At 45.5% G+C, this 141334-nt stretch overlaps 10 protein-coding genes, 1 long non-coding RNA gene and 2 pseudogenes across 15 annotated transcripts; 7 read left to right on the forward strand and 6 right to left on the reverse strand.

Moving 5' to 3' along the window:
* The first annotated feature begins 35011 nt into the window (after window positions 1–35011).
* On the forward strand, window positions 35012–35986 carry LOC127316221 (uncharacterized mitochondrial protein AtMg00810-like). Its single transcript, XM_051346630.1, has one exon. The coding sequence runs from the start codon at window positions 35012–35014 to the stop codon at window positions 35984–35986; it is 975 nt and encodes a 324-aa protein (XP_051202590.1).
* A 3992-nt stretch (window positions 35987–39978) lies between these two features.
* On the forward strand, window positions 39979–40831 carry LOC139833049 (uncharacterized). Its single transcript, XR_011748093.1, has 2 exons — window positions 39979–40290; window positions 40483–40831. It is a non-coding gene; the product is annotated as an uncharacterized lncRNA (long non-coding RNA).
* Window positions 40832–41354: 523 nt separating this feature from the next.
* LOC127311334 (superoxide dismutase [Fe] 2, chloroplastic) lies at window positions 41355–45095 on the reverse strand. Of its 3 annotated transcripts, none has more exons than XM_051341748.2 (8): window positions 44822–45094; window positions 44536–44724; window positions 44165–44336; window positions 43958–44031; window positions 43813–43839; window positions 43717–43740; window positions 43436–43612; window positions 41355–41855 (listed from the first exon to the last, which is right to left on the reverse strand). In XM_051341748.2, the coding sequence occupies exons 1-7, from the start codon at window positions 44990–44992 to the stop codon at window positions 43487–43489; spliced, it is 783 nt and encodes a 260-aa protein (XP_051197708.1). In that variant the 5' UTR covers window positions 44993–45094; the 3' UTR covers window positions 41355–41855; window positions 43436–43486. The 3 variants fall into 3 exon arrangements, with proteins under 3 accessions (XP_051197708.1, XP_051197710.1, XP_051197709.1); XM_051341750.2 differs by having other exon boundaries at window positions 41355–41852; window positions 44822–45092; XM_051341749.2 differs by lacking the exon at window positions 43717–43740 and having other exon boundaries at window positions 41355–41852; window positions 44822–45095.
* Window positions 45096–45565: 470 nt separating this feature from the next.
* Window positions 45566–48669, reverse strand: LOC127311333 (protein arginine N-methyltransferase PRMT10). The gene is made up of 8 exons (XM_051341746.2): window positions 48407–48669; window positions 48116–48308; window positions 47792–47897; window positions 47352–47541; window positions 46763–46948; window positions 46585–46668; window positions 46094–46276; window positions 45566–45894 (listed from the first exon to the last, which is right to left on the reverse strand). Exons 1-7 carry the CDS (start codon window positions 48608–48610, stop codon window positions 46100–46102), a joined length of 1140 nt encoding a protein of 379 aa, XP_051197706.1. The 5' UTR covers window positions 48611–48669; the 3' UTR covers window positions 45566–45894; window positions 46094–46099.
* A 2147-nt stretch (window positions 48670–50816) lies between these two features.
* Window positions 50817–53381, forward strand: LOC127311332 (cytochrome c oxidase subunit 5b-2, mitochondrial-like). The gene is made up of 6 exons (XM_051341745.2): window positions 50817–51021; window positions 51100–51185; window positions 51285–51335; window positions 52612–52678; window positions 52827–52906; window positions 53026–53381. Exons 1-6 carry the CDS (start codon window positions 50886–50888, stop codon window positions 53092–53094), a joined length of 489 nt encoding a protein of 162 aa, XP_051197705.1. The 5' UTR covers window positions 50817–50885; the 3' UTR covers window positions 53095–53381.
* A 420-nt stretch (window positions 53382–53801) lies between these two features.
* LOC127311331 (probable receptor-like protein kinase At5g20050) lies at window positions 53802–55450 on the forward strand. Its single transcript, XM_051341744.2, has one exon. The coding sequence runs from the start codon at window positions 53899–53901 to the stop codon at window positions 55288–55290; it is 1392 nt and encodes a 463-aa protein (XP_051197704.1). The 5' UTR covers window positions 53802–53898; the 3' UTR covers window positions 55291–55450.
* A 2832-nt stretch (window positions 55451–58282) lies between these two features.
* Window positions 58283–65499, reverse strand: LOC127311329 (wall-associated receptor kinase 2). The gene is made up of 5 exons (XM_051341741.1): window positions 65382–65499; window positions 65232–65303; window positions 60109–61014; window positions 59831–60001; window positions 58283–59594 (listed from the first exon to the last, which is right to left on the reverse strand). Exons 2-5 carry the CDS (start codon window positions 65257–65259, stop codon window positions 58423–58425), a joined length of 2277 nt encoding a protein of 758 aa, XP_051197701.1. The 5' UTR covers window positions 65260–65303; window positions 65382–65499; the 3' UTR covers window positions 58283–58422.
* Window positions 65500–66719: 1220 nt separating this feature from the next.
* Window positions 66720–71470, reverse strand: LOC139829722 (wall-associated receptor kinase 2-like). Its single transcript, XM_051341740.2, has 4 exons — window positions 71406–71470; window positions 68644–69549; window positions 68352–68522; window positions 66720–68119 (listed from the first exon to the last, which is right to left on the reverse strand). Exons 1-4 carry the CDS (start codon window positions 71425–71427, stop codon window positions 66942–66944), a joined length of 2277 nt encoding a protein of 758 aa, XP_051197700.1. The 5' UTR covers window positions 71428–71470; the 3' UTR covers window positions 66720–66941.
* An 8079-nt stretch (window positions 71471–79549) lies between these two features.
* Window positions 79550–84000, reverse strand: LOC127311330 (wall-associated receptor kinase 2-like; annotated as a pseudogene).
* Window positions 84001–103247: 19247 nt separating this feature from the next.
* On the forward strand, window positions 103248–114254 carry LOC127311324 (early nodulin-93-like). Of its 2 annotated transcripts, XM_071824655.1 has the most exons (4): window positions 103248–103276; window positions 113302–113409; window positions 113537–113598; window positions 113704–114254. In XM_071824655.1, the coding sequence occupies exons 2-4, from the start codon at window positions 113346–113348 to the stop codon at window positions 113887–113889; spliced, it is 312 nt and encodes a 103-aa protein (XP_071680756.1). In that variant the 5' UTR covers window positions 103248–103276; window positions 113302–113345; the 3' UTR covers window positions 113890–114254. The 2 variants fall into 2 exon arrangements, with proteins under 2 accessions (XP_071680756.1, XP_051197693.1); XM_051341733.2 differs by lacking the exon at window positions 103248–103276 and having other exon boundaries at window positions 113205–113409; window positions 113704–114251.
* LOC127311326 (early nodulin-93) lies at window positions 103293–132081 on the forward strand. 2 transcript variants are annotated; one of them, XM_071824654.1, is made up of 3 exons: window positions 103293–103393; window positions 103495–103556; window positions 131670–132081. In XM_071824654.1, exons 1-3 carry the CDS (start codon window positions 103330–103332, stop codon window positions 131853–131855), a joined length of 312 nt encoding a protein of 103 aa, XP_071680755.1. In that variant the 5' UTR covers window positions 103293–103329; the 3' UTR covers window positions 131856–132081. The 2 variants fall into 2 exon arrangements, with proteins under 2 accessions (XP_071680755.1, XP_051197697.1); XM_051341737.2 differs by lacking the exons at window positions 103293–103393; window positions 103495–103556 and adding exons at window positions 131111–131357; window positions 131484–131545.
* Window positions 119732–121353, reverse strand: LOC127311327 (anthocyanin 5-aromatic acyltransferase-like; annotated as a pseudogene).
* A 1474-nt stretch (window positions 132082–133555) lies between the features above and the next one.
* On the forward strand, window positions 133556–134413 carry LOC127311323 (early nodulin-93). The gene is made up of 3 exons (XM_051341732.2): window positions 133556–133685; window positions 133791–133852; window positions 133961–134413. Exons 1-3 carry the CDS (start codon window positions 133616–133618, stop codon window positions 134183–134185), a joined length of 357 nt encoding a protein of 118 aa, XP_051197692.1. The 5' UTR covers window positions 133556–133615; the 3' UTR covers window positions 134186–134413.
* The last annotated feature ends 6921 nt before the right edge of the window (window positions 134414–141334 follow it).

Genomic DNA, 141334 nt, shown 5'->3' on the forward strand with positions numbered 1-141334 from the left:
GCGTCAAGATCTATGAAGATAGATTGAAGCATATAATAAGTTTAAGTCAAAGTACATAGAATAAATATTGAAGTAGTTCAATATGAAAACGTCAAGAAGGTGTTATTTTCCATGTGGAGGTTTAAACAAGACTTGAGTGTATTTGACACTCAATGAGTAAAAACACATGAAGTGATTTTAGATCACGAATAATATGTACACAATCAGATGTCCTATGCTCTAAGGTGTTACGAGCATATATCAGAATGATTCATATGATGATCATTGGACAACAGTAAGAATATCCCTGAGTGCTTTGTCAGAGCCGAGGATATAAATATATAGTTTTATATGGGGTAATGACAAACAAATCGTTGTAAGGTGTTACACCGATATTAGTTTGGTCACATATAAAAATGAATTTCAATCTCAATTAGGCTAATGTGTTCATTAAAAGGTACCACAATGGGCTAGAAAGAGTCTATGCTACATTTAGATGAGTTCTAAATATTGTGACGGATTCTACAAACGAAGGCAGAGTATATCATTGTTTTGACAATGACCGAGGGTGTTTGAGTCGAGGAGTTCTTTGAGAACTTGGTGTAGTTCCGGTAGTGTCAGAACTATGAAACTATATTGTATGTGAAAATATTGGTAACATATTTCAGACCGCGGAATTAAGGTTCCACCAGAAGACCAAACATATACGATTAATGCCGACTCATTTGAAAAACTGAGTGATGCGTAGAGACGCAGATGAATTGCAAAATACATGCATTTCTGCGAATGTCAGATTCGTTGACTGAAACCTCTCCCATAAGCAAACATGATAAGCACCAGAAGGCCAAGGTGTTATATCTTTACAAATGTAAACTAGATTGTTGACTCTAGTGCAAGTGGGAGACTGTTGGAGATATGCCCAAGAGGCAATAATAAAAGTGTTTATTGTTATATCTTAGTGTTCATAATAAATGTTTACATCCCATGCTATAATTGTATTAACCGGAAACATTAATACTCGTGTGTTTTGTAAACATAAAGGAGTCCCTAGTAAGCCTCTTGTTAAACTAGCTTGTTGATTAATAGATGATCATGGTTTCCTGATCATGAACATTGGATGTTATTAATAACAAGATCATATCATTAGGTGAATGATGTGATGGACATACACCCATAGTAAGCGTAGCATATGATCAAGTCATTAAGTTCGTTGTGCTTCAAGCTTTAAGATACATAGTAACCTAATCCTTCGACCATGAGATCATGTTAATCACCTACACCGGATGGATGCTTTGATGACACCAAACACTACTTCGTAAATGGGTTGTTATAAAGGTGGCATTAAGTGTTCGGAAATTATAGGGTTGAGGCACGTGGATCAAGAGTGGGATTTGTCCATCCAAATGACGGATAGATATACTCTGGGCCCTCTCGGTGGAATGACATCCAATTAGCTTGCAAGGATGTGACTGGTTCACAAGGGATATCATATCACGGTACGAGTAAAGAGTACTTATCGGTAACGAGGTTGAACTGGGTATGGAGATACCGACGATCAAACTTCGGATAAGTAAAATATCGCGAGACAAAGGGAATTGTTATTTTATGTGAATAGTTCTTTCGATCACGAAGTCATCGTTGAATATGTGGGAGCTATTATGGATCTCCAGGTCCCGCTATTAGTTATTGATCAGAGAGGAGTCTCGATCATGTCCGCATAGTTCTCAAACCGTAGGGTGACACACTTAAGGTTTGATGTCGTTTTAAGTAGATATGGAATATGGAATGGAGTTCGAATGTTGTTCGGAGTCTCGGATGGGATCTAGGACGTCACGAGGAGTTCCGGAATGGTCCGGAGAATAAGATTCATATATAGGAAGTCACTTTCCAAGTTTGGAAATGATCCGGTGCATTTATGGAAGGCGCTAGAATATTCTAGAACCTTCCGGAAGAAATCACTATGGAAGGTGGAGTCCCGGATGGACTCCACCAACCCTAACCATCCAACCACGAGGGAAGGTGGAGTCCATGGTGGACTCCACCACCTTGGCCGGGGAGAAGGAAAGGGAGCAATCCCACTTCCCCTAGGTTTCACCCAAAAGGCAGTTTTTGGAGTTGGACTTCAATATGGTTTTGGGGCAACCCTAGGAGGTTCCACCTATATAAAGAGGGGGAGAGGGGAGGGGGCTGGCCACACCAATAGCCGCACAACCCAAGGGCACCAAGGCCGGCGCCCCAAGTGCCCCCTCTCCCCAAACCCTAGCCACTCCCCTCCTCCTATTCTCCTGCGGTGCTTACGGCGAAGCGCTGCCGGAGATCTCCACCACCACCGTCACCAAGCCGTTGTGCTGGCGGGATTCCGAGGAGGATCTACTACATCCGCTGCCCACTGGAATGGGGAGAAGGACGTCGTAATCAACACCGAATGTGTGACCGAGTGCGGAGGTGTTGCCCGATTGTGGCACCGTCAAGATCTTCTACGCGCTTTTGCAAGCGGCAAGTGATCGACTACATCAACCACGAGATTTATCTCGTTAACGCTTAGCGATCTTCAAGGGTATGATGATCTTCACCTCATTGCTACCATCTACTAGATTAGATCTTGGCTTGTTTTTCGTTCTTGCGGTAGGAAATTTTTTGTTTTCTTTGCTACGAATCCCTACAGATAATTCCCATAGTTCCATTGGCTGCTCCAAGAATTAGGTTCGGTGGCGTTGTGTCGAAGGTTGATGGTGAGGTTGCTCAGGTTCTCAATGCTTCCTTCGAGCGTGTACATGTCCTGGTAGGTGGTGAAGTCATGGAGTGGTTGTTGCTCATGTTCGGCCCTTGAGGTTCTTGTTCAACCTCTTCTCCTTCTTCCGGTTCATCTAGTTGTGGGGGTAGATCTGCCCCAACCTGCGCATCATAATGCAAACGCCTTTCCTGAAGAGAGAAAAGACCATTAGGCAGAGGGGCGGCGATCTGATGATCAGCTCCCGGTATATTGAAGTAAAATATACCATCTATTTTTCTAATCATACGACATGCATTCAAAGTAGTAGAACCAAGGCGGCGAGGGCCTTCCAATGCTCGTAAAGTACTTACATCGAGATTAAGCCTTCTTGCCAAGAATGTTATGTCTCCACCTTTGCATATGGGGCCACGAGCTTCAAGTGCTTGGTAGTGCAAGTAGAGAACAAGAATGGCACCCAAGTTTGGGCGGAGGTTGCATTCTGGGAATGCAGATTTTGCGAGGACCATCATGTCCTCCTCATTAAGTCTTGTGAAATCACCTCGTGCCTGCAAGGTGTTAGCAATAACATAGTACAAATAGCGAATAGCAGGGCACTTAATAGTATTTCCCCGAGGGAGTGTGCTAGGTATTCTCATCCTAGAAAAGTACATGCTAGGTGAGGGGTTCAAAGAAAAGCAAGCATAGCGGTTTGCGGTGGCACTGTTCTCAAAGCCAAAGTGGTTGCACCACTCATCCAAGGTCAGATCATACTCACGGTTCATCAAACGGAAGGATATCCGGTCGACTCCGGGCTGATTCTCCTCAGATTTGTAGTAGCGGTTCACCGTGTGCTTCAGGGTGCTGAGGACCTCGAGTGTCAAGCGGTGATAGGTGGCAGCCTCCTGAAAACAAATGTCAAGCAGACCAACATTGTTGCAAAGAGTAATGAAATCATTGCACTGGCCTAGTTGGTGCAGAATATGGGGGCACGCGGTCCTTGAGGCGGTTGAAACGGTTGATTCGACGGCGGTCGTCAAACTCGATACCGAGTGAAGCGGGTGTATCTTCAACCGGTGGTGCAGCCTATGCAGCCACAACGCGCGAGCGGCTCCTTGTGTTCATCTTAAAATTAATTAGCAGTTAAGTACCTTAAGCACATCTTAACAAAAATTTAACTAAAAAATCGGATCTGATAGAAGTAAACATATGATCATCCTCTTCACATCTTATAAAAGAATCTCCTCTAAAATTACGATCTAGCATGCTCATTAAGGTGATGAAGTTCATAATATGACATAAGTCTAGATTGATAATGAAAAAAGCTAGAGCATGCATTCGCGAATAAAAAGTTGGGGATCGGAGGAGAAACGTACCATGCTTCGATGGAGTGCAAGGAATCGAATAAAAAATGAACGAATTTCGAGATCCAATGGAGTAGGGTTTGAGTTTGAAGGAGGAAGAGAGAGAAAGATTATGAAAATTTGGGTTGCATACCTGTTCCTGGCCAGTTTAAATCTTCCGACACGTGGTATGGGCAGGCGGTATGGGCGCATTCCGCCCGTACTAGGTCGAACCACCTTGGATTAGGTCGGTCGATGCGGTACGGTCGGACGGTATGGTCGGATCCCCCCGTACCGATGGTCGGTAAACTTACAGTAGGTTTTCGAAGGTTTGATGTTTTTGTTGTCGAAGTGGTATGGGCGCGTGGTACGGTCGGATTTGACCGTACCGACGGTCGCCAAACATATTGCCTCCATCGATGAAATCTTCAATTCTTCTGTTTCGTGGTCGTGGATGCGGTACGGGCGCGTGGTACGGGCGGCTCTGGCCGTACCGATGGTCGTTAAAGCCACTGGAACCTGTAAACATCAAAAATTCCTGTGCAATCTTTACGTGCCTTTATGCATCAACATTACCTCGAAAATTGCTAAGGAAAAATAGCATTATATATCTAGAATGTGCAACCGTTAGCATCGATAATCAAAAAGACATTGTTACTTAACTTATTATCCTCTTTTCCAAGGATCTCATCAACACTCTTTATTAAAAACAAAACAAAAAAAACTAATAAAACTAAGCATTAAACTTGAATAAAAACTAGATAGAAAAACTTTATAGAACATGGGTTGCCTCCCATGAAGCGCTTCTAGTTAAGGTCAATTAGCTTGACCAAGATGGTGATCACTTAAGAGTTGGAAGTGGAAGACCCACTCCAAAATAGTTAGCCTTCAAAGTAATGATCCCATCATCATTGGCCTTCTTCTTTCTAGGGAAGTGTACTACAAATGGGTCTTTCGATGATAGTCCAATCCTCACATTCCCTTCATGTAAATTGATTAGCGTTTTCATAGTTCTAAGAAATGGCCTCCCTAAGATTATAGGAGCTATAGGATCTTCAGGCATGTCCACAATAATAAGATCATTGAGAGTAGGACATCCTTTAATCTCTACTACAATATTATCTTTTATTCATATGGCTTGCCTATATGTTGAATCAGCTAAGTGCAGTCTTAGCTCAGTTGTTCTAAATGGCCCCATTCCTAACTTATCAAATAGAGTTTTTGGAATTGTAGAGACGCTTGCACCAAGATCACAAAGTGCAGCCTCCTCATTAGTTCCAAAAATGGATTTTAATAGTGGTCTCAAATATATCATCAAGCTTAGCTGGGATTTTTTCAGCTAGCTTCTTATACTGTTGCTCTAAATCATGGACTTTGCATGCTACCTCGTGTATAAATTGACGATACCATTCGTCACTACCTTCGTTGATTACGGGGTGTCTTACCATGACCGTCTTAATGAGATCTTCAACAGAATACTCACGTGTTGGAGCATTGCTATAGTCTAGTTCTTCAAGTGCTTCGCCACTTCTTTCAATCATCATCATCTTGAGGTCTTCAACGAGGTTTGGTTCTGGTTTACCTGCAAATCTTGCAAGTATAATAGTTTGGCTTTTAGCTATCTTCCCCAGTTGTGTCTCAACGGTCTTCGTTCTCTCCTGTAAAGCTTGGACATCATTCTTGAGAGAAACGGTTTGGTTAGATAAATTCCCTATCATAGTGCTATGATTTTCAATAAGCTTTGTAAGGGTACTATTTTGTTCAGCTTGAGCATGCGTAAAATTCTTAAAAGTACTTTCAACCGAAGTTTTACTATTGCTTTCTCCATTACCATTGGTGAAGTTATTATTAAGAACTCCTTCATTATGATTATATGGTCTAGGAAAATTAGAACCATAATTTTGATTCTTCCAAGCAGGGTTATAAGGATTTCTTGCTACGAAGTCTATTTCCTCAACTTTAGTATTGGTGATGGCATTAACTTGGGTAGTTTCTTTACCCTTCCGAATATGTAAAAGTTCATCTACCTTTGAAGTGAGTTCTTCATTGTTACCTTTGGTGATTGCATTCACCTTTCTTGAGGAAGATCTGTCTACATGCCATTGGGCATGGTTGCTTTGCATATCATCAAGAAGCCTCCTTGCCAGCTCAACTGGCTTACTCATGAATGTTCCTCCTGCAGCAGTATCAAGCATAGACTTTGACATTGGGTTAAGGGCATTATAAAATAAATGTAGGATTAACCAATCCTTCATTTCATGACTTGGACAGTTCATGGTGGCCTCCTTCATCCTTTCTCATGCAAGCGCTAGTGGCTGATACGTCCCAAACGTATCTATAATTTTTGATGCTCCATGCTTGTTTTGTTACAATTCTTATATGTTTTATGTGCACTTTTCCACACTTTTTAGCATTTTCTGGGACTAACCTATTAACGCAGTGCCGCAGTGCCAGTTCCTGTTTTCTGCTGTTTTTGTGTTTCAGAAAAGTTGTACATGAAAGTTTCTCGGAATTGGACGAAACAAAAGCCCAGAGTCTTATTTTTCCGGGACGAAGACGGAGCCAGAAGGACACGCGCAGGAGAACTGCCACGTGGCAGTACATAGGGCAGGTGCGGCCCCACCCTTGGTCGCGCCTGGCCCGTGTACTGGCGCCTCGTCGCCTTGTTTACTCCGCCCTTCCGCCTATTTATTCCTCGTATCGGGAAAACCCCAGGGACGAGAGCCTCCATCCACGAAAAGTTCTGATGCCGCCGTCAACCGAAACCCTAGTTCGGGAGGGTTCTGCAGTCCATCCCGGCACCCTGCCGGAGAGGAAAATCACCGCCGGAGGCCTTTACATCGCCATGTCTTCATCCGAGGTGATGCGTGAGTAGTCCTCCACGGGACCATGGGTCCATAGCAGTAGCTAGATGGATGTCCTCTCCTTGTTGTGCTTCATGTATAGATCTTGTGAGCTGCCTAACATGATCAAGGTCATCTATTTGTAATTGCTACATGTTGGTTTGATGTGGATCCGATTTATAGAGAGATTGCTTTGGTTGAGATTATGTATTATGTAATTATGATCTTGCATGCTCTCCGTTTCTAGTAGATGCTCTGGCCAAGTAGATGCTAGCGACTCCAAGAGGGAGTATTTATGCTCGATAGTGGGTTCATGCCTCTATTTAACCATGGGAAGTGACCTTGTTCTCTACGGTTGTAGATGTGTTGTTGCTACTAGGGAGAAAATAGCGGTGTTCTATTCAAGGGTAGTTTCATCGTTTACTTTACACACATTGCTTAAAGCGATAGTCCGTTGCTTGCAACTTAATACTGGAGGGTGTCGCGGATGCAATCCTGAAGGTGGATTATTAGTCATAGATGCAGTTGGATTACGGTCTATGTATATTGTTGTAATGCCCGCATACTTTCATAGCATGTATTCTGCACCAACCATTAGCGTAGAATCTCTGTTTGTCAATTGCCCATCTGTAATTTGTTTACCCAGCATATTTATTTATTTATTTATTGGGGAGACGCCTCTAGTGAACTGTGGACCCCGGTCCTTCTTCTTTTAATTGCAATCTTCTACAGCATTTTTCTGTTCTGTTCTCTGCAAACAATTCTTCTTCCACACGGTTCGTTTAATCCTTTGTTTTCAGCAAAACCAGTGAGCTTGACAACCTCGCTGAAAGTTGGGGACAAAGTACTTGGTTGTTTGTGTGCAGGTCTCCACGTTGCTGCTGACGCCGGCAGTGCGCCCTGCCACGAGTTGGTTCGCAACACCTCGGGAGAGAACGTTTTTCTCCTACTGGTCGATAAACCTTGGTTTCTTACTGAGGGAAAACTTCCTGATGTGCTCATCATACCTTCCTCTTGGGGTTCCACTCAACGTTGCGCATAAATTCTCCTTCATCAACTCCACGCCCAGCAAGACTTTTTCTGGCGCCGTTGCTGGGGAACTGAAGAAAAGTTACACCACAGAGATTGCCAACTCCCACGGCAACTTCACACCAGCAAGTACTTTTTCTGGCGCCGTTGCCGGGGAGAAAAGCATCTCTTCTGCGAGGGGAGTCTCTCACTCTCAACTCTTTTACTTTGTTATTGTTTTGCTTGCATATTTTATTTTTATCTTGTTTGCATTTTATATCGAAAATCCAAAAAAATTAGTATAGCTTTTATTTCTGTTGCTTGCATTATTTTTATTAAATGGCTACTCCTGAGAATACTAAGTTGTGTGATTTTACTAGCACCAACAACAATGATTTTATTTGCACACTCATTGCTCCACCTGCTCCTGAAGCAGCTTTTTATGAGATTAAGCCTGCCTTGTTGAACCTTGTTATGAAAGAGCAATTTTCTGGTGTTAGTACTGATGATGCTGCTTCTCACCTCAACAATTTTGTTGAGCTATGTGAGATACAAAAATATAAGGATGTAGATGGTGATATTATTAAGTTGAAATTGTTTCCTTTCTCATTAAGAGGTAGAGCTAAGGAGTGGTTGCTATCTTTGCCTAGAAATAGTATTGATTCTTGGGTTAAATGCAAAGATGCTTTTATTGGAAAATAATATCCTCCTGCTAAAATTATATCTTTGAGAAGTGATATTATGAAGTTTAGACAATTTGATACTGAGCATGTTGCCCAAGCTTGGGAAAGAATGAAATCTTTGGTTAAAAATTGTCCCACTCATGGACTGACTACTTGGATGATTATTCAAACCTTCTATGCAGGACTAAATTTTTCTTCAAGGAACTTATTGGATTCAGCTGCTGGAGGCACTTTTATGTCTATGACCCTTGGGGCGGCTACAAAACTTCTGGACAATATGATGGTAAATTATTCGGAGTGGCATACCGAGAGAGCTCCACAAGGTAAAAAGGTAAATTCTGTTGAGGAAACTTCTACTTTGAGTGATAAGATTGATGCTATTATGTCTATGCTTGCAAATAATAATGCTCCTATGGATCTAAACAATGTTCCTTTGGCCTCTTTGGTTGCTCAAGAAGAAAATGTAGATGTGAATTTTATTAAGAGCAACAATTTTAATAATAATGCCTATAGGAATAATTTTGGTAGAAATAATTATAGGCCGTATCCTCCCAACAATGGAAGTGGTTTTAGTAACTCTTATGGTAATTCTTATAACAGCAATAGGGGTGCTCCCTCTGAACTTGAGGGTATGCTCAAAGATTTTATTAGTAAACAAACTGCTTTTAATAAATCCGTGGAGGAAAAGTTTAGCAAAATAGATGCTCTTGTTTCTAAAGTGGATAGCCTTGCTCTTGATGTTGATCTTCTTAAATTAAAGGTTGTTCCTCATGATAATACTGAGAATAAAACTTTTGCCCAAGCAAATGCTATTCAAGTTAGGATTGATGACAATATGAGGTTGTTAGCTGAATTGCATGCTAGGTGGGAAAGAGAAGATGAGATGGCTAGAGAAAATAATTTAGCCAAGGTTTACACAATCACCACCAATAGTAATACTGAACCTTTGAATGCTAGCAAACCTCCTACTACTACTAGCAAAATCGAAAATGTAGGAAAAGTCCCCACTCCACATAGAAAAGTGTATAAACCCATTAAAACTGTTCCCGACAAGCGTGCTGAAATTTTTAGAGGTGTGGGAGATAATTGTCCTTTTATTTTTGATAGCAATGATTTTGATTTTGAAAGTTGTACCATTACTGAAGTTATAAAGTTCTTGCAAAAGCTCGCTGAAACTCCCAATGCTAGTGAACAAAATGTTGCTCTTACAAAGCATATTGCTAGTGCTATTATTAAAATGAGGGAAGAGAAGTTGAAACATGAGGCTTCAATTCCTAAAAAGTTAGAAGATGGTTGGGAACCTATTATTAAGATGAGAGTAAAAGAATTTGATTGTAATGCTTTATGTGATCTTGGTGCAAGTATTTCTGTTATGCCTAAAAGAGTTTATGATATGCTTGACTTGCCACCGTTAGAAAAATGTTATTTGGATGTTCTTCTTGTTGATGTTGCTGCAAAGAAACCTTTGGGGAGAGTTGATAATTTTCTTATACAAGTGAATAATAATTATGTCCCCGTTGATTTTGTTGTTTTGGATATTGAATGCAATGCTTCATGCCCTATTATTTTGGGAAGACCGTTTCTTAGAACTGCAGGTGCTATCATTGATATGAGAGATGGAATAATTCGTTATCAATTTCCACTCAAAAGAGGTATGGAACACTTCCCTAGAAAAAGAAAGAAGTCACCTTATGACTCTATTTACAGGACAACTTATGGTGTTGATGAGCCACCTCTTGATAATACTTGATTTGCACCCTTTCTGCGCCTAGCTTAAAGGCGTTAAAGAAAAGCGCTTATGGGAGACAACCCATGTTTTATTTATGTTATTTTTGCTTTGTTGAGTCTTGGAAGTTATTGCTACTGTAATAACCTCTCCTTATCGTTTTTATTTCATTTTTGTGCCAATGGTAGCCTCTAATAGAAAGAAAGCAGTGTTTGGGGTATTTGCAATTCTGAAACAGATTCTGTGCTGGTCACGAAAACAATTCTTAAAAATCGCCAGAACGTTATTTTGAGCTGCAAATTTTTGTGCTTATGCCCCAGTATGTTAGATAACTTTCGTTAGTTTAGCATTTTTCGATTTGAGCAACAGAACTATTTATTTAATTTCGATCTCTGCCTGCTGGTCTGTTTTGACAGATTTCTGCCATGTTTTGCATTTGCGTCTTATGCTTCGTCTTTTTGAGTTCTTTTGTGAAAAAGAGCTTTGGGAAGAAGTAGCTACAGTAGCATATATTAAAATGAGTGTTTGATATGTGTCATTACTGAAGCCTTGCTGGTTTGATATATTTTTATTTGCAGTAATGTTGCTAATCAATTGTGCTGCGTTTTGTGTGAAGAAAGTTTTCAAGTGTAGGGAGAGAAGAATGATGCAATAAGATGAAGCATGGACAAGAGCACAAGCTTGGGGATGTCTCCTGGACCCCCCAAGAAATATCCAAGAAGTACAAGCGTCAAAGCTTGGGGATGCCTTGGGCATCCCCTCTTCATCAACAAAAAGCACCAGGTCATTTTTCAACACGCTATATTTTTATTCCTTCATGTGATATGTGTTATCCTTGGAGCGTCTTTACTTTTTGTTGTGTGTTTACTTTCCATAAAGTTGGATCCCATCATTCATGTTTACTTTGGAGTGAGACACGCTCCACCGCTTTGCATATTTACTTTGGAGTGAGACACGCTCCGCTGTTTTGCATGTTTATTTTGGAGTGAGACATGCTCCACTGTTATGCATTTTGCGTTGGAGAGAGACACGCTACACTTTTATATTTATTTGAGTTTAAATAGCTCTCTGGACATTTAATTGTTTTTCATATATGAGAGTTGTTTGGTTTCATTTGGTTGGCGTTGGAAGCATGAAAAAAGTTTTATGTGTATGTGATGCAAATGGAAGCATTTTTAGACTGTGGCATAGTTATTTTTGCATATCTTGCTAGATGTTATTCTCATGATGAGCTTGTTAATTATGTTTTCATTATGATTAGTCTCAAATACTGAGAGTGTTTAGTGTGCCATTGAAGGTTTCATGCATTGTTTTTAGCATACAATAGAAAAGCATATTATTGTGGTATATATTCTCCTGCAAATGTTTCTATTTGGGTCGACTTGGCACATGTTTTGCAACATGTTATGACTACATTCCAGTCAATTCTTGCCTCTATGATCATTTAGTTTGCAACTTGTGTATCACTTTATGCTTTGATTAATATATTTTGTAGATGTGCATGATTATGGCCATTATGCTCTCTTAGTTGGTCGCACCCGGTCTTTTTCTAACCTCCATTTGTATGAGTATTTTATTCATGCATCCAACCACCAAAAACCAAATATGCCAAAGTGTCCACCATATCTACCTATATGTGGTATTTCATTGCCATTCCATAGTAGTTTGCTCATGTGCTACCTTTAAATTTCAAAGTATTATATTTTTGTTGCTCATGGGAAAGTAGTCAAAAATGACTATTGTGCCTAGCGTGTGTTCCTTGTGTAACCGTAGCTCTTTTAAGTTGCTTGTTGTGTGATAACCATTGAAATACTGGGGACACCTCAGCGTGCTTTGCCGCTGAATATCATGTGGGTTGCTATGCATGTTCATCTTGTCTGAAATAAAGGAGATTATCCATGCAAAATAGTTTGAGTATACATTTTTGTTAGAGATGAACATTGGGCCGCTAACCGAAGCCATGTATCATGGTGGAAGTTTCAGTTGGACAAACCCTCAATCTCTTATGAGAAAGCTTCTAGCAATAAAAAATAAGAGGAGTCCATTTATCTGTTGCTCGTGTCGTCCCGGTATGGATGTCCCAAGTTGAAGATGCTTTAAAAATGAGAAATCAAAAGCAATGCATCTCCTAGGACCTTTGTACAGGAGGCACCGGGGTACCCCTTTGTCATACTCGGTTAAAACAACTTGTATGTGATGAGAGCTAATGGTGATCCGAGGTGAGTAGGACGAGGTGTGAGCACTAGTAGAAATTATGCATGAGGCTTGCGATTTAAAAGTAGCACTTTTGCACAACCCATATGCTTTGTACTTACCGTTGGCATCATCCACCTCTCAAAAGTGCATTATACTCTTGTTGTTTCAATAAAAAGCTCTAGCACATGAGTGATCTTACTTGCCTCTCAAAGAGAGACCTTCTTTTACTTTTATGTTGAGTCTCCACCTTCTAGTTTATGCACCACTTATGAGAGCATAGTTGTCATTCTTAGTTTTATGTGCATGGTCCCAAGATTTTATTGATCGATTCATAATTATGGTATTGCTTGTTCAAACTTTTTGTTTCTAGTCATCCTTATAATCTTTTAAAGGTGTCCAAGCATTTATGTTTTGCTTCCACTTATGGGACAAGCTGAGTACCACTTTATTATGTATCTATGCTATGCTCTTGACAATCACTTTGCTTTCCATGCACGTTATACATTTTCTTTTGTTTGATTACTATTCATGTTTTAGCATGGTTATTAAGTTTCATTGTTTGATTATATCTATCATGCTTATGTTAGGATTCTATGATTCCAGCTATGTTTGCTTTTACACTTAGATTGATCAAAGTAGTGTGACAGCATGTCACCTCAAAAATTATTTGTTTGTTATCACTTACCTACTCGAGGACGAGCAGGAGTTAAGCTTGGGGATGTTGATACGTCCCAAACGTATCTATAATTTTTGATGCTCCATGCTTGTTTTGTTACAATTCTTATATGTTTTATGTGCACTTTTCCACACTTTTTAGCATTTTCTGGGACTAACCTATTAACGCAGTGCCGCAGTGCCAGTTCCTGTTTTCTGCTGTTTTTGTGTTTCAGAAAAGTTGTACATGAAAGTTTCCCGGAATTTGACGAAACAAAAGCCCAGAGTCTTATTTTTCCGGGACGAAGACGGAGCTAGAAGGACACGCGCAGGAGAGCTACCACGTGGCAGTACATAGGGCAGGCGCGGCCCCACCCTTGGCCGCGCCTGGCCCGTGTACTGGCGCCTCGTCGCCTCGTTTGCTCCGCCCTTCCGCCTATTTATTCCTCGTATCGGGAAAATCCCAGGGACGAGAGCCTCCATCCACGAAAAGTTCCGACGCCGCCGTCAACCGAAACCCTAGTTCGGGAGGGTTCTGCAGTCCATCTCGGCACCCTGCCGGAGAGGGAAATCACCGCCGGGGGCCTCTACATCGCCATGTCTTCATCCGAGGTGATGCGTGAGTAGTCCTCCACGGGACCATGGGTCCATAGCAGTAGCTAGATGGCTGTCCTCTCCTTGTTGTGCTTCATGTATAGATCTTGTGAGCTACCTAACATGATCAAGATCATCTATTTGTAATTGCTACATGTTTGTTTGATGTGGATCCGATTTATAGAGAGATTGCTTTGGTTGAGATTATGTATTATGTAATTATGATCTTGCATGCTCTCCGTTTCTAGTAGATGCTCTGGCCAAGTAGATGCTAGCGACTCCAAGAGGGAGTATTTATGCTCGATAGTGGGTTCATGCATCTATTTAACCATGGGAAGTGACCTTGTTCTCTACGGTTGTAGATGTGCTGTTGCTACTAGGGAGAAAACAGTGGTGTTCTATTCAAGGGTAGTTTCATCGTTTACTTTACACACATTGCTTAAAGCGATAGTCTGTTGCTTGCAACTTAATACTGGAGGGTGTCGCGGATGCAATCCTGAAGGTGGACTATTAGTCATAGATGCAGTTGGATTACGGTCTATGTATATTGTTGTAATGCCCGCATACTTTCATAGCATGTATTCTGCACCAACCATTAGCGTAGAATCTCTGTTTGTCAATTGCCCATCTGTAATTTGTTTACCCAGCATATTTATTTATTTATTGGGGAGGCGCCTCTAGTGAACTGTGGACCCCGGTCCTTCTTCTTTTAATTGCAATCTTCTACAGCATTTTTCTGTTATGTTCTCTGCAAACAATTATTCTTCCACATGGTTCGTTTAATCCTTTGTTTTCAGCAAAACCAGTGAGCTTGACAACCTCGCTGAAAGTTGGGGACAAAGTACTTGGTTGTTTGTGTGCAGGTCTCCACGTTGCTGCTTACGCCGGCAGTGCGCCCTGCCACGAGTTGGTTCGCAACACCTCGGGAGAGAACGTTTTTCTCCTACTGGTCGATAAACCTTGGTTTTCTTACTGAGGGAAAACTTCCAGCTGTGCTCATCATACCTTCCTCTTGGGGTTCCACTCAATGTTGCGCATAAATTCTCCTTCATCAACTCCGCGCCCAGCAGTGGCTCGCGGTCTTCTTGTCTATAACATGTAATATTAGAACGTAGTTGCATAGTCTTTGCTGGTGGGAAAAACTTAGTCATAAAGATATTAGTACATTCCTCCCATTAAGTTATGCTGCCCTTAGGCAAAGCTAGCAACCCATCTTTTGCTTTTTCTCTTAATGAAAAGGGAAACAAGCGCAATTTAATAGCATTTGGATCAACATCTTTAATGCGCATCATATCACATATTTCAGTGAATGTGTTCAAGTGCATACCTGAATCCTCAGCGGTTGAGCCTCCAAATTGGTTCTGCCGAACCAAACTTAAAAGGTTAGGCTTAATTTCATAGTTCTCCGCTTCAACAGCGGGCTGAGTTATGGGTGCACGAATAAAATCATCATTGGGGATAGCATATTCCCTAAGCTTCTTTTCTGCCATAGTGATTATCTTTTTGGGTTTTTGTTCTATGATTGAAAAAGAAATTAACTACTACTTCTTTTTGGGTTTTCAAGTATAAGTAAAACAGTAAACTAATAACAGTAAATAAAAACTAAAAATAAAATAACTAACAAGCTCTCTAGTAACCTTACCAGAATAGCGAAATTGCTTCCCCGGCAACGGCGCCAGAAAAAGGGTTGATCCCTACGATCCGGATTACGGATTGTAGTATGGTAAGCTTTTTCCCTAGAAGACCTAGGTTTAATCGAACCTTGGGAAGCACTGCTAAATGGTGTAAATAAAGGAAACGTCTACAAGACTTTGCTAGTGTATCTTATCTTCGGTTTACCGGACCTATCTAGTTTACTTTGGAGAGGGTTGTGTTGGATGGTGGAAATAGGCCAGGGTTAAGGTTCCACCTGCAGCTATGCATACATATATTAATAAAGCTCATATGTGTAACAGATAAAATATAGATAAGAGATATGTGGGTAGCACATCCGTAAATACCCTTGCCCCTAAAGCCAGAGGTGACAAGAGCCTAATGGTCCAACCATTGTCCTCACAGCCGCAAGCAACAACAGTTTTTAAGTAAATACATACCAAAGCCTTAAGCTAGATGATTGTGCTATGATCCCGAATGAATCACTAAACATGTACCGGTACTTTCCCCTTTCTGTCACCGAGGTTTCGCGCGTACACACCATTCTCCACTCATCCCACCTCTTCCCTTATTCCTCTCTAATGACATGGGTACCTGCAGATCATCAAAGACGAGGCAAAGAGACAAGGATACAAGATCGCAAAACTCATATAAAATACTTACACATAAATATAAGATTAGATGCACATAGTTGCTGCGAGGATTCACCCCAACCCGCAGCCCATGAGGACTACTCACACATAATATCAAACATAGAAATCATTGTGCAAAATACTTAGATTGAAATCACAATATTCTTACAATGGTCGCCAATCTCAAGGAGATCTCTATTACAATGGTGATGGCTATGGCTATGAAGGAGATGGAGGATGGAATGGATGAACTAGGGGAATGGATCTCCTTCGGTGTGTTGCAAATTGATCTGGTGGATGGCGGCTCTGTTTGGAGATGAATGGCTCTCTGTTTGGCATCGGTCCCTTCACGACTTTTATAGAGTTTGACCTCGGGAACGCAGCGGCACACGGTACGGGCGGACGGTACGGGCGGGGCTTGCCCATACCGGTGCCCGTTAAAGCCCCTGGAACCGCCTTTCCGAGCGTAGTCAACTTTGCCATGCTCCTGACGCGATTTTCTTCAGTAATTGTAGGTCTATTTGCCATTATGACGTGATATCCTGCACAGCATCCAAAAATAGAAGAGATTGCACATCTTTGCATTGATTAGGCATTAGTAGTAAGTTGAGAGGCAAACTTAGTCAATTTCTTGACTTAGCTAGGGGTTTAAACGCGAGAAAATATGGTGTATTTCACAGCCATTAGGCTCTTCAACGACAACAAGAAGAACCGTGAGATCTATCTGCAAGAGGAGTTCCACACCCTCAAGCAGGAAGATCGGTCCATCACCTGCAAAAGGCAGCTGCTGACGCCCTCGCTGAAGTCGGCGCACCGGTCTCCGACACGGACCTCGTCACCAACATCATCAAGAACCTCCACGAGCGCTTTGACTGCATCGCTGACCTCGCGCCTCTCCTTCCGGAGTTCCCCACCTTCCTCACCTTCCGGAGCATGCTGCTGCTCCAGGAACAGAAGATGTCCCGGCGTGTAACGACCCAGAAAAACCCTATATTAGATTTTTCTCCGTTGCTAGTTTTTCCGTGCCGTTCCAAGTTCATCATCATCATGCATGCATAACCATCCACATGCTTTGGGCTAAACAAAACTATTTTATTTTTTGCTACAAAATTGTTGGCAATGATAGCCATTAGTTTTATTTTTCTCTCCACCTCTGTGTTCAAAATACAAACTTGTGTTTGTGCTGGATTCAAATTATTTTACAAAACACTGTTCTAAAACAAAAGAAAAAGGAGAAAGAAATTTCAAAATAAAACCCTATCCTAACCTAGGCCCTTCTCTGACCCATATCTCCCTCTCTCCCCCGCAGCCCACCTCCTTCCTGGCCTAGCCCAGCAACCTTGGCCCGTACCCCTTCGATGCTTTCTTCCCTTGTCGTCTTTCTCCTCCACGAGCACGCACATGGCATGGGTACTGTGGTCCTCCACCACCACAACAACCCCTCCTCACCTGCTCCTCCCCTTCCCTTTTTAATCCCTCTCGGTCCCCCTGGAAACCCAAGCTCCATCTCCCACCTTCCTCCCTCGCGTCGCCGCCTCCCATCTTCCCTCTCTTTTTCTTCTTTTCTGCGAGCCACCGGGCGCAACCACCGCAGCAACTCCACCTCACCGACGTTGTCGACCACCCCGCGCCTCGCCGTTGAACTCTGGAGAACCGCATCGTCGCCCTCGTTCTTCTGGCGCAAAGAATCGGGCAGAGAACATCCCAACCGCCCGCGAAACACCGTTCCCTTCTCCGTCTCCGGCGCGGTTTTTCACCGATTCCGGCGAACCCCGACCTCCTCCAGCGCCGGCAACCGCACGTTGAGCTTCGGGGTGAGTTCACGCATCCCCTGCACCTCCTCTCCTCTCTCCTTGCCTCCTGGTTTGTTTTCTCGCCGATGATGCCAACGCCTCCGCCCCAGGAACCCGCCGCCGGTGCCCCTCCGACGACCTCCAGTGGGCGGTGCCACCACCTCTCGATCCACACAGACGAGGCGCACCGAACGCGCAAGGTCCCTCTTCCTGGAATCATCTGCAACGCCCGCGCGCACCTTGTCTATCCGCGGTGGTTACCGCCCCGCGCGCGGCATCGCCCCGCGTCGAGCACCTCCTGTGCGTGCATGCATGGTTTGCCACGCTGACAGCCACGTCACCCTCCGACCCCACCCGTCAGCCTCTGCGACTAGCTCCACCCACGGTGAGAAATCGTTTCTCAGATCCAGATCAGCAGTTTTAGCATCTAGCCCCCTGCCAGTTTTTATCTCTTAACCCGCAGCCCCTGGCTCTAACACTTTTCAGCATAACCCCCTGAACCTATGTGAATCTAACCCGGGGTCCTTCCCCTGGATAGATTTTGTTTTCGGGTCCTTTCCTAATTAAAATAAAACCTGTTTATCTATTTTAAAGGATAAAAACTAATCTGCTAATATCTTTTAATTGGTAACTCGAAATAAAAAAGTGTTGTATATGAAAATTGATCAGAAAAATGTGCTGAACATGAATATGCCATCCATATGCCTGTTTGCATCTCGCATCATGTCGCGACATGATAGTTAGTCCATGTTCACCTCACATATATGCGGAGTATTTCGGACACCGACTAAGGTTTCCCTGCTCCGTTTAATATTGATGTAGCTCACCCCTGCCATGTTGTACCATGCTAATCAACACTTAACTTTGTCGGTAGAAAATGCAACTCCAACTCTAATTTGCTTGTCCGGGGTTCCGACTCCGATTAATATGGATAAGTTGCATCGCATCATCGCTGTCATGTCATGCATATCATCTTGATCATGCCGGTTCTTCTTCCGTAGTTGTAAGATTTGCATCCTTTGTTTGTTGTAGCATTTGCTTCTTCCCGGATAGGATCGTGAAGTGGTGATGTGAGATACGACGAGTCCTCCGGATGTTCCTCGGCAATCCTTAGCAGGCAAGCATTTCCTAAACTCCTGTCTCTGCAGGAGTCGCTCACCTATTTTATTTTGCCTTCTCCCTTATGCTATCCTTGAGTTGCGTTCTTGTCACGTGCCCTATCCACTTGTCACCTCAAGCAGCCCATATTGCCTCCACCACCCTCCTACAGCTATTGTTTGGTTATCGGGTCTGCCTTGCGAGTTGTAGTGCATGCTAGTGCTGTTATATCTCGTTTCGCCATCGTTATCTTATCGGGTTATTTGTTGGGAAATCATGACACATGGTTTATGGATATATTTGTTGGAGATAATCATGCTTTACTTAATGTTAACAACTAAAATTGTAAGCAGAGGCATCTGTGAGCCCTTTTGCGAAAGCATCGGAACTTTGACTCGCTAATGTCCCCTAGGACCCGAGTTCTTGTTATCTGTTTCGAGATTGAGCGCTCTACCCGTACGTGGGGATTACTACTGGGACCTGTAACATCCCAAAAATTTCAAAACAAAGAAAATGAATTTCCCTATTTCCAAATTTTGGAACCAACAAAAACTTTTATTACAAATTGTGCTATGCATAGTGAGCATGCTTAATTCTTGTTCTATTGCCATGATTGCTTGTTAAACTACTTTGAAATAATCTTAAACCCTAAACCCTACTCTTTTCACCATCCAAGTTAAAACAAAATAAAAAGAATTTAAATAAGAAAAAGGCATATGTGCCTATGGCTATTTTTGGAAAACTTTACCCTAGGCCTTTCTACTTTGTTTAGAGGTTTGGAAAACCTTCATAAACCTTACCTAGTTCTTATCAAATCAAATCCAAGTGGAAAACAAAGTAAATTAAAAAGAAAATAAAAATGACATAGAGGCATATGAGAGTAAATAGCCAATATTGGGAAATTTAGAATCTTGGCTCCAAGACTTGTGGTGAATGGTTGGATCACTCCTCTATACCATTTCAACAATCAACAACATCATTTGGGTCAAGAGAAATCAAATCAAATCAAAGAAAAATCAAAAACCATGTGGCATGTGATAATGGTCACTTGTGCCATATTTAACAACATACCCACTTTGAGCCCTTTTATTAAGAGATTCTTAAACCAAAACCTAACAACTCTTTACACCTCATCCAAGACCTCATCAAGATGAACCATTTTCGTGTTGACCACTTTGACCAAAGCTTTGACCATTGCTCCATTTAGTCAAGCCAAGAGGCCACCTTGAAACAAATTCTAGATTCCCTCCACTAGTTGAATTTTCACCAAACTTCTCCAAAATTCAAACCAATACCCCACATTGTTGCCCAACATCATATAGAAGCCATCCATGCAGAAATTTGATCAAAAGTAAATACAAGAGAGATCATTGCATTAAAGAGAAGAAGTACACATAAAGGGGAATCAAGGTACAATTCTCTTTACCCTCACTTTTTGCTTTTCCCCTCTCTCTCCCTTGTACTCCTTGATAGTACATCATGTACCCTAAAGCCACATCAATGAGATGACACCACCTTGGCCATGATCACCATGCTCATGCATGCCACTCTTATGCATGAGCCACATACACTTTTCACTTTAATCTTTTGTGCACCCAATTAGCCTCTCCAACCTTGTGCCCCATGTCATACACACTCATCTCACCCCTCTCAAGCTTGCAGCACCTTTGTTACACCCAAATCATGCACAATTGGATAATGCCAAGCCCATGCCATTGAATTGGACACCCCCATGCCAAACCCTGCCATTCTACCTCTCTGGTCACTCTCACCTTGTCCCTGAGCCTTGACCCATCATACTGATCACAACCATGCATGAGTGGCCCAAGGACAGCTCTGCATCATCCCCATGCCACTCCATGCCGACCCTATGAGCACCACAATGTCAAACCCTACCCTGGTTCTCTCCTCTCCACAGAACCTTGCCAAACTAGCTACCCTACTCACGCTGAATCTGCTAGACACGATGCCCATCCAAACCATGCACGACAAAGCCCTGGCCCGACGTGATCACCACGTCCAGTGCACGACAGAGCGTGCACTGGCATGCCGTGGCACGCCATCGGACACCGCTCGCCCGAGCGCGGTCGTCCTTCCCTTCCCCTCTCCTTGCGCATGCGCACTCCACACCGTGCCAGGACCCTGCTAGACAACCTCGCTAGCTCGCGGAAGCACTGATGACGACGCCATGATCACCGTCCTCCGCCACGGCACAGTCAGCTCCCATCACTCGCCTGCACGCCTTAGTCCATCATTTGCCGTGCCATCACGCTCCTTAGCTCCGCTTAGACGTCGCCTACCCCCTACGCACCCTACCTTGCCCCTTCGCCGCTCGAATCGCCGGCGCCATGGATGACCTCCACGGGCACCCACCACACACACGCGCAACTATAAATAGAGCCCCTCCCCGAGCTATTCGAGCACACCATCGGCCTCCCCTCCTTCTCCTCGATCTCCTCGATCCCTGCTCCACCTTGATTAAGCCCTAGCTAGCTCCAATTGCACCGTCGATCGCCGGAGCCCGTAGCAGAAGCCATCGGCGATTGCGTCCACCCCAAGTGCTGCTGCGACCCTCCCTCGAACCGCCGTCGTCTCCACCGTCGATTGCCCGCCTCGCCGATCTCGCCGGACGCCGGTAAGCTCCCCATCGCTACCTCGCTGCCGCCGGTAGGGTTGGCTCTCCGGCGAGCCATGTCGAGGAAGGTGGCGACCCAGAGCCGTCGATCCTCCTTTTAATCCGACGGCCCCCATCGCGTACCGTTTCGGGCTGGGGAAACACTGGCTGACAGTGGACCCCGCCGTCAGTCCCCTCTCGTCCCGCGTGGCAGCTCACTGGGCTGGCCCGTTAAACCCCTCTGCGGCCCGTTAGCATTTCCCGCCTAAGCCCGTTAATTCAAATTTGAATAAATTGTTTCAGAGAATTTCAATACTGATCCTTTGCCATATTTTGAATAGTTTCAAATCTACCAGTCCAAATTTAGTAAATCCAATTGTTCCAGAATCCTTATGAATTTATTTAACTAACCCCACTGGTTTGAACCCTAGAACTGTTATGAATTTTGAATAGTAAAAATAACAAGTCAGAGACTTTTCAGTATTCAAATAATTATTAAAAATCAACCCTTTTGAATTTTGAGGTGATTCCACCTCTCATAATTCACATTTTACAAACTCTAATTGTTTATGCAAAAATATGATATGAGTACTGTACATGATCATGGGCTAGAATCAAAAATTGGCTATGTAGTCAATACTAGCCCATTTTAACTATTTCAAATTTTAGGAATTTAAATCAATGAGGTATAGCACCTCATTTAAATCACCTTCCCAAGTGTTATGAAGTAATGTGATGAGCCCTATTGCATGGTCTCATAATTTCTCACTTGTGGAACTTAAATCAGAATAGTTGTTTAAATCACATGAGATGAGGAATCTCATTTAAACCATGTTTTCTCAAATAATAAGTGTGAAGTATTGACCTTAGTTTGTAGCACCTCATATTTAATTACTTAATGGTATTAAATTATTCCATAATAGTATTTAAATTGCATGAGATGGAGTATCTCATTTAAATCTTTTCCCCAAATGATAAATATGAAGGGTTGACCTTGGTCAACATGTGATCATACCCTGTTATTTGAGGAGATTCAATATTAACAAGAATCAATGAGAGGAAATTATTTTCTCCAAACTAAAGAGAAACCCTAATTCACATTTCAACGAGAGGAAATTATTTTTCCTAATACTAAGTAAGGAAACCCTAGCCTAATTTTGGGATAAATAATAAGTAGTGATGCTAGATCATTTGAGTGGGCCATTAAGGCTAATTAAGACTACCTAAGTGTTGTTTGGTGATTGTATCCTCGTATTCGTTTATAGACGCTAGTACCGGAGACTATCAAGAGGAGGAGGTCTTCTACCAAGAGGAAGAAGAAGAACACTTTGATCACCTCACCAATCAAGGCAAGCTATTACCAATGCAAGATAGATTAGTGCAAAGCTCTACAAGAGCAAGGCACCATTACATTTTACTTTATGATCCTATCCCAAGTTTTTACTTTACAAGTTTTATTGAATTTTATTTGTCAAAGTTACTTTTTGATTTATGATTCACTTGGTTTAGTTATAGAGTAGTACAAGAGAATCACACTTAGCCTAGCAAGCTCCAAGATATTTAGCACCCTCATAACTAGTTGCTAGTGCTAAACATTAAAGGTGACTACTCTAGTTGGGAACTTCTGAAATGAAATGGCGTTGAAAACCTTGGAATGATGAGCCATTCTATTGAGAGATTTTGAAGGTGAATATGACTTGTGAACGACTTGGTGAATTTTACCAAAACTGATGGTTGGGTTCGGATGCGATACCATTCCAATTTTTAAGTACCCCCACAATACCTGAATCTGGGTAAGGCTTGACTAGAAACTTATGTATTTTAGTATGGGTTCCCTCTGAACAAGCGTCATAGGGGTTATGCCGAGGCTGCCTCCATTGAAAGTGAAATGACGTGAAATGAGGTGAATGTCCTACCCAAGCCCTGTGCAGTTCCCGGGTTGACGGTTTGTTTTCACCGGGAGGCCAAGCTCATGGGGAGAGGTGCCTATACTAGAGTATGTAAATGAAAGGTTAGGATTGGTAGTTCGCGTACTGCGTACGATAAATCAGGGCCAGTTACCCCTGACGAACTATTGCAATTGTTGTGGCACAAGTGTACAACCTCTGCAGAGTGTAAACCTATTCGAATAGCCGCGTCCACGGTTATGGACGGTTGGAAAGGCCATACTGTTCCGTCATCAGAATTTTTCTAAAAATATGAATGATGACTTGTGATTTGAATTGAAATGTGACCTTGACTTTGAATCACAACTGAGTTGTGGGAATGACACTGATGTTCCCACTTAAGTTAAGTTAGTAAAATGAAGAGGTTTTGATTACTAAAGTGCTTATGAAATAAAACTGGCTTTCTGCAAATGAAACTAGAGCTTAGAACCCCCTTGCTATAGTTGATAGTATTTACATTAGTATTAGTTTGCGAGTACTTTAAAAGTACTCATGGCTGTGTCCCTGGCTATTCAAATGGCCAGACTATGAAGAGGAGTATCAGAACCCGGAAGAAGGACAGCAGGACGTCTACGACAACTAGGACCACTCCTGACGTCGACAGTTGCCTGTGGAATAGATGGACTACTACTATGCTATTTTCGCTTCCGCTATGTGTTATGTAAATGATCAATAGATCATCTATTATTGTAATGAGACTGGATCATGGGATCCTTTATTTGTAAGACAATTATGGTATGTAATGAATGATGTGTTGTGATATCAATCTATTATGTCTCGCAAAAACAATATTCCTGGGATTGCGAGGAACGGCATAATAGGCATCTGGACTTAAAAATCCGGGTGTTGACAAGTTGGTATCAGAGCCATTGTTGACCTTAGGAGACCCTAGTTAGAATGGACGTCTGAAAAACTTAGTTTCAAAACAAACGAAGTGAATACTTATGAAAACTTATTCTCACTCTTATCCTTGAGATCTTCTTCAAATAAGAAAGTTATGCTCTATTCTTCCTATACCACTACATAAAATTTTGACACACTACTCACTTCTCTAACTTACTCATCCTAATTCTTCACAGATGGAGTACACCTGCAAGTCCTATCAGCTTGGCCACGGAGGAAACCTCATGTTCGAGAAGGATCTGAAACAACTAGTTGAATATCTAGGACGCCCGTATCCCGAGTTCTTCGGAATACCCCTCAACCATCCATCGGGAGGACCACCTCGGTGGGAAGTTACTGCAGATCTGAGAGAAAGCCTTGGAGCCCCAATATGGGACACCATCTGGTTTTCTGTAATGGGAAACACTTGGAAGGAAGGACTAGTCAGAGCTATGCAAGAAGCAATTGCCCGTCTGTGTGGACAGAATATGAACCATCTCAAGAGTACCCGCTTCATTTACTACCCAAGACATGACCCCATGGGAAGACCAATAATCATGCCCCCGCACCCGGAGATGAACCACTATGTTGCCTACCTCGACTTCATGCTATACAAGACCCGCAAGGAGTTGGACAACGCCCGTCAAGCACATTACCCATGAAGATGAAGAAACCACCATGAAGAGTAGTATCACTAAAGCACTATCGTAGGTGTGAGTTGTATCAGGATCCCCTTGTATCGTAGAGCGATGAATGGTTCTTCAAACCAACGGTGTGTTAGCTTTGTAATATGTGATGCTTGGTATGAATGAAAAAGTGTTGTCGGTTTTACCCCTGCAACACTACTCAAATTTTTAAGTTATGAACTGTTTAAACTTTAACAAAACAAACCATAGAAATTTCCCCCTTATCTTATCATCTACCTCAATGTTCAGATGGCCCCACCAACCCGCAGCACCAACCAGGATGCAATGATGCAGATGCTGCAGATGATGATGGCAGACCGAGAAGTCGAGAGAGCTGAACGACAAGCCAACATTGCTGCACTGCAACAGATAGCTCAGAACAATCAAGGCCATGGAAACCACGATCACCCGGGATCAAAACTGAAGAATTTTCAGAACACCAACCCACCAATGTTCAGCAAGACTGAAGAGCCCCTAGATGCTGATGACTGGCTCCAGACAATGGAGAACAACCTGGAAGTTGCGGGAGTAGAAGCCGCAGAGAAAGTACTGTTCGCCACCCACTACCTGTCAGGACCTGCCCGAGCCTGGTGGACAAGTGCCCGCACAATGAATGCGGGACAGATGATGACTTGGGAAGACTTCAAACTCAAGTTCAGTAAATACCATGTGCCCCAAGGACTGATTAAGAAGATGAGAGACGAGTTCCGCGAACTCAAACAAGGAAGGATGTCCGTGGTGGAATACCGCGACAGGTTTCTTACTCTGTCAAGGTACGCCCCGGATGAGACCGACACCAACGAGAAGAGAAAGGAAAGATTTCTGAATGGACTGCATGATGAAATGCAAACTGTGTTAGTGAACATTCCGTTCGCTGACTTGGAAGCCCTCGTGGACTCAGCCATACAGATGGAAGGAAAGCTGCATCAGGCCAATGAGAACCGCAAGCGCAGAATGACGAACCAGAGTGGACCCCACCATACCCAGAAGTACCGCAACAACTCCTCTGGAGGATTCACCCCAAGATACCACAAGTCACCTGCTCAGACTTATCGCCCAAACTACACCAACAACAATGGAGGACCCCCGAAGACCGGAGGCAACACCAACAACAACAACAACCCCCACAGCAACAACAACAATGGGAACCACAACAACACCAATACTGGTCCGAGGACTGGAAGCAATGCCATCCCCGTCACCCCAAAGGATAAGTCAACTATCACCTGCTATGAATGTGGCACTGTAGGCCACTACTCAAATGAATGCCCCAAGAAACTTGCCAAGACTGCCCCCAATACTGTTGCACCTGCTCAGCAACAGCGCCGCTTCGCAGGTAGAAGGAACCAGAACAATAACAACGGCCGTTTCTACCACATGAATGCCACTGAAGCCCAGGAAGCACCTCAGGCCATGCCAAGTATGTTTTCCGGTTAATCAATTGCTCAATCTCTCTTAGGAACCTAACTTTTCTTAAAATCTCGGGACGAGATTTGTTTAAGGGGGAAGGGTTTGTAACATCCCAAAAATTTCAAAACAAAGAAAATGAATTTCCCTATTTCCAAATTTTGGAACCAACAAAAACTTTTATTACAAATTGTGCTATGCATAGTGAGCATGCTTAATTCTTGTGCTATTGCCATGATTGCTTGTTAAACTACTTTGAAATAATCTTAAACCCTAAACCCTACTCTTTTCACCATCCAAGTTAAAACAAAATAAAAAGAATTTAAATAAGAAAAAGGCATATGTGCCTATGGCTATTTTTGGAAAACTTTACCCTAGGCCTTTCTACTTTGTTTAGAGGTTTGGAAAACCTTCATAAACCTTACCTAGTTCTTATCAAATCAAATCCAAGTGGAAAACAAAGAAAATTAAAAAGAAAATAAAAATGCCATAGAGGCATATGAGAGTAAATAGCCAATATTGGGAAATTTAGAATCTTGACCCCAAGACTTGTGGTGAATGGTTGGATCACTCCTCTATACCATTTCAACAATCAACAACATCATTTGGGTCAAGAGAAATCAAATCAAATCAAAGAAAAATCAAAAACCATGTGGCATGTGATAATGGTCACTTGTGCCATATTTAACAACATACCCACTTTGAGCCCTTTTATTAAGAGATTCTTAAACCAAAACCTAACAACTCTTTGCACCTCATCCAAGACCTCATCAAGATGAACCATTTTCGTGTTGACCACTTTGACCAAAGCTTTGACCATTGCTCCATTTAGTCAAGCCAAGAGGCCACCTTGAAACAAATTCTAGATTCCCTCCACTAGTTGAATTTTCACCAAACTTCTCCAAAATTCAAACCAATACCCCACATTGTTGCCCAACATCATATAGAAGCCATCCATGCAGAAATTTGATCAAAAGTAAATACAAGAGAGATCATTGCATTAAAGAGAAGAAGTACACATAAAGGGGAATCAAGGTACAATTCTCTTTACCCTCACTTTTTGCTTTTCCCCTCTCTCTCCCTTGTACTCCTTGATAGTACATCATGTACCCTAAAGCCACATCAATGAGATGACACCACCTTGGCCATGATCACCATGCTCATGCATGCCACTCTTATGCATGAGCCACATACACTTTTCACTTTAATCTTTTGTGCACCCAATTAGCCTCTCCAACCTTGTGCCCCATGTCATACACACTCATCTCACCCCTCTCAAGCTTGCAGCACCTTTGTTACACCCAAATCATGCACAATTGGATCATGCCAAGCCCATGCCATTGAATTGGACACCCCCATGCCAAACCCTGCCATTCTACCTCTCTGGTCACTCTCACCTTGTCCCTGAGCCTTGACCCATCATACTGATCACAACCATGCATGAGTGGCCCAAGGACAGCTCTGCATCATCCCCATGCCACTCCATGCCGACCCTATGAGCACCACAATGTCAAACCCTACGCTGGTTCTCTCCTCTCCACAGAACCTTACCAAACTAGCTACCCTACTCACGCTGAATCTGCTAGACACGATGCCCATCCAAACCATGCACGACAAAGCCCTGGCCCGACGTGATCACCACGTCCAGTGCACGACAGAGCGTGCACTGGCATGCCGTGGCACGCTACTGGACACTGCCTCGCCCGAGCGCGGTCGTCCTTCCCTTCCCCTCTCCTTGCGCATGCGCACTCCACACCGTGCCAGGACCCTGCTAGACAACCTCGCTAGCTCGCGGAAGCACTGATGACGACGCCATGATCACCGTCCTCCGCCACGGCACAGTCAGCTCCCATCACTCGCCTGCACGCCTTAGTCCATCATTTGCCGTGCCATCACGCTCCTTAGCTCCGCTTAGACGTCGCCTACCCCCTACGCACCCTACCTTGCCCCTTCGCCGCTCGAATCGCCGGCGCCATGGATGACCTCCACGGGCACCCACCACACACACGCGCAACTATAAATAGAGCCCCTCCCCGAGCTATTCGAGCACACCATCGGCCTCCCCTCCTTCTCCTCGATCTCCTCGACCCCTGCTCCACCTTGATTAAGCCCTAGCTAGCTCCAATTGCACCGTCGATCGCCGGAGCCCGTAGCAGAAGCCATCGGCGATTGCGTCCACCCCAAGTGCTGCTGCGACCCTCCCTCGAACCGCCGTCGTCTCCACCGTCGATTGCCCGCCTCGCCGATCTCGCTGGACGCCGGTAAGCTCCCCATCGCTACCTCGCTGCCGCCGGTAGGGTTGGCTCTCCGGCGAGCCATGTCGAGGAAGGTGGCGACCCAGAGCCGTCGATCCTCCTTTTAATCCGACGGCCCCCATCGCGTACCGTTTCGGGCTGGGGAAACACTGGCTGACAGTGGACCCCGCCGTCAGTCCCCTCTCGTCCCGCGTGGCAGCTCACTGGGCTGGCCCGTTAAACCCCTATGCGGCCCGTTAGCATTTCCTGCCTAAGCCTGTTAATTCAAATTTGAATAAATTGTTTCAGAGAATTTCAATACTGATCCTTTGCCATATTTTGAATAGTTTCAAATCTACCAGTCCAAATTTAGTAAATCCAATTGTTCCAGAATCCTTATGAATTTATTTAACTAACCCCACTGGTTTGAACCCTAGAACTGTTATGAATTTTGAATAGTAAAAATAACAAGTCAGAGACTTTTCAGTATTCAAATAATTATTAAAAATCAACCCTTTTGAATTTTGAGGTGATTCCACCTCTCATAATTCACATTTTACAAACTCTAATTGTTTATGCAAAAATATGATATGAGTACTGTACATGATCATGGGCTAGAATCAAAAATTGGCTATGTAGTCAATACTAGCCCATTTTAACTATTTCAAATTTTAGGAATTTAAATCAATGAGGTATAGCACCTCATTTAAATCACCTTCCCAAGTGTTATGAAGTAATGTGATGAGCCCTATTGCATGGTCTCATAATTGCTCACTTGTGGAACTTAAATCAGAATAGTTGTTTAAATCACATGAGATGAGGAATCTCATTTAAACCATGTTTTCTCAAATAATAAGTGTGAAGTATTGACCTTAGTTTGTAGCACCTCATATTTAATTACTTAATGGTATTAAATTGTTCCATAATAGTATTTAAATTGCATGAGATGGAGTATCTCATTTAAATCTTTTCCCCAAATGATAAATATGAAGGGTTGACCTTGGTCAACATGTGATCATACCCTGTTATTTGAGGAGATTCAATATTAACAAGAATCAATGAGAGGAAATTATTTTCTCCAAACTAAAGAGAAACCCTAATTCACATTTCAACGAGAGGAAATTATTTTTCCTAATACTAAGTAAGGAAACCCTAGCCTAATTTTGGGATAAATAATAAGTAGTGATGCTAGATCATTTGAGTGGGCCATTAAGGCTAATTAAGACTACCTAAGTGTTGTTTGGTGATTGTATCCTCGTATTCGTTTATAGACGCTAGTACCGGAGACTATCAAGAGGAGGAGGTCTTCTACCAAGAGGAAGAAGAAGAACACTTTGATCACCTCACCAATCAAGGCAAGCTATTACCAATGCAAGATAGATTAGTGCAAAGCTCTACAAGAGCAAGGCACCATTACATTTTACTTTATGATCCTATCCCAAGTTTTTACTTTACAAGTTTTATTGAATTTTATTTGTCAAAGTTACTTTTTGATTTATGATTCACTTGGTTTAGTTATAGAGTAGTACAAGAGAATCACACTTAGCCTAGCAAGCTCCAAGATATTTAGCACCCCTCATAACTAGTTGCTAGTGCTAAACATTAAAGGTGACTACTCTAGTTGGGAACTTGTGAAATGAAATGGCGTTGAAAACCTTGGAATGATGAGCCATTCTATTGAGAGATTTTGAAGGTGAATATGACTTGTGAACGACTTGGTGAATTTTACCAAAACTGATGGTTGGGTTCGGATGCGATACCATTCCAATTTTTAAGTACCCCCACAATACCTGAATCTGGGTAAGGCTTGACTAGAAACTTATGTATTTTAGTATGGGTTCCCTCTGAACAAGCGTCATAGGGGTTATGCCGAGGCTGCCTCCATTGAAAGTGAAATGACGTGAAATGAGGTGAATGTCCTACCCAAGCCCTGTGCAGTTCCCGGGTTGACGGTTTGTTTTCACCGGGAGGCCAAGCTCATGGGGAGAGGTGCCTATACTAGAGTATGTAAATGAAAGGTTAGGATTGGTAGTTCGCGTACTGTGTACGATAAATCAGGGCCAGTTACCCCTGACGAACTATTGCAATTGTTGTGGCACAAGTGTACAACCTCTGCAGAGTGTAAACCTATTCGAATAGCCGCGTCCACGGTTATGGACGGTTGGAAAGGCCATACTGTTCCGTCATCAGAATTTTTCTAAAAATATGAATGATGACTTGTGATTTGAATTGAAATGTGACCTTAACTTTGAATCACAACTGAGTTGTGGGAATGACACTGATGTTCCCACTTAAGTTAAGTTAGTAAAATGAAGAGGTTTTGATTACTAAAGTGCTTATGAAATAAAACTGGCTTTCTGCAAATGAAACTAGAGCTTAGAACCCCCTTGCTATAGTTGATAGTATTTACATTAGTATTAGTTTGCGAGTACTTTAAAAGTACTCATGGCTGTGTCCCTGGCTATTCAAATGGCCAGACTATGAAGAGGAGTATCAGAACCCGGAAGAAGGACAGCAGGACGTCTACGACAACTAGGACCACTCCTGACGTCGACAGTTGCCTGTGGAATAGATGGACTACTACTATGCTATTTTCGCTTCCGCTATGTGTTATGTAAATGATCAATAGATCATCTATTATTGTAATGAGACTGGATCATGGGATCCTTTATTTGTAAGACAATTATGGTATGTAATGAATGATGTGTTGTGATATCAATCTATTATGTCTCGCAAAAACAATATTCCTGGGATTGCGAGGAACGGCATAATAGGCATCTGGACTTAAAAATCCGGGTGTTGACAGGACCCCCCTCACCCATTACCTTTTCTCAAGTCAGTTGAAAAGGGGGCCACAACCTTGGTTTTATTTGCCTATGCCATGTATGCCATGCTTTACTTACTGTTGCCTTCGGGTGTTTACTTCCTGTTGCTTTCGGGTGTTTATATTATGTACTGTACCCCGCGGGACGTTTAGCGAAGCATGTGGTTCGCACGCCTAGCCGCCGTCGCAAACCCTGAGTCCGCTTCGGAGTACGGCCGAACTTCGATACGGGTAGCTTAGTCGGGTGGTCCCCCTAGACTTCCTTGTTGAACTGGGAACGGTCTTGTTGTGAGACTTCACTATCGCTCGGTGTGGTTGATCATGCGTATGGTTACATTTGGGCAACCCCTGCAGGGTGTACATCTTATCGATAAGCCGTGTCCGCAGTTATGGACGACTTGGAATTGCATAGCTCGATCATAGAACAACTTACACCTTTATGTTGATGTTAATAACTTGCGTAGTAATATAGCATTACTACAACGGCTACCTAATAAAACTTGTTAACAGTGTGAGTGCCCTTGTTAGTACTTCTTCCTTTGTGAAGGGGGAATGCATCGGTTGTGTTATGTTTGCAGAGTATAGAATTGTTAGTTTATGCGCTCTCTCACCTTCTCTGATAGACGAATGTTGTAGAGTGTCTCTATAGGTTTTTAGTGCGTGCGCGCTGCCGCTTAACCCTACCATATTGCCTATGACGTTCCTCTTGCGTCCTCTAAGTCCCCTGCGTGTCTCAAGTACAAAGGACGACTGATTGACGAATGCTTATACGTCTTGAAGTCTTGTTAAGTACGAACCCGTACTTATTGCTGCTTTGGGACATAACCGGGCAGGTATGAAGACATGTTCGATGAAGACGACGTTAGCAAGGTTACCCTTCCGGCTTGGCCTGGGCAGGGTTATGGACGCCGCTGATTATCTTCAGGACTCTTAGTCCAATTTGTATCTTGTCCGTACTCGGACGTATTCGATCTTCTGTATGAGTTGGATCTTTGTATTGTATATTTGTATCTTGACTCGTTGGAGTCGTTGTTGTAATATATGTTTCTTGTGGGTTATATTGTAAACCTGTTGTAATGTTACTACTCGTGGTAATTCCTCTGGCATCACGTGTGTGATTCGTCGCGCACGTCGTGTCGGAGGGCGTCTCTGAATCGATATCGTGCGGATTTTGGCGGGATCGCTAGAATCCTCATGGTACCGGTTTCGGGGCGTCACACGGCGCACCACCAACACCTCCGCCTTCATCGCAGCCAAGGGGCCTGCCCCTCCTCCTCCTGCCAACGGCGGTGGCCAGGGTAGCGGCCAGGCATGGCGCGCCCCCTCCACTCCGCACAACCCCCACGTCAATGGCTTCGGCAAAAAAAAGGGCAAGAACAAGGGGTGCAGGCCCCCCGGCGGTGCTCCTCCTATGCCAACGCCCTTCAACCCCTGGACTGGTGCTATCCAGATGTGGCCCATGCAGCACGGCGCGGGCAGTCTTCTCGGTAGGGGTCCGGCTCCTCGTGCCCATGCCTACATTGCTACCCCTTCGGCTGCCCCCAGCGCCCCCTTCGGCTACGGCGCCCATGGCGCTGCCCCCTACGGCCACGCCCACAACGCCGCACCGCCTACCACGCCACAAACGTTGGACCCCTCTGCCCTTGCTCAGCACTTCACCAACATGACGCTGCAGCAGCCCGCCCCCGAGTGGGTCATGGACAGCGGCGCCACGGCCCACCTCTCCACCAATGTCGGTATCCTCTCCACTCTTTCTCCTCACCCCATGTACCATCACGTCATTGTAGGCGACGGCACCACCGTCCCTATCACGATGTATGGCCACTCCTCACTCCCTTATTTTTTTTCCTAATCGCGCCCTTCATTTACGCCATGTCTTAGTTACTCCGCGTATCATCAAAAATCTTATTTCCGTGCGTAACTTCACTACCGATAATCATTGCATCGTCGCTTTTGACCCTTTCGGTTTTTCTGTGAAGGTCCTTCTTTCCCGGCGCGAGATCCTTCGGTGCAATAGTACGGGAGAGGTTTACACGTTCTCCTGCCCTACGCCTCCTCGTGCCCTCGCTGCGCTCACCGCCCCTCATGACGTTTGGCATCGTCGCCTCGGCCATTCCGGACATGACGCCTATCGTCGCCTCTCGCAGCATATTTCTTTACCTTGTCATCAAAAAATAAATCATACTACTCTATGCCATGCGTGTCAGCTAGGACGCCATGTACGCTTGCCGTTTTCTTCTTCATCCACTCGCACTACTCGTCCGTTTGAGTTAATTCATTATGATCTGTGGACTTCACCTATTTTGAGTGTCTCTGGCAATAAATATTTTCTCGTTATTCTAGATGATTTTAACTTATTTTTTATGGACTGTGCCGCTCCGCCAAAAGTCTGATGCTTGCGCCTCGCTTTCCGCCTTCCACGCGTTCGCTCTTACTCAATTTGATTTGCCTCTTATGTCCATCCAATGCGATAATGGTCGTGAATTCGATAACAACAAACTTCACTCGCTTGCTGCCTCGCACGGCATCCACATTCGCTTTTCGTGCCCATACACATCTCAACAAAACAGTAAGGCTGAGCGTATCATTCGCACTGTCAATGACATTGTGCGCTCCCTCTTATTTCAGGCTAGCTTACTGCCACGTTTTTGGGTAGAAGCTCTTCATACCGCCACCCATGTCCTAAACCGCCTACCCACAAAAACCATCTAGCGCCCCATCCCCCTACTTTGCTCTCTACAACACCCATCCCGACTACTCGTCTCTACATGTTTTCAGCTGCCTTTGCTATCCAACCACCGCCTCTACCATGCCACATAAACTGTCGCCACGTTCGAGTGCTTGTGTTTTTCTCGGCTACTCCTCTCATCATAAGGGGTATCGATGCATGGACCTCACTACCCATCGCATCCTCATTTCTTGCCACGTTATCTTTGATGACATGACTTTCCCCTTTGCCTCCACACAGCCGCCTACTGCTGATGCATATGACTTCCTTGGCGATGACGACACCCTGCCTGTGGTCATCCCTCCCGTCCCTCCTACTGCGCCCGCACCACCACGCCCACGCACACCACCTGTGCCACGCGCACCCCCTGGGCCGCGCGCTCCGACTGCGCCTCCCGCGAGCACCTCCGCTGCTCCGGACGCGCCTCCCGAGCCTCTTCACCGGACGCGCAGCACTTCTGGCATTCATACGAGTCCCAGAGAGCGTCCTAACCTGCATGTTTCTACTGTCAGCAGGTACTCCCCGGTTCCCACCTCCGCTCGGGCTGCTCTCAAATATCCCAATTGGCTTGACGCGATGACTGCAGAGTATCGTGCCCTCCTCAGCAAAAACACTTGGGATCTTGTGCCACCTCCTACGAATTCCAACATCGTCTCCGGCAAGTGGGTGTTTCGTCACAAGCTCAAGCCCGATGGCTCTCTCGACCGCTATAAAGCACGTTGGGTGCTTCGCGGTTTTTCTCAGGAGCAAGGCGTGGACTTTGATGAGACGTTCGGCCATGGTGTGCGTCATTCTCTCCATCGCGCTCTCCCTTAAGTGGGAGACTCGTCAGCTCGATGTCAAGAACGCCTTCCTCCACGGTACTCTCACCGAGGTCGTCTACTGTCGCCAAACCACTGGCTTCATCGACTCGACTCGCCCCGAGCACGTTTGTCGGTTGAACCGTTCTTTATACGGTCTCAAGCAGGCTCCTCGTGCATGGTACCAGCGCTTCGCGAGCTTCATCATCTCGACAGGCTTCATATGCTCGCGCTCAGACACCTTGATATTCGTCCTCCGATGTGCGGAAGGCACGGCCTTCCTCCTCCTCTACGTGGATGACATTGTCCTCACCGCTTCCTCAACTGGACTGCTCGACAGGATCATGGCCTCTCTCCGCTCTGGGTTTGCCATGACCAACATGGGTAGCCTCCACTACTTCCTCGGCATCGCGGTCACCCGCGACTCCTCCGGCATGCATCTCTCGCAAGCCAAGTACGCCGCGGAGATCCTGGACCGGGCAGGCATGACTGCTTGCAAGTCCGCCACGACTCCAGTTGACACGTCACCGAAGCTTGCTGCTACTGCCAGCCCTCCTGTGGCCGACCCCACCGAGTATCGGAGTCTCGCTGGGGCCCTGCAGTACCTCACCTTCACGCGTCCTGACATCGCGTATGCTATTCAGCAGGTGTGTCTTCATATGCACGACACTTGTGAACAGCATCTTGCCGCTATTAAGCGCATCTTGCACTACGTCAAGGGTACGCTCTCCCATGGACGCCAGCTTCACTCATCATCACCGGACTCCATGATCACCTACACCGATGCCGACTGGGCTGGTTGGCCCGACACTCGACGCTCTACGTCAGGCTTCTGCGTCTATCTCGGTGATAACCTTGTCTCTTGGTCATCCAAGCGACAACATACGGTCTCTCGCTCCAGCACCGAAGCCAAGTACCGAGCTGTGGCCAATGTCGTCGCTGAGGCCAGCTAGATTCGGCAACTCCTCCACGAGCTTCATCGACCGTCCCCTCCTGCTACGGTTGTGTTCTGCGACAATGTTAGCGCCGTCTACATGTCTACGAACCCTGTTCAGCATCAGCGCACGAAGCACATCGAGATCGATCTTCACTTCGTCCGTTCGCGTGCTTCATGTTCCTTCGTCTCGCCAGTTCACCGACATCTTGACGAAGGGGCTGCCTTCGCCGTTGTTTCTGGATTTTCGGTCCAGTCTCAACGTCCGTCCTCCTTCCGTTATGATTGCGGGGGAGTGTTAGACATATATGACGGTAACGTGATATCCCTAATCCCCTAAATAGAGGAGAATCGATATTATTGTGATCTCCCATTTATGGCTAAGATTAGGTATTTGTCTATATATTAACATGGAATGGAATAGCCCAAGTGTGACAAGTATTCTCTCATTCTTTCAAAAAAAAAAGTATAAATACTTCTAGTGCAGCCCTCACGGTATACCTCAACATGTATTTATCAGATTAGTTTGTATCTGCTACTGCTTGATCTAACAGTACACATTTCATGTTTTAAATTACATGAAGTCCATGAACATAACTTGGACTGCAGAGTTTCTTCAATTTCAAGTAGGTTTTCTCCCCGTGTTTGTCCTTCTGTTTCTCTGGTTCTTCTATTCTGCATCTAAGTTCTATCTCCCTTTCCCGCTTTTCCGTGGAGTTTGTTCGATCTTGATTTCCCAGGACAACTCAATGGCAGCTTGGGAGTGGAAGGGGTGGGTGGAGTGCGCGAGGTACTGAGGTGTTCTCTTGCTGGAGAAGAAGGTCGACCTGGTTTTTGTTGGGATTTTTTTGTCAGTTATGTATTGTTCCATTTTAGCTCCAAGTTGTAGCCGTTTAGGTGTGTGTGTGGGCTAAAGAAGTCCGTTGCAACTCAGTGTTGGGCTGAGGGAAGAAGGCCGAATGTGTCCGATTGGTGAAACTGAAATAATCAGTTTCTTCTCATCTTTTTAGTATTTTTGTGTCATACTTCAACTTCTTTTTTCTCCTCCTACTCTCGTACCAGTTTGGTGCCAGGAAAAACCTAATATACTTCATTTATCCTCTTATCAATCGAAAGAACTTCACAACATAATGTCGTCTGATTTAAATGGCGGTAGTCGTCGAACGCGATGTATATTCTCGGTCACTTCTCCTTGCAGATCAAAAGGACGCCAACTGGGACCACGTGCGAGATCAAACAAATCCTCCAGTCCCGTTCGAGGCTGACAGATTTTCCTTCTAGGATACGACGTGTACCGGTCAGAGCGAGCCAGCGGAGGAAAATCCACGCCAAGAACATGACGTGAGAGCCGTTCCAAACTTCGAATCCACTTGTCATATTCATTCTAGTCCTGGGTACTACTGCGACTGTTGCACGCCCTAGTTTCATATCATCTCTTAGTCGCTAAGGAAAATATACGTACAGTCACCTAGAAGCCTGGGGCTGAAAAAGGGTATAGAGCATTGATTATTCATGAACTGCTTGGTTGCCTGTTAAGCGAATTTTTTTAAATAATATATTTTTTTCGTTATTTTCAGAAATAATACTCGGTTTCAATCTTTGTCACAAATAATACACTATCGGGGACACGTACCCCGATTAGAAGAAATCGGGAACAGCAAACCCGATTAGAAGTAGTCGGAGTAGGCTGCCCCGAGTAGCAGGAAATCCGCATGTTGTCGTGTTGCTCTACCCCGATTGCTTGAAAATCGATTGGCACGAGTGAAAAGACCCACCGGACGCATGCAATGTCGCATCTGGCAGACTGGGCATGCATGGCAGCAAACGCAGTGCGTGCAACCTGCATGCTAAACGCATACATGCATGTGCGTGGACAAATACGTGCGAGGCCGCTGGGAAATGATTTCTGTTGTCGGGTTACTCTATTCCGATTGGAAGAATCCGGTTCCTTCACCCCAATTACTGCAAAAGCTAAAGACAGTTTCACGAGGTGAGAGAATCAGAAGAACTCGGGTAGCCTATCCCGACTACTCCTAATCGGGTTTGATGTTCCCGATTTCTTTTAATCGGGGTACGTGTCCCCGACATTGTATTATTTATAAAGATTGAAACCGATTATTATTTCTAAAAATAACGAAAAAAATGTATTATTTAAAAAAAATGCGCGCCTGTTAATGGCAGTCTATACTCAGTATACATAAGTTTTTTTGTTTTATGATATCCCTAGCACACAAGAGTTAATTAGGTGAAATGTGAACTATGTAAATGTACCGGATCGATCACCAGTTTCTGAATTTGAACTTTTGCCAGTCAAAAGGGAATTACAGTGCCAGTCAAAAGGGATTAACAGTAGGTGGGTGACAATTTAGAAACCTTTGGATGGGAGGAAACTAATGAAGTCCCGATTTTATCTCCACGAGATGCCTGCAATGCAAGAATCTTCGAAAAAGCATTCAAATGTATGTACACTTGATAGTCGGGCATTGACAAATGTTGGACGCCGAGGCCCTACAAATATCCCCATTTGCATCCAAATGCTAAGCCAATAACCGTGCTTAGCGAAGGTAGAAGATAATTAAGTGAGGTAGGATCTATCAGCAGGTTAAAGACTTGCCGCTCAGAAGAGAAGAGAGGAACTCTCCCCGGTCGGCGGCGATGTATAACAACCCTCCGCCGCCGCAGGACATGTCCTACTACGAGCACTGCTCCAAGCGCCACGAGGAGAAGGGCTGCCTCTATGCGTGGTAAGTTAAGCTTCACTCTGATCACCTCCTTATGTTCAGACAGCCACGTAAGTACTTTGATAACTCGTAGAAAAGTTGTCAGATAATATCTGTAGCGATCACCACGTAACTTCTTCTCCTGAAGCCTGATGTGATACTTGCAGTATTGCCCATAGTTCATGTTTGTAGACAGTGACCCAGTAGCAAACTTTTCAGGCATCATTAGTGGAGGTCGATGCTAACTAATTCTTCCTGTTACCCAGAGCACAATGCATAAACCCATGATGGTCACGGACCCATGAGGCCATGACCTCATCCGATCCATAGGGCGCGCACAATTAGGTGGTCGATTTATTCCAGCCCATCAGAACTGACCACTCAACTAGGAATACCCTCGTCAAAAAGCAAGTCAAGAAAATACTATAATTCGAAACCAAGCTACCTGGCGTGCAAAATGGATGGAGAAAACAAGGACCAAGTTCAATCCCATATCACTGTATTTACTACTACTACAAAGTGGACCCCGAGAATTCCTAAGATTCATATAGTAACTAAATTGTTCTTTGTGAGATTTCCGCGAGATACTCGACACTTTTTTTCGAAACGGAGGCTGAAACCGCAACCTCCGATCAAAGAGATGCATGCCAACTTCATTTAGATTTTATTCAAAAAAGACTTGCCAAGAGCGAATGTCGAAAAACTCGAAGCCACCACTCAACATCTACAAACCTGACAATAGGTGAAGAAACATGCCGTCATGGCCTAATGACCTAAAAAAAAAAGAAACAAGGCCCCACCAGCTAAATACCAGGGGCATGACCTAGTCACCCTATGCCGGAAATGGGGGTACTTATCCGATCTAGCAGACCCTCAACGAGCACCTCATGCACTCTCTTCAGAAGCCCTCACCCCCATCAACCGCTGGTAAATTTTTAGGGCAGCTGCAGAGCTCTTGCCATCGTCAAGCTATGCTAAATTGTTCGGTGTGAGATTTCCGCGAGATTCGTCTAGCACGAGAACGACGGGTAGACGTGTCACGTTTGAGACATGTACAATGGTGATATCTTAGTACTGCCACATAGGATAAACACTGAGGTAGAGGAAAGATAAGGGCGAGAAAAGGGTTTGCCTTCTCTTTATTAAGAGATGATCTCTTAGCACAATCTCTCTCACCACATGTTTAGGATGTCTAGCTAGTATAGATAAGAGATAAGACTAAAAAATGACTCATTGTACATCATATTTTATTGTCATATCTAAATTACGTGGCAAGTTAAGATAAGACCTGCGCATGGGCCTGTCAAGCTATGCTAAGTTACAAAAAGTCGCTGTTGCCAGTTGTACGTTTCGATGTGAGCAAAATGACCAGTGGCAGCACACCAGCACAAGTGCAGCCTTCCCAGCCTATAAAGCACCATCCTCTTGTGCCGGTCCTAGCAAGCCACAGGAGAGTTCTGGCATAGTAGCCTTCTTCTCCAGCCAGCCAGACAGCCAGTTAGGACTAGCCAGGGAAGATGTATAACGCTCCGTCGGCGCAGGAGATGTCCTACTCCGACCATGTGCAGAGGCGCCACGAGGAGAAGGGCTGCCTCTACGCATGGTGAGACACCGTTTGATCGATCTCACTCGCTCTCTCGGATTCTGTGTGCAGGAAGAAATACAACTCTTCAGTTATCTGGAAAAGAGAAATTGGAAACGAAGAGGATTTTGTTTGATTTTTCTATTCTTCCATCTCTGATTTTGTTTCTCTCGTCTGTCTCTGACGTCTGTATGTGATTAATTTGGGCTGCAGCGTGTTCACGGCGCTGTGCTGCTTCTGCTGCTACGAGACCTGCGAGTGCTGCCTCGACTGCCTTTGCTGCTGCTGCAACTAGCTCCACTCTGCTCAACTCCGGCAGGAAGAAGATGGAGATCCACCGGCCTCCTTCCGTCGCCTTCAATTACCCTTAATAAACATGTTAAGGTTCTTAATAATCGTGTGTGTCTAGTCTAGTATAGCTTACCTTTATGAAGAATTTCTCAGATATTTTGTGGTACTTCTGTCCCAGACAAGATTACTGTAATCATCGATCGTGTCGCCTGTTGCAGCTGCTGCCATAGCATTTTAATTTTAATAATCATCAGATTCTGGTTCGGATCAACCGTTTCTTTTATTTTTCCTTTTCTCCCTGAAGTTATCTGAAGACTAAAGCGAACAAGCGCACCTACTCTTCCTGCAGCGCACCAAATCCTCTGTACTGTTGTGGCTAATTGCCGTTGAGCAGGTTCACCTGCTATACTGACCAATCACGGAGTAGCTTCAGCATTCTGGACCCTGATTTTCCTTCTACGAACCGTCAACATAATACAACGTTTCCCATCCAATTGTGCTCAAAGTATATGAATTATAAATGATTAGTTCAACGTCAACAAGATATCTAGAAGATTTTCAAAGCATAGAAGACGTCCATCGCTCAAAAGGGGCCATTTAATATGCTCGGGAAAAGAAATATGCCAAAGCAACTACCGAGCATATAGCAGTTCATGATGAAAGTACACCCCAGGATTCTCTGGTGCCCCGTTTCAAGCACGTGAATGTATTCATGTCACGGCAGAGAATAAACCTTCTGTGAGAAAAAATGTACTCACTCCGGTTCAAAATAATTGCCCAAAAATGGATGTATCTACTGGAGGGAGTATCATATTTCAATCTTTAGCCTGCACACAAAATGCAAAGGGTCGAAAAGATTCTGAGCAAGACATAATATCCATGTGGGCATGCCTTAGAGGGGTGGAATTCTGTTACAACAGAATGATGAAACTACGACTGCGGATCGTGGAAACTAGGGACTCTTCTAACAGCACTATGGGAGCCTCTTCTGGAGCGTAAAGGTTTACAGAAAATTCTGTACCTTCAAGCAGAAGTTGGGCCGATAGCACGTACTACAAAGTCTACCTACATGCTTCCAAGCGTCCATGTCTGCTTTACGTCACTTGAAACTAGGAGATAGCTGGGAGATGTCTTCTTTGTACAAACAATCGAGGACAACGACATAATCCCAGCCGTTTATCTTCAAGCAGATTGCTTGTGCACCGTGTGTTGCATGAACTCGTACATCACGCCACCTTCACAACTATTTGCCTCCTCCAGTAGGATGTGGTTCAGGAATTCCCATGGCATCCCTGCTAATGGATGAATGAAGGGATCAAGACATTTAGATCTTTTTTTAGATGTAACATCAGATATTCCATTAAACCCAACCACCAGGGAAGTCGCTGCCATCAAACAGTTACAAATTCTTGAAAATGATCAATAAAGTCATTTTTATCTGCCGTGACAGAAAAGGAAGAAAAGCAGAGCACTTTGTGTGTTTATTACAATTGCCGCTGTGGGACATGGTGATTGCTATGGGCATATAATAGGTGCAAGAACATTCGATCAAATAGCTCAGTGCGAACATGAAAAGCATGAAAACAATAGGTCCAGTGGATGCTTCAGTGATAAGATTTTTTTTTCAGTGATGAGATTAATCTTTTGTTAGCAGTGTGATGTCAAATTCCCCACCACAAAATATAGCAAAGTGTGATGTTTACAGTATGTAGTTATGGCTAAGAAGATCAGGATGTGGCAGCTTCGAAGTCCTTGCCACAGGATAAACCATACATAAACATTAAATTAACTTCGTATAACCTCCCATGTATCTTAAAAAAAAGAACTGTGACAGGAATTCTTCATACTAATGTGTGGTAGATTAACTAAGTTCAGAAGCAAAAGTTTAGGCCCAACAGAGAAAATATATTTTTCTTTAAGTTCAGCTTACTAGTTGCTGCTGCTGCTACTGAGGCTACTTTTGGCATTGAGGTGGATTATGGTAATCCAGCTTTCCCAACAAGCTTTTGCCTATTTTTCCGTTTGGCTAACCAACTCGTTTCAGATCTCGCGGCTATATATTTACTGCTGATTATAAAATATAAGTTCAGCAACTGCAAACTAATCCTGACAAAAATTATTTGTGTCTACTAATTAAGAAAAAAATTATAAAGCAGTTGACACGGGTAAAATGGTATCATTAGTAAGGTTCAGTTCAACGCTAGCTATCCATATTGGTTACTAGTTTGTTCATGGTAACAGTATTAGGTTATTTGGCATAACGGTCTCTTCTCCCACCATAAATTGTGAAGTACAAACTCCTCTAGTTCGGATACCTATGTGACTGCACGCCTCCAGAAAGGAAAGAGCAGAAACAACACAACCCCATCCAAACATGGACTATCGCCTGCTACACATACCCTTGGACATATTAATACTAAGGTGCAGCCAAATTTCATTACGTTTTGTGCTCTGGCCTCCAAGCTGCACCCTTCCTACTTCCTACATCTGCTAAAGAAATAGAGTCAAGTCAATTCTATCATGATATTCCCAGCTGCATCTGCCTGAGTCTCAAACCAATATTCCAAATCTACCTTGATATATATTCCCAGCTACATGTGCCTGGGCCTCAAAGCCAATATTCGATTGCATAATGTGCTAGCTTTTCAAGAGAAGCTTTTTGGTGCCATGAGAAGAAAGTAGATATACTACATGATAAATCAAGATTCCTTGTAGCAATGTAGCATAATTTGTGGTACTGCTAGGCATAATAGGAAACCGATGACCTAGACCCTGGTTTGATTATTTACATACCACCCCACACGCAGGGAACTGAATGATGTATTACTTGATTAAGCTGCACATATGCCAGATATAATGCTGCAAAATCTATTACCTCATGATGATGCCATTTGCGGAGACAACTCCAGGCCATATCCATAGCATCTCATGCCACTGGGATATTTGGTTCACCGAGGTTCACAAAAGCCTCTGCACGCATCATGCGTAGAGTGACAGTATGCCAAGAGACAAGATGGTCCATGAAGTTTGACACGTATGCTCGCCTGTCATCCTGCATTATTAGAAAGAAGATGAGATGTTTTCTGATAGATTAAATAGCATATTATATTTTGAACATAGGTAAATGCAGGGGGAAAATGGGGATCTGGAGCTTACCTTGTAATCTAAGTAGTAAGCATGCTAAAAAAGAAAAAAGAGAAATGTCAGTACTTGGCACATGGAATGATCTAAACAGAGACTCAATTTCCTTACCTCCCACAAGTCTAGGCTGATGATTGGCTGAAAGAGAATAAGAAAATAAATGTCAGTGCCAAAATTTCAACCGGAAATGTCTCATGGAATTCAACAGGGAAGAGGGAACACACATAGACCAAAAAAATATGTTGAGTAAACTTACAATGTCTCCAAAAGCAAGTGGGTTGATGGCATTTCGTGTGTTAACTACCGAGAGTTTCCTCTCGTTTCTCTTCACTGCAATAAGTAATACATTCAGCAGTTTACAGAACATTAACATGACTTTTGAAGCCATGGTCAGAAAATCAGCACCTTGGAATAAGCAATAGTGTCTGTAGTTGAAAGAAAATAGTAGTAAATGAAAACTTACAGACAAGCCAAACCCATCCAGACCCCAGTAGGGATAACGCCGAGAGCATGAACTCTTCCCTGAAATTAGCAAACGAGCCGAAATCCTTCTCGATCTGCTGCAGTACACCAGCCTCAGGCGAGCCACCACCTCCCGGCTGCATTGATTCCCAGAAAAAGTGGTGGTTCCAGACCTACATATCACAACATGCAGGGTCAGAGCTGCAGTAAGCAAACCGCAGCATCCTGTTTCAGCAGTCTGCGACAGTTAACAATGATGAGGAAGCTATGAGGGCGAAGTCTCAGTGTGCACAAACAAATTTAACAATACTGGTACTGGAAATCAAATTAACAAACAGAACTTATTAGACCAAGTAATATGCACCGGATTACCTGCGCAGCATTGTTGTACTCCGGCAACGGGTTGCCGTTGTTGTAGGCCTCCTTGACCATATCCTCCAGAGTGTGGCCGTAGAAGGGGCTGGTGGCGAGCTGCTTGTTCAAGCCGTCCACGTAATCCTGCTGGTGCTTGCCCCAGTGAAGCTCGACGACCCTCTTGCTCATGTAAGGTTCGAGAGCATCCTGCAACACGCAGCAAGCAAGAACAAGCCTACCGTGAATGGCGGCACACAAGAATCTTCCGAGAGCATTGTGGGCAAGAAAAGATGGCCGTACTTACAGTTTTGTACGGCGGAGTCGTGAGGCCGTAGTAGGACACGACCTTGGAGAGTCGCCGAGACAGAAGGCGGCGCCGGAGACCGCGAAGGGCGGGCGGCGGCGCGGCGGAGACGTGGGGGTGGGCGTGTGGGCGGGAAGGAGCGGCGGGGAGGCCGCGCATTTGGAGGAGCATGAGGCCGGCGGCGTGGAATGGGGAGCTCGGGACGATGGTGGGCGGCGAGGGGAGAGGCTGCAGCTTGGCTGGCCCGAACCTTATCGTTTTCACTGTGGCTAAGCTAGCAACTGAACTGATATGGTCTTTCTCTGTCTGTAAGTGAAATGGCAGTTGATTTGAAATTTGAACGAGTTCTCAAAAGTTCTTACGAAAATATTATAGTGCTATGTAAGTTTGGCACCTGCAAACTTTCATCTAGAAATACAAAAAACTTGCGCAGGGAAATAGTTTATAGTCCACCGTGTTGACCAGTGGATTAGACGAAATGCAACTGCAAAATTGGATTTGAACAGCAAACAAGTATTACCTGCGTTCTAAAATAATTGTTGCCTAGATACGGATATATCAACAAAATAAAATTTGTCTAGATACAGACAAAACTGCCACGCTTATTTTGAAACAGGTAGTAGCATACATTTCTTCTGAACTCGAATCTAGTAGTCAAATGGATTTGAACAGCAACCCAAACTAATCTTAGTCAAATGGAAACTCGAACGTCGGACAGCCAATTTCACTGAGAAACGGAGCAAATGCTAATGGTTTCTGCTTAAATTTCATGAACTCAAACAGACAGCTAGTAGCTCTTCAGTTGCTCGGCGAATCAAATGATAATAATATGTTACTGATACAACAAACAAAATCTCTGGCACTAAATCATGTGCCTCATGGTCTCACTGTTACACATCCGGCATAGCGTATTACACAACATGGGCCATTAGGCCATACCATGGAAAAACAAACACACCGGGAACTACTGTTTCTCAAACTGGGGGCAAGGTTTTCAAGACGACGACACAACAACACATGGTAACACGGTGCTCCCCAACGCTTCATCAACCGAGTCAGATCTAGTCAGCGATCTGTTGAAACAGGAACCAAAAATGGATCAGATTAAGGTCAAATTCTGGTATACTACGATTAAGCAAAGGAATAAAATGCAGAGCACTTCATGGAACGGCATCAGGATGGCTTCTGATACCGACAATATCTTGTGCACTTGGCATCGGAACAATTGAATGAGTAAAGTTCAGAAACATATAGTAGTTTTTCAAACCGAACCTTGCTCTACTCTAAGAAAATCTTGGTTGAGATTGCTGGAAGCTTCTTGCCAGATGACTCTTGCAATTCATAGGTGAATTCCATGTCCATAAGCCGATGGTTCTCTTTCGAGCGAACCATCGAGAAGGAAACATTAACATTGTCCCCTTCATTTACTCTCAGAGATGGAGTCAGCAAGAATACCTTGGGAACAAAAAAAATTGACTGTCAAATCATGCCAGGCAACTATGAATGATATGCACTTCCATGATTACACAATCAAAACCATCCAGAATTCCAGATGATGTCTGATGCTACTAAATAAACATTATTTTGCTAAGTCTCAAATTAAGGAATAGTTTGCCTCTCTACCTTGCTTATAATAAATTCAAAAAAGACCTAAGCTTTACATGTTGTCTCTTTTATGTTGCATTCACAGGTTCAAGAACAAAGGATGTAGCATTTAAGTACTATAGGCCATGGCTGGAAAAAAAATACTCTAGAAACCCAACCTGCTGGCCCCAGTGTGTCCCACCATTCTCATCTGGAGCTGTATTTAGTTCAACTTCCTCAGCTGCAGGGTTTTGCTTGCTACCCTGAAAGTGTTTCAGCGAACCTGTGAGCATCTACAGTTGAGTAAAATGTAAATCTAAAATGAGGTGAACTGGGTAATAATTCGGCTCGACATACTCTAAAATGGACATCAAACCAGCCAGCCAATGCAGCTACTCTTGTTCTATCCCGGTTGATTGGCAATGAAACTTGTGCCCTAACTTCTCGTATCTCTTCAATGGTTGCTGTCAAGCAATCCATTTCCTTAATGACCGCAGGTTGCCCTAAAACTTGGTTTGGATGAAGATTGTTCCATATTGAAGACTGCAAAAGAATACAAAAATGATCATGAATGCAAGGAATGTCTTGTCAAAAGAATTGAGGGTGATTAGTTGAAGTATAAGGTCATAAATTGGGAAATACATAGTATATTAGACACGGCAAGATACAGAACCAGAAGTAGGTACACGTCATTTGTAAGCTCCAGAAAAATAATAAATTTCACGTCCCAATATTGCAGTCATGAGACATTTGAGAAACAAAGAACTACACAATCTTTTGGCATGAGGTCAAGACATAATTTAAGAATTTTGCCATTTATCGTGAATAAACTCTTGGTAGCTATCTATATGAAATATGATTATAAGATTTCAATTTGTATGATTGAACTGCATTTTCCACACAAAAAGCATGCATCCAACAGAAGAACTTATATAATAAGAGATACCTTGAGATAGAACTTCTCGTGTTCTGCACGATAGGCCTTTGTCAAAGTATTCATGTTGACCCCATAATAAGACTGGGTGTCCTCGACAAATGAGTTCCAGTCATTCATAGCGATGTCAAAATCTTCCATCTTTTTGTCACCCAAACCACTTTGTATAGGTGCTAACCACATCCGAGCATGACTAGGATACCTGCAAAAGATTGATCTTACAATATGTACATCTGTGTTTTGATTATGCAAACAAGAAAACTAAGAGGGTGTCGTCATCTTTCAGACACAGCATACTTCAGATCATGTTCTCATTAATTTAAATTGATTCACAGATTGTTTGGTCACCCTACATATAAAAAAACAAATAATTTCACAAGCAAAGGATTCGAAACTAGTACACTACTACATGTTAGCAAACTCAAAATTAGAGAATGCTTCAATTTACTTACATTACACCACCTGGATTCAACCAACGGTCACGTGCGCATATGACGGAATCAAACATTGACTCTCTCAAGAGATAGTAGCCCATCCACTCAGAGATAATGACGTCAACTGCGGTTCAAAAACAATAGATGATCAATACCCAATACCTTGTAACTTCCATATTCTGACAAGCCTTGAAATATACAAAAATCCACAGTCAAGATGAAAGACTAATCCTTTTTGCTGATAATACTGCTGAAGCATCACTCCACCAGCCACACAATTACTTTCATATGTTCACCATCGATTCAGGAACGAGAACAAACCAGCGAACTGAAAAAACTCACCTTTCTCTGGCAGCACAATGTCCTCCATGGTCCCCTGTATGACCTCGACTATGTCGGCGACCCCGTTGGCGCGGACGAGCTCGCGGGCGTGCTCCGCCACGTTGGTGGCCTCCACGGCGTACACCTTCCTGGCGCCGGCTTGGGCGCTCCAGATAGCCAGGATACCGCTCCCGGTGCCCACATCAAGAACCACCTGACAGATCCACCAAATCAACCAAACCGGACCCCGAAATTGCAGCAAGAATCGAGCTTCTGGCGATTTGTAGGGACGGGGAGGGGCCCTCTTCTCACCTTGCCGCGGAAGTGGTGGGGGTTGCGGAAGACGGCGGAGTGGTAGGCGTCCATGCGGACGCGGTCGCAGAGCATCTCCTTCTGGTGGTAGAGGTAGGCGTAGGTGCAGAAGTAGTTGGCGAAGTCGACCTCCTTGTCCACGGGGGGCGCGGCCCCGGCGGCGGCCGAGGAGGCGGCGGCGGCGCCGTTCGGGGTGGACGCCATGGGGAGAGGTGTGAGAGCGAGGGAGAAGTCGAGAGGGGGTTTTCGTGTGGTTTCAGAGGGCTGCTACCGCTAGGGTTTATGAGCTGGGGATTTTTAAAGGATGGACGCCATGAGTTCCAGCCGTCCGATTCTGCTTTAATTTTCGTGATCAGTGTTGATGATGTCACGCTCTGTTGAAACAGGTTGTACAGTTCATAAACCCTAGAAAAAGTTCGATGTTTTCAAGTATGTGTGTATATTTACTGACTCTATGTCTCAAGCGTTTTACACGTGTCCCGCTTCCTTTGTTCTATATATACGTTTGATAAGCTAAAACATAGGGAGTACAATTTATAGAAAATAACATGTGGCATTGGTACATACTCCCTCTGGTCCAGAAATAACTGCATGTCTGGGTTTTTCCAAGAGAGATTATTAAGTGGAGAGACAATTGTATTGGAAAGATCTAAACCAATATCTCTCCTCTTTAATCCTTCACCTCCGATAAGCTAAGCGCATGTAGAAAATAAAAATAACATATCAACATGTGTTGAATGTTATTCGGTTTGATTTCTGTGCGAAGAGACAGAAGCAATTTTTATTATTTTAAAGTGCATTGAAAAACATAGAAGTACTCTTTCATGGATAAAATTTGAGGTCAAACATGTTCACTTATTTTAGGACGGAGGAAGTACATGCACCTACATATATGCTTAGCTAAGCACTATAATGTAATTGCCTTGTAAACAAAGGCTTCCATCCATCTTACTTTATTTATATCTTTAAAAGAAGCGGCGAGTTTTTATTTTTATATTATAAATGCAAATTGGCGTTCATGAGAACTTGAAGCTTAAAAGCTAGGCTCACTTCTTGGCTTGATCTTATTTTATCAATACATACTTAGACATGCCTTTCATCTCTGTCCGAGTTTCTTTTGACATGGCTAGATGAACCATTCAAAATCTATAATAATCATGAAATAAAACTAATTATAGAATAACTGAATAATATAAATATTGTCAAATTTTATGTACTAGCCAACGCAACTAAAAGTTCAACTTATTGGAAAGGGCTAGTGCAATCCACTTGTACACTTCAACAGACATGAGTAGGCAGTTATATGTACACCATGTAATTTAATGTGAAACATAGTTTTCTAAAGTTAAATATATCAAATTACTTTACTTTGATACTTTCATTTCTTAGGGAAGCAAAATATAAGGTAGCATGATGACATATTGAAAGGTTTGCATGAAATCTGAGATGCGTAAGGCTGGGAGTGAGTGGACGGCCACCAACTCTATTCTGAAAACTAGACTTGATCCAGTCCTACAAAGAAGTCACGCACATATAGAAAATTTCTAACGATTCTTATTATGCATTTTTAGTAAAAAAATATTTCAGTTAAGTCTTTATGTTGTCGGAACATTCTGATGCAAGCTCAGAACCCTTCAAACTAGCATCAACAATTTTTCGGTGCTTGGGAATCAGAATTGAAGTCTTAGAATTTAGATTGTCGCACATCAATCGCAAACTATCACATGTAGAGCTTATAGTACCCCTCGCCGTTTAGGCACGTGATCGTCGATCCCAAAGAACCTGGAGGAGAAGGTCAAGCTCTTGCCGACGCTGGTGGTCAGTGGCCTACGTCGAGAGGATGTCGGACAAGCTTCCATTTGAGAATCAGATCGAAGGCACATCTTTGTGGCAAGATTACTCAGATATTATTTCCTTCTCCACAGGGCAAATTTTCTATGGCACCCATCCAACCAGTAGCCAGCTTCTAGGCGTACCTTGGGCGGTATCCTACCAATATCAGAAATTATATGAAGTGATAATGAAAGGTTAATATCTATTTATTGATCCCATGTCAAGCATATGCTCATTGTAACGATTTTAGGTGTCACTCTGGCTGACACTAATTTGATGATTTTTCGTGTTGGTATTGGGTGCTCTATGAGTAGAACTTGTTCCGGCATCTCTTCATCGAAAGTAGAGAGGTTTCGGCCCTTACAGTGCACATGCATTCAACTAGTATTTTTTATATATTCTTATTGTGTGATCTATTATACTACTACAATCTCCCCTCCAAGCAAACTACCATTCTAAAAATTTACATTTTTTGAATCGGAGGTAATAATTCATATTTTTATAGATATTGCCAAAAAAATATAGAACACTCAAGTGGTCAGTTGGAGAAGGCGTCCATAGGCAGAGAAAACACCCTACTCTGCAGAAGCCTTTCGAGCCACCCTCTCCGTCTTCTTCGACCGCCCACCCGCCCCCGCCGCCCGCCATGTGGAAGCGCGCCACCTCCCTCGTCCTCGCCCGCCGCTCGGCCATCGCCTCCGTCCGCGCCCCGGCCATCGCGGGATCCGCCGGTGCCTCCACGGGCGTCCTCCGCCGAGCGCCCGTCTTCTTCTCCACCCTCGGTAAGCAACCGCTCCTCCCGCCGCCCCCGTCCGCCCGCCCAAGAATCGGTATTTCGGATTTGTCGTGTGTTTCCGCAGACGCGGGGCAGGCGAGGATGCGGGTGGAGGACGTGATGCCGATCGCCACGGGGCACGAGCGCGAGGAGATCGAGGCCGAGCTCCAGGTCCGTCTCCCCCTATACGCCCCATTATAGCCTTGTCTGACTCTTGTTACGTTTTTCTTTGGCTCGGTACAACTGATTCCTGTTTGGCTTCGTCTTCAGGGGAAGAAGAGGTTTGATATGGACGCGCCCGTCGGGCCATTCGGCACCAAGGTGAGTGCTTTCCGTTTGATAGCGTCTGATATGATCATTTGATCCGTGAGTGCGAGTGGTTGGATTGTCGTATCCGTGAGTGCAAATTGCAGTCCTCGTACTCACGGTTATGGCCCTGATGTGCTATTGTAGATCGACATGTTGCCCTCTGATAAAAGTGAAAGGCTTGTTTGCTGAACAAAACTTTAGTATTGGTGCAAACAGTGGCACTAGTTTTAGCTGTTAGGGATACAAGCGGCCAGGCTGTTATTTGTTTATTGAATGTGGATTTTTGACAATTTTACATGGAAGTGAGCTCTATCAAAAGTGTCCAACTGGTTCTTTCCGTTGAGCTATGGGAGGTTGCCTGGAAATGTAAGGTGGGATACGCCATTTCGATAAATTGAGTCCAGTTTAGGCAATCATGTTTGTGTTCATACCGATTTGTTCTTGGGGTGCCAAATGAGGTTGTAGGTTGCACCCGAATTTTTGTTTTTGCAGTGAGTTTACCTGTTTATGGTCTCATCGTCTGGTTGACCTATCAGTATGCCTGTCATCTTCTGGGTTGTGATAATTACAGACCTTTTCAATGAGAATTTGCTTCATGGCTATTAATTATTAAATCAGCTGTTTTGGGCCTTTAGCATGCTATAAAATATAATTTAGGGATTGTTGGAAGTTGTAACCTTGGCTCACGATTCCATGTCAACACTTTGGTTATGTATTTTCTCGGTGATATTTTGTTTGCAAAATTCTGCTTGTTTCACTCGGTTTGTCTACTCCTTTATCAATGTGAACCTAGCTGTTGTGGAGAATTCTGGTTGAATCGATGCTGCCAGACCTGTGTGTTACGAGTTGTGATTGGTTGCAACTTTGATATTGAAGTTGAACTTATAGTCTCTTTGTATCTTCCAGCCTATTATATCTCTGAGAAAGAATTAGTGTTTTGAAAAGTACTTGATTCCTCTCATATATCTTACGCAGATTATTCTCAGCTGCAATGATTTATTGTTTAGATGTCCCCGTGTATTTTTCTTTGCTCAAATGATTCCTTTTTGGTTATCACACCTGTATGTCTGTACTGTTTTCTCATGACTTTGCCCCTTAACTTACATTGGTTGTTATTTGATAAGGTTATCAGTCAACTAATAGGCATTATTTCATTCTGTTTTGAATGTTCCTTTTGAAAAATCACTTTGTATAGTGTTATGCTGACACATGAGTTGGCTCAACTGTACCTTCTGTATCATGACTCGTGTGTTCCAACTGACTGTTATGTCCACATCTCCAATCATAGGAAGCTCCTGCTGTCATTCAGTCGCATTTCGACAAAAGGATTGTTGGTTGCCCTGGTGGTGAAGGAGGTATATTACCTTGTATACCCAGCCCCTTCTCCGCTAATAAAGGCTATCAAAATTCAGCCCCTCTCCCGCGTCTTATCTAGAAATATTCATCAACTCATCATGGATCTAATTAAATCAAATTCCAATTTTTAATATTTCACCTTATCAGAGGATGAGCATGATGTTGTGTGGTTTTGGTTGGAGAAAGAGAAGCCACATGAATGCCCAGTCTGCACTCAGTATTTCAAGGTATTTTGGTATCTTCTGTTTGACGTCCTTCACCTTGTGACAACAATTTTAGTATGAGGTGCTGATCACAAATTACTTCTTTGTTTCTGAGCTTTGAAATTCAAACTTTATTTCCACAGCTTGAGGTTATAGGGAACGGAGGAAACCCAGATGGACATGATGATGACGACGACCACCACCATCATTAAGTATTGGAAAACCATGAAGCATTGGACCGATGCCTTTTCTTTTTCTTCCTGAAATGCTTTGAAGCTGTGGAAAAAACCAGCTGTTTTGTCTATAGAGTTTAATATCCATGCAAACAAGTTTGCGGATCTCCATTTTGATGACTGGGAATTCGGGATAGCAAAGGGATCTGGGACCCCGTAGTTTTTCTTTTCAGAGAATTGCCCACACCAATAATGTGATTCATTGAACAGTGATGTCCCTTTCATTGAATTGATATTGGCTTTAATTACTTCTTTGTTTTTGTTCAGTGGCCACCTCAACAGTTTAGCCGGTGGATGATTTGTTATCGGGGCATCGCTTTCGCCTTGCTCTGTACATTTTGGCGATCCAGATCCATTGGTTATGGTTTTGATGATGATAAGAGCGTTTGACGAAACTGTCAAGCTCTAGTTTCTCTGGAACATTTAGTATCCAGATGTTAACTTGGCTGATCTCTTTGTTAGTCGAAATATTCAACCTTGGATATGGCCAAAGTTCAGACGCCAACAACCACACATGTTAACTAATTATTACTGTATACTGATGTCACTGAAAGCGTTGAGTCTCTTGTTGCTTATTCCTTCACTTCACAGTGCAATAGCATACCAAATTCACGACCAAATCCACGTTCGGTTTGAACATTTCTTGTCCTACTATATGTGCTACCCAAAAGTTCTTATCGGGTGAGAAGTTCATGACAAAGTGAAAGTTCAAAAGTTCAGTTGAAAATGTCGTTGTCGGCTCTTTAAGATTCAAGCGACGTGAAGTCCAAAACCCAGAACACGATGAGGTTCAAGAATACGGATGATGTTCAGGGATCAGAAGACGGTGCAAGCGAGCGCCGTCGCCGGATGGGGAGCAAGAAGGCCAAGGTCCTCGCGATCGTAGTCACCTGCGTCGTGCTCGCGGCGGCAGAGGTCGGTCTCTACCTCTGCTTCCGCCTGTCGAGGCCGTTCTACCTCTCCACCGCCGCCGTCCTGGCGGTGACCGTCCTGTCGTTGCTTCTGCTGTTGCACTGCACGGCGGGGCGGGCGGAGCGCATGGCCGCGCGGAGGGCGCTGGACGACGGCGAGGAGCTGCGCGTGGAGTACAGCTTCTTCCGCAAGGTCGCCGGGCTGCCGCGCAAGTTCTCCTTCCAGGCGCTGGCGGCGGCCACGGACGACTTCCAGTGCGTGGCCGGGCGGGGCTCGTCAGGGACGGTGTTCCGCGGCATCCTCGACGACGGAACGCAGGTGGCGGTGAAGCGGCTCGGCGGCGCGGAGCACGCGGACAAGGAGTTCAAGGCGGAGGTGTCGGCCATCGCCGGCGCGCAGCACGTCAACCTGGCCCGCCTCCTCGGCTTCTGCCTCGGCGCCCCGCGCTTCCTCGTCTACGAGTACATGGAGAACGGGTCCCTCGACCGGTGGATCTTCCCTTGCGCCAACGACCGCCGCGAGCGCAGCTGCCTGCCGTGGGCGCGGCGGTACCAGGTCGCCGTCGACGTCGCCAAGGCGCTGGCGTACCTGCACCACGACTGCCGCGCCAAGGTGATGCACATGGACGTGAAGCCGGAGAACATCCTCCTGGACGACGGCTTCCGGGGCATCCTGTCGGATTTCGGGCTGTCGACGCTGGCGGGGAAGGAGCAGAGCCGGGTGGTGACGACGGTGCGAGGCACGGCTGGGTACCTGGCGCCGGAGTGGCTCCTGGGCACTGGCGTCACGGAGAAGTCCGACGTGTACAGCTACGGGATGGTGCTGCTGGAGATGGTGGCCGGACGCCGGTGCCTCCGGGCGGAGGAGGACGGTCGGTGGTCTTACCTGCCCAAGATCGCCGGGGAGATGGCGCGGGAGGGGCGTCTGATGGAGATGGTGGACCGGAGGCTTGTTGGAGATGAGGTGGAGGAGGCGGCGGTGCGGCGGGCGGTGCACGTGGCGCTGTGGTGCGCGCAGGAGAGGGCCGGGGCGCGGCCGAGCATGACACGCGTGGTGGAGATGCTGGAGGGGAGGGGCGTGGGGGAGGTGGAAGCGCCGCCGCCGGCGGACACGATCATGGTGGACCTGCTGGCGCTCGACGACCACGCGCGCGGCGTCGGGCCGTTCGGCATGGCAGCGAGGGCCGCCGGGAGGGCCGGCGTGTCGTCGTCGGTGCTGAGCAAGGGCGACTCGTTCGCGCTGTCCTACCTGTCGGGGCGATAGCGCTCGTCATTTGCACCATTTTTTTTCCCTTTTCGTTTCTGTGGGGGCGTCATTTTCACACTCAAACATGAGTACCGGACTCGCAATGCACTTGTCCATGAAAGCATTTGTAATTCATTGTTCATTGGATTTTTGAAACGGGCGCAAAAGGTTTGCATTACCTCAAGGTTGTTGCCGGTTAACGAGAGAAATCGAACTAAAACCAGGATTACAGTAGGCTTACATGGGTTCACAAAATGACATTCACGGCAAATCTAGTCACCAACATGGTCTCGGTGCCAACAACTAGTCACTATATATAATAACTATAAGAGTTTAAAGTCTTATATATTAGGACGCTACCTCGTCATTTGCACAATTGAACATGGGTGCCGGAATGGCAATGCACTTGTCCATGAAAGCATCTGTAGTTCATTCACCATTCTACTTCTGAAAGAAGAAATTTCATTGTTCACTCGTGATGTTCAGGAATCAGAAGACGGTGCACATATGAGTTACAAGTTGAGTTGCAACCGAGTTTAAGTGAGATTTTCAGTTATAAGTGGGATTGCAACTAAGAAAAATAAATCAAGCCGCAGGAGATTTGATAACATCGAAACTAAGTTAGTTTCCAGTCCCTAAACTAAAACTCTCATGGAAGTTCCATTTCTTGTCCTAAATGATTCAGTAGGTACAAAAACGGAATGTAAGTTTTGGCAATCGTACCGAATCACATAGTTCACTCCATAGTACGGAATCAAAGTGCAAAAGAACAAGTTTCATATGAAATAGACAAAGTAAGATAGACATGTACGGTCATGCATCACGTTGGTAGATGATCATTTGCTGCTTCTCAAATCAAGAACAGTTTGCCAGATCCATGATGTTCAAGTCAGCAAATATGATCCGATTCTTCGCAACGAGCACTTTTGCTACAGTCTGAATGGCTTTTGACCGTGCCTTGCTCTCTCTCTTTTGGAGGTCAACGAAGCTAGCACATGTGACTTTTTTCTCGGCGTTGCTTCTCATCCTCTCAGTATTTTCCTCCTCCCTTTGCCATCAACCCCTTCAATTTCTCACCCAATGCAAATGTGGAAGCATCGCGCTAGAGATCTTCCTTGGTGGCCTAGTGCCCCCTTGGTCGAGATGCACGTCCACCATTGTTTGGTCCACCTGTGCTTGGATCACCGTCTTCGAGATCAATGACCGATGATGCATTGTGCCACCCGTCCCCGTGCTTGAGATCCTTTTTGTATGTAGCATAACATAGTTCTCACTTGGGACAACCCTTGATCTCCATCCAACATTGAAGACATTTCTTGAGGTACCCCAAAGCTTGGGCACCTAAGCATACATATGCTATGTACATTGGCATATTTAAAATGTCTAAAGGTCTTACCATGTCCGCAACGTCAAGTCTGGCCACAAGGCACCCAAGACCATGCTCGATTGCACCACAAAATTTATTGCACTCTGCTTGGATGAATACCCATTTCTTTTGAATTGTCACTTGGCTTCGATCACTATGAATTTAGTAGGGAGTGAACTTCCTATGCCCATGAAAATCCTTGGTAACCTTTCGGCAATATGAAGATCCTTTATGCTCTACACTGCAAATTGGATCTTGACTAATCACCATCCAAGCATTACGTATCCGCCAGTCCTTTCGCTTTTATTTTTTGCGATTGCGCCGGTGGAATCATTCATAGCAGCATCATCCTCATCGCCAACATTATCATCCATCGCAGTGGCATCATCTATAGGGTGGCCATCTTACCCAAACAATGTCTACACATCAATGTTCAAACCCCTCTTATTGGGTATTTTGTTTGGTCCCTAGACCAACGTCTATATGGCTAACACCATTGATCGTGTTGTGCATGAAGGCCTCATCGTCATCGGCATTGTAATCCTACGTATAATTGGATATCACAAGCCGTTTTGACATGCAAATGGACGGAGAAAGTGGAAGTTGCAAGCATACCGGGTTCGCCGGTGTCGGGCTTGGCATTCCCTCCAACAATTTGCAGGGCACGGGCATGATCGCTGATGGGATCACCCATGGACTCTTGCTACTCTCCTAGCTTGAACCGCCGGGCACATGAGTACGATTGAGATCCAAGCCTAGCATTACCAGGCCACCCTACAAGGACGAGACCTCTAGCGAAGATGATCGCGACCCACCTAGTCAGGAGGGCACAAAAGACGTGCGCAATGGTGCAAGCATCCCTGGCAGCGACGCCCTCGCCCGTGGTCGTAAAGGCGGACTTGCGGCCGCGGACTAGACCGAGCTTGTTGAAGAGGCACTGACGGCCTGGCCCATGGAGGTGTCGAGAGTCTCATTCTTGATCATGAGGACAGCCTAGACGACAGCTTGAGAGGCGAAGACATAGGAATTGGCCTTGGCCCAAGGACTAGGATGAGCTCGGCCTTTTCCATGGTTGCGGCATCGGTTATTGCTTTGTCCTCCCTTGCCTTCACGGGGTCGCACTGGGCGCTACGTTTCTTGGTCTCAATTGCTCCCTCCATTAGTGTTGTTAGCTCTTTGTTCAGCTTGGCCAGAGCCTTGCCTTTGCCTTGGCGGAGGTGGTGGAGCAGGTTCGATGTGGGCGGCTGCTTTCTCCATCGTAGGCTAGGGTTGCCGTAGTTGCGCTGGCGATTTTCGTGATGTTTTGGTGGGCGTGTCACTGGCGGGTAAGCCCGGGGAGACGCGGGTGCTATCCGCGTCGACACATTTTATTTTCAGCCCAAATTTGGATCAGGAATGGGTCTCTTCACACGCCGCGATCCGTTTGGTTTGGGCCACTAGGTCAGCTATTTTAGGAGGGGAATTTTTGAGAGGCTCGGGGCTTTGACATTTAATGGTTGAGCAATATAGCAAACTCGGAACTGGTTGTTCTTACACAACTTCTCATACTGAAAACTTAACTGTTTTTCTTCACAGTGAAGCTGAAAACTGAAATGTCATATAGCCTAGCTAGGGATGACAAACTCCACACTCGAACACAAAACAGACGATAACCGATTCTATATAGATATACTTGGCATTTATACACTTCAACTACCGGTACATTTCTGTTTGACAGTGCACAAATCTGACGCGTACACATACTCTTGGTGGTACTACTTGCGTGGTGGAATCAAATGAAGCCATCATCTGGGTGTCTCTATACATATTGCACCCATGTGAGGAGCCGTAGAGAACATGCTCGACGACAAAGGATCCCAACGCGCCGGAGGTGATGAGCGCACGATCAAACGCTCCATTGGGTCACGCTCCCCCGCCAGCTTTTCCCTCCAGGTGCTTCGCAGGGCCTTCAGCTTGTCGGCCACCTGAGTCATGGAAGGCCTATCTTCACCACTGGCGGCCAAGCACATCCTCCCCATCTCAGCGACTTCTCCCAACAACATCTCCATACCAGCATGCACTATGCTCACGTCTAGCATGCGCTCGAGATTCTCCTCCTTCATGGCGAGCAGGAAGGATGACACTATGCTCTTGCCTTCCTTGGGTCCTTCATTGTAGATCGCCGTCTTCCCAGTGATCAGCTCCAGCAACACAACCCCGAAGCTATAAACATCACTCTTCTCGGTGAGCTGCCGTTCCTGCAGGTATTCGGGGTCCAAGTAACCCAATGTGCCCTGCACCATTGTCATGAACTGGGCCGCATCTTTGGGGAGCATCCTCGACGCCCCAAAGTCGGTCACTTTCGCCATGTAGTCGTCATCCAAAAGAATGTTCATGGACTTGACATCTCCGTGGACTATAGGGTGGTTTGTGGATAGGTGCAGATAGGCCAGTGCTTCAGCTGATTCTTGAGCGATCCTGAGACGGGTATCCAGCGAAGGAGATGTTCTGTTATGATGGATAAAGTCAAAGAGAGTGCCGTTCGAGATGTATTCATAGACCAGTATGGGGACCTCCACCTCCAAGCAGCACCCTAGAAGCCTGACCACATTCCGGTGGTTGGTCTGTGAAAGTATAATAATCTCCTGCACGAATTCATTGGTTTCAGCCATGTTCATGAGCTTTGAGCGCTTCACTGCTACTACCCTGTTATCCTTGAGAATGCCCTTGTAGACAGTGCCGTGAGCCCCCTTGCCCAGTTCTCTGCTCTCGTCAAAATCGTTCGTAGCCTTCTTTAGATCTTCTTGCGTGAATATCCTCAATGTATCAACTTGTCTTGACATAATTTGGTGATATAATATCTGGCCACCATTCTGATCGAAGAATCTTTCTTTCTCTTTAGCCAACTTCTTTTTCTGATACTCAGATCGTAGAGCGAAGATGCAAACCATGAGGAAGACAACACAGAAGCATATGCCTGAAATAATTACGGCTGATTACCATCAGTTCAACTAGCAACATCGCAATATTTGGCTAAAAAATAATGCAACACGTGCCATAGACGGGATTTACTTGGCTACATGACATGCACAAACTGTAGCTAGAAACAAATAACTGGCATAAGAAGGCCAAAAGAGCTTTCTGTTTACTATTAAGGTGTGTGTGCAACTAGTGTGCAAAATATTGTGACTGATAACTAAACTATCCAATTACCTATGACCATCTTCAGAGCTTTGTTTGGATCAGCTTGAACACAGGGTATGATTTTTGGATCATCGCTCCTCAACCCTGATGGGCATGAACATGTGTAGCTTCCCTCGGTGTTTCTGCATTTACCTTTGCAGGGATAAAAGGGCTGGTTTGGAGGTTCGCACTCATTGATGTCTGTGGTTTCAAGGATGTGAGGGGAATTACAACATGAATCAACACAAACCTCAAGTAGAGTTAAATAAGGAGAGTATATGTGGACTTCTGGTGATGCAAATGCGTACCTTGGCACCCTCCTGGTAGGTAGGGATTACCCTCATAGCCTTGAGTGCAGTTGCACCGGTAGCCAGGGCCATTGGATACATTAATGCATTCACTGTACATGGCTTTGCATGCATACTGTGATCCCATCTTGCTGGCTTCCGAACAACTTCCATTACCAACTACCCAATCGAGTACCAGAGGAACCCCATTTGTATATTTACTGGCAAAATTTGTAGAGCTAACAAACGAAGGATCAAACTTGAACCAGCCCTCCTCCACAACGAATGAGTAGCTGCAAGGGCTGAAAGACTGGATGGTAGAGTTGTCTACTAATGGCGAGGATGTGGTTGTAAAAGAGCTAATGTTTCCTGGAAAGGAGGTCTGGCAGCAACCCATGCCAAAGCACTCTGTGCTATCATCCACGGTACTTGCGTCAGTGCAATATGAATAGCATGAGTTGACAGTGAGGAAGTCAAGCTGGTTCTTTCCCTTGGTTGTTCCCATGATAAATGCAAAAGTATCACACCCGATTGCAATCAACTTGTTCTTGGTGCCAGAAACCTTATGAAAAGAATCAAGATTTAAGCCTTCGAAGCCACCAGTGCTATTGGTGCCATTGGTGTACTTGCATTCCCATGCTATGTGTGGGTTCTGAACGCGAATCTCACCCAAGATAAGATTGATGTCTAGTATCCTAACTTCAGTTGAGGCTAGATATGCTCCGCTCTCATTGCAGGCGACATTAAAGGGTTCTTGGAAACAGCCTTTTCCGGTGCCAAAAGGGTATGGGATGCTGATGTTGCCACACTTATCTAGGCAGTCAGGCCTTGCCCTGTTGATGCTGCCAGAGGACCCAGATCCATAAGCGGTGGTAGTAGTATATTGCAAGGTTACCGTGGCAGCGACAAGCAGTAAGAGCTTTTGAACTGCAGGGAATGACAGAAAAATATCATTTATATATTGATCTATCTCTTCTGGATGCATACTATAGGACAGTAATTGATATGAAAATGCCAAATATAGCATTTCTCGAACAGGAGAATAACTCCTAGCCTCTGCGTCGATGGATGTACACAGCCATACATTAACTAAAGAATATTTGCTTCCTCTTTAAAAATATGCGAAAGACATTTCTCCAACCCAAACAACATTTTGACCCCACTAGTTGGTTAAGAATTTGATCCCACTAGTACACAAATCTTTTGACCTAACAATATCTATCAGATGAAGAAATAAAGTTAATGCATGTCTTATAAAACAACACAAACTGTGCATGTCTCTCCTAGAATCCTAGTTACTCTCCGATTTCAAGTTTTCTTCTGCCACATAAGAATTTAAGTTCAAATTTGATCAGATAAGAACAACAAAAAGATAGGAGAAGTCACAACTCAGTCTACTCCATGTTTATTTATGATCTCATTCTAGAAAATGTCGGAAAAATACTACCTCTAATGAAAGAATAAAACTTAATAGCTTCTATAAGTTTGAGCCTTTTGGGCTTTTCTATGCAACTTTTCAGATGAAATATATCTATTAACTGTTTATTGGTAGCGATCTAAAGAGCTTAACTACACAATCAAATAGACAAACATATACATAAAACAAAACTAGAAGTAACTTGTGTGTTGTTATGTGTGTATAAACCTAAATTGGCACATTGGGTGGGTGGGGATAGGACAATCAATATTCTTGCATAGCAGAAACGCACACAACACACATGTTTTATTCATTTGTATTGGATGCAGTTTTTCTATTGACCGAGCACCACTTTTCATGTTTTTGTTGCATTTAACATCTAGAAACAAAGAATTTTGAACAATAATCTTTGACACAACTGAATAACCCTGCATTTGCGGGTGTAAAACAGCCTATTTCTTCCATGCCACTGATTTCACATCCAGGGCAGTAATTAAAAATCCACTCTACTCTTGGTTGACTGATGCAAAATGTACAAATTATCGATAGTGTGTGCTGACAATATACGCTCTAGGAAAAATATTAAAAGGTTTCGACTAAACGAGCTCCTAATGTTTCCAAAGGCTTGCAGCCTTGCAGTGCATCAACGACAGAGACGAATTCCGTAGCAACAAAGAAAATCGCATCTAAGAAGATAGTGCATCGTGCGACTAGGGTTTGATTTACCTCACATGGGCTGGCAGCCCTGAGCCGTAGTACGACGCCGCCGCCGGCGGCGGCGGCGCGGGTGGCTGGGGGAACCATGGCGAGAGGCGGACGAGGACCAGGGGGTGCCGCACTGGTAATGGTGCGCCTTGCCGAACGGGCCTGTCCGTTGGGCGTCTCGACGGCCTGGCATGCTGGGGCTGGGTTGGTTGGGAGAATTGGGACGGAGGAGAGATACACTACTCCGTAGTAAATTTTTTGATTCACTCCACATACTGATACTGTATTCTCTCTCCCGTGTCCCGTTCAACTGTTCAAAAATTTACAAATTTACATGTTATTTTCTCGAAGCACATTTGAGAAAAACGTGTCTTTGTAATACATATTGTAAGTATAAGCGTGTTTGAAAATTTTGCAGGACTGCAAGCGCAAGACAAAACTAGCCAAGTTTCAAGTGTGTGAAAGTTATCCCAGCACTTATTTCATGATGATAATAATAATGTGAATTCCTCGCTGGGACATGAATTTCCGTGAGAAAACCTATTTTGATGGAAAAGGCTGCCGTTCACCCGGAGGATCGATCCTTTGGGTCACTCTACTCAGGTGGTCCTCCTTCTGACCTTATCCTCCCCTTCTTCTTAGTCTTTCTCCGCACAACCACGCCAGCCAAGTCCTAAAATTTCCAGCGCCCTCCTGTCATCATCGAGGTCTAATGTTCCTGCTTTGTCCCCCCGACATCCTCTGCCCCGTCGCCGTCGTTCCCTGCAATGGGCGCCCTCCTGTCATGTTGGTTGGCCTTCAAGGTGTTCTCGAGTTTTAGCTCGAAATCAACGGATTCCACCTAGTGATCTCAGGGGAAATAAAGAAGTACCATGGGGGATAAGTCTTTGCTGCCTAGATCTGGTGGTGCCGAAGGTGCTCCGGCGAGCCTGATTTTTCACCCACGATCTCGATCCGATGAAGTAGGTGCTCTAGCTCAAGGTTAGTTTTCTTCGATTTTCTACGTGTTTTTTAAATGCTTCAAACTCGTGTTTGCGTGTGTGTTTTTTCTGCAAACACACCAGTGAGTTGTTGCAATGATTCATTCTCCCAATCTTGTTTCAATGCTGCAAATGTTTTTGTGAATAGCTGCAAATGTTGTTCTCTCATCTTGAGTACTAGGTGTGTTAACTTTTATCTCAATGTTTTTATGTGACAGATGGAGGTTTCCTTCATGCTCTTTTTTTTTTGCTGCATAGGTGTTTTTAAATTCTGCCATGAATTATGTACAATGAAGCGGACTCCAACAACACAAAACTTTGCTATGCTGGTGGGGGATATGTTGTAGTGCTCGGATGGACGAGATTCGCCACTTTAGTGACATCCAACGGTGGAGGATCCATGGGATGGAATCCCCAGTTGGGCGAGCTAGCCCTTTCCATTAGTTTCTCGACGAAAATATAAAGCTTCTTAGATATACTAATTAGAAGAAAATAAGGGAAACCCGCTATGAGTTTTTGCCCTCGAGTACCCCTATGAGACAAAAGCCTACTATATATGGTAGCTGCAACCATAAGAGTTTCTTTTAATGAGAACTGAGCTCCAGCTCATTGGCAAGGCAAGCGGTGCGCAACCAATCCCCATCTCGCGGTAATTTCGTAGGGAGGGGCGAACACTTTAAAACGGGTTATCATCCTAGCGTCCATCCGTGGGGAGAGTCACATTCTACCTAACAACGTATTGTGTGTTGGCTTGTAGTATAACTCTTAGCTATTATGGTTGCTGATTAAAAGAAACTCTAAAAAAGTTGGAGGAGAGTCTCATTCTACCTAACAACGTATAGTCAAAGGAGGGATCATTCACCCCATTGGTCAACTTTTTTTAGAGTTTCTTTTAATCAGCAACCATAATAGCTAAGAGTTATACTACAAGCCAACACACAAACGCACAAAGGAAAAAAAGAAACACGTGTCTTGTTTACTGAACACGGTTTGATCAGCCCACGAAGAGGTTAGCTAGACGGCAGCTCCTCGCAGAAGCCACAAGGTTAGGAAGAAAAGAGATGAATGTGTTCATTATCCCGTTTCATAGAATAAAACTGAAGCCACTGAAATCTGAAGAGGTTAATTAGCTACGACTAATTAATTATAAGACAATGACAGATTTGTTTTTATCTTTTTTTTAAGGGGATTTGTTTTTATCTTTTGTTTGACTAGGTTCCCAATACTCGGCGGTCGTTCCAAGTGGCATGCCTTACTTCTCCTGACAGCTGCTCCTCAGGCAATTAGGGGAGCGGCTTACCAGCTGGAAGCTGTCCCAGAGTTTGTTAGAATAAAGTTGCTCCTTTAACCACTAGTCGACCATCAAGGTTTTGACGACTCGTTCGTGCTATTTTTGGGGGGACGGTTCACTTACTGTAAGCTGCATTATGTTTTACAGGTTCATATTTTTCAAATGAAAAATGATTTCACTCACACAGCCTTTCTTTTATGGTTAATTGGAGACAGATAGAGGACAAAGACTAGAGATTGATGATAATGTCCAAGGATCTACCCAGCCGCTTGTAGCTAAGGCCCTAAATCCCCCTCAAAGAAAAAGGCCCTCTGCTAAAGAGTTTTGTGACTTGCTTGTTAGTTTGGAGGTGGCTAGCCTGGATTCAGGCAACGAGATTGTTTGCTGGCCTTATGTGAGAAGGCTACTGGAGACAAAATCTAGAAGGTGAAGGAATATATCGGCAGCAAAAGCAAGAAGAGTAATGCCACTACAAAGGTGTTCGTAGCAGATGGCTTTCATCTCTTCAGGTTGTGTGTTTGAGAGTTTTGTTCATGTATTTTTAGTGGGTTTTCTTTGCAATGTGGTGATTTGAGTGAGTTGGTAGGTCTGCTTAGGAGTTGTTCAGGGCTAATCTGCTTGTAGTTTTGTTGTGACGATTTTCGCCAGATTTTTAATTAATTACTGAGTAATTCTCTTCTATTTGATTGATAGTTTGGGGGGAAAAGGTTGCCCCGTTTCAAAAAAAAGTCTACGTATAAAATTCTCTTACCTGTTACCGTGAGCCATGGCCAATCCATGTATGGAGTGACCGGCCGCCGAGTTCGTCTAGAACTCCCTCCACCTGTGTATGTGCGTGATCGCTGTGAGAAAAGCGAACTGATAGCTGGTGAAAAGACAAATTGCGGCAAAAGAAATTCACCTGAAACAAAGGGAGGGAACTTCTGCTCCAGGATTCGTCTTTCTTTTCCTAAGGCACCGGACCTTTGAGAGAGCTCTTCCCCCAAGCGGTTGTTTTATGGACCTTTGAGAGAGCTCCTCCCAGTGGCGCGTCTGGAACGAGTCAAAACACATTGCGCATGGCAGACTTCGTCTTCCTCTGTTGAAAGCCCGTCAAGTCTTTGTGATGTACTCTTCGTCGGTGAAAGGAAAAAAAAAGATCATCACTGACACTATTAATCTCAAGAAAGCAACACCTCCTAATCTTCTTGATAAACTCCTCACCGGGTACCAATCAAACAGCCTCGATCCCTCTTTTTTTTTCTCAAAATGTCACCTGAGTTTCATTTCCTTGTCGACGTGTTACATGGTACAGGAAGAGAGATGGTTGCGCCAAAGCCTCATCTGAGCTTTGTGATCACTGTTTTTGAACCTATGGGATCAGAGAGAGAGGTCCTCAACTATCCTACTGATGATGAGATTACAAGGCAAAGTTTCTTGTCTGAATATCAGAGAGTTCCTGGCGTCCTAGAGTCCGAGTCTCCACATGATGGAGATCATTGCAAAGGGGCAAATGCCGTTGTGAAGCTAGGTGTGGCGACTGCGTGTCCACATGTCTGCTTGGTCGCCACTCTGCAAGTCAGGTAATGTATTCGTCTAGTTAATGTATGATGCTCCATTGGATGCCACTCTACAAGTCAAGTGCAAGACCGATAGGCATAGACCGCGGGGAGTTGTCCATCATCTTCTTTCACAGCTAAACATAACCAGTTGAAATAAGGATCTGAACTCTTCAACTGCTTACTTGTTTTTACTTGACGTCGCTGTCGTGAGCCGAGAAAATCACAAGTCACTCCAAGTTGCCAATTGGAGCACATTGCAGGATTCGAAATCAGTGGGCAAGGCTGTGGCGCTAAGAATATATTTCATTTCCTTCTAATTTTTTTAGATATTTCCAAAAACTGGGAGCTGTTGGCTTATTTGTTAAGTTTTTATCATTTGTTTATAGCGACATTAAGCCTCATCTGTCAAGGCTCTCAACAAGTAACAGCAGCGACTGATCGGTGATGAAAGGTGGGTTGACTATGAACTAGGCTGATTAGGTGTACTGATGTACTAGATGAATTATTACTAATTTCAAAATTACTTCTGAAAGATATTAAAATTAGCAAATCTGAAATATGTTGACAATATTGGTGACACAAGTTGTTTGTTGTACTTTGTGGAGCACAACAATGATCTAGCAATCCATCCGGACAGGTTCAATGTGTGAATGCATTATATTCTCAAATTATTAAAAAAATCATTCCAAAGCAATTGCTGAAATCAACGAATGAAAAATGGTAAGCTACCACAAATATGAAATAGTGTCAAATTTTCCGTAACCTGGTAACTATACAAACATCACGGAAACAAGGACTTAAATCTTGAGATAACCATTTTCCATCATCTATATTAACACTTGGTACCACAAACACAGGACGGCCATGGACAGTAGTAAGACTTGAAGCTCCAAGTCTGGTGTAATACTCAACTAAAACTATCATCTGGGTGTCTCCATGCCTATTCCAGTCATCTGCGGGACCGTTGAGAAGCTACTCGACAATGGAGGGTCCCAAGGTGATGAAGCTACAGATGAAAAGTGCACGACCAAGCGCTCCAGTGCGGTATGCTCCATTACCAGTTTTTCCCTCCAGGTGCTTCGCAGGGCCTTGAGCTGATCAGCCACCTCTGTCATGGAAGGCCTATCTTCGCCACTGGCAGCCAAGCACATCCTACCCAGCTCTGCAACTTCTCCCAGCAGCGTCTCCATCTCAGCGTGCATTATGCTCGCATCAAGGATACCCTCGAGGTCCCCCTCCTTCATGGCGAGCAGGAAGGATGACACCAGGCTCTTGCCTTGCTTGGGGCCGTCGTGGTAGATCGCCGTCTTCCCTGTGATCAGCTCCAGCAACACGACCCCAAAGCTGTAAACGTCGCTCTTGTCCGTGAGTTGCCGCTCCTGCAAGTACTCGGGGTCCAGGTAACCCAGGGTTCCTTGAACCAATGTCATGAACTGAACCTCATCCTTGGGGAGCGTCCTTGATGCGCCAAAATCGGTCACTTTCGCCATGTAGCTGTTATCCAAGAGAATGTTCATGGACTTCACATCTCCATGGACTATAGGGTGGTTTGTCGACAGATGCAGATAGGCCAGTGCTTCTGCTGATTCTTGAGCGATCCTGAGACGGGTATCCAGCGAGGGAGATGTGCTGTTATGATGGATAAAGTCGAAGATAGTGCCATTCGATATGTATTCATAGACAAGTATGGGGACCTCCACCTCCAAGCAGCACCCTAGAAGCCTGACAACATTCCGGTGGTTGGTCTGTGAAAGTACAATAATCTCCTGCACGAATTCATCAGTTTCGGCCATGTTCATGAGCTTTGAGCGTTTCACAGCTACTACCCTATCATCCTTGAGAATGCCCTTGTAGACAGTGCCGTGACCGCCCCTTCCCAGTTCTCTGTTCTCATCAAAATTGTTTGTGGCCTTCTTCAGTTCTTCTTGCGTGAATATCCTCAATGTATCGACTTGTTTTGACATAATTTGATGGTATAATATCTGACCACCATTCTGATCGAAGAATCTTTCCTTCTCTTTCTTCAGCTTCCTTTTCTGATACTCGGCATGGATTGCAAAGATACAGACCGTGAGGAAGACGACGCCCACGGATATGCCTGAAAATCATGACGGTTAATTACCATCAGTTCAACTAGCGTCATTGCCCACATTTAGCTAAAAATAACAATGCAATGTGTGCAACACACACCATTTACTTTGCTATATGACATGAATGCAAACTGCACTTAAACTTATAGAACAGGCATAAGAAGTGCAAAGGAGCTTTCCAGTTAATTTATTAAGTAGTGTGAGTGCACAAAATATTATGATCGTTAACTATCCAATTACCTATGGCGATGTTCTGAGCTTTGTTTGGGTTAACTCGAACGCACGGTATGCTCTTTGGATCATCGCTCCTGAATCCTGATGAGCATAAACAGGTGTAGCTTCCAATGGTGTTTCTGCAATTACCTTTGCAAGGATACAAGGACTGATCTGGAGATTCACACTCATTGATGTCTGCCATTTTGAGGATGTGAGGGGAATATCAACATGAATTACCATAAATTTCATTTCATAAATAATAAAGCTGACATAAAGGAGATTATATATATGGGCTTTCAGTGACGCATACACATACCTTGGCATCCTCCTTGTAGGTAGGGATTGCCCTCATAACCCTGAGAGCAGTTGCAGCGGTAACCGGGGCCATTGGATACATTAACACATTCACTATTCATGGCTTGACAGGCATACTGTGGTCCCATCTTGCTGGCTTCCGTACAACTTCCATTGCCAACAACCCAATCAAGCACCAGAGGAACCCCATTTGTATATTTACTGGCAAAATTTGTAGAGCTAACAAATGAAGGTTCAAACTTGAACCAGCCCTCCTCAACAGCGAATGAGTAGCTGCATGGGCTGAAAGACTTGATGGTAGAGTTGTCTAGTAATGCTGCAGTTGTGGTGTTATTAAAGGAGCTGATGTTTCCTGGAAACGTGGTCTGGCAACAACCCAGTCCAGAACACTCTGTGCTATCATCAACGCTGCTTGCGTCAGTGCAGTATGAATAGCATGTGTGGACAGCGTAGTAGTCAAGCTGGTTCTTGCCCATGCCGGATCCCACGACGAATCCAAGTGTGTCACACCCAATTGAAATCAACTTGTTCTTGGTGTCGGAAAACTTATGAAAAGGATCAAGTCTTAAGCCACCCGAACCGCTGCTATTGGTGCCATTGGCGTAATTGCATTCCCATGCGATTTGTGGGTTCAGAACACGGATCTCACCCAGGTTAAGATTGATGTCCAGTACCCTAACTCCGGTTGAGGCTAGATGCGCCTCGCCTTCATTGCACGTGACATTGAAGGGTTCTTGGAAGCAACCTTTTCCGATGCCAAACGGGTATGGGATGCTGACGTTGCCACATTTTCCTGGGCAGCCAAGCCGTGTCATGGGGATGTTCCCAGAGGATTCGGACCCATAAGCTGTAGTACTATGTTGAAGTAATAGGGTGGTGGCGACAAGTAATAATAAGAGCTTTTGACCTATAAGGCAATGATCAAGAAATGTATCATGTACATATAAATATATCTTGGTTGGATGCATCTGTTGGAATTGATATGAGCCATTCCTCTACGATTTCACATGTAAGGCAAAGGCAGTAAGTTGAAAATTTCCTCTAAGATGCAACTGAATGTTTCGTTTGTTTAAACGATGCAGAAAATAACAAACTATCGATTTTCGGTGCTTACGTCTCTGCTCCAGGAAAGAGCTTAAACAGGAAAAAAAAAACCCCGTACCTTACAGGGGGGCAATCCACGATAACCCCCCCAAGTTGGTGCCACTTCCATCATATGCCCCCCTTGTGTCACTGACATGTGGGGCCGGACCCCACATGTCAGCGACACAAAGGGGGCATATGATGGAAGTGGGTGCGAACTGGGGGGGTTATCGTGTATTTTCCCCTACATTACAGGGCCTGGTAGCCCTGAGTGTAGCACCGTGCGGCAGCCATGTATGGCCGCGAAGGAGGGCAGACTGCGCAAGATGCCAAAGGAGGCCGGACCGGCGGGCAGTGTCGGAGGCTCGGATCCGGCGCCGGGCGCTGGCTGGAGGAGACAGACCTCCGGCCACGGGAAGTCATCAGAGGCGGACGAGAACCCAGATTTCCCTACGAGCGGCGGTGCGCAGATGGGTCTGGCCTTTCCATCGGCGTCAGGCATCTCGCCGGCAAGCCGGCAAGGTGGTCTCACTCAGGTCGGGGAATGGTGTGGCTTCGGTGTTTTTTTTTTCAAGATTACCCGACAAAAGATTGGCTAGCCCAAAATTTTGGTTCAACCCATTTGCCACACATTGGCAGTTAATAGTGCAGTGATTAAAATTTGGCAACCAACCAAAGAAGAGTCAATCCTTTTGGTCATGACCAAAAGATTGGAGAGCATACTTTGGCCACAATCCAAATGTACCCTTAGTTTTGAAGCATTTTTCATTTGCCAAACATTGAAAGTCGTAGGATGCCGTCGAACATAGAGGGTATCGTTGGCATATAATAATCGGTTTTGCTATTGACCGATCCAAACTTAGCTTATACCTCGCCTCTAGGGGTGCTAGATTTATAGCGCCATATGAGTTGTAAGTGGGTTGTAATTGTGAAAAATACTTCCAACTTATTTGCTACAAGTACATTGCAAGTGACCTGGACTTATGATAAAGATAATGAAGATTTGTCATTTTCCAATCCTTAAGAGATTTAGCTTGGGGCACTCTACTCACAAATAGGGAAAGAACATAACACCCCTTGTGGGCCCCACCGCATGAAGCAAGTTAGATAAGAAAAAATATGATCACACACATATAAAACACTTTTTCCTCAAAACACATAGTTTTGTAGACGTGCCTCCTCGATGGCATAAGAGTTTGTTGCGTGCTGGTTCGAGTAACGAAAGAAGGTGATTCCCTCTTGTAGCAAAACTTTCAAGCACTAACTAGTGAAACTTTATGCGAATGAACTACTTCGTTCATTCACAAACAAGTGTATTTTTAGATTTTGTCATAAGTGAAACATATGAAATATATTAAAATTTGACCTACTTTTTTGAGGGGTTAAAATTTGACCTACTTTATAAGGAAGAGTGATCCTGACACTTATGACACTAAATTAGTATCACTTGATCTATTTTAAAATTTAATTTCATAACATACAAATTTCACGTCATGTATGCTTCTACATTTTTACATGAAGTTAATCAAATTTGAAAAGGTTTGACTTACGATAAAAGTTAGAAGTGCCCTTATTTATGGTGAAGCAAAGCAAAATACCCGCTTCATGCGAGAGCACACACAAACATACTACTACAAGTTAGGGCGGCTAAGATATCCAGATAGAGCAGAGAAAAATTACCCGTGATCGATGAGCAATCCATGAGATTATGGAGCGTCGGCCGTCTGGTTTGTCCCTCTACCACGTCTGTGACAGGACATGCGAGAGAGAACTTAAGAGATCACACTTATATAGCATGAGATGCATACGATGTAGTCAATTCTCCCCTAATTAATAATCCAAACCGTGTGTGTGGTGATGTGGTCATGAGTGACCGCAATTCATCGCCATCGCCTTGATTATATTTATGCGATTACCTTTTGAATTTTTCCGCATTATGCTGTTTCAGACTGGAAGTGGTCTCTCAGACTCGATCTTTTCCTGTCGCCACTTTATGTCTCGGTTGCTGGCGTCGATAGTAACACGATGTGATGCGCAGACCTATATATCGAACCAAAAAGATGAGATGGAAAATTTGGGAAATCCCCATTTCGAATATTGAACAGTTATTATCCTTGGTTCATATGATGCTGAGCTCTCTGGGCATAGTATATGTTGGTTGAGCGAGGTACTTTTAGAAATTTGAGTAACTTATTTCTTAACTTAGAATTTGAGCAAATACGTCTTTATAAATTTCTTAAAAAACAGCTGATAATCGCATGTACGTGTCAGATTCAGTCTTTGTTGAAAGGTATGCTTCCGTTTTATATAATTCATATAGAAGTACATACGTTAACACGTGATCCTCTGGGAAGACACGGCTCTGATTCTCGGTAACCAGCAGGTTCGTCTTCTCTTCTCAATATTTTAGCACATGGTCAACATCGGTTACTTATATAAACATCACATGTTGTTACTAGGTCGCCTGTTCGACTAAAACTACGAATACGTTTCTCTATCTATATACTTCCTCGTTCACTTTTTAAACGAACTCACATTCAATTTCTATCATGGTTCCAAAATCCCCGTGTTTCCGAAAATGCCCTCCACTTTGCGAGTGTGTTCTTGGCACTGCTCGCTTCTCTGCCCTCTCTTCCCCTTGCATCCCCTCTATGCCCCGCGCCGCTTGTTGTGGATATACTTCATAGATATACCATCGACATGGTCCGATTCCGGCAAGCCCGGGTGGCCCACAGATGGTGGTGATGGCTTATGGCCCACCGGGCAGCCCAGTTGCTGTTGATCCTAAAGGATGAAGTCCAGCCCAGGATAGGGAAGCCGGATCCCAACCGACCATCGGAGGAAGTCGGATCCGTGAAGGTCCATGTGGAACCCGGATCCATGGAGGCCCAGGAGTAACCCGGATCCATGGAGGCCCAGGAGTAACCCGGATCCATGGAGGCCCAGGAATAACCCGGATCCATGGAGGCCCATGTGGAACCCGGATCCAGTACGACGTAGGGAGGAAGGCAGATCCTTGACGTACACGGCAAGACCTTGTACCGTAGTTAGGCGACCTGTAATCCGGCTAGGACTCTCCATGTAAACCCTAGATCCGTGCGCCTTTATAAGCCGGATCCTGGGAGCCCTAGAGGCACGTTCACGTTCACGTTCACGTGCACGTTCAGAACAACCACAACTCATTGTAACAACGCGAAAGCGCCCAGATAATTCCAGACAAGCAGCAGTAGGCCCTGTCATCGTGCAGGTGTTCCGAGCCGGGTAACTCGCGTACCACCGTCCCGAGAGCACTCCGCCCTATGGCCCCTACTTCTTCTCCCCCTCGTGAGGATCCCTCCTCCGGGGTACCGTCGATTAGGCAACGACAGTTGGCGCCCACCGTGGGGCCTGCGGCGTCTGGAGGCCGGAACCGGGAGGGTTCCGCCATGGGAAGCTACGACGACACCATCGCTGTGGGGCGCGTCCTTTACGCCGGAAATCTGTCGACCGTCCCTCCGGATGAGTGCTGGATTCCGGCTAAGACTGACCCCGTCAAGCTCTCCATCATCCCAGTTGGCGGCATACACATCTTCATTGGGGAAACCGTCGATTCCGACGGAAACGCACTGGTAAGTAACGCTGACGCGACCGCCGCTGGAGCAGACGTTAGTCGCGAAGATCCGATCTGAGTCGCAGGAGCTTCCTAGGGAAGATTCCGCCTTAGATCTGAAAATTTCAAATTCTGGTTTTGGTAGCCGGATCCGCGCCTACGTTTTTGGTAGTCGGATCCGCACCTATGTTTTTGGTTGCCGGATCCGCGCCTACGTTTTTGGTAGTCGGATCCGCACCTATGTTTTTGGTTGCCGGATCCGCGCCTACGTTTTTGGTAGTCGGATCCGCACCTATGTTTTTGGTTGCCGGATCCGCGCCTACGTTTTTGGTAGTCGGATCCGCACCTATGTTTTTGGCAGCCGGATCCGCACCTAATTTTGGGTAGTCGGATCCGCACCTATATTTTGTAGCCGGATCCATGCCAAAAATTTGGTAGATGGATCCGCACCTAAATTTTTGAAAGTCGGATCCACACCTAAATTTTGGTAGGTGGATCCGCACTTACAGGACCACTGCGACAATCAATCTCGCACCGGCTCGACGGAACGCCGAAGAAAAACCGCCACGACCGACGTTGACTCCGCTCCAAACAGCTAAGTCCCTATTTATATTTCATATTTTAATATTTTATGATCATGAGATTAAGATTGGTTCACTCATATCCTGAGTCTTTTACCGCTTTCGTTGTTGGTCATATCTTTTTCACGATTTGCCTCGCGCTCGTGAAAAACTTTGTACTGTTTTTGCCGCTTAAGGCTCCAGTACGCTGCAAATTTTCCGCCTTCGGGCGTTAGCTTGAGTTTTCTGGCCTACACGTTTTCTGTTGTTTTATGTGTGGATTCCTTAGTAGTGACATCTCGGTACTTAAAGCCGGCCTCTGTTTCTGAGGTTCTTGATTGTTTCGCTATTAAGCGCTATCGCCTCAGCAGATGTTCTGTGTTTAAAGTTTGCCGTCTCGCGAAAAGTCAAGCATATAAACCAGAAGAACGGATAAACCAGCACTTGCTTAAAACATATAAATTACATTAACTGTTCAAGATAGTCGAGTTGTTTCCGCCTTGACAGTTTTATGTTGTTCAACTGCTGCATAGTTTCAGCTTTAAAACATTTGTTCAAAGGCCGTTTTTGTTCCGCCTTACATTTGTTCGTTGAACATGATCAAAGAAACAATTTAATACAAATATGTTTTTATGTTTATGTATCAGGTACATGACACTTGGACGTACAACAATCTCCCGAGGTTAGGCGGATCCATGGCGTGCACAGCTGGAAAAGCAACTTGAGTCTTGATTCCGCTATGCTTAGCCGGAACCAACCCTCGGGGGCTGCGGTTTGATCTTAGGTGAAAAGTGTGTTTCCTTTCGGGTATCAGTGCTGGAAATTTCCGCCTAGATGCTTGGGATTTACGCTATTCCTAAGTCACATATAAAGATAAAGCTACTCTAAGAACACCAAGCCGGATTTTCAAGTAAATTCACCTTGGCGCTCGGGGGCTACACCGATGAAGTTCTCTTTGGAGCAACAGGCCGGAAATTTTCCACCTTGATGCTTGGGGGCTAAGTTTCTGAGCATCGAGTCTCCTTGGAGCAAGCCGACTCAACGCTCGGGGGCTACATACATATGGTTATGTCAAGAAAAATTTCAAAGATGGCGAAAATCTGGCTAACTAGTCGGATCCGCACCTAATTTTTTGGTAGTCGGATCCGCACCTATTTTTTGGTAGTCGGATCCGCACCTCAATTTTCGGTAGCCGGATCCGCACCTAATTTTTTGGTAGCCGGATCCGCACCTAATTTTTTGGTAGCCGGATCCGCACCTAATTTTTGGTAGTCGGATCCGCACCTCAATTTTTGGTAGCCGGATCCGCACCTAATTTTTGGTAGTCGGATCCGCACCTCAATTTTCGGTAGCCGGATCCGCACCTAATCTTTTGTTAGTCGGATCCGCACCTATATTTTGGGTAGTCGGATCCACACCTATATTTTGGCTAGTCAGATCCGAACCTACATTTGGCTAGTCGGATCCATACCGAAGATTACGTTGGATGGTGTCTCCGAAGAATCTGACCATTGGATCATGAAGTTTCCGACCAATACTTGGTTGGAGATACGAAGTTTGGAGTCCTTCAAGATTCTCTATTATTCGTTCCAGCCAAAGGATGAAGATACATGCGCAAGCTGAGCTGGATGGAAGAACGGTGAATCTTGGAGAACTCCGGGGGCTACTGTTGTGGATATACTTCATAGATATACCATCGACATGGTCCGATTCCGGCAAGCCCGGGTGGCCCACAGATGGTGGTGATGGCTTATGGCCCACCGGGCAGCCCAGTTGCTGTTGATCCTAAAGGATGAAGTCCAGCCCAGGATAGGGAAGCCGGATCCCAACCGACCATCGGAGGAAGTCGGATCCGTGAAGGTCCATGTGGAACCCGGATCCATGGAGGCCCAGGAGTAACCCGGATCCATGGAGGCCCAGGAGTAACCCGGATCCATGGAGGCCCAGGAGTAACCCGGATCCATGGAGGCCCAGGAGTAACCCGGATCCATGGAGGCCCAGGAGTAACCCGGATCCATGGAGGCCCATGTGGAACCCGGATCCAGTACGACGTAGGGAGGAAGGCAGATCCTTGACGTACACGGCAAGACCTTGTACCGTAGTTAGGCGACCTGTAATCCGGCTAGGACTCTCCATGTAAACCCTAGATCCGTGCGCCTTTATAAGCCGGATCCTGGGAGCCCTAGAGGCACGTTCACGTTCACGTTCACGTGCACGTTCAGAACAACCACAACTCATTGTAACAACGCGAAAGCGCCCAGATAATTCCAGACAAGCAGCAGTAGGCCCTGTCATCGTGCAGGTGTTCCGAAGCTGGGTAACTCGCGTACCACCGTCCCGAGAGCACTCCGCCCTATGGCCCCTACTTCTTCTCCCCCTCGTGAGGATCCCTCCTCCGGGGTACCGTCGATTAGGCAACGACACCGCTGCTACCCCTCCCCTCCCTCTCACCGTCTACATCTTCCTCTCGCTCCCCACTACCGGGGAAAGTGTAGGCGTCTTTTTTCTCGTGGGACATCGGATACGCCGCGCTCCTATCGCAGCACCACTTAAAAATCAGTGTCGTGTATAGATAAAGTGTGGCACAATATTGTTATCATGTTCGGTGCACCTCTCGAGGCGCAATCAATGCAAAACAAATTAGTTTGTCCATTCCATTTAGATTGTAGTTTCCATATCATTAAGATAATATAATACATTTTATTAACACATAAAACTTATTACATTACAATGCAACCACTTCTAATGAGATCCATTTAGATCTCACTAAGCTTTTCATAAAAATGTAGGGGTGCTAATTTGAATTATAAGAGAGGAAACATTTTGAACTCCTCTTTGTTCAACACCTCTAAATATAAGAAAGCTAATTACAAAAATAAAAAGTAGGAGAAGACTTATGAGCCTATACACGTTGGGCGTCTCCGTGTTCTATATTGATTTTTGCATCGCGTCGAGGCTGGACGATCTTGGAGACCCTCATCTGCCGCCATAAGCTGATGACATCGCGCCATTGTACGCACGTCATAGAGTGGAAGAAGAACAAATCTATGAATTTGAAAGAACAATATATATGAAAAGATATTTGTCGCAAGGATGAAGAAGAAAATGCTGCTTGAGCACACCGATTGAGAATTCAACCTCGTGAATAAGTGTGGAGTTAGGATAATAGTAGGTGAGGCGAGTGATGTGTTTTGAAGGTTAGATCTAAGGGTGAAGAGTGGAGTCACAGGTAGGGACTAGGTAGTGTGGTTGCATGAGATGTGGGGACTGGGGATTGGTGCTAGGCTGCTAGGGTTCATTGTCTTATATGGAGAATCAGTGTGGGGGTTAGAGTCTGTTTTATGGGAACTTTGAGTATGGCCCACCTATATTAACCGCAAATGATCAAATGCCCCACAATGGATAATTGGTGGTTGTACACACCTATCATGGGAGGTGATGTCCACACGCAGTACTTAAGTACCACGCGCTCCCAATTGTATTATTAATTTCAAGAAAAAAACAAAAATAAAATGATGGAGAACGCAAGGTTAAAACCTGCCAGACACTTATATTGTCCGATAGATAAACTAGTTCAAATATAAGGTAGGAAACATATCATCACTAATATACTTTATCATGCCCCTTAATCATCATCATCATCTGGATTAAGGGCACCAAGATGTTCCTAAATTGGTTGCAGCACATTGGCCACATCCAAGCACGTCAACTTAATAGTGTTAACCATTCTCACCTTTTAGGCATTGCTTCCTCAAGGGCCTACTGGAACTCTTCCTCGAACACCTTGATTTCTTTCACCTAGGCCAGCGTCCACATCGACACCATCATACAAAAAACCTCCGCTGAGTACAGCTCGTCAATCCACGCCACTAAGTGCACCTCAAGGATTTGTAGTGTCACCCAATGAACTTGCGACCAGTGTCCATGTCCTTGTATAGTGGTGGCCTCTGTATACATAGTGCAAATAAAAGACCATGTTGGTGGTGGAGCACACCAGTTAGCAAGATATGACTGGCCAGGCAACACGACGTACTTGAGTTTTCAACATCACAGAAGCCACTTTTAGCATCACTTTGAATTAGTTAACAGTATAATGGAACCACTAGGACCTATCCACATCGTTTGGACATTCTGAGCCGTTGGATCGGACAATCTAGGGGTCAACAGAAGTTTCACGTTACCGAATCGGTATGTTCTCCCGAGCTTCCGTAGTAGCATAAACCAGTAACATGTGCATGCTACTAATCTAACATGTTCTACACAATGACTAACTTTGGACTACTCATAGCGGAAGTACTATGGATAGTAACATGCATGCCAACTAAGCAAATAAAGATGATGTGCCAGGCAATTAATGAGAGAGACAATTAAATTAACATAATATTTTTCTATAACATCACACTTTCTAATGAAAAGTGAATATGCAACATAATAAGTAAAGGTATCTATATTACTACACATGTGACACTTCCCACTTGACCTTTTCCAATGCTAGTCTCTAGCTTAGTGCGATATCATAGGCAAAGTGCTGATGTGTCACCATAATTAATGATAAAAGAGATAGCTGTGTATCTTAGCTAAGATACAACACTTGCACGCGGTCATAGGCAAAATATATTTCTAACCCAATCACATGCATGAGCCCAACTTCATTAAATTTAGATAAACACTAAGAACTAATGCATTGTGCTAGTTCTCTCTTAATACCTAAGAGAACATGCTAAGAGACTATGCATTGTCAAAGATCTATGAAGTTAGTAACTTATACTAGTAGCATCTTAGGAGTGGTATATTATAAGAAACGACAACTCAGATGCATTTTTGAATGAGGGTTGTATCTAAGAAAACTTGAATTTAATAATTTTAGGCTCATAGATGTATGCTATGAGGTAGTCCAACAAAATAGTAACACACAAGATAATTCCCTAGACTAGCTTTGTAGAGCACAAGTGACCCTTGTTTAGCCTATTTTTCGGTGCCTTCTTTGGGATGTTGAGGCGGTGGCTATGGTGAAGTCAGAATAATGTCCTTCCCGCTCTATCCTCGTTCTGGTGGTACATCTAGCGCCACCGGAGGGTGTATGGAGTCATGTGTCTTTTGGATCTCGCGGGATTTGGTCAATTTTCATGTTTGTTGGTGTGTTTTCAGGCCAGTCTCTTCCGATCTACGGTTGTCATCAATAACGATTGTTGCCGCTCTAGTGTGCTGGTTTTTCGTGGTCTTAGCTCGATGACTTCCCGTCTGTCTGTTACAACAAGCTCTACTATGACAAGGTTTTCCTGGCTCCGGTGATTGTAGTCATCGCTAGATGGTCCAAAGATCTATGTGTTATTTCTATTACTTTTAGACCTCACTATACTATTGTTGATAATTTTTAATAGATCAGTAGAATTTCGCAAGAAAAAAGGTCTCCAGTTTTTATTTTGACAGAAAACCGGCGCTTTATTGATTAAATCACATCAATACAAAAGAGTCCGCGGATGCAATCCGGAATAGAATAGTTTCCTTTTGTAAACATCATTATTTGTGCACCCTCTTCTATGTAAATTTTCCTTGATCAAAAGCCAGACTTCGATCTTGCACATGATTTTATAGTCAACCAGAGCAGCAAGAAAAATAATATCTGAAAAAAGCTCAAATATTCCTTGCCAACGTAACCAAAACTGGGACATAAATGGTGCAGTAACCAATTTCAACCTCTACATATATTTGGTACCACAAATACAGGACAAATACGGATAGAATAGTCGGAACCTCCACACCTCTAACACGTACAAATTGTCTTGGTACCACTACTCGCATGGTATAATCAATTAAAACTATCATCTGGGTGTCTCTATACCTATTCCAGACATGTGCGGCACAATCAAGCACATGCTCGCCGACGGAGAATCATGTAAAGCTGAACCTGGAGGTGACGAGCGCACAACCAAATACTCCATCTTGCCATGCTCGAGCACCAGTTTCTCCCTCTAGGTGCTTCGCAGAGCCTTCAGCTTGTCAGCCACCTGACTCATGGAAGGTCTTTCTTCCCCCCTGGAACTCAAACACATCCTCCCAAGCTCAGTGACTTCTCCTAGCAGAATCTCCATCCCGGCGTGCACTATGCTAGGGTCCATGATGTCCTCGAGGCTCTCCTCCTTCATCGCGAGAAGGAAGGACGAAGCAAGGCTCTTGCCTTCCTTGGGGCCGTCATGGTAGATCGCCATCTTCCCCGTGATCAGTTCCAGCAGCACGACACCGAAGCTGTAAACATCACTCTTCTCAGTGAGCTGCCGCTCCTGCAGGTACTCGGGGTCCAAGTAACCCATGGTGCCCTGCACCAGTGTCATGAACTGAACCTCATCCTTGGGAAGCATCCTTGATGCCCCAAAATCGGTCACTTTTGCCATGTAGTTATCATCCAAGAGAATATTCATGGACTTGACATCTCCGTGGACTATAGGATGGTACATGGACAGATGTAGATACGCCAGTGCTTCGGCGGATTCTTGAGCAAGCCTGAGACGTGTATCCAGTGAGGGATGTGGACTTCTGTAGATACGATGGATGAACTGAAAGAGAGTACCATTAGCGATGAATTCATAGACCAGTATGGGGACTTCCACCTCTAAGCAGCACCCAAGAAGCCTGACCACATTCCGGTGGTTGGTCTGTGAAAGTATAATAATCTCCTGCACGAATTCAAACGTTTCAGCCATGTTCATGATCTTTGAGCGTTTCACAGCTACTACCCTGTTATCCTTGAGAATGCCCTTGTAGACAGTGCCGTGACCCCCCTTGCCCAGTTCTCTACTCTCATCAAAATCATTTGTAGCCTTCTTCAGATCCTCTTGCGTGAATATCCTCAATGTATCAACTTGTTTTGACATGATTTGATGATATAGTATCTGGCCACCATTCTGATCGAAGAATCTTTCCTTCTCTTTCGCAAGCTTTCTTTTCTGATACTCAGCCCGTAGAGCAAAGATACATACCATGAGGAAGACAACACTGATGGATATCCCTAAAAATCATGATAGTTAATTACCATCAGTTCAACTAGTGACCTTGCCAGCATATTGGTAAAAAAAAAGTGCAACATATTGTCATTGCCTGCATTTAAAAAAAAACAGTGCAAGTTGGACTTATGTAACAGGCCTAAAAAGTGCAATTTTTTTGATTGCCAACAGTCCATTACCTAGGACCACCTTCAGAGTTTGGTTTTGGTCAGCTCGAACGCAGGGTATGCTCTTTGGATCGTCGCTCCTGAATCCTGATGGGCATGAACATGTGTAGTTTCCATCGGTGTTTGTGCATTTACCTAAGCAAGGATACATGGACTTGTTTGGAGATTCACACTCATTGATGTCTGTAGTTTCAAGGTTGTGAGGGCAATATCAACATGAATCAACAGAAATCCGAATCAATAAACAATAAAGCTGACATAAAGAAGAATATATGTGGACCTTCAGGGATGTATAAGCGTACCTTGGCACCCTCCTTGTAGGTAGGGATTGCCCTCATAACCTTGAGAGCAGTTACAGCGGTAACCGGGGCCATTGGACACATTAACGCATTCGCTGTTCATGGCTTGGCATGCATACTGTGGTCCCATCTTGATGGCTTCCGAATAGCTTCCATTACCAACAGCCCAATCAAGCACCAGAGGAACCCCATTTGTATATTTACTGGCAAAATTTGTAGAGCTAACAAACGAAGGTTCAAACTTGAACCAACCCTCCTCAACAACGAATGAGTAGCTGCATGGGCTGAAAGACTTGATGGTAGAGTTGTCTAGTAATGTTGCAGTTGTGGTGTTAAAGGAGCTGATGTTTCCTGGAAACGTGGTCTGGCAGCAACCCAGTCCAGAACACTCTGTGCTATCATCAACGCTACTTGCGTCAGTGCAGTATGAATAGCATGCATGTGTTGACAGTGTAGTAGTCAAGCTGGTTCTTGCCCATGCCGGATCCCACTATGAATCCACACGTATCACACCCAATTGAAATCAACTTGTTCTTGGTGTCGGAAAACTTATGAAAAGGATCAAGCCTTAAGCCACCAAACCGCTGCTATTGGTGCCATTGGAATGCAATGTGTGGGTTCAGAACACGAATCTCACCCAGGTTAAGATTAATGTCCAGTACCCTAACTTCAGTTGAGGTCAGATATGCCCCGGTCTCGTTGCATGTCACATTAAAGGGTTCTAGGAAGCAGCCTTCTCCGGTGCCAAATGGGTATGGAATGCTGATGTTGCCACACTTGTCTAGGCATCCAGGCTGTGCCATGCTGATGCTCCCAGAAGACCTATTTCCATAAGTGGTAGTACCATGTTGCAGGGTTAGGGTCGTGGTAATAAGTAGTAAGAGCTTCTGAACTGTAGTTAATGACCAAGACATGTCATGTACAGTATATATACCAATCTATCGGTGCTAGATGCATGTTATAACGATGGGTCATTTGGCCCAATAAAATAAAATAAAAAAACTAATATAGCATACGAGAAAGTAACATATATTCAGTTTCTTCCAAAATATGCCAAAGCCACACCTCCAGTCCAAACACCATTTAGGGAAAATACCTAAAACTCCAATCGTACAGAATTGATCAGTAGATATTTAAGTTTGATCCCATTACAAAAAATATTTCAACCCACGGATATCTGAATCAGACGAAGAAATAAAGTTAATGCTTTCCTTATATAACATTAAATAAGAAGTCAGTATGTGTCTCTTAGTTATTCTCCGATTTAAGTCTTTTACCATCACAAGCGAATTTAAACTCAAGTTTTGATACAGATAGAAAAATATGACAAACTATTCATCTATGCCAGGGAATAGACAAATATGGAGTCACTACGAAGTGTGAACTACAGACCCCATGTTTATTTCTGTTCTCATTCTAGAAATTGTAGGGAAAATAGTACCTTGAATCCAAAAATAACATATAGCAGCTTGTTTCAGTTTATATATATATTTGTCATTTGGGGGTTTTATATGCAACTTATAAGATGAAATATCAGGTGGGTGGGGATAGAATCATCACATTATTGGTAGTTTTAAGCTATAGCCGGCTATCACCTTTCGTACAAGGTGCGGTTAAAGGCATTCACATGTTAAAAGGTGGCTATAGCCTATAGCCCGGCTATAGCCTTTTTTCACAGGTCGCGGCTATACCTATAGCCGGTTATTTAAAACTATTTTTATTGCCCACTACAACACATCGTGTTTTAGTGATTTACACTTGATGTTCTTTTTCCTGTTGTCCAAGCAACACCATTCATGTATATGTTCCATTTTACAACTTGAAACAAAGATTTTGTTTTTGAAATAACCTTCAATATAATTAAATACCACTATAATCCTTATTTACCCCCCAAAACAGACTATTTCTCCCATGCATCTACAGTTACTTGGTGAATTTGATTCATTCGTGCCATCACTGTGAGACCTCCAAGTCAGCCCAGCAATTAAGTGCATATAAAATCGCTTTGTCCCTGATTACACATGTAACGGGGTGAATCAAAATTCACTACATGCTATAAGTGGATTTTTTTTTCTATTTCAGCAATGCAAAAGTGTAAAAAAAGTGTGCTTACATCTGGTCCAGAAGAAACTTAGTAGTATAGAAAACATCGAATTGAACGAGGTACAGGCAGGTCTGCTTTAACTCCTAAGTCCTAATTTCTCCGAAGTCTTGGATCTTGCACTACAAGCTCTCCAGCAACAACGATAAAAAAACGCCTCCAAGTACGAGGTCCCTCCGGTAAGACTATCATACGCGTCAGACACAATAAGCAAACAATTGCATCATATGACTAGGGTTTCCCGTACCTTTCCACGGCCTGAAGGTCGCCCTGAGCGTAGTACGGCGCGGTGGCCAAATACTGCCGCGGAGGAGGTAGCGCCCGCCGGTAGCGTCGGATACTCAGATCCAACGACGTCGCGGCGGCGGCGCCGGCTGGAGGAACCAGACCGCCCGCCGTGGGAACTCGCCTGAAGCGAACGAGGAAACGGGGGTGCCGCGACGGTGGCTGTGCGCAGGCGTAGCGGCCATTTCTGTCGGGGTCAAGCATATCGCCGGCCATGGCATGCTGGGCCAGGACTGGGGCTTGGTTCAGGCCCGGGATTTAGAACGCGGGAGAGGATTTTTTTTTTTTTTTTTTTTGAAACGAGGGAGTTTCTAAATTTAGATTGGTTCAAATCTATCTATATCTATATCTATATCTATACCTAATAATAAAGGAGCTAAGGTTTCTGCCAAAATTTTCGTCAACGCTTTTTTTAAGACTGATTTGCCCTCCCACCAAAATACATAATACGGCAAATTGCCACTACCGGTTGGTTTTGTTCTTTTTCCACGCAACCGAATGAACAACCGCCCTGCCCTGTGCTGTTCACCTAGCCCGCAATCCCGCAGAAACAATTTGCACGGAAGCTCCAAGCCCCGCGCCCGACGCCGCGCCGTCGAGCAGCTCCAAGCCGCGCGCGACGCCGCGCCGTCGGCTTCTGCAGTGGCGGACGGTCCAGGCCGCGCGACGCCGTCAACTGCCTGCAGCCTGCAGGGCGGACGCTCCAGGCCGCGCGGTGTCTGCAGGGGCCGCGCGCGATGCCACGGCGTTGAGTCCGACGGCAAGTCCTCCTTAAGGGTTATCCATCTAACGAATATTTTTTGAGCCCTTCGTCCTTTTAACCACCCCAAATCCGTCGTTGAGGTGAGCAGCCCCAAATCCGTCGTCGAGCTGAGCGGTGCTCCCTGCCGTGGCACGCATGGATCCCAGTGGAGAGGTGCTAGGGACGCCGTGGTGGCCGAGCTCGCCACGTTCTGGGGCTCGAGATTGACCCCGACGCCGGCCTGCGCCGAGGGATTCCAAATTTCAGCGGAATCCTCGTGTCCTCCGTTCGCCGTATCGATCCAGTGGAAGAAGCGCGCCATCTAGAGCTGATGCACGGATTCGTGTAGGACGCCACCTGGGCGCTCTCCATCGAGGCTCCTGGAAAAGGAATTTTGGATCGACTCATGGAGTCATGGATCTACCTGATACTATGTGTGTGATGCGTGCTAAAAATTTGGTCAAGCAAAAGGGATCAGGAGGAAGGCTTTTGCTGCGCGTGCATTGTGAACGGCGCCTGGGCATTGACGTCCTTTGCGCATCTCGCCTGTTGATTTCGCTGCTGTGTTTCAGGAAAAGAAAATGTTCGTTTTCCTTCGGAGGATGGAAACGCTTCGTGCCTCCGCCTCCTGCGTTGGACGCGTGCGTTTCAGGAAACACAGCTTGAGTGCATGGGCTCTTTTCTTGTGATGTCGAAGTAGAATTCAGACTATTTTTGTTCCATGGTTTATTGATCTCTAATCTGTGGCTTTGCAAACTACGTTTGAGGGCAGCAAAAACCCATGTTCGCCCTGTACTTCAACTTCTCACACGTTAACTATTTTGTATCATCTTTTTTTATCTGGACTAGGGCGGGCTTACGCCAGCCTGAACAACTTTATTACCAAACATCAGGAGTATATGGGATCCAAATTACATCTGATTTTGAGGGGTAAGAGAGAGAGAGAGAGAGAGGGGACCAGTGGGGGAGGTTCAGGGGGTTCATATCCATTACACCAAGAATTTAGAAGGGAGGTCGAGGAGGGGGTGTTGCATCTGTAAGCCCAAAGCCTAACGTCTTCGATGCACCTGTTGGAGACGAGGGAGAGACTCTCCAGGACACCATTGAAGGTGCGAGCATTCCTCCTTTTCCAGATGTTCCAGGCGATGGCGGTGTTAATGGTGGTCTCCTCAAAAGTACTGCACCGCTCAAGCCAGAATTCCAAGAAGCTAGAAACCACGCCAGGGGCGAAGTCTCTATGGAAGAAAGCCCAGACTTCCGTAGCCCGGGGGCAGTGAAACAGCAGGTGATCCGTGTCTTCATCGAGGTCGCAGAAGAGGCAGGTTGCGGAGGTGGACATGTTGTGGCGAAAGCGCCGTTCATTGTGAAGGAGATATGCCCTAGAGGCAATAATAAAGTGGTTATTATTTATATCTTTATGTTTATGATAAATGTTTATATATCATGCTAGAATTGTATTAACCGAAACATTAGTACATGTGTGATATGTAGACAAACAAGAAGTCCCTAGTATGCCTCTTAAACTAGCTTGTTGATTAATGGATGATTAGTTTCATAATCATGAACATTGGATGTTATTAATAACAAGGTTATGTCATTGTGTGAATGATGTAATGGACACACCCAATTAAGCGTAGCATAAGATCTCGTCATTAAGTTATTTGCTATAAGCTTTCGATACATAGTTACCTAGTCCTTATGACCATGAGATCATGTAAATCACTTATACCGGAAAGGTACTTTGATTACACCAAACACCACTGCGTAAATGGGTGGCTATAAAGGTGGGATTAAGTATCCGGAAAGTATGAGTTGAGGCATATGGATCAACAGTGGGATTTGTCCATCCCGATGACGGATAGATATACTCTGGGCCCTCTCGGTGGAATGTCGTCTAATGTCTTGCAAGCATATGAATGAGTTCATAAGAGACCACATACCACGGTACGAGTAAAGAGTACTTGTCAGGAGACGAGGTTGAACAAGGTATAGAGTGATACCGAAGATCAAACCTCGGACAAGTAAAATATCGCGAGACAAAGGGAATTGGTAATGTATGTAAATGGTTCATTCGATCACTAAAGTCATCGTTGAATATGTGGGAGCCATTATGGATCTCCAGATCCCGCTATTGGTTATTGGTCGGAGTGAGTACTCAACCATGTCCACATAGTTCTCGAACCGTAGGGTGACACACTTAAAGTTGGATGTTGAAATGGTAGTACTTGAATTATGGACTGGAGTTCGAATATTTGTTCGGAGTCCCGGATGAGATCCCGGACATCACGAGGAGTTCCGGAATGGTCCGGAGAATAAGATTCATATATAGGATGTCATTTTATGTGAAATAAAATGTCGCGGAAGGTTCTATGGAAGGTTCTAGAAGGTTCTAGAAAAGTCCGGAAGAAACCACCAAGGAAGGTGGAGTCCACAAGGGACTCCACCTCCATGGCCGGCCAGCCCTAGTGGGGGTGGAGTCCCAAGTGGACTCCACCATAGGGGGCCGGCCACCCCCCACATGGGAGGTGGGAATCCCACCTTTGGGTGGGAGTCCTAGTTGGGCTAGGTTTCCCCCCTCCTATGGAAGGTTTTGGTTTCGGGTCTTATTCGAAGACTTGGACACCAACACTTGGGATCCACCTATATAATGAGGGGCCAAGGGAGGGGGCCGGCCACCCCAAGACTATAGCTTGGCCGCCCCCCTTGAGTGGCCGGCCACCCCCTCCCAAACCCTAGCTTTGCTCCTCCACTTCATATTGCCCGCGTAGCTTAGCGAAGCTCCGCCGGACTTCTACACCGCCACCGACACCACGCCGTCGTGCTGTCGGATTCAAGAGGAGCTACTACTTCCGCTGCCCGCTGGAACGGGGAGGTGGACGTCGTCTTCATCAACAACCGAACGTGTGACCGAGTACGGAGGTGCTGCCCGTTCGTGGCGCCGGAACCGATCGTGATCAAGATCTTCTACGCGCTTTTGCAAGCGGCAAGTGATCGTCTACCGCAGCAACAAGAGCCTCATCTTGTAGGCTTTGGAATCTCTTCAAGGGTGAGACTCGATACCCCCTCGTTGCTACCGTCTTCTAGATTGCATCTTGGCTTGGATTGCGTGTTCGCCGTAGGAATTTTTTTTTGTTTTCTATGCAACGTTATCCTACAGTGGTATCAGAGCCGTGTCTATGCATAGATGGTTGCACGAGTAGAACACAATGGTTTGTGGGCATTGATGCTCTTGTTATCTTTAGTTTGAGTACTTTGCATCTTTATGGCATAGTGGGATGAAGCGGCTCGGACTAACTTTACATGACCGCGTTCATGAGACTTGTTCCTCGTTCGACATGCAACTTGTATTGCATAAGAGGCTTTGCGGGTGTCTGTCTCTCCTACTATAGTAAAGATTCAATTTACTCTTCTATTGAAAACATTAGTATCAACGTTGTGGTTCATGTTCGTAGGTAGATTAGATCTCTCTCGAAAACCCTAAACCACGTAAAATATGCAAACCAAATTAGAGACGTCTAACTTGTTTTTGCAGGGTTTGGTGATGTGATATGGCCATAATGTGATGATGAATATGTATGAGATGATCATTATTGTATTGTGGCAACCGGCAGGAGCCTTATGGTTGTCTTTAAATTTCATGTTGAGTAGTATTTCAAAGTAGTTGTAATAGTTGCTACATGGAGGACAATCATGAAGACGGCGCCATTGACCTTGACGCTACGCCGACGATGATGGAGATCATGCCCGAAGATGATGGAGATCATATCCGTGCTTTGGAGATGAAGATCAAAGGCGCAAGAACAAAAGGGCCATATCATATCACATATGAACTGCATGTGATGTTAATCCTTTTTATGCATCTTATTTTGCTTAGATCGCGACGGTAGCATTATAAGATGATCCCTCACTAAAATCTCAAGATAATAAAGTGTTCATCCTTAGTAGCACCGTTGCCAAGTCTTGTCGTTTCGAAGCACCTCGTGATGATCGGGTGTGATAGATTCAATAAGTACATATGACGGGTGCAAGACAGTTTTGCACATGCGGATACTAAGGTGGCCTTGACGAGCCTAGCATGTACAGACATGGTCTCGGAACACGTGATACCGAAAGGTAGAGCATGAATCATATGGTTGATATGATGAACACTTTGAGTGTTCGCCATTGAAATCACACCTTTTCTCGTGATGATCGGGTTTAGGTGCGGTGGATTTGGTTCGTGTGATCACTAAGACAATGCGAGGGATATTGTTTTGAGTGGGAGTTCACTTAGGTTTTTAATTATGTTGAATTAAAATTTGAACTCAATTTGTCATAAACTTAGTCTAAACTATTGCAAATATATGTTGTAGAGATGGCGTCCCCAATCAATTTTAATCAGTTCCTAGAGAAAGAGAAACTTAAGAGCAACGGTAGCAACTTCACCGACTGGTTCCGTCATGTGAGGATCTTCCTCTCTGGCGGAAATCTGCAATTTGTGCTTGATGCACCGCTAGGTGACCCTCCTGCAGAAGATGAATCCGATGAAGTAAAAACTGTTTACGCGACTCGGAAAACTCGGTACTCTCAAGTTCAGTGTGCCATCCTGTGCAGTCTGGAATCCGATCTTCAAAAACGTTTTGAGCACCATGATCCTCATGAGTTGATGAATGAGCTGAAAGCTATATTCGAGACTCATGCGGCAGTGGAATGCTATGAAGCATCGAAACATTTCTTCAGCTGTATGATGGAAGAAGGCAGCTCCGTTAGTGAGCACATGCTCGCCATGACCGAGCATGCGAAGAAACTCAGTGACTTGGGAATAGTGATTCCTAACAGACTGGGGATTAATCGTGTCCTTCAATCACTGCCACCAAGCTACAAGAACTTTGTGATGAACTACAATATGCAGAACATGAACAAGGAGTTACCTGAACTCTTTGGCATGCTAAAAGCTGCTGAGATTGAGATCAAGAAAGAGCACCAAGTGTTGATGGTCAACAAGACCACCAGTTTCAAGAAAGCAGGGGCAAGTCTAAGGGAAAATTCAAGAAGGGTGGCAAGAAAGCTGCCACGCCTCCTATGAAACCTAAGAACGGCCCTAAGCCCGATGCTGAGTGCTATTATCGCAAGGAGAAGGGACACTGGAAGCGTAATTGCTCCAAGTATCTGGCTGATCTGAAGAGCGGCCTTGTCAAGAAGAAGAAAGAAGGTATATTTGATATACATGTTATAGATGTTCATTTCACTGGTTCTCGTTCTAGTACCTGGGTATTTGATACTGGTTCGGTTGCTCATATTTGTAACTCGAAACAGGAACTAAAGAATAAACGACAACTGCTGAAAGATGAAGTGACGATGCGCGTTGGAAACGGATCCAAGGTCAATGTGATCGCAGTCGGCACACTTCCTCTACATCTACCTTCGGGATTAGTTTTAAGCCTAAATAATTGCTATTATGTACCTGCGTTGAGCATGAACATTATATCTGGATCTTGTTTAATGCAAGACGGTTATTCATTCAAGTCTGAGAATAATGGTTGTTCTATTTTTATGAATAATATCTTTTATGGTCGAGCACCACAAAAGAATGGCTTATTTCTATTAGATCTCGATAGTAGTGATACGCATATACATAACATTGATGCTAAGCGAATTAAACTTAATGATAATTCTACTTATATGTGGCACTGTCGTCTTGGTCATATTGGAGTGAAACGCATGAAGAAACTCCATATTGATGGATTACTTGAATCACTTGACTTTGAGTCACTTGATAGATGCGAAGCATGTCTAATGGGTAAAATGACAAAGACTCCATTTTCTGGTATGATGGAGCGAGCTGCGACTTATTGGAAATCATACATACAGATGTATGTGGACCAATGAGCGTAGCATCGCGCGGTGGTTATCGTTATGTTCTAACCTTCACAGATGATCTGAGTAGATATGGGTATATCTATTTCATGAAACATAAATCCGAAACTTTCGAGAAGTTTAAGGAATTTCAAAGTGAAGTAGAAAATCAACGTAACAAGAAGATCAAATTTCTACGATCTGATCGTGGAGGTGAATATCTGAGTTATGAGTTTGGCATGCATTTAAAGAAATGCGGAATACTTTCACAATTGACACCGCCGGGAACACCTCAACGAAACGGTGTGTCCGAACGTCGTAATCGAACTCTCTTAGATATGGTTCGTAGTATGATGTCTCTTACTGATTTGCCGTTATCATTTTGGAGTTATGCATTAGAGACAGCCGCATTCACTTTAAATAGAGCACCATCAAAATCCGTAGAAACGACACCGTATGAATTATGGTTTAATAAGAAACCTAAGTCATCGTTCTGAAAGTTTGGGGTTGCGAAGCCTATGTAAAGAAGTTACAACCGGACAAGCTAGAACCCAAAGCGGAGAAATGCGTCTTCATAGGATACCCTAAGGAAACTATAGGGTACACTTTCTATCACAGATCCGAAGGCAAAATCTTTGTTGCTAAAGAACGGAACCTTTCTTGAGAAAGAATTTCTCACTAAAGAAGTGACTGGAAGAAAAGTAGAACTCGATGAGATTGATGAATCTATACTCGTTGATCGAGTAGCGCAGCATCGGAAGTTGTACACTGTACCGCCTACACCGGCAACGGAGGAAGCTAATGATAATGATCATGAAACTTCGAACGAGGAAACTACTGAACCTCGCAGATCGACAAGGGAACGTGCCACTCCTGATTGGTATGATCCTTGTCTAAATGTCATGATTGTAGATAACAATGATGAGGACCCTGCGACGTATGAAGAAGCGATGATGAGCCCAGATTCCAACAAATGGCAAGAAGCCATGAAATCCGAAATGGGATCCATGTATGATAACAAAGTGTGGACTTTGGTAGACTTACCTGATAGCCGAAAGGCTGTCGAGAATAAATGGATCTTCAAGAGAAAAACAGATGCTGATGGTAATATTATCGTCTATAAAGCTCGACTTGTCGCAAAGGGTTTCCGACAAATTCAAGGAGTTGACTACGATGAGACATTCTCACCTGTAGCGAAGCTAAAATCTGTGAGGATTTTGTTAGCAATAGCTGCATTTTTCGATTATGAGATTTGGCGGATGGATGTCAAAACGGCGTTCCTTAATGGAGACATTGAGGAAGAGTTGTATATGGTACAACCCAAAGGTTTTGTCGATCCTAAAAATGCTGACAAAGTATGCAAACTTCAGCGTTCAATCTATGGACTGAAGCAAGCATCAAGAAGTTGGAACCGACGCTTTGATAAGGTGATCAAAGACTTTGGGTTTATACAGTGTCATGGAGAGGCCTGTATTTACAAGAAAGTGAGTGGGAGCTCGTAGCATTCTGATATTATATGTAGATGACATATTATTGATCGGGAATGATATAGAACTATTAAGCGGTGTTAAAGGGTTATTTGAATAATAGTTTTTCAATGAAAGACCTTGGTGAAGCATCGTATATATTAGGCATCAAGATTTATAGAGATAGATCAAGACGCCTAATAGGGCTATCACAGTACATATCTGGACAAGATTCTAAAGAAGTTTAGAATGGACGAAAGTAAGAAAGGGTTCTTACCTATGTTACCGAGGCAAGGTATTGAGTAAAACTCAAGGACCGGCTACGGCAGAAGAAAGAGAAAGGATGTGTAACATCCCCTATGCCTCGGCGATAGGATCTATCATGTATGCCATGCTATGTACTAGACCGGATATAGCACATGCTGTTAGTTTGACTAGCAGATATCAAAGTGATCCAGGAATGGAACACTGGACAGCGGTCAAGAATATCCTGAAGTACTTGAAAAGAACTAAGGATATGTTTCTTTGTTATGGAGGTGACCAAGAGCTCGTTGTAAACGGTTACACCGATGCAAGTTGGAACACTGATCCTGATGACTCTAAGTCACAATGCAGGTACGTGTTTATATTGAATGGTGCTGCTGAAGTGGGCAAGCTCGAAGCAAAGTGCACGGTGGCGAAATCTTCAACGTAATCGAGTACATAAGCGGCTTCGAGGCTTCATCGAAGCGGTATGGATGAAGAGGTTCATTGTAGAGCTCGGTGTGGTTCCTAGTGCATTGGACCCATTAATCATTTACTGTGATAACATGGGTGCCATCGCCAATGCACAAGAGCCAAGGTCACACAAGAGGCTGAAGCATATCAAGCTGCGTTACCACTCGATTCGCGAGTACATCAAAGATGGAGAAGTAAATATTTGCAAAGTACACACTGATCTGAATGTAGCAGATCCGTTGACTAAAGCTCTCCCTAGGGCAAAGCATGACCAACACCAAAATGCCATGGGTGTTAGGTATATTACAATGTAATCTAGATTATTGACTCTAGTGCAAGTGGGAGACTGAAGGAGATATGCCCTAGAGGCAATAATAAAGTGGTTATTATTTATATCTTTATGTTTATGATAAATGTTTATATATCATGCTAGAATTGTATTAACCGAAACATTAGTACATGTGTGATATGTAGACAAACAAGAAGTCCCTAGTATGCCTCTTAAACTAGCTTGTTGATTAATGGATGATTAGTTTCATAATCATGAACATTGGATGTTATTAATAACAAGGTTATGTCATTGTGTGAATGATGTAATGGACACACCCAATTAAGCGTAGCATAAGATCTCGTCATTAAGTTATTTGCTATAAGCTTTCGATACATAGTTACCTAGTCCTTATGACCATGAGATCATGTAAATCACTTATACCGGAAAGGTACTTTGATTACACCAAACACCACTGCGTAAATGGGTGGCTATAAAGGTGGGATTAAGTATCCGGAAAGTATGAGTTGAGGCATATGGATCAACAGTGGGATTTGTCCATCCCGATGACGGATAGATATACTCTGGGCCCTCTCGGTGGAATGTCGTCTAATGTCTTGCAAGCATATGAATGAGTTCATAAGAGACCACATACCACGGTACGAGTAAAGAGTACTTGTCAGGAGACGAGGTTGAACAAGGTATAGAGTGATACCGAAGATCAAACCTCGGACAAGTAAAATATCGCGAGACAAAGGGAATTGGTAATGTATGTAAATGGTTCATTCGATCACTAAAGTCATCGTTGAATATGTGGGAGCCATTATGGATCTCCAGATCCCGCTATTGGTTATTGGTCGGAGTGAGTACTCAACCATGTCCACATAGTTCTCGAACCGTAGGGTGACACACTTAAAGTTGGATGTTGAAATGGTAGTACTTGAATTATGGAATGGAGTTCGAATATTTGTTCGGAGTCCCGGTTGAGCTCGCGGACCGCACGAGGAGTTCCGGAAGGGTCCTGAGCATAAGATTCATATATAGGATGTCATTTTATGTGAAATAAAATGTCGCGGAAGGTTCTATGGAAGGTTCTAGAAGGTTCTAGAAAAGTCCGGAAGAAACCACCAAGGAAGGTGGAGTCCACAAGGGACTCCACCTCCATGGCCGGCCAGCCCTAGTGGGGGTGGAGTCCCAAGTGGACTCCACCATAGGGGGCCGGCCACCCCCCACATGGGAGGTGGGAATCCCACCTTTGGGTGGGAGTCCTAGTTGGGCTAGGTTTCCCCCCTCCTATGGAAGGTTTTGGTTTCGGGTCTTATTCGAAGACTTGGACACCAACACTTGGGATCCACCTATATAATGAGGGGCCAAGGGAGGGGGCCGGCCACCCCAAGACTATAGCTTGGCCGCCCCCCTTGAGTGGCCGGCCACCCCCTCCCAAACCCTAGCTTTGCTCCTCCACTTCATATTGCCCGCGTAGCTTAGCGAAGCTCCGCCGGACTTCTACACCGCCACCGACACCACGCCGTCGTGCTGTCGGATTCAAGAGGAGCTACTACTTCCGCTGCCCGCTGGAACGGGGAGGTGGACGTCGTCTTCATCAACAACCGAACGTGTGACCGAGTACGGAGGTGCTGCCCGTTCGTGGCGCCGGAACCGATCGTGATCAAGATCTTCTACGCGCTTTTGCAAGCGGCAAGTGATCGTCTACCGCAGCAACAAGAGCCTCATCTTGTAGGCTTTGGAATCTCTTCAAGGGTGAGACTCGATACCCCCTCGTTGCTACCGTCTTCTAGATTGCATCTTGGCTTGGATTGCGTGTTCGCCGTAGGAATTTTTTTTTGTTTTCTATGCAACGTTATCCTACACATTGGTGGGGAGACGCCTTTTCCTGGCCAGCCAACAGAAGATTTTGCACTTCAAGGAGGCAGCACTCCTCCAGACCCTGTTCGCAACTTCATCAATCGCCTGAAAGAGTTGACATAGAAACATTTGTTTGATAGTTTTTGGTTAGTGCGGCGGCCATCACGCAGATCAGGGATGTCAATGCGAGCGCGCACAGTGCTTCGCTCGGAGGTCAGGGCGTGAAGGTCAGCCGCCGCGGCCATCGTCAAGCGGGGTCCGAGGGAGTCACGGAGTCCAAGAGAGAGGGCCAAGGCAACGTTAATGTCAGGTCTGGTAGAGTGGGAGAAAAGATTGGGGAAGCGCTCGCAGAGGGTTTGGTCTCCATGCCAAAGATCAAACCAGAAGGTGGTAGAGGACCCATCCCCCAGGAGGACCTTAGAGACGGATCGGAAGGGGGCAAGCCCAGCAATAATGTCCTTCCACACAGGCGTGTCCAGGTGGTGGCGATCACCTAAGTCACGGTCACCGTTCCACCCATACATACGTCGGAACCAAGAGACCCAGGGGGTCGAGGAGCCCAAAGATGCCGTCCCCAAACAAGAAGTTGAAGCAGCATATGGAAGAGCTATATGGGGCAGACGCCTGCAGCTGCATGAGTCGATTTCAACTTTTTGGGGCTGAAGAAATTCGGGATTATAGTTATGGACAATTTTTCTGTACCGGTGGTGCTTGGGACTCTGCCTCAAGTAACACATCCTTCTAGATAGTAACCGACCAGCTCCGCCTCAAGTGGCACGTATCTCTAGATGGTAATCAGGCACCGTCGGTCACGCGCTCCGTGCCCTTAGGTCCCTCGAGCCTGTCCACTGCAAGCTCTGTGAGTAGAGCATCATCCAGGGTGTAGGGTTCTCTGAGTCGGTATTGACTTCACCAATACCGAGTAAGAAGAAAATCGTGTTAGTGTTTTTTATCAAAATTTATTATTTTCAATCCCGTAGCAGCGCACGGGTTTTTTCCTATCTATCTATACCTAATAATAAAGGGAGGATTGTTTCCTTGGTCCAACACTTTTTTGGACCGATTTACCCTCCCACCAAATCACATACAACGCACTATTGCCACCAAACCGTTTTATTCTTTTTTTTCAAGTCCATCATCCCGTGCGTGGGCAAATGTGAGAGACGCCTCGAAGGCTGGGGACGACGATAGGTACGATGATGGCGAAACTCGGAACCAGCGTCGTGCCGATCGACTCGGTTGCAATCAGCGGCTCGATGGATTACGTGATGGAGCAGGGGCGTGACGGAGCAGCTGGCAAACACCGGCCATGCGCTGGCCATGGTCGAGGAGTGCTGCTCTTCGTGCAGCTTTCTAGACAATGGATCGACGCGATACCGTGCAAGGGTCGATCAGGCGTGGGCCGACTCAGGCCTGCTCGCACGCGGATATTGATTGAAGCATGGCTGGCCGTTAGGCAACCCAGCAGCGTGTCCGGTATCGCCTATCGGGACTCTGAGGAAGCACAACCCCGCAGCATTACTGACGGACATGATAAATCGAATCCGGCCACTGCAAGTATACACACAGAGATCGATCCGACAGAAAGAAGTATCCTGGAAGTAATTAGCTCAACAAAGAAGAGCTAAGTCTTTAGCGAAGTGGGTGCACCTCCAGGCCAACATGTTCATGAAAGCTATATAATTCCAGAATCTGCTGATCGAACCAGTTGATGTGCTTGCTAGATCTGCTTCGAATTGATTCATTATACACCGGTGGAATAGATTTCTTACAAGATAGGAGCACGAATAATGGTGACCAATTTTGTACATCACTATTTTGTTAGCCTGAACATTGTTAAAAATACTATTTAGTTATTTCCATGATTAATTGGTAAGGTTGTTCTTCTACTGTATGTTCAACATTACACCGGCAGCTCTGAATCTCTGTAGGTTGTTGCACGATCCGACAGTTGCGGATCCGGGGATCAGGATTTTTGATCCTGGAGAACGCTCAGCGGTTCCCACCGTAGCAACGCACGGGTTTTGTGCTAGTACCTAATAATAAAGGAAGTAAGGTTTCTGCCAAAATTTTCGTCCAACAATTTTTTAGGACAGATTTACCCTCCCACCAAATCGCATATTACACACCTGTGCCACCGTACCGGTTCGTGTCTTATTGGTTGGCTTTTTCTTTTTCTCCCAACCCGATCGAACTTCTCCACAGGAAATTAGATTCGTTCTTCCCAAACCGGCCGCCAGCCCTCGATCTACGGCGAGTGGCGCCACCGACCTCCTCTTTCGAAAGGAACGGAAGCACCCGTCGCTGATCTATCTTCTCCAAGTGCAAGTTCATTCAGGTGGTCGAGACCCCGTCTCCTGGCTCTCGATTGTGCCGCCGCCGCGTCGAGCTGCTGCCATGCATAGAGCGCTATTTTTCCCCTACATCCGCCGCCTGCTTCTCACTCGATCGAATTGGCCGAGGAAAGCTTGGCAGCGAGCCGCTCTCATCAGCGGACGGGAAGTGGAGGCAGGTCCTGGGAGGAGCAGCGGCATAGGGGGTGGTCGCATGCGAGGCGCCGGGCACATCTCCCTTCGAGGATGTCCCTGATTTCTCCGGTCATATCTTCAGGTTCTCATGCTGCTGTAATCACTGCTGCCATCCATCTAACCGAGACAGTGGTCACGCGGCTGGACGAATGGCCAGCCGGACAAAGCAGAGCGTGTGGCCTTTATGCATGGCCATGGCAGCTAGGGCCTTCTGGAATTTGGATCGACAAGTGCCGAATAAAGATAACCCCTCGCGAGATGTTGTTCACGGAGCTAATCCGTAAAAAGATGCAGTCTACTTGCTTTATTAATTTCTCTATATAGCTAGCATTGTTTCTGAATTTTGATGTTAACATAATGACATCATGCAGTCCTACTTACACCGGGACGAATCAGGCTTTCTCAGTGCAATTGACACCGAATATGGTCACGGAACATGGCCACGGGCAATAGCGATGATGTCGTTTACCAGTGCGGATGGCCTGGCATCATCAGCAATCAACACATGCTGTTTGTGGTGGCCTCGGCGCAATCGACACCGAACATAGCCACGGGCAATGGTGACAATGTAGTTCACCGGGGCGAATTCCTATCGTCGACAGTCCTAACGGGCTGTTTGTGGCGACCTCGGCATCACGTGGCTGCTCACCATGGTCATCGTCCTCAACCTCGGTCAGGGGGTGGACCAGGTGCCACGCCATGGTGCCCACCAGTTGTATGTCGCTCAATACAGCGCGGAGCGATGGTGCAACCATTCTGAATTTCGGATGGAACTAAAACTTTCATCGACACTCCTACTTGTGATATGAAGTGGATGCTTTCATTGCAAGATTTGTGCCTTTTGTGTTTCTTATCTAGCTATCCCAATCATATTAAAACCCGTAGCAACGCACGAGCATTTTTGCTAGTACCTAATAATAAAGGAGCTAAGGTTTCTGCCAAAAAGTTTCATCAACGTTTTTTTTTGGACCGTTTTACGCTCCCACAAAACAGCATAATACTGTATTTTGCCATTACCGGTTCGGTTTGGTCGTCTCCTACCTCGTTCCGATTGGAAAAATATGACCGCGCCAACCACCTGCGCAGTCAACGCCTCGCCCGTCCTCCGCTCGCTAACTTCCCAACCTGCACGCCCCGTCCCCGAGCGGCGTCGCCGTGGCCGACGAGGTGAGCCTCCCCGCTGCGGAGGTGCGAAGAAGGCCGTGCATCCATCCGATTCACTCAAGACACCGGCGAATCGAGTCCTCCTTGGTGTCCTTGGGATCCTTCCATCGCCGGCTGCCCCACTCCCCAGCCTCATGCGCCATGCTCCTGCCCAACGTTCATCGTCGCGCTAGGAGGAGAGGTCGGCGGCGTCCGCTGCAGAGTCCCACGAGCTCTCGGATTGGATCCTGGGGGCAGTCGGCTGGGCATAATCCCGTTGCAAGGCGGGAGCGCGCACAGGAAGTAGAAGGAGGACGCATGCTGTCCAGAGCGACGCGGTACTGCTGGTTTGGAGCGGCGGCTCGAGGGCGCACGGGGGCGAGGACTAGAGCGAGGTGGATGAGCAGCTTTGAGCGGAAAGAAGCAGAGTCAACCGGTTGTGCGAGGGGATCAGGTTCGTGTGCGTGTTAGGGTCCGTTTGGTTGATGGACAAGCATGTATGGGATGGGATGGATCGGATTTGGTGGATGGGATGGTCCCAATTAAAGTGATCCCTTGTTTTGTTTGGTTCCAAGAATTTAATGGACGGGATGGAATGTGATTAGCTTCTAATTTTCAACAACAGTGGGTTAACAAGGCAAATTGCAATTAGCAAAAAAGGGAACGATGGAGGTAGACACGGGCGACATCAAGCGCATGCCTGCCCACGCCGCCGCGATGCGCGAGGTGGCGGGCCTCGCCGGCGGCCTCCCCAAGCCGCCAGGACGCGCGAGGTGGTGGGCCTCGCCGGCGGCCTCCCCACGCCGCCACGACGCGCGAAGTGGCTGGCCTCGCCGGCGGCATCCCCACGCCGCCACGATACGCGAGGTGGCGGGCCTCGCCGACGGTATCCCCACACCGCCAGGATGCGCGAGGTGGCTGGCCTCGCCGGCGGCCTCCCCAAGCCGCCAGGACGCGCGAGGTGGCGGGCCTCACCGACGGCCTCCCCATGCCGCCACGACGCGCGAGGTTGTTGGCCTTGCCGATGACCTCCCCACGCAGCCACGACGCACGAGGTGGCCGGCCTCGACGGGGTGGCTCTGGGAGATGAGGAGGCGCAGTGAGATCCGATGGGGCGGCGGCGCAGTGAGATCCGATGGGGCAGTGGCGGTTAACTCCGATGGGCGGATTAGTGCCAGGAAGAGAGGTTAGGAAGCGGTCCACAAATTAGAAAAACATGGATGAGGAGATCCGGTCAATTTGGAGGGATCACTTGATTCAGCATCTTTTGGGTATATTCTGTTGGGTGGATGGTACCATCCCTCATAATTTACAACCAAACGCATACAAAATTAGAGCCATCCCATCCCATCCCTCTTTTGGTCTGCAACCAAACGGACCTTAGTGAGCGAGGATCACGGAATCACGAAGCACGTTAGTGGTACAGACATGGGCTTTTGTACATGCCTAATGGGCCACGCTGTGTTATTCTGGGGACAACTTGGGTGGGATCTTGCTTTAGATAGGATCAATGGGATCAAATTTTTGAAGATAAAAAACATGTTCAAAAATTCTCGAAAAAATTTGACTACATACATCTATGTTATATATGCAACACTAAAAAATCGCTGCTTCAAATTCAACATACATTTAGAGAGCCAAAAAAGATAAATCTGGGAATGAATAGTGTGAAATACTATTCACCCAAAGCTGACACTATTCACAATAGAATTTATCTTTTTTGTTTCTCTAAAAGTAGATTGAGTTTTGAGCTGATTTTTTTTGGAGTTGTAGATACAGTCCGTAAGTATGTTGTATAATTTTGTTTGATTTTTTTGCGTTTCGTAAATATGCTTTTTATGATCTGATCTTACAATCTCACCTAAGGAGAAGATCCTATACAAGTCTCCCCCGTGTTATTCTACCGTAAAGAGTAGCCAAGCCTATAGCTACGTACAAAGTATGCACTATTTAGTCCCACCTCGCGTTGTTACACGAAGTATCGCTGGTTTATATACGTAATTTCCTGGATATTTAACAAGCCGATGGAAGACGGTGAGAGAGATGGATTTGCAATGAAGCAAGCTCTACTGAAGGGAAATCGATATCTGAAAGCGCCGTGGTCGGTACATGATAGGCGACCCATATATATGGGGAGGAGAAATTTAGTAGAAACGGTGGTGGAGGAAGGAAAGATATGGGGCGACTGATGAGGAGAGATTGGACGGAATGGGGAGCGCCATGGCAAAGGTGAATCGGCCGTCACGACATCCAGAGGGAGCTTGGAACTGGGGGAAATCGGTACATGATAGGCGACCCATATATATGGAGAGGAGAAATTTAGTAGAAACGGTGGTGGAGGAAGGAAAGATATGGGGCGACTGATGAGGAGAGATTGGACGGAATGATATATATGGAGAGGAGAAATTTAGTAGAAACGGTGGTGGAGGAAGGAAAGATATGGGGCGACTGATGAGGAGAGATTGGACGGAATGGGGAGCGCCATGGCAAAGGTGAATCGGCCGTCACGACATCCAGAGGGAGCTTGGAACTGGGGGATTTCCCCCCGAAAGCAAAGGATATATAAGAAGAAAACAAGTGGCATAGGAGGTGCCGCATGCTTCCTTCTAGCAGCTGGTGATTGTGTATGTGTTTCGTTTTGTGCCCCCTTGTTGGTTGCTACCAATTGTGATCCGTTATTTTGAGCCATTGTGTTTTTTTATATCTCTATATCACGGCTAAATAGATGACAATGAATGTAGTTTTATATCTTGGTAGCATGAAAAATAGAGTTTATTTGGGGACAACATTTTTAATATAATTAAACTGTAATAAGCACACAACGATTTATTCGTCTTCCTTTTCTTTTCTTAACGCCGATGGTATATTCATGTGGTACTGCCGCATGTACGATGTAGCGTGATCGAATCGGCGGGTCGATGAATGAAGGCACACATAACTCACTGATGGACTTCTAGAATTGATTACGATGGTGACCAAGAGTAAAAGTGTCAACACAAATACTTTACAGGTGAATTTAAATGTTTTTATCCCGGTGCAACGCACGGGCATTTTTGCTAGTATTACGTATGTGAAGCACATTTATTTTGAAGTTTGGATCACATAAATGGAATGCAATATTAGCCGGTTATATTGTGTAGCTTGGAGCACATATATCATGTAGCCTTACAATGTTTCTTCTATCTATCCTAGATTAACGAAATAATGGTAAACCCGAATTCGGCAACCAAACAAACAACAAACCACATGGCAAGATCCATCTTCTACCTCCATCTAGAAATACATTGGCTTTGACTTCAATGTGTTTTGTGATAAAAAATGAGCTTGTCAAATTCCGACTTACTATGGCATTCAACATGTCAGTTAAGACCGAAAAATTGTTACTCTCTGTAAAAGGGAGGTAGCTGCTTTAGGCAGATTTTATGGAACATACCTGTCAGATGTTCAAGGCTTTGAAACACTAAAGATGACTTGTGGCTAATGGTGCAATCAAACTTATTGGAGGGTTGCAAAAAAATAGAAAGAGTGATCCGTCCTTTCAAAGAATGAGAATCACAAATTAAAGTAAACCCAACTACTACATATATTTGCAATATTATGAAAAACACAAATAAGCCAATTAATTTAATGATATCCGGCATGGTACTCCCGTCCTATCATCGCTCACGTGGTACATCTAGCACCGGTGGATGGCGTGTGGAGTTGTGTTTCAGGCGGATCTCCCGTGTTCTGGTTGTCTTTTGTGTTCGATTGTATGTTTCAGGTCAGTCTCTTCCAATTTATAGTTGTCATCATTGGTAATGGTTACTGCTATGGTGCACTGGTCCTTTGAGGTCTTAGCATGACGACTTCCCGTCTGTCTACTAAAAAAGCTCTATCACGACAAGCTTTGCTTCGCTTCGATGATGGATGAGCGAGGACAACGGCGTGCCTTCAACTAGCGCTAGTATTTATAGTTGTTGCTAGGTGGTCCAATGACCTATTTGTAATTTTTATTACTTTTAGACATCTTTGTACTGTTGTTGATGATTATTGATAGATCGGTGAAATATTCGAAAAACAAAGTTAGAGCATCTCCAGTCGCGTCCCTCAAAAAATGTCCGGCATAAATGATTTGGGGGACGTTTAGGACCGCGCCGGACAAAAAGAGACCAAAAATATGTACAAAGAAGAGGCCCTTTCCAGCCGCGTCCCTCAAACAGCGTCCGGATGTATGCATTTTAATAGAGGGGACCACTCCATGTGGGAAAAGTAGGTGAGAGAAAATGTGGGAAAAGAGAATGGCATGTGGGAAGTAGGAGCTGCATGCATGCGTCCGAACGCTGTTTTTGTGTCCCGCGTCCCCGGTAGAGACTCTCTATGTACAGAGTCTCTACCAGGAACATCGGACATAAAATGGGGCGCTATTTAGCTTTGGGGGACACGACTGAAACGCGAGTTTCCCCATTTCTTGTCCGCCGTCCCCCAAACATCATTTGGAGACCCCGACTAGAGATGCTCGTCTCCTCAAATACGAGTCAAGACTACTAAATACGTTTAATATGGCCGGGGTTGGCCAAAATCTGGGAGCGCCCATAAAGATCCGAACCAAAACGGAGGGCACACTGACAACCCCGTTGTTTTGCGTACCTATGCTACGAGCCGCACGCATGCTCAGCGCCATGCCCGACCCCGACGTCTCATCTTATCCACTGTCCAGTGGAGCGCCGAGTCACGTGGGCTGGGTTTTTATATGACCAACGATGCGACGCCACCTGCGATCTGCTGCGGCGCCGACCAACCTCGATCGACTGAAGCTGAACCCACCCGAAACCACGGTCTGCCCACCTTCACTTCCCACCGTATCGCTCGTCCTCTTTCCGTGCCTCGCGCACACTGGTTTCCTGGAAGCTGGAACCTATAAATCGGGAGCACAGAACCTCTCTATCGGCACCTCATCTCACTCCCACACTGCCACTCAGCTCCTACACTTGAGCCACTTCACTGCATCTAACTAGCGCGCATCCTTCAGACATCCCACCGATCCCTCTCCTGACGATGTCGACGGTTACCCGCGCCTACCTCGACCAGAGGCTCGCCGTCGCCAAGCGCTGCTCCAGAGGTAACCAGTAGCCAATCCTTCTGATTCAGGCCAATGCATGCTCTGCCTGCCATTCTATGTGCAAAAAATTGATGCTAACATGTCATGAACTGAAACTGCAGACGCTGCCATGGCGGGAGCCAAGGCGGCGGCGGTCGCCACCGTCGCAGCCGCAGTCCCCACGGTGAGTAGCATGCAAGCGATCCACCCAGCTCTATACGGCTTCATGATCTTCCAAAAAAAAAAAAAAACTGCATCTCATATGATCTGTTACTATACCTGTTTGTTTCAGCTGGCAAGCGTGATGATGCTGCCGTGGGCGAGGGCGCACCTCAACCCCACCGGCCAGGCGCTCATCATCTCCACCGTCGCCGGGATGGCATACTTCATCGTGGCCGACAAGACCATCCTGTCCATGGCCAGGAAGCACTCGTTCGAGGGTGCGGCGGACCACCTCAAGAACACCTCCTTCCACTAATTAGGCACTTGCTTCGTAGTTAATTAGTGCGCAATAAACTGTACGACGTTCCCGTACGTGTCTGCTGAAAAGCTAGTACTTATAATATTCAGCACTTATCTCATAACTAGGACAATTGCCTGTGCGTTGCTACGGGTAACAAAATATTTGAATTTTGAAACGGCTAACTTATTTATTGAATTGAATTTTTCATCCATATGCTCGTAGTTTTTGAAGTCCATGAAGAATTTAAGTACTCCAAATCATTTTGCTAAATTACACAAGTACCGAAGAATGTTAGGTATTCTTTAGTAACAATAGCAATGTGCGTAGGTGAAAGCACTTAGCATTCTCTGTATATGTGTTGGCCTTAAAAATAGGAGAGTCCGGTTCCCAACTAAATGTCAATCATTAGAGTATTTACAAATTCTGGATAGTGGAGTTACTATGAATTTGCACGCATGCTACTATATTAACCAAATCCATAGAAATTCACAAAAATGTACGTGGTGCCCGCTAGTAACAACCATAGATAAGTGAAATAATAGGACTATCCTACAAATCCCGCATATCCCACATAATAATTTCATAATATGGCCTGATGCGATATAGGATGAAAAGCTACCAAGAGTGCCCCTGACAACCTCCACCACGCTAGAAATAGCCACACGTGCCAAACCTCTCCCCCACAACATCTGTGGTCCTCCTCCTCGCAGACCAGACGCATATCAAACCGCTGCAAGATTTTCTGCATCGCTGGAGGCCTGGTCCAACGGCGTCGGCTCGAGCAAACACCATCAGCTTTCTTCCCGTTGCTGCTTCATCCTAGATATAGAAAAGGAGGAGACCCAATCAGAACTCAACCTCTAGTTCTCTAAATCTAGTGTGTCTGACCTGCTAATCTGTGAAAGCTACATAACTGAAACTTAATTGCCATTTGTAAATAACTATATTGCAGCCAGAACTACAGCTGCATCATCCTAATTTTTATGAACCAAATTAGCAGCACACATGCAAAAGAACTTGGTCGATGCTTTTACAATACAAAGCTTCTTTCTTTTCACAATCTTTGTGAATTTGTTTGGTAGAGTCAAAATAACAATGGGTCACATAAGAACAACTTAGATCTTAAAATAGAGCATTGTTGTCTCGTTTGGATGGAGGCCGGCCATTGCAATCTGGTCGGTGCACCCTTCCATTCCCACAAGTTCAGCTTCCCTTCGTTCAAGTTTTTATCCATCGTGGAAGAAAACGTGAACCAGTTTAATAAACTTTGTACGGGCCGTAACAGAAAATACTCAACTGCACTGATTCTAAGTACTGAACTACTCAAGCAAATATTAACCAAGGTGGAGGAATATTTATAGCACTAACATACTAATCATGCTTATCTATAGAAACAAGCATATACACTTCCAGTTTATTGACCAGGGGTGGTTATCTATCTAAGTAAAATCTAGTAACGCACAAAAATGAATGAACGGCCAAAATGTACTGATTCTCTAACATGTACTATTGAGCGTATAAAAAATGTTCATATGTATGCGAAAGTCATATTCATAACGGGAGGAGTCAACCACATGTATTCCCATGTCTTGTCATCCCTGATGTAAACTGATTGTTACACCTTGGACGGAAAGTTGGTGGGCGATAGCATACCTATGGAAAACTTTCTTGTTTCTACATATGACAAATGCAAGACCTATGTCCTCCCAATTATCTTAAAAGCATCTCTGATCTGAAACAACGGCCAAGTAAATGATGGATCTATACTTTGGAAAGAAAACAATCTACACACAGTATGAAAATATATATAATAAATGAACTGTTTCAATGGCAGATAAAAAAAGAGTAAACGTTAAATGATGACAGTGTAAAGCCTTGATTAATTCCGAAGATACAAGTGGTTAGACCAAGAATGGATCAAAGAGATATTTTGTAAGAGGTGTTCATAGAAAAAGTGTCTTACGAAGCATATAAACCGAAATAACAAACAGATTTCACTCACCTGTAAGGTCAACCAAATATCCCCCTCTAAGAAAACTGGAAAAATTCATGTTTCCTTACATGTATTGTTTCGAACTATATATAACAATGACATGCATCGCCACAAACAAAAAATGCCATAAGGTGTAAAGGTTAAAAATGATGCAAGTAAAATTAGCTTGGTTGTCTAAAATAGGACATCACAGTGTAATGTCCCTATGGCATTAGCTTGGTGGCAGGAGAAAAACATAATTAACTTCCCAACAGCCAAGCATTTGCATCTTCACATAATGAAATCTAGAAAATCAGGTACTTTTTGGTCAAATAAGGAATGCTATAAAAAAATACTCTACACCAAAAAAGTTTAATTAGTCTAAATATTAAAACTAACAAAGAGCAAAGGACATAAAGTTTTGGATGATCATAGGATAAAAGATGCCATGATTCGTTGAATCCAAAACATGCGGGTACAACATTTCAAGGCATGCTGTATTATTATCAAAATACATCAACTAATTTTTTCCATGAGTGAGCATATTAAACTACTGAAGCTACTGATCTCCTAACGGAAGATGAATACTCAAATTTCTAAACCAGAAAAGATGGCCAGACAAAATTATCTCTTGTGACAATGTGTTGTCATAAGGATTCTTCGTGTAGGTGGGAGGGGACAACAGTGTCTAAACTACGAGAAACCAAATTTCGACAAGTGCGTGTACACATAACAGTGTTAATATAAGATCTATTAATTATTATAAGAGCACAAATCCAATCTTCCGTTATCAGAGTGTCACCTAGCACACAGTGAGCAATAAGATAAATAGTACTTGTGATATTTGCATATGTTTACACCTTTTGAATCAGCTATTAAAATTTAGAATAAAATTACATGTAACTTGCTTCTACCAATTGGATGGCTAATGCAAAAGATTTATAAAACAGTATAGAAAGTATGGCATTTGTCAATCACTTGAAGAGTGTGCAGTGAACAACAGCGGTGAAGCAGAGCATGATGTACCTAGACGTGCAGAGGACCTCCAGAGCCTCTGCCTGTGGGGTGGAAGCGATGCAGCTGCCAACCCGATTGACTACCTCGACATGTTGTTCGTGTCGAAGTAGCCATGGGCAGCGGTGGCCGCATCCATGGGGTGAGTTCTCTGCTCTAGTAGGAAGATGGAGCCTGAAGGGATCTGATGCCATAGGCACTTTTGCAGTTCTGCGGACACAATAGGGCGCTGCGCTCATGAGGAGGCATGCACGCACAGAGGCACCCGTTGACCCAGCATCTCCCCGGCCGGCCAGGCAGGCGAGGTCGCATCCTTCAGTACCATGGCTGTCGTGCGCGCCAGCAGCACCCACACAGAGGAGAAGAAAGCCCCGAAGGACCGGTCAATGAAGATGTTGTCGCCCGTCGACCTAGGCACTGCGGTCGTCGATCTGGCTGGGGGGAATGTAATCTGTTGCGAGGATGCTAGGATTAATAGCCGTACCTTGCAAAACTTCGCCCCATCTAAGTTGTATGCAATTACAAACTGAATAATTTTGAAAATTTCACACTTTGATAATTCAATCTAGCAAAGGTCAACTTGGCACAAGAATGTCAAAATGTCGAATATGCCATCTATTGTCAGTAAACCCACTAACTGCTGCTAGTAATGTAATCATGATTCAATGAATAAATAAAGTATTGTAAAATTTTCCAATTTACTAAGTTACTATTGTCAAAATTGAGGGATTTCTTAACATGTTTTCCTATTGTAAAAGATAAGTGTATAAAGTGCTTCATATAGATTATTATGACACCTCTGAGTAATTTGAACCTGCACCTTTTATATAGATGCCTCATATTGTTTTTGGTAAGGGGGCTCATAAATTAGATGCTCATATTTTTTTCATTAAGATGCAATAAAGGTTAATGGTTTTTGTGGCTTGTTATCTTTCGTAGAATCTCCACCTGCAAGCCTAAATCAAGTCCCTGTAATTGACACAAACCAATGATATAGCTAGAGAGGAAGTCGCGCCGGAGCACGGGCAAAAGGGCGCACCCAGTAGCGCCAGTTTTTAGTGACCTGGTATTCATTGCTAAAAACAATTCTCAAAGCAATATGAGAACAAAACAACCGCTATATATGCTAGTCTAGGTTGGATGTTTACAGGTAAATTAGTCAATGACACACAATTAGACTGGATGTTTACAACTTGCAAGCAGCTAATATGGTAGTGCGGTACCGCTAAGTGCTAATACGATGCGTTTATGCGAATTACAAAATCAGAGGGACATAGGGGATCAGGGGAATAAAAGATGAAGAGCAGAGCAGCACCTGCGTCTTGGGTCCTGGCCATTGATGCCGTGCCGTCGTGGTCCCCTGCAGGATGCCAGGATGCATCCTTATTCGTTGCCACTCGCTGCTGCTCCTCCGCTTCCTGCCGGTCGCCACCCCTCGCCAGATCTGCTTCGCGTTGGATCACCTAGAGTTGCCGCCGCCCGTGTGTGCGTCTGTTCGTGTTCGTGCGAGTCTGTGAGGCCGCGAGACTGCGAGAGCGAGCATAAATTGCGTTTGTGGCTTCGAGCGAGAGCGACCAGAATTGGGTTGGACGGCCTGTTCGATGAGCTATCGGCCATATGAGTACTCCCCCCAGAGGTAGTAGTAGTAAAACGAAATTTGCTGACAATCTTTGGTATTTACCTGAATACAGGGGAATACCTCAGCGCCGCCAATGGTGCCGCGCACCAGGAATAGCCCTCCTTGCCGATGGAGTTGGGGAGCGGCGGCGGAACCCTAGCCTACGCTTGAGGACGAGAGAGGGAGAGGGTGGGGGAGCTGGAGATGGAGGAAATCTCGTCGGGGAGAGAATTGTGGGGACTGGCCCACTTGTTGGCGCGTTCGGAAGAGATGGAGCGAAAGAATTGAAGAGGTACGACGAAGATTTTGACGTAGGTAGTAGGTAGGGGACTGGATCCTCTGACTTGAAGAAGTAAAGTTAGGTAAGCTACATTCCCCTAACTTTCCTTCTTCCAAACTATAGAGTTTAAGCTTAAATAACTAGAATACTATTACATAATATAAATTTATGTTATGTATTTAGAATAATTACATAGAAGCAAAATTATGGTGTAACAAACCTTAGTTTATTTTTTATATCTACAGTAATTATCTACAGTAATTAATTGCAGTAATTAATAGGGTAATTAAACTACAATTCCCTGACTTTGCTTCTTTCTTTTCCCTGACTTACCTCCTCAATGTTAGAGGATCCGGCTCCAGTAGGTAGGTGGGACGACCAAGAACTACGAAACGTATTGTGGATGGCAGAATAAGGAACCACTTTAGTCTTTTTAAGTAGTAGAGATGTAATCATGTATCCATGTATCCCTCGAGGAAAAAAAAAACTTGAGTTAGTAACTACTCTGCAGGCTAAAATGGCAACACCCATCTTAGATTTTCTTGTTTGCAAAATTCTCTTTTGACATGTGTGACTGCATTAATTATTTTCCCAGATCACGCCAACTCACTCAGTTAGCTTTTTAAAAAAAAGAAAAGCAAAAGCTTTGCTTCAACCACTGATTAAGCAGAAAAGAGTTGTCCGGTTAATTTATAAAGAACAGAAAGGAAAATGCCCACACAAGCGAACTTCTTTTAAATTGAGCCACAAGACCACAAAGCCAAACCAACAAACACACCCAACAATGAACCACTACAACCCCTCAACACTTGGGGTCAGAACATCAATCACATCGGCCATCTTTAAGTTGGCAAGAACACATCGACAAAGACAAAAAAAACATATAGGAGGCACATCGGCCATCTTTAAGTTGTGTGTATATATATATATATATACACACACACACATATATATATATCCTCATGCCGTCATGCGGTAGGTGGTAAATTCTAATTAATAAATGTGTTTGCTTGTAGGCTACACAATAAACACAAGTACTTCCTCTATCCCACCAAAAGTGTCTGAACTTGATCAAAATTTGAATATATTTACATACTAGATAGTGTCTAGATACATTCCAGTTTTAATAAATTTGAGACACTTTTGGTGGGACGGAGGAAATATATGGATCTATAATGAAGGTACAATTTGCTCTATTAGAATCACATTTTTTTATTTGACTATCAAACTATGCAATAAAAATAGGTATGTGTGCATCGTTTCGATATAGACGCTGAGGAGTAGCTCCCATTTATAAACAAATGTATCATAGATAGTTATTAGTTAATGAAATTTTACAACTCCGAAAGTTACAGATTTTACGAAACTTCAGATTTTTTTTTTTTTTTTTTTAAATGATCTCTTCACCAAACGGGAGGCAAACGAATGCACTTAATGAGCAATGTACAATATTAAGTTCAGTTCCACACACATTTCTTTTAAAGAATCGTTACATTTATTAAAATTTCAACAATTTCAAAACCAATCTTAGAAAATTATGAATACAAAATGTAATTATCTTGTGTTTGGTACGGCATGCGAATAAAGACGTTACATCGCACTATGTTTCTCAACTCTAGTATTGATTATACTCGGATAGATCATTGATTGTCGTCTCATAAACACATTTTGCATAGATACAACTGAGCTTTACAATATTACTCCACAAACCTTCATTAGTTCATTTGGATATTTATCAGAGTCGCTTGTTGTAGAAGTATGTATCAGGATATTCAGAGTTATAAATATAACAAATATAGAATATAATTGATCTAAATTCCACTATTATTTTGTACATATGGTTCATAAGGTTGTTGCTTGTTGTTTATAAGGTTCATCAGGATATTTATTAGAGTTGCTTGTTGTTTATAAGGTTCATTTCTTGTTTGTAGTTTTTCAATTATTTTGGTTAATTTCGGATGGAATTTAGTACGGTGAAGTATTTATATGCATAATTTGAAGCCCGAAATAGTTTCTACTATTGGTAATATTTGACGTACAAATTATCTTATACACAACTTGAGTTTCAATATGATTAATGAGATTATGTGGTCAATAGTGTTACATACACTGGAGGCAACTTTTTGAGATTGTATGCTGAGACTCTATCAATGGGAATAGTAGTTACAATGTTGCAACACAATTAATTATACAAATATAGTTAAAAATGTTTGGAATAAAGGTGCACATGAAATTCATTTTAACTCTCCATATGTCTGGTAAATGCTACGATGAACGATTCACTATGAATCCATGGTGGTCATGCCAACTGGGATACTTGGGAGTTCAATATCTCGTCACCTCTGCAGTTTGACATAACAGATGATGGTCGTTAATACATGCATTGGTTTTTACAAATATGCCCCTTTGTAGCACACCAATTGTTGTAACCTTATGCCAGCATAGTTTATAGTTGCAAAAAATGAGAGCCAACAAAGTCATTTTGTGTTAACCTCTTGACGAAGTTTTTATTTGTTTGTTTGTCTTTTTTGATGTGTTAAGCATTTTGTTTGAGTTGATTGTTGAACAAGATTATGAACCAGCACAATCTTTGTGTACAAGTGATCATGTCATTCAAAATAGTACTATCTATTTGACAAAAGCATTATCTTGGCAATTTATCTTATTTCAAGTGATTTAACTTTTCTAAAACATTTAGCCAAGATTTATTTTGACACAAAAGTTTTTCCAAAGCTTGGCATTTTAAAACATATAGGGATCTACAAGTTGGTATGATCCCACTATCTCGCAAACCCACTTTTTTACAAACTTTTTCAAATGGATTTCAAACACCTTTGGAAATTTATAGAAATAAGGAGATGTTCATGTCTCCACTATTTTTTTGAAAAACCTTGGCGAAGATTTGCTCCATTATTTAAAACCTTTCTTGAACCTTACCATGGCATGATCATCTTTGATCACTTATTTAACAACTTCTTCTTGGTTTTTCTGATACTTGTTTGCCTTAACCTTGTTGATTTTGTGCTATGAACTGCTTATGTGTGACTTCGTTTGACTTTGATTAATTGTTTGCGTGTAGCAATGATTTACAAGGATTTATGTTCCATATCTATCTGAAACACCACACATCATATTATGGCCAGTGGGGATATGTGCACAAAGTACTTTCAAAATATTTTCCCAAGTAAGCCCCCTTTAAATGTTTTCCTCTCTATACCCCCTACTTCTTACAAACAAATAATTTATTTTCAAAGCAGAGTTTATAAAAAAATATGAAATGGGATCCACTCTATGTGTGCACTCATTTGGTTTCACAGAATTAACTTTTATAAAAGTATTTTCACAGCTATTTTCCTACTTTAAAAAACACTAGAAATAGAGAGAATACCTTTTTGGTATTACTCTTGTATTTAGAAATTACGGAAATAGTACCCTAGGTTTATAAATGATTTTTGACTTCTTTAACTCAAAAAACTAGTGACCCAGTGAACTGGTTTTCTTCTGTAATGCTGGTGTGTGCCGACACTTCAGCGGCGGGCGGCTTTACGTAGGCCGGCCGAGGAAGTTGACTCGTTGACAACGCGTGGTACGCGAGAGGAAGGCGTGGAGGCTACACGTTGACGGAATGGGAGAAGGCAACCTCGGGAAAGTTCTACACACGACTTTGTCATGACCAATTGTAGGTGATACAGAGAAGAAAAGAGACGGGCCGGAATAAAGGCTCGTCGTAAAGTAGTCGCACACTATTCTCCTTTTGCGAAAAACTAGTGTACTCTAGCGGTTTTTTCGAATTCTTTCGTGTTCTAACTTTTTGTTATGCAGCGCGGACATTTTTCGTGTGCATTGTGTCTGCTCATGAGACTGCATGGAGCCCGCATACATGGTTTATGTTTTGGCTGGCCACGTTGGTCCTCACCACACATGAAAATCGTTTTCCGTGTGTCAGGCGGGTCCTTAAAACGCCCAATTTGATATGTACTAGGGATGCATGTGTGTGACCGAACTAGCTAATCTTTTTTGGGAAGACCCTGTGTCCTCCGATCCATATTACTTGATACTAAAATAGATATATCTTTATCTAAAATGTATCTAGATATATTAATATTAGCATCAAGTAATATGGAACTACTGTGGAAAGCCTGACGTCTGGTTTTCCTTCCGGATGCGGGCAAAGAGGCTTCTAGCTGACAAACACGGATGGCACACTGACGACCCGTTGTTTTGCGTACCTACACTACGAGCCGCACTCATGCTCAGCGCCATTCCGACCCCGACGTCTCATCTTATCCACTGCAGTGGAGTGCCGAGTCATGTGGGCAAGGTTTTTATATGACCAGCGACGCGACGCCACCTGCGATCTGCTGCTGCGCCGACCAGCCAAAACCACGGTCTGCCCACCTTCACTTCCCACAGTATCTCTCTTCCTCTCTGCGTCTTGCGCACACTGGTTTCTTGGAATGGAACCTATAAATCGGGAGCAGAGCACCTCTCTATCGGCAACTCATCTCACTCCCACACTCCCACACTCCCACTGATCTCAGCTCAGCTCCTACATTTCAGCCACTTCACTGCAGCTAACTAGTGCGTGCGCTTCCTTCAGACATCCCACCGATCCCTCTCCCGACCATGTCGACGGTGACCCGCGCCTACCTCGACCAGAGGCTCGCCGTCGCCAAGCGCTGCTCCAGAGGTAACCAGCCAAACCTTCTGCTTCAGGCCAATGCATGCTCTGCCTGCCATTCTGTTTCAACAATGCAGGTCCCTTCCTATATATGTGCCCAAGCTTGATGCTAACATGTCATGAACTGAAACTGCAGAGGCTGCCATGGCGGGAGCCAAGGCGGCGGCCGTCGCCACCGTCGCAGCCGCAGTTCCCACGGTGAGTAGCATGCAAGCGATCCACCCATCTCTATACGGCTTCATGATCTTCCAGAAACACGGCAGCTCAGTCAGATAATCTGTTACTACTACCTGTTTGTTTCAGCTAGCGAGCGTGAGGATGCTGCCGTGGGCGAGGGCGCACCTCAACCCTACCGGCCAGGCGCTCATCATCTCCACCGTCGCCGGGATGGCATACTTCATCGTCGCCGACAAGACCATCCTGTCCATGGCCAGGAAGCACTCGTTCGAGGGTGCGCCAGACCACCTCAAGAACACATCCTTCCAGTAATTAATTAGGCACTTGCTTCGTAGTTAATTAGTGCGCAGGGCCGGCCCTGAGGGGGGGCAGGCAGGGCGGCCGCCCCAGGCCCCCGAGACCAAGGGGCCCCAACTCCCAACTTGCAGCGGTGGCGGAAGCCACCAATGCGCCATTAGAGTACCTCTTCTCTCATGTATTCCTGAGCGATACAGGGGAAGAAAGAAGACACGAATCGGTATGGACGAGTTGGGCCTTTTCACCTTTTTTGTTAGCTTGGGCCTTCTTTCTCTTGTTAGCTCGTTTAGCTATATGAAGGAATTCAGCGGGATGGGCCCCAAAAGACTATCATTCCAGGAAATGCAGCACACCTCCCTCAAAAAAAAAAAAAAAATGCAGCACACAGTAATTTTCAAGTGCAAAATACGTTATATGCATTTTCCTTTTTTATAGCGCTGATTTCTATTGTACTTTGTAAATGTCTACTGCAAAGGCCGTGAGTACTTACAAGTTTTGTTCTCCGTCTGCTGGGCACGGTGCACAATAATGTTCAGCCGTTTCCTAGACAAGTGACATAGTCTACCAATCACCGACCTCTTCTGGCCATGACAAGAAGTGAGAGATAGAGGTTGCCGAAAGAAAACCACACAACATCCACAACGGTTTCAGTTGGATTCAACATAATATTAAAACAAATATTTAATACAATATGTATAATTTATTTACAATAAATTTTGCTTTTGTATACACTTTATGTGTTTAATAGTGAAATTTTCTATGGAGCCCAGACCAAAAAAGGTTAAATTGCTGGTTTGGTTATTACACTACCTACAATAATGAATTACGATAACTCATCGTTCGTGTATGTCATAATGAATTTATTCATTGTTGGTAATGACTTCAATCGCAACGGTATGGAATAATCATGTCATCTAAAAGTTATGCATCCGGCAGCACAAAAAAACATGCCTGATTGAGTCCTAAAGACATCTATCAGTTATTTAAATCAATATCTATATATTTATTAAAAATGATGGGTTTGAATGCACTTTAAATATTTATTATTGATAACATCTATTATATATACTATATGTAATAATTATTTTTAAAAATTATATTGAGGGCCCCAAATCTTTCTTTCGCCCTAGGCCCCGGAAATCCCAGGGCCGGCCCTGTTAGTGCGCAATAAACTGTACGACTTACGTGTCTGCTGAAAGCTGTGGCATAATATTCAGCACTTATCTGATAATGTAATCATGTATCCTTTCAAGCCTTAAATCTCGAGTTAGTAACTAGTCGTATTTGTTAATATGCCATCACCCATCTTAGGTTTTCTTGATTATCTTTTGGCATGTACTCCCTCCGGACGAAATAATGGACGCGAAGCCATGCTTACCAAGTACTACATGCATGTATGTCAGGGCGTCGGTTAAAAAAGAACGGAGGTGGTATGACATTGAGTTCTTTTTTTTACCCGTTCTCCCTGCTTTGCGATGCACGAGATTCAAATCACGCCAACTCACTCCGTTAGCTTTTTCTGAAAACTGAAGAAAGGCTTTGCTTCATCCCTTAATTTTTAGACGGAAGGCTCGAAATGAGTCCGGCTTTGAATTAACGAAGCCATCAACCGGCTAGGAGTTACACCAATAGTTACAACACACACGCGCCAAGCGTACAACCCAAACCACAACAAAAGACAACACAGAAAAGCAAGCCGAAGCGCTATTTGGTCCATGAGGAGGGAGCCTTGTCTTCTGTTGCACCGGAGCGATCGCGACCGAGTCCACGCCAACAAACCTCCACCGCACCAAGACAACAACTCAAGGGGGAACTCAACGACGGGCCGGCCACCTAGCAGAGCTTGAGGAACCAAAGGAGGGAGGGTCTTGCGACGACGCCTCCAAGAAGGTAAATGGCGCAAGAATGCGTCATCGTCGTCGGCAGGGCCAGAGGACCTGCAAAGTTTTCACCCAGACCCGAGAACCACCACCCATGGAGCTCAGGCTAGGTCCAGACCAAACACACAACATCATCCCCTGGTGTTGGGATAGGCACACCGGCAAGAGCTACGACCAGACGCCGACCTAGCCAAGCCCCCCAAGGCGCTAGGACGGAAATCAGCTACCGCAACAAACCGTGTAAAAGCAGCCAGGCCGATGTTGCGAGAGGGCTGCGACACCAACGAGAGGTCACACAGTGCTCCACAGGACACTACCAGAGAAGCTTACACGAAGCGAGGCCTCCAAGAGGAGCAGATTGAGGCGGAGGGACGGAGTCCATCATTTCGAACAGGAGGGCCATCATCGGGACGCCTTCAACAAGGGAACGACACCCGCAGGTGACGCCGTCACCGGCGCAGGCCAGAGCCATGCGCTGCTTTCGCCGAGGTCCAAACCTGAATAGAAATTCCGAACGCCATCGCGAGGACGTAGAGCGAACAAGGCGGAGATCACTACCGCGCCTCCAACCTAAGTCGTACTATGAGCAAGCCCCAACTCGACTCATTCGCAGGAAACACGTGCTGGCTGGCAGAGGTTTCGGCCAGACCTAGATCTAGACGTCCATGACCCTAGATTAGCGGCACCACGATGTCCACCATCCCCAGCGCGCGAGCACCCCTGCACAAGCACGACCAAATTGGTCGGAGGGAGAACAGACCGCAGCCGCCGGAGTAGCTGCAGTACTGAGCCAGCCCAAGGACCCCGTCCCAGATAGCTAGCAAGGACGTCGCCCCAGCGACTCCAGAAGATCGCCCGCAGCGATGAAGGACTGCCGGACTCCGACAGCCCCGAACGGCCAGGGTAAGGTCTAGGCCCGCCTGGCCCAGAACCAGCCCGAAAGCAGCCGGCAGGAGGCGGCGGAGGTGGCGCACCGGGCACGCAGCCGCGCACCCCGGGCCACCCTCAGATCGAGCAGATCCGGCCAGGCCCTGCTAGGCCCAGATCTGGGCCCACAAGCCCAGATCTGGGCCCACAAGCCCAGATCCGACCAAAGCCGCCGCCGGCCAGGGCACCCTGCCGACGGGCGAGGCCACGGCCGCGCCAGCCGCAGCCCACACGGCCCCCAACGCCCGGAGCTGCGCCGGTCCGGGAGCTTGCCGGCGAGCCTCCTCGCGGCTAGGGAGGGAACCGCCCCATCGGGCCCTCGAAACCAGCGGGGGAAGGCAGATCCGCCGCCGCCGGCACCGCCGGGGCTTTGCCGGCGGCTCCCGCCGGCGGTGGCGGCGGGGGAAGGAGGAGGGGGCGGGCCTGGGGTGGGAGGCGGAGGCGCCCCGGCCGCCCGACGGGGAGGGCGACGGGAGCGGGGTCGGGGCCAACGTCGAAAAAAAAGGCCCTTCATCCCTTAATTAAGCTTAATACAGTTCTCCGTTGAAGATTTCAAAGATTTAATAGAGTACTACGTACTCCTGAACCATTTGGAGCCACAAAACCACCAAGGCAGACCGACAAGATTCGGTCAAACTACACCTGAACCATGGAGCCACACAACTATAGAGGCTGACCAACAAGATTCACTGCAACTCCAAACAGTTGGGTCACAACGATCACCAAAACAAATCCCTTCAGCCCACTTCAACTTGAGAAGAACACGTCGACAAAGACAAGATTCACTGTAACCCCAAACAGTTGGGTCACAACGATCACCAAAACAAATCCCTTCAGCCCACTTCAACTTGAGAATAACACGTCGACAAAGACAACAAACATATAGGACATGATTGGTAGGGCGCATCCCCTCCAAACAGGTGGGATGCAAACATCTGATGTTTAAATTTTTGGGCGCAACTTGCGTAGTGGCTGACATGCTGCTAAAAGCAGCTTTGGGCCAGGCCTGGGGTACGTCCGAATCAGCCATTTCCCTGGATGCAGGCACCAATTGTGCGAAAAGTGGCAAAGGCGTGTCTATGGGAGGCCGACGCGAGATGGTGGGAGAAACCGAAAATGTCGGCTGCATTTCGCAGCTAAGCTACTGTCACCTACTCTCTTCTCTCACCTCCTAGCAAAATACCCCCATTCTTCTCTCTTGACACCGGCGGCGGCTATTCCACTCATCTATCTCACCACTCCAAATTCTCCCACTCAGGCAGGGGATCTGCGGTCGGGATATTCTTCTCCGCCGGCCTAGTCCGTCGCAGCAGCTAGTCTCTTCCTTCTCTAGCCAGGGATCGGTGAGAGATACCTCTTTCTTCTCCGACTCCGGCAACTCACCCTTGTGTTCAATATGAGAGGTAAATCACCATGACCTACAATTTATTGTGTCTGTTCTAGCTGGCGTAGTGCTTCCTGCCTCTTTATGCTGCTGATTGGGATTTCGAGACTCCGGCAGTCATATGAGTACCATCAATTACTCCAATACAGTCACTCGATGATAACAACAAACAGTCAAACTCGGATATCATAGGTAAATCACCGTGCCCTCCAATTTATTCCACCCCCTTGGTCATCATTGTTGAACTATCCCCCGATATGTAATGTTAAACTGCTATTCTTACGTAGCTAGGGCTCGGTTTATATGCATATCCTTGTGGTGAATTGATAAACTACTTGTCCATGTGTGTGATTAACTGAATAATTGTTATTCTTATGTAGCTAGCTAGGGCTCGGTTTATATAGTTGTAATTCCTTTGTTTTGTCACTGTGTGTGATGACGTTGTGCTTTGTGTCATGGTGGTGTGATATGTTAAGCTCGCCACTGACAATAAGAGGTAATCACATACCTAGGTTCCGTAGAACCAAACACACAACCTTGCATCGTGATGTCTGCAAGAGCACAGGTTCATCAAAGTACCGTCGTGGAAGTATGGCTTCCGGTTTAATATCGATTCCAACGAGGAGATTAGGTGAGTGTTTCCTTTGTGGTGTTTTTATCACACCCAAGGTATCACTAGTCTTGAGTGAATTGACTATATGAGTGCTGAAAGGTGAAAGAGTGAGTTTAAAATGGAGTTTGAGTTTGTGTGTTGAAATATTCTTAAAAGTAAATAACATAAAAGTAAGGAGAGCTGAAAAAGTTTGAGTTCCTGTAGATGGGAGAAAAGGATGACACTTGTTCATATTAAAAAACGGAGACGAAGGAAAGAGGTTTGATTGGAACATTTGAAATGAAATTAAAAAAGAAAAGGGAGGACTAGCTCTTGGTTAAAAAAAAGGGAGGAGATGGATTGAATTCATTCTTTTTTTTCCTTTCTTTGATGATGTTCAACACATCAATTTGAATTCCCTGTGAATGAAGGTGGTTTTCTCGTATGGAGACTCTCCTCTTGAGAGCTTAACACTTGTTTTTTAATAGGGAAGGAAAATAAGCACAACGAACAACGATTTAACCGTCATTCTGAACTCGCGGGATCAATCAACCAGTAAGAAAAATCTTTCGGGTTTGCCCCAGTGAGGATCGGCCTTGATGACAACACCTGATAGTCACATCGACTTAAGGACATCATTTGGATATCCATCGAGAACTTCTTGTACGAAAAAAAACCTCCAACCAACAAATTGCAGATATCTTCACAAAGAGCGTAGCAGCTTCCCGTTTCCATTTCATACGGGGAATCTGGAAAGATTGCCTCAGTTCAGTTGCTTAGCTTTCAATTTGCCTCTAACCATCAAATTCAATGTGAATAACCCATCCTCTTCTCTTTGAAACATTGGGCGCTTCTGGTTCTGGTTCTGTGTGTGCTTGGTGCTTCAAACAATTTTAGCTTCTCTATATTACCATATCTCTATGTCTAGAATAACCAGCTTAAGGAGGTCCAGATGCCTATTTGTGCTTTCTATTAATTTTAGATTATTTGTACTACCGTTTGATGACTACTACTAATAGATTGGTGAATTTTCGAAAAAACAAAACAAAACAGTGACCCTATAGCGTGCACAACATAAAGACATTTCTAGCACCGAGAAGGATGACATTTATTGCACACGAAACAAACAGAGGAAAAGTGAAAGCACCGAGTCCTCGGTGACACAAACACGAGCTATCGTCGTCACGCGAACAACACAGACTCAGATAAGTACTAGCATCACATACGAGACTTCATCTGGTGCTCGATCATGGATGCTGAAACCTGCGACAGGAAGGTGGCCTCGAAGCCGTCCATGCACTCCCGGTCTAGCGCGACGGAGACCTGCACCGCGCCGTCCCGCGCTCCGATAAGCGTCGCCATCTCTTGGCTGAACACGGACACGACCTCCACCCGGCTCGGCTGCCCCCACCCGAAGTCCACCTCGTACGCCATGAACCGGTCGTTCGACCAATGCTTCGCGACCCTCTCCTGCGGGACGCCCCGGTTGATCTCCACCCACCGGTCGGCGTCGCCCAGCGGGTCCTCCTCCTCCTTTTGCTCGCGGATCGCCCTCCGGACCGCCGCCGCTGCGGATGCGAGCGCGTGGTCGCCGTCATTGCCGCAGATTTCGCCAGCCGTTGCACGTGCGTAGCAGACCTTGATGCAGTTACCGAAGAAGCCGGGCTCGAGGCGCAGGCGGCGGCGGCAGTCCGCGGGGAACTGGAAGTACATCTCGTCGGCGTCATCGGCGTGGCGGTCCACTGCCCTGGCAATGGATGTCCACAGTAGCGCCGCGAGCGCAACGTAGGTGGTCGGGGGCTCCGGCGACGGCTGGTTGTCGCCGTTCTTGGCTGCTTGGCTCTCGAGGATGCGTCGCTTCAGTGCCTGGATTTGGCCGGCGGAGAGCAGGTAGGTCCTCCTGCTCTGCCGCGTCCAGTCCGGATCCGGGAGCATGTTCACCGTGGGCAGATCCGGCGCGGAGAGGCGGGTGAACATCCGCGCCGACGTCTCTGCTTTGGGGTGCTGCAGGATCCTTGTCTTGTCAAACGTCGGTGGCACGATCCCCGCCGCTGTGGTCGATCCCTCCCGCGACGCGGCAGACCATGCCCGTAGAAAATGCAACACTGACAGCCCGTCGGCCACCGCGTGGTGCATGGACACCCCAACCACCACGGTGCCTCCCCCTTCGTCTATCTACCGTGTGACCTGGACAGCGAGCACGGGGGCAGGCAGCCTGCCCAACTCGAGCTCTGGCACGAGCTGCAAGAACGCTTCGGTTTCGTGCTCGGCGTCCCGGGCGAGGCGGCGCATGTCAGCGGAGTCGCCGGAGTACTCTGCCTCGACGAACTTGACACCGGGTCGGATGGCGTCGGGGGAGCAGTCGACGACGACATCGTCATTGGGGCAGGCAGTGAGCTTGCCGGCAAGGGGGGCGAACAAGGCGAGCGTGGCGGCGAGGGAGGTCCGCAAAGAGCTGACGAGGGACGGGAATGGTGGGAGGCTCTCGTCGTCGTAGAAGAAGATAAACTGGACCGGCGGGAGTGCGAGAATGAAGGTGTCGAATGGGGAGAGCTTGATCGCGGCGTGATCTCGTGGTCGATTGGCGGTTTCCTCCGGGCTGACATGGGTAACATCCAGAACTCGCACACGGACGTTCATGGCGAATTGGCGACACGTACGGCAACCAAGAACGAGCAAACAAACTGTTGGCGAGGGCTTTGTATGGTGGAGATGCAAAGTGCACCGTTCGATGCTTATAATGGATGCCGCAACCGTTCGTTCCACGGCTACTAGCTGGCACTGGCACGCCTCATCGTCGCTACCATGAACAGGATTACTCGCTTGGTCAACTCCAGGATCGTGGGTGATCGGAACTAATTTAAATTCTTTTGGATCGATTCTGTCGATGCAAACACATTTTTTATGCGCTCGCGGCTCACGAACTGTTATTCTATGTTCGAGAAATTCTACGGTAGTGGACCTCGTGTTCTTTGCTTTCACTACATCAATTGAGTCCAACTAGTAACAATTACGATAAGAAAAGTGGTATCTTATATTTTTGGGAGCGTCTAGGGAGTTGTTGTTTCGTCTCAGTCGATGCCTCTTAGAGCATCTCCACTCGTCTCCCGAACAGGTCCTCGGCGTTCCATTTTTTCATCCGGACGGCGAAAAATGGTCCAGCCGCGCCCCCGGTTCCTCGTTTTTCGTCGGATTTAAGCTTTCATCCATCCGGCGAGCCCACGCCAACCTCGGTCTACCGGGAAGCGCTCGGGGACTACGGACGAAGCGAAAGCGCGCGAAACGCCGAGAAATCTCTCCCGCGCTTTCGTTTCGTCTTCGCCGCGGAGGTGGCCCCCGACCGGTCAGCGACACGCGCATCGTCTTCCGCGCGCAGTAAAGGCTGCCGCCGGTCAGTTCTCCGTGGACGCGTCGCATTCCACGCGGCATTAATCGCCGGCGCCAGCCGCGCCTATATACGCCGCTCCGCTCGCCGCGACGCGTATCCCTGCTCCACTCTCCCTCCACTCTCCCGATGGCATTCTATGATGACGACGACGCAGCCAACAACGGCTTCCCCCGCCGGTCGCTCCACGCGTGGGAGGGGCACCTCCTCCACCAGGCGGGGTACCCCTGCCCGCCGGACACGAGGCCTCCCGGCGGCGGGTGGCGGCTAAGTGCTGGTGGCGTGCCAATCCCGCCGCCGCCCCAGGGCCACGCCCTCGACGCCGCCATCGAGGAGGCTCGGATGGCGATGACGGAGGAAGAACGCGCCGACCCGCGCCACCACCCCGAGAACTACACGAGGTGGAACTCCTTCTTCCTCCGGCGGTGGGAGCGGGAACTGGCGTCCTACGACGGCCCGCCGCCTCCGCCTCCGCGCAACAACGCCGCGGGTCGCCAGCGTTGGTGGAGCGCGCCGAATAGGACGCTCCATAACGTCCTCGAGCACATCGAGGGCGGCAACTCCCCGGTGCTCACGATGCCCCCTTCATCGAGGGCATCGACCATCCTTGGCGCCGGTGAAAAAGGAGCCGGCTTCCCCGCCGAGCCACCGCACGCGCGGCGGCGGCATCGTCATCCGCGAGCCCTCGACGGCACAAGGACGGCTCCGCCCGAAGCGCGAACAGGACACCTCCGGCGAGCGGAAGCGCAAGCCGGCGAAGGTGAAGGTGGAGGAGGCCGAAAGCGCCGAGGACGCCGCCATCCTCGAGGCCGTCATCGCGAGGTCCCTCCAGGACCTCGTCCCCGCTGAGAATGCCATGCCGCTCGACCAGGCCTGCGCCTGGTCGAGGGAGCAGTGGGAGAAGGAGGAGGCAGAGCGGCAGGCGAGGCTCCTCCAGGACGTCGCTCGCTACCGCTGGCCTGCGACTCCTCCATCCGGCGCCGCCGTCCCCGTCGTCGACCTCGAAGCCTCCGACGACGACCTGTACAAGCCATCGCCATCCCCGCCTCGCACCAGTGGCCGGTGGGGAGACGCCGGCCAAGGCAGCAGCCAGGCGGCTTCGGCGCCGCCGCAGTTCGACGACGACGGCTCCGACGACGATGGCGGTGACGGCGACATGGACTACACGGTGTTCTACCGCCATTTCGGCATGTAGAGCGTCGTGTTTTAATATTTATAGTTGTATTCCCCTAGCCGAATTCGAAATATAGTCGAATTCGGTCTCTATGTATGAACTTCTCCCTCTATATAGTAAATATCATTAAATTTAGTCTAAATTCGACCGTTTTATGCCGTAGTTTGTCAAGTTTCCGTTTTTCAATTTTAGATCGCCGTCTTCGCCTGAGATCGCGGCTGGGAAACTACTCCTCCCCACGCCAAATTTACGTCCAATCCGGACGTAAATTTTCCCGGATTTCGGCGTGGGGAGGGCAAAGGAGTGGAGATGCTCTTAGCATCATCACACCACTTACAAATGAAGGACATGCACCGACCGACAGACGGGCATGCAAAACAGCATGTCCACGCGAATGTTATGTTAGCTAGACATCTACCAATTAAACAACATGCGGTACCTTGTTTTAATTTAGATAGAGGTAATTGACAATAGTTCCTCCTCAATATTTTAAAGGCACTTCACCAAAAATAAAAAATAAAGCAAATGTGCTTTAGGATTTTAAAAAATTTAATCGAAAATTGTCAGCCATTTAGAATTGAAGAAGAAGCAAAAAAAAATCAAATAAAAAATATGTAACCAAAAAAAGTATCCTAGTTGCATATTTATTGAGAAAAGTGCAACTCATATTAAAAGTCGGTTCCTAATTGCACATTTCTTGAGAAAATTGCAACTCGCATAAAAAACTTCTAGTTACACATTTCTTTAGAAAAGTGTAACTCGTATCAATAACCCATTGCTAGTTGCACATTTCTTAAAAAATGCAACTCAAATTAAAACCAGATGGGGTTGCACATTTCTTCGAAAAGTGCATCTCGCATTGAATATAGGTTGCGGGTTGCCCATTTCTTGAGAAAAAGTGCAACTCATATTAAAAATCGTTTGATAGTTGCACATTTCTTAAGAAAACGGTATCTCGTTTAAAAAAATTCTAGTTACATATTTCTTGAGAAAATGTGCAACTCATATTAAAAAATATGTTGCTAGTTAAACTTTGGTGGAGAAAAGTGCAACTCGTCTAAAAAGAACTTCTAGTTGCACATTTCTTTACAAAAGTGTAACTGATATCAATAATCATTTGCTAATTGCACATTTCATAAAAAACTTGAAACTCGTACGGAAAACTTCGCTCGTTGCATATTTCTTGAGAAAAAGTGTAACTTATAGGGAAAACCCGATGGCGTTGCACTCACTTAAGTTGTTTTTTTCTTGATAAAAGCTGCAACTTGTGTCAAAATATTTTACTAGTTGCATATTTCTTCTGTATTAGAAAGCCGGTTGTTAATAAACTTTCTTGAGGAAAGAAAAGTTTGTCTCGTACAATAGCAAGAAGAAATATAAAAATATTGGATCTACTTTTGTCGACAAAAGATGCAATCTTTATAAATGACAAAAATACAACCAACATAAATAATAATAAAATGTAAAAGACATAGAAAGCATGGCTACACTTCTTTATGAACATAAAATGAAAGTCTACAAATAATATAAATAGTGATAAAGAAGGCAGAAGAAGCACAAATGTCGTCTATTTTTCTATTTGTATAAAATAAAATAAAATAACTAGAGTGCACTATGTATATAAGTACTAGCGACTCTACATCGTATTGAACTCTTACTGTGGTGGTGGTGACCACGTGCTATGAATCAACCGGCCCTGATTTCGACTGCCAAGCTCACGATGTATATTTTTATTTCCGCCCACAGATTGCACGAATATCAAAGACATATCTAATGGTCGTCCGACATAAGAAGATCTCAGGCACCTGAGACTTAGCAAAACCGTATATTTTTTACCGAAAGAAAAACAAAGCCCCGGTCTCTGCATCAAAGCTATGCATAAGATTTTTTTGTATATTTTATCTAATAAAGATCTGCTAAAGGCATGCATCCCAAAACTCAGAAGCAACCACTCAACAGCTACATACAATAGGTGAAAACATGCCGTCAGGTCCTTATGCCTTAAAAAAATAAACAACGACCCACCAACTAACACCGGAGTCATCACTAGGTCACCATATGGTGAGAATCAGGAGCACACGTTCGGATTAGCAGACCCTTCGCAAGCGCCTCATGGCCTCGTTAAGCCGTCACCGTCAACAAACATATGGTCCATCTCTAGGGTAGAACTCTGCATAGCCTATGGAGAACGTTCCATAGACACCACCACTGCGCCAGACTGTGCCCCCACCCTGTGCGAGTCCAACACACGACGACCATCATCGAGACCCCCTCGCACCACACGGCCAATATTCGCCAACACCGACGTGGTATTTTTTTTAGACAAAGGGATCCCCCTGGTTCCATTGATCATGCAACCAAGAGTAACAGCATTTGAGATCCAGAAACAACACAGGCACCCCAAGCTTAAGCCAGAGCCCAGCAACAATCAGAACAAACAATGAACACACAAACTACAAGGTGAGGTATAGAGAGCATCCATTTTCTTCCGCAATCCCTGTCATCTCCAAGCAATCCTCAAGAGCTCACCACGCCTCTTTGCAGAAGTAGCAGATTGCGGTCTAGCAAACTTGAGTGAACATCCGTGCAAAGCACCCGCCACCTCCTGATGCAAGCACAGACCTTGGTCCAAACAGCGTCCAAGCCGAGCCAACTTCGCCCCTGAAAAAACAGCTCATTTCTCAGAGACCGAATAGACCATAAGGTAGCTGAAGTGAAAAGGTTAAGCATATCATTCTTATTGTTACTGATCCACCATCTAGCCACGGATTCAAAATCAGCCCCAACCTGAACATTGAACAATTCAGTGAAGAAACACAAAACGTGACTAACAACAAAACATTTAAAGAAAAGATGGTCAACCGATTCAAGATCAGAGTAGTACAAAAGAGTTCTATCTTCCACATGGCTCCTCTTATGCAAGTTATCTCTTGTTAATGTTTGCTTTTAGCCAACAACCAAAGTAACACATGAATCCTGGGAGGAACCGAAAGCTGCCAAATAGCAGGGGTGTGGACAGGGGTAACCCCTCCATTATTCACCATCACTTAAAAAGACTTGACAGAGTACTCCCCAGATGGATGCAACATCCACACCGGATTATCATCAGCATCGGAAAACACAATAGAGGAAACCAAATTGACCAGGCCAAGCCATCTATTATATAGGGATGGAGAAACAGTTGTTCTAAAGGAAATCTTCAACTCATTTCTGTCCCATACAGTAGAAATAGTGAAATTTTGTTCATTAGCAATAACATATAAGTCCCAAAAAATAATGGCCAAGCTACAATGACCAAACCAAATGTATTCCCCAAAAAAGCACTTTTCGCATCTCCCTACTTTCCACCTATAACCAACCTTCGCAGCATGAGCTGCCCACATGACTCCTTTCCAGAAAGAAGAACATGCAGAAGGGTTAGCCCAAAAAATATTAGAAGATAAGTCATATTTAGAGTCTACAATTTTCCTCCAAATTTTATTCCTATCCAGGTGGTATCTCTTTACCCAAGAGGCTAGCAGATATAAGTTATAGTCTGAGGTTTTGGACACCCGTACCACCATATTCTTGCTTGTGACAGATCAACCCCTAGTTAGCTAAGTGACATCTTTTGTCTACGAGAAGGGATTTGGTGACTAGGTGTATACGTGAGCACCCTCTAGATGCCACACGATCTGCGTTGAGATCCGGTTCTCGTCAATTGGATCTGTTGCCTTGACGTTGTCTTATCCATCGCTAAGTGTACTTGGCGTGGGTCCAACGTGATTTGAAAGTGCATCTGGCCCACTATTTGAATTCAAAAAGGTGGGTCATACGTGATTTGGAAGTGTTGTTAGTGCTGATGTGGTTTGCTAACCCAACAATGATGGTAACAGTATATTGCTAGATGTGACACATGTCAACCAATGGATGCGTGCTCACGTATACACCCGGTCACCAGGCTTCTTTTGTCTGCGAGAATCATCATTATCGTCCCAAAAGAAGTGGGCCATTTGCGAATTAATCATCCCTATAGCCCATTTAGGGAATTTAATAAAGGACAACATGTATAACGGAATACTAGCAATACAAGTTTGGAGAAGTGTTAAACGACCCCGATAAGATAATAATTTCACCCGCTAGCCAACAATCCCTTTCATGATCTTATCAATGAAAGGTTGTAAATCTTCCTTTCTTAGCTTCGAAAAATGCAAAGGCACACCCAAATATTTAAAAGGGAAATGACCCAACTGACAACAGAAAACTTGTGCAAACAAGTTAGCATGGTTAGGAGGAAGATTTATAGTCATCAAATCACTTTTGTGGAAGTTAATGCGCATGCCTGACGTGGTATTTTATATAATTTGTTTCTTCCAGTAAATTAAAGGAGTTGTGCACAGATTGTATTATTTTCTATCAAACTCTTTAGTTTTGGGAAGGTGCTAGTAGAAAAGTACCGAGCGGTTATATGTGACGTGGTTTCCCGATTTATTAAAGATCTGGGTGGGGTTTTCATGATCTTCAGGTTAAAAACATAGACTTTTTTTAAACTCTCATTTCAAGCTTCCAAAATACATAGGACGTGATTGGTTGGTTGCAAAGCCTTTAAAATAGGCGTTTGGTAGGCCACGGAGATAAAGATTTCCTGCACAACACGGTTCTCAAAGCAGCTTAGATGTAGCCACAAACAAGCGCGAGGGGGGGGGGGGGGGTGTGATGCACACGTCGGGAAGAGCGGGAGACGCGGCGGAGCCTCTAGAAAGCGCGCCATAAATCCCCTCACAGCCCCCTCTAACCTCTCACTCTCGCTTGTTCTCACTCGCCCTCTCCTATCCCTTCTCTCTCCTCTCTCCACCGGCGGTTGTACTGCCACCGGTAGATCGAAGACCACAGTGAGGATGACTGAAGAGCCATCATTCGGGGACACCATCAAGCAAATCTTTTTTCCTCGCGTACACGGACTCCTTCTTCTCTGGTTCACCCTCTGCTCGGCAAGTATATCCATGGAGGTAAGACTTGAATCCAAGCTTTTAGGTTTGAATGTTCATAGATCTATGGTTCTGCAATGTACGATGTAGGTTTATTTCACGCTTGCATGGTATATTTGTGTACTTATTGGCAACCGCTTGATTTGGCGGTTATTCGGTTGTTCTTCCTTTTCTAGCTTGAATAGTTGCTACAAATTGGTAGATCGATGTTCACTTACTTGATTTTCGCAGCTATGATCTTGCGGTTAAGGCTAGATTTGGTTTTCAGTTTGATTTGTAGACAGATTGGAGAATTTATTGTTTATGCTGATGATTAGACGTTAGTGCTAAGCAATTGAAGAGATATTTATTTAGAACCTACTGCCTTGATCAAAGTCCATTGTTTGATCATGCAATTTGTTCCGATGAAACATCTTATTCATTTGCTCGTTTTATGTTTCATGAGGTCTAACTATACATGTTCATGCCAATAATTATTTGTTAGTACAACGCGTGGAAGAGAAACATATCATGCTGGTGCTACGTTCTATTTCATTTGGTCTCTCGAGCCGCATCCTTGTTCATCACACATTTTTTATTTCTGCTTATTCAAATATCAGGTCATATCTGTTATATTGTGATCCAAATTCATATTCTAAAGGGAGGCTAACTTCTGACAAGCGGAGCGAGGCCCGTCGCCGAAGGCTTGGGCCGAAGCGTAGCGTAGTCAGAAGTTAGCCCATATGTCGTGCCCTACAGGGACGCTTGCGGGGGGTGCTTATATTGTGATCCAAATTCATATTTTAAAGGGAGGCTAACTTCTGACGAGCGGAGCGAGGCCCGCCGCCGAAGGCTTGGGCCGAAGCGTAGCGTAGTCAGAAGTTAGCCCATATGTCGTGCCCTACAGGGACGCTTGCGGGGGGCGGCAGCCCCCCGCGGTACCGATCGTTGCCACCGTCTATTTATATTCTCTGTAAGCCGCCGCTAGGGTTTCATCGCATCATTGTACACCCACGACGTTTGTAAACACCACCGAAATAGTGAAGTTTTGCTGGCTGGCGCCCGTGGTTTTTCCCTTGTGTGTTGCAAGGGTTTTCCACGTTAAAATCTCGTGTCCTCTGCAGTGTTTTATTTTTCGTTCTTCGTTTATTGTGCATCTCGATTATAACAATATCTCATAAAAAATTATTTCCTACAATTAAATAGAACTCGTTTTTCCTATAGAATTCAACTAGGCATGAAATTCTAATGATATGTCTTTCCTATTATTATGATTTTTCTATCCCATGAACCAAAGGTGTCCTTAGTCACTACTCACTCGCATGGAAACATGGTATTGCTGAAAGATGTAGGCCCTAAGAGCATCTCTAGTTGCGTATCCTAAAGGGATTTGGGACACGCCGAACGTTTTACCGTCCCCAGCCCTGCACCCTAAAGCACTTTTCAGTCCGGCGCAACCCAATACCCAATACGATGTCCGGCGCCCAAGCCCATTCTCACTACATAGGGGATGCTTCGGGGGCGTCAGACAGAATTAAAACCAGCGTCATGAGCAGCGTGATTTTTCAGTGACGCACAAGCATGTAGCACTACAACTTTGCTTTGATGGCTACGTCGGTTTCCAAGACGGTGCAGGCGAGACGTTCCATCGGAGCTGCGCCACCTCTACGCGTCGCCGCCATTCACATTCACACGCTCTTTCACGCGGCTTCTCCATCGCTTCCTGCACTTTCTCCCCCACTCTTCCCGCGCCGCAACCGGCTATAAAAGGTCGCCCCGCTCTCCATCGCCACCAAAGCCGCCAACAATACGCCCCTCCGACTCCACGACACCATGCTCCTCCTCCACCAACTCCACCTCCACCTTCACCTCCCATGTTCGAGTTCGAGGACGACGACATGGAGGAGGACCTGGAGCTCGCGGCGATGAACGAGCAGTTCATGGCCGACGGCCTGCGGGAGGGGGCCGAGGAGGAGGCGGCTCAAGTGGCCTCCAATGCGGAGCAGCATCAGCGGCAGGAGGTGGCAGCCGCGGATGAGGAGTTGGAGGACGACGATGACCACTAGAGCGGGCCTGACCTGGAGGAGAAGGCAGCGGAGCAGAGGGCCATCCTCGTGTCCTTTGAGACGGTGAAGAAGGCCGAGGATGATGCCAATGAGGCGCTGCAACAGCTGCTCTAGGAGGACGTGGCGGACCACCGCGCTCTGACGACTGCGCAGTTGAGGGAGCGGCGGGCGGCGGCGGAGAAGCAGAAGAGGGAGAGAGGCAACGACAGGGCAGAGTCGTCATGCACTTGGAGGAACGGCAAGTAGGCTAGGGGCGATCACCTAGCCGTTTTTCATTCAAAGTTGTGAAATATAATCAAATTTGTATAAAAAAAACTTTATATTTCGTATTTCTAACATGTTTTGAAGACTATTTTTGCGGGTGCGGCTAGAAATAGATGTGCCACAAAAGCTACAACAAGATGCAATGCCCTCCAAATAACCGATCCGGCGTTTTAACTAGACGCTGTTTGGGAACGTGACTGAAGATAATCTAATAGCAGCTAGGGCGAAAGGCCATTGCACTCCAGTGAAACGCTCGCGGAATTGGATCACCGACGCGCGCCATGTCCTATATATATGGAAGCCCGGGTTGGGCCAAAAACAAGGAGCGCCCGCCGCACATACAGATCCACGCCAAAACTGAGGGCACACCGACTGACTCTGCACACACATAGATGCTCCTAGGTTAGGCAAATACCCCATGATCCGGATGCTACCTACGCACGCTCCATGCCAACCCCGATGTCAGTCCATCTCCTCTTATCCTGTGGAGCACGAAGCGCCTACCCAAATAATCAGGTGCGCTGGATTTTATATGACCAACGAGGCGGCGCCACCTGCGATCTGCCGCACCGCCCGCCGGTCTGCCACTCCGTCACAGCTAAAACCACGGTCTGGCTACCCACCGTATCGTCTTCTTCCTCTGCCCACGCTCTCGCTGGGTTGAACACTTGAGCGGTTTCATGGAACCTATAAAGTCGGGAGCACCTTGCTCTGCTCCCAACTCATCTCACTCACACACTCTCTTAGCGACTTAGCCAGCTTTGTACTCTTCAGCGACTTCACTGCAGCTACCTCGCGGCCATGTCTACGGTGACCCGCGCCTACCTCGACCAGAGGCTCGCCGTCGCAAAGCGCTGCTCCAGAGGTAACCAGCAATGGCCGGTTCCTCTGACCAGCGATGATCTTACCATTCTGTTCTGCACTGCAGCTCATTGCAACGTGCTGAAACTTGGTCTGTGATTAACATGTTTGTGTTGATTTGAAACCGCAGAGGCCGCCATGGCAGGAGCCAAGGCTGCGGCCGTCGCCACCGTCGCAGCCGCAGTGCCCACCGTAAGTTACTACAACCGCAAAAATAACACCTTTTTCTACCCTTCGCTACGAACTCCATTATTTGGGAACAATGCACGATCTCATCCCTGTTCTTCTCCCGTGGCGATTTCCTGTCTCCCCTCAGCTGGCGAGCGTGAGGATGCTGCCGTGGGCGAAGGCGCACCTGAACCCCGCCGGCCAGGCCCTCATCATCTCTACCGTCGCCGGGATGGCATACTTCATCGTCGCCGACAAGACCATCCTGTCCATGGCCAGGAAGCACTCGTTTGAGGACGCGCCGGACCATCTCAAGAACACCTCCTTCCAGTAGTTAGGCTCTAGATCAATAAGTGTGCAATAAACTGTGTGTAGTGTACGCACGTGTCTGCTGAAAGCTACTATAATCTTCAGCAACAGAGGTGAGGTGATGCAGTGCAGATAGTAGTGTACTGTGCCTCTCTTCGCGAGGAAAACAGTTATCTGATGATATAATCATGTACCTTCTGAGCCAGGAATCTTTTTTTTTTCGGAATAGATCCGCAACTAAATTACTCCTATTTGTACAACCCTGAAGGTTGTCGTGTCAAATTTCTTCTTACTTTGAAAAACAACATATTAATGTTTCAAAAATCTCAAGCCGAAAAAAGTATTTTGGGACACACAAAAATAAGAAAATCTGACAGATTTATAGGTTTGAAATTTTAAACTATTCACCGGTTCAGATACACACATTTGTCATTTTTCACAGCATAAAATATAAGGTTTTTCGAGTTGAGATTTTGCATATTGAGAGAATACATCATTGCCTACATCTATCATTTTTCCAAGTTTTTAAAACTTTAAAATGTCATTTTAATTTTTATTAGAAAACAAGCTACATTTAACTGGGGCTACGTACGAAATGCCGCATCCATGGGAAGAACTGTGCAGCCTTCCACTAGTAGCAACTTAGTAAAAGTTCTTCCCCCAAAAATGGCAATGAACCTTTTTTGGGATGGAAATAAAATTTTGGAAAGACTTATCTAACAAACGAGTGATCAATGAAATAAAAATCATATAACCAACCTCCCACTACAATATTGCTGATGGCAAAGATGATACAGAAGAGTTCTCTCTAGTGCCATAAGGTGGCACAACAATGAGAAATAACTGTGAAACCACTCTCTTTTGTTGTGTTTCTATATGTCTTCTGAGACATCTGAAACATGATGAAACTTAATAATACTTGGCAGCACGAATTATAAAGCCATGAAAACAGTGAGTCCACTTCCCGTGCACGAGACAATCGCCCCTTTCCCACAACAGCATTATAACATGTTCAAAACCTGGTAAGAACCACAAACAAGGGAAGCTAAATTAGATAAACAGAAAATAATAAAACATAGCTTGTGCATTCACCAGTTTATCGATGACTTCTCAAAAACACCTAGCGGATACGTGCTACGGTGAGTTTCTTAGCGTTCAGTCAAAGATTTGACTCCTCTCATTGACCAGTAAAATTTTGCGCTGGTAAACATCAGCACATGCTCTGCTTCGTTCTCTTTTTTCATACAGAGAACAGACGCTGCTATCTAGATGCTCAGTAGTAGTTTCACGATCAAGGGCTGCATCAGCATATGTGGTAGGGTGAGTTCGTAGCGTTTAGTCAAAGTTTCCGCTCAGCAACATTTGACTCCTGTCATTAACCAGTCAAATTTTATTAACCAGTCAGATTTTAGGTAGGCGCACATGCTCTGCTTCGTTTTGTTATTTTACAGAGAACAGATGCTAGTCAGTGTGATGAACTTTTCCTGCCTAATTGTAGATCTCTAGGTCCTTCTTTGAAAAGATACGTGTAAAGATTAGGATCTCCAACAACATCCAAATCCTGTGGCTCCCTACCACAGTTTTGGATCACCTATCGCTCCCAGAAAGCGTCCCAGAGCCCGCCCACCAACTCATTCCAGGACTCGAAGCGAGTGACCCACGGTTTACACTCAAAACCGTGCGTGGCCGCCACCTTTTTGGTCACTATAAATACACGGCTTACTAGCTCATCGTCAGCCAACAAGACAAGCCTCCATCAAATATCAGTAGATCTCACGAAGGAAGATGTCGTCGACGACGGTGACCCGTGCCTACCTCGAGCACAAGCTCGCCCTCGCCAAACGCTGCTCCAGAGGTAACGATCTGCTTCTTCAGAGTTCAGTGCAGTATACACAACTGTCGTTGAGTCGTTCCGATCATCGAGCTTATACTTGCGATGCATTTGTTATGTTTTCTTCAGAGGCAACGCTCGCCGGAGCAAAGGCGGCGGCAGTCGCCACGGTTGCATCTGCAGTCCCGACGGTGAGCATCTCTATAGTCTATTCGTGCATGTCAGCATCTCTGCTGCACTCACGAGCGCTAGTGCTGGTTGAGATTTGTCAGTACTAATTACCTGTCAATGTTGTTCAGTTAGCGAGCGTGAGGATGCTGCCGTGGGCCAAGGCGAATCTGAACCCCACCGGGCAGGCCCTCATCGTCTGCACCGTCGCCGGGATGGCCTACTTCGTCGCTGCCGACAAGAAGATCCTGGCTCTGGCGAGGAGGCACTCGTACGAGCAGGCCCCCGACCACCTCAAGGATACCTCCTTCCCTGCCGCTGCTGCTCGTCGCAGTCCAGCATTCTTCAGCCCATGAGCTAGTGTTGCGGATACTGCACGCACCGCCCTCAATGTCCAAATAACTTATGATGCTGCATATTTTCTTTCAAAATATGCTGCATTAGTACAGTCTCAGAGAGGGCGGTGCCTTGTGCCTAATGCTGTAATTCAGCATTCCATTGTATATCTGTATTGGACTGGTCTAGCGGTCTTCCAGTTAATAACAAGTACTCACTCGTTAATAGATTCTATATCACTTCGATCACCCTTTTTAGCTCATCGCCAGTTCTTGCAAATACAGCAAGACTACACAGTAGCATAGGTATTTTGTTACTTCCCTCAACTTACTAGTCAACGATTTGATAACCATTTTATGCGAAAAAGATGCACCGATCTATTAATAATTATCGTCAGCAGAAAACCTAAAGTAATAAAATTATAAATAGGTCACTGGACCACCTAGCGATGACTACAAGAACTTGAGTAAGTTGAAGGCGCGCCGCTGTTCTTGCCCCTTCCTTAACGGAATCGGGCAACGATTGTCATAGTGTAGCTTGTTGTAGTAGATAGACATTAAGTCATCGTGCTAAGGTCCCAAGAACCAGTGCACTAGAACAGTAACCACCGCTAAAGATGAAAACTATAGATCGGAAGAGCCTGGGACGAAATACGACGAGATCATGGAAGATCCTTCATATACACAACTCCACGCGCCTTCCATCGACGCTAAACGCACCACCGAAGCAAAGATATGGTGGCGTGGAACTTATTCTGAAATCAGGATGTCGTCGCCACCTTCATGTTAAGAGTGAAGTATTCAGTTTCAGGGTCATGAGCTAGCTAGTGTTGCGGATACTGCACGCACCGCCGTCAATGTCCAAATAACTTATGCTGCTGCATATTTTCTTTCAAAATATGCTGCATTAGTACAGTCTCAGAGAGGGCGGTGCCTTGTGTCTAATGCTGCAATCCAGCATTCCATTGTATATTTGTATTGGACTGGTATAGCGGTACGGTCTTCCGGTTAATGAGAAGTCACTAGTAGAAAAACGGTCATCTATACCGGTTCCAGAGGGCCATTCGTACCGGTTTTGCAACCGGTACAAATTATTCGGCACTAAAGCCCCCCCCCCTTTCGTACCGGTTGCTTACGAACCGGTATAAAACGGGCCTCCACGTGGGCCACCAGGAGAGCTCAGGGCTGAGGATCTTTGGTACCGGTTGGTAATACGAACCGGTACCAAAGGTTCCCCCCGCGGCAGGGAATTTTCCCAAATCTCTGCCGCGGCAGAGAATTGGCTTTTTAGGGTTTTGGAGAGGTTTAGGGATATCGGTTTGATTCATATCGCGTCGATGCACCAGAAACGCGTTTGGGTTTAGGTAGTACATGAAGATCAAGATGATGCATAGCAAGTTGGTGCATATAATATAACACACATGTTATTGCATGAGATCGCAAATTAAGTAGCACTATGCATGAAGATCGATCTTCATGCATAGTGGTGCTCTCCGAGGCGTACTCTATATATGTCTATTACATGTAGCATAGTGGTACTCTTCGAGTCAACGATATATGTAACATGTACATCTTCATTCATTGTGGTGCTCTGCGAGTGGTGGTATGACGTCCCGAAGGAAAAATCCCGCCAATTCCTCGCCTATTGCTATGAAGCGGTCATCGATTGAGAGCTTGTTCCGCTTTCTTGCCAACTATAAAAGAATAAGATACAAATGAATACATGAAACAACTATTACTGAAACTCGGCACAACTTATGATAACAAAACAAATTTGTGAAGATTGTTTTTGTACCTCTTTATTTCTCTCATTATTCGTTCTCTCGTTGACAATTCTGCGGATGAACTCGCAAACGAAGAATCCACAGAGATCGGTCCCCGGAGGTTGTTGCGGGCATTTCTTTACAAGAATATAATTCAATCAAACAATAGTCAAGTATGATAATTGAAAGGTGTGTGGACCTAGGTAGTACTACTTACTTTCGCACGCCATCGCAGCTTCGGTGGCCATTCACGGGACGTATCTTCCTTGATGAAAGTTTGCCATACGCTGCTCGACAAAAGAAAATGCATAAAAGAGTCATCAATTAGTTCAAAGCAGGAAATTAACGAAACAAACCGATAAGAATTCAAATTACCTTCGCGAGCATTAAAAAACAAGACACGTATAGATCCTTTTCTTTGGTTAGTGAGTCCAAGACTTCAACTTCTCCAATTTCCAAATTGATGACGAGAAGAATAAAGTGAAACCTACGCACGTTTCAATATGTAGTCATTAGTTAAAATTTTGACATACGGTGAGCAAAATATAATGTGTTATAAGACAAGTAAGACTCACTCGAAGTTGTAAGGCCAAAGTATTAGCTTTTTGTCACGTTGTCGCTTCAAAAACCTTAGCAAAGTCTGCGGTGTATCCTTGTTATAGAGGGGATCATCTATGGTTTTGACATGCATTGTGTTCGGGTCAATGAACCCAATGTCCGTGATATCGTCCCTTTTGCATTCGAGCATCTTCGATCTGCATAATATAGCGCACAAAAGATTATAATCTGCAGACAATGAACGACTTCTCAAATTAAATAAATAAATCACTTACGTACAATAGCAACCGATGATTGATTTGTCGAGGGCCCGGAGATTGTATAACTGAAAGAGTTCGGCGAAGTCAACGTTCACACGGTACTCCTGGAAGTAGTGCTCTTCCCTAACTCGCACCATGATAGTCTCGATCCCTTCCTTTGAGGCCTTAAGGTACCACGAATGCAAGTTACGCATACATGTTGGTACCTTCCTGAGATTCTCGACCAAATCTTTCCCTTGAACAAACTGATATGCTCGTTCAGCTAAGGCGTAATCGTTGCGTCTTGTCGAGAACTTTGAACGGTCTTCCCGTCAAACACCTTGAGAGGGGCGACCGATTGAACGGGTTGTTGTCCGAGCTGGTAGACACCGTGTATCCCTTTTATCTCCCGATACCCGATTTAACGGGTTTTGTCGCCTCGATCATCTTGTCATACGACCTTTCAATAGAACGCGCATAGTCGGATGGCGGCGATGGTACAGGGTCATATAGATTGTCAACGGTACGCACAACTTTCTCCCGATCTAGTGTCTTCTCGAAAGGTATCTCTGGCACTTTCGGTGCAAAAATTTCTTCACCTCGGCCTTAACGGCCTCCGCGTTTTCCTCTGGAGTTTTTCCCAAGGTAACTTCTCGGGAGGCGGCGATTGTTTCTCCTTTCTAGCTTTCTTCCTAGGCGGCGTACTGTTCCGCTTAACGGACGCTGTCTTACGCGGAGGATCTCGAGATGGTGGACTCACGCTGGGGTCCCTCTCGGGTAGGTGTGGACTTGGCTGCTCACCAGGACTGCCACCGGGAGGAGTCGATGGCATTTGCTGCTCATGTGTAGGAGTCGGTGGCCTTTGCAAAAGGACGACGTACTTCTTCGGCCATAGGGCGAAACCGTGCTTGACATCGCCCGGTGTCCTCTCATCTTCACCTCTAGGAATATCAAGCTCCACTTTTTCAAACCCCGAAACAACTTCATCCACCCCGACACGAACACAACCAGGTGGAATGGGCATATGATGGTGCATTGCTCCATCTTCACTTGGGTACACATAGCCGACCGCCACCTTAACAGTACGCGGTCCTGATTAACATATGTAGCTCGCAATCTGTCTTCTCCGTGACATAATCCACGGGGTAGCTTCCTCCACATCCGTCAAGATGCGAGGAACCGACACCGCTTCTTCGCTGAGATGGGGCAGCATCGGCTTGTGGATCCCTGTAGAAACAGCGGCTGATCGGGTGCCCTCTGATTTCTCTCAAGAGCCTCCACCCTAGATAACAACTCCGTTACAATGTCGGCGTCCTTCTTCTTCTTTCGCGAACGGCTTCTATAAGTGTCAGCGCTGTCCGGCCACGCTTCCTTCATGGTGAGACCTGGGCGAGCTCGTACCCGTCCAACATGTTCGGGGTTCCCGTAGCGAGTGTCGGCTCGTCATTCTCTCGATCGGGAATGTACTCTCCCTTTCGACCTTTTCAATTGCATCTACAAGCTTCGGTACAATTGCCTCAATTTTTTCCTTCCATTTTCCCTTCGCAACGATCAACCCTGTCTTTGGGTCCAACCCTGCCCCATGAGCGAACAACCAGAACTTGGACCGTTCGGGCCAGTCCCATGTCTGTGGAGTGATTCCATGATCCATCAGCTTTATTCTCAAACGCTGTCCACTTCGGAATGGCACTCTTGTAGCCACCTGACCCCAAATGATGCGGAAGTTTCTTCTTTGCAGCATTTTCGGTATTTTTCTTCGATCGGGACACAAACTTAGACGATTTCTTATACTCCTTAAATGCGGCCCGGTGATCTTTTATCTTCACTAGATTTTCGGTATTATCATCGAATACTGGATCTTCATTCTTATATTTGTCCCATAAATTTTTCTTGAAGCTACGGAATTGTATGGCCATCTTCTTCCATGTCCATTCCTTGACTTTATCCTTCTGGCCTTCCGTCATGTCTTCCGGTAGGCTGAACTTTGTCAGTAGCGTTTCCCAAAGAAATTTTTTCATGCTGTCGTTGACATAAGTAGCACCACTCTCCGGGTTCTTCGGCTTATGCCACTCTTGAATGCTGATCGGTACATGGTCCCTAACAATAACTCCGGATTGACTTGTAAATTTGCGGCAAAACTCCTTGGGCTCCACTCGGTTCACCATTAGCCTTGAATGCCGTGAGGGCTAACCTGCCCTCGCCCTTTAGCACCCGCGTCGGGCCTCGTTTTGTTCTAACAGACTTGCTCGATGATCCGTAAGGCTAAAAGAAAAAATTATTCGTTAATAAGTGCAATACAAATAAATGAATGCATCTAGGGATGAACACGGACTAATTGATACATAGATATACACCTCGCCGGAGTTTGTGATGGACACTTCATTGTCTTTTCTAACTTGTTCAGACTCAAGTCCCTCGCCAAAATCATTCGTAAAGTCGGCGTACTCGTTGTCATCTCCATCGTCGGGTTCCGGACCACGGGCACTCTCATAGATCAATCGCTGCACCGCTTCTTCCCCTCCTCATCTCGGACGAAGGTGCCGTCCTCCATACCTCAATGTCACCGCAAAATTAAGAAAGCAATTGTATTTCATTCATCATGTAATGATCATATAACAGATTGCTAGATGGATAACAATTGAAATGAAGAAAGCAAAAAAACCCTAACGGACCGCCACGGCCACGGACACGGTGTTCCCCCTCCTCCTCTCGCTCTTCTCTCTATGTCGCGGCGGCACCGCCACGGACTCGGCACCGCTACAGACCCTAACCCTAACACTCGGCGCTCGTCCTCTCGCTCTTCTCTCTATGTCGCGGCGGCTGTCTATATATCGACCGTACACCCCTCGCCGTATGGATACACGCCTAGCACTACTAGTATTTAAACCGCATCGTGCGAGATGCTAATTAACTTCCCAGTGCTTCTTCATGGTCAGATTTGCAAATCATGGAAGGTTTTGTTCGGTTCTGATTTTGCTCGTTTTCAGAATAATGGGCGACGGCATGACCGACGGGATGTGGGAGGCAACGACGAAACACGCCGGGCAATGCGAGGTCGGCGACGGGGTGTACGCGTACACCGCAGGCAGACCGGCGGCGTCGGCGGCGCCACCGTGTACGTGAACTCCATCTGCCAGCTCGTCAAGATCGAGCTCGCCGGCGTCGAGTGCGTGCCGCAGCACCTCAACAGGCGCGAAGGCGTACGTGCACCAGCTGCTGCCGGAGGCGTTCGAGCAGCGCGCCAGCCTCCGGGGAGGCCGACATACTCCTCCACGCCAGCCACAGCGCGCGTTCAGGTCAGTAACTTGAGCGGCCCTTCGCTGCATCGCCGAGCATGTTGCGCATGTTGTCGCCGCAGCGCGCGTACAGCGTGGCGAGGGTGTTGGCGACGTAGGGCATGGCGTCGATGCCGAGCTTGGCGCAGAGCGCGTGCACCTCACGGCCGCGCAGCAGCAGCCTGGCCTCGGCGCACGCGGTGAGCACAGCGGCGCATGCGTGCGAGTCGCAGGGCACCCCCGAGGCGCGCATCTCAGCGAAGCGGCGGAGCGCGTCGTGGCGTCGGCCCGCCCGCGTCAGCGCGCCCACGAGCGTCGGCCCGCCCGCGTCAGGGCGCCCACGAGCATTTCGTCGAACACCCTGAGCGCGAGGCGGCCGGCCTTGGCGTAGGCGTCTGCTAGCGCGGTGGCGTGGCCGGCGTCGGAGGAGACGGCCGAGGACCTGACGGCGAAGGCGTGCAGCGACGCGGCGTGGCCGGCGTCGGCGGCCGCGGCGCAGGCCTTGAGCGCGAGGCTGACCACGAAAGGGTCGGCGGCCGCGAGCGGGGAGGCGTGGATGCGGGCGGCGGAAAAAAGGAGGAGAGGGCCGGGGAGGTACCTGCGGGCGGCGGCGGCTGCGTCGGCGGTGGCGGCTGCGTCTGCGGCGGCGGCTTCGTCGCGGCGGCGGCGTGGGTGCGTCGGCGGCGTGGGTGCGTCGGCGTCGTCGGCGGCGTCGGGGCTCTGCTGTCGCGCGGGGGAGAAAGAAGATTTTGGGATTTTTCGGTCGCCGGCTAAGTGTAAAACAGGGCGATGGGCCTTTAGTACCGGTTGGTACCACCAACCGGTACGAAAGACCTTTCGTACCGGTTGGTGGTACCAACCGGTACTAAAGGGTTTTTTTTTGTTTTCTTTTTTCTTTTACTGTTTTCTTTTCTATTGCTGTTTCTTTTTTCTTTTACTGTTTTCTTCTTTCTTTTCTGTTTCTTTTTCCTTTTATTTTGTGTTTCTTTTCTTTTCTTCTCATTTTCTATTTCTTTTCATTTTCTATTTCTTTTCTTTTCATTTTCTATTTCTTTTCTTTTCATTTTCGTTCCCCTTTCTTTTGTGTTTCTTTTCTTTTCTATTTATTTTGTTTTCTGTTTCTTCTTTCTTTTCTTTTATGTTTTTTTTCTTTTCTTTTGTGTTTCTTTTCTCTTCTTTTTATTTTCTGTTTCTTTTCTTCTCTATTTCTTTTCTATTTCTTTTTCTATTTCCGTTTGTTTTCTTTTCTATTTGTTTTCTATATCCTTTTTTATATTTCTTTTCTATATATTTTCTAATTCTTTTCTATATATTATCTATTTCTATTCTTTACTC

This window comes from Lolium perenne, chromosome 7 (assembly GCF_019359855.2).
Source record: "Lolium perenne isolate Kyuss_39 chromosome 7, Kyuss_2.0, whole genome shotgun sequence".
In the NCBI taxonomy this organism is placed as follows: domain Eukaryota; kingdom Viridiplantae; phylum Streptophyta; class Magnoliopsida; order Poales; family Poaceae; genus Lolium; species Lolium perenne.

Excerpts from the sequence above, each read along its gene's own strand:
- LOC127316221 (XM_051346630.1), top strand. The coding sequence starts at position 35,012 with ATGGTGTGCGTCATTCTCTCCATCGCGCTCTCCCTTAAGTGGGAGACT.
- LOC127311334 (XM_051341748.2), bottom strand. The coding sequence starts at position 44,992 with ATGCTCCTCCAAATGCGCGGCCTCCCCGCCGCTCCTTCCCGCCCACAC. Across the intron at positions 44,725-44,821 it reads CGACTCCGCCGTACAAAACT|GATGCTCTCGAACCTTACAT; the intron begins GTAAGTACGGCC and ends TGCGTGTTGCAG. Across the intron at positions 43,840-43,957 it reads CACTTGCTTTTGGAGACATT|CCAATCATCAGCCTAGACTT; the intron begins GTAAGTTTACTC and ends ATTCTCTTTCAG.
- LOC127311333 (XM_051341746.2), bottom strand. The coding sequence starts at position 48,610 with ATGGCGTCCACCCCGAACGGCGCCGCCGCCGCCTCCTCGGCCGCCGCC. Across the intron at positions 47,898-48,115 it reads CATTGTGCTGCCAGAGAAAG|TTGACGTCATTATCTCTGAG; the intron begins GTGAGTTTTTTC and ends TTTGAACCGCAG. Across the intron at positions 46,277-46,584 it reads GGACACACTGGGGCCAGCAG|GTATTCTTGCTGACTCCATC; the intron begins GTTGGGTTTCTA and ends TTTGTTCCCAAG.
- LOC127311332 (XM_051341745.2), top strand. The coding sequence starts at position 50,886 with ATGTGGAAGCGCGCCACCTCCCTCGTCCTCGCCCGCCGCTCGGCCATC. Across the intron at positions 51,186-51,284 it reads AGATCGAGGCCGAGCTCCAG|GGGAAGAAGAGGTTTGATAT; the intron begins GTCCGTCTCCCC and ends CTTCGTCTTCAG. Across the intron at positions 52,679-52,826 it reads TTGCCCTGGTGGTGAAGGAG|AGGATGAGCATGATGTTGTG; the intron begins GTATATTACCTT and ends TCACCTTATCAG.
- LOC127311331 (XM_051341744.2), top strand. The coding sequence starts at position 53,899 with ATGAGGTTCAAGAATACGGATGATGTTCAGGGATCAGAAGACGGTGCA.
- LOC127311329 (XM_051341741.1), bottom strand. The coding sequence starts at position 65,259 with ATGGATTGGCCATGGCTCACGGTAACAG. Across the intron at positions 61,015-65,231 it reads GCCATGGCTCACGGTAACAG|TTCAAAAGCTCTTACTGCTT; the intron begins GTAAGAGAATTT and ends CATTCCCTGCAG. Across the intron at positions 60,002-60,108 it reads CCTACCAGGAGGGTGCCAAG|ACATCAATGAGTGCGAACCT; the intron begins GTACGCATTTGC and ends TTGAAACCACAG.
- LOC139829722 (XM_051341740.2), bottom strand. The coding sequence starts at position 71,427 with ATGGATTGCTCATCGATCACGG. Across the intron at positions 68,523-68,643 it reads CCTACAAGGAGGATGCCAAG|ACATCAATGAGTGTGAATCT; the intron begins GTATGTGTATGC and ends TCAAAATGGCAG. Across the intron at positions 68,120-68,351 it reads AGCTCAGAACATCGCCATAG|GCATATCCGTGGGCGTCGTC; the intron begins GTAATTGGATAG and ends CATGATTTTCAG.
- LOC127311326 (XM_071824654.1), top strand. The coding sequence starts at position 103,330 with ATGTCGACGGTTACCCGCGCCTACCTCGACCAGAGGCTCGCCGTCGCC. Across the intron at positions 103,394-103,494 it reads CGCCAAGCGCTGCTCCAGAG|ACGCTGCCATGGCGGGAGCC; the intron begins GTAACCAGTAGC and ends CTGAAACTGCAG. Across the intron at positions 103,557-131,669 it reads TCGCAGCCGCAGTCCCCACG|CTGGCGAGCGTGAGGATGCT; the intron begins GTGAGTAGCATG and ends GTCTCCCCTCAG.
- LOC127311324 (XM_071824655.1), top strand. The coding sequence starts at position 113,346 with ATGTCGACGGTGACCCGCGCCTACCTCGACCAGAGGCTCGCCGTCGCC. Across the intron at positions 113,410-113,536 it reads CGCCAAGCGCTGCTCCAGAG|AGGCTGCCATGGCGGGAGCC; the intron begins GTAACCAGCCAA and ends CTGAAACTGCAG. Across the intron at positions 113,599-113,703 it reads TCGCAGCCGCAGTTCCCACG|CTAGCGAGCGTGAGGATGCT; the intron begins GTGAGTAGCATG and ends TGTTTGTTTCAG.
- LOC127311323 (XM_051341732.2), top strand. The coding sequence starts at position 133,616 with ATGTCGTCGACGACGGTGACCCGTGCCTACCTCGAGCACAAGCTCGCC. Across the intron at positions 133,686-133,790 it reads CGCCAAACGCTGCTCCAGAG|AGGCAACGCTCGCCGGAGCA; the intron begins GTAACGATCTGC and ends TGTTTTCTTCAG. Across the intron at positions 133,853-133,960 it reads TTGCATCTGCAGTCCCGACG|TTAGCGAGCGTGAGGATGCT; the intron begins GTGAGCATCTCT and ends AATGTTGTTCAG.